General features: G+C 28.3%; 4 protein-coding genes across 4 annotated transcripts; 1 reads left to right on the forward strand and 3 right to left on the reverse strand.

Moving 5' to 3' along the window:
• Positions 1-2,840: 2,840 nt before the first annotated feature.
• LOC113367079 (DTW domain-containing protein 2) lies at positions 2,841-5,262 on the forward strand. Its single transcript, XM_026608708.1, has 2 exons — positions 2,841-3,031; positions 4,147-5,262. Exons 1-2 carry the CDS (start codon positions 2,922-2,924, stop codon positions 4,814-4,816), a joined length of 780 nt encoding a protein of 259 aa, XP_026464493.1. The 5' UTR covers positions 2,841-2,921; the 3' UTR covers positions 4,817-5,262.
• A 611-nt stretch (positions 5,263-5,873) lies between these two features.
• Positions 5,874-34,384, reverse strand: LOC113366461 (tumor necrosis factor alpha-induced protein 8-like protein). Its single transcript, XM_026608064.1, has 6 exons — positions 34,190-34,384; positions 9,322-9,400; positions 8,159-8,273; positions 6,840-6,994; positions 6,640-6,777; positions 5,874-6,565 (listed from the first exon to the last, which is right to left on the reverse strand). Exons 3-6 carry the CDS (start codon positions 8,169-8,171, stop codon positions 6,290-6,292), a joined length of 582 nt encoding a protein of 193 aa, XP_026463849.1. The 5' UTR covers positions 8,172-8,273; positions 9,322-9,400; positions 34,190-34,384; the 3' UTR covers positions 5,874-6,289.
• Positions 34,385-38,452: 4,068 nt separating this feature from the next.
• Positions 38,453-42,167, reverse strand: LOC113366701 (geranylgeranyl transferase type-1 subunit beta-like). Its single transcript, XM_026608357.1, has 5 exons — positions 41,958-42,167; positions 39,946-40,096; positions 39,334-39,475; positions 39,098-39,261; positions 38,453-39,030 (listed from the first exon to the last, which is right to left on the reverse strand). The coding sequence occupies exons 1-5, from the start codon at positions 42,098-42,100 to the stop codon at positions 38,545-38,547; spliced, it is 1,086 nt and encodes a 361-aa protein (XP_026464142.1). The 5' UTR covers positions 42,101-42,167; the 3' UTR covers positions 38,453-38,544.
• A 3,306-nt stretch (positions 42,168-45,473) lies between these two features.
• Positions 45,474-121,684, reverse strand: LOC113368375 (sodium channel protein para). Its single transcript, XM_026609923.1, has 34 exons — positions 121,584-121,684; positions 116,651-116,754; positions 113,915-114,030; positions 110,037-110,234; positions 104,568-104,600; positions 82,708-82,863; positions 77,411-77,616; positions 74,751-74,879; positions 74,145-74,236; positions 71,903-72,115; positions 70,359-70,419; positions 70,136-70,280; positions 69,899-70,063; positions 68,395-68,730; positions 63,083-63,350; positions 61,495-61,718; positions 60,918-61,017; positions 60,762-60,830; positions 56,962-57,236; positions 56,163-56,336; positions 55,648-55,810; positions 55,387-55,574; positions 54,634-54,871; positions 53,731-53,862; positions 53,318-53,659; positions 52,975-53,243; positions 52,571-52,744; positions 50,403-50,525; positions 48,548-48,670; positions 48,273-48,467; positions 47,749-47,994; positions 47,391-47,661; positions 46,973-47,277; positions 45,474-46,283 (listed from the first exon to the last, which is right to left on the reverse strand). Exons 4-34 carry the CDS (start codon positions 110,181-110,183, stop codon positions 45,474-45,476), a joined length of 6,372 nt encoding a protein of 2,123 aa, XP_026465708.1. The 5' UTR covers positions 110,184-110,234; positions 113,915-114,030; positions 116,651-116,754; positions 121,584-121,684.
• Between the last annotated feature and the right edge of the window lie 4,271 nt (positions 121,685-125,955).

The raw sequence follows: 125,955 nt of genomic DNA on the forward strand, positions 1-125,955 counted from the left end.
ATACTATATACTACTCAACTAGAGCAGTCTAAAAAAATGATGGAGATATTTGAAAAAAAAAAATACAACAAAAGTGTAACTAGAAAAATTTACGATGCAGGTTAGAACAGCATACTTCTAGTTGAGCAATTAATTTTTTCCACGGCTTCGTATGCAAGTGCCAAAAGGTCTTTACAAGCAAGCCTTGAGTTTGCGTCTGACAGGAATGTATCACGCATAGCAGCCGTCATAATATCAATAGGGTATAATGCAGACGATAGGTCGATGGTATGTAAGGTATGCCCAAGGTACCTTCTATACCAAATCCCAAGTGATGCGGGGAATTTACCCTATGGGTGACTTACCCACCTGACAACTGCATTCGATATCAACTAAAGTCAAATATTTCATTAACCGAGGCGGCAAATTAGTAGAGTCGATAAAAACGCAAGATATGCATCTTTAAGACATTGATCTTACAAACTTTTTTTTCTGGCGATTTATTGAGTATAATCTCGAAAATATGTTTGTCAGGGTCTAAAAATATCCTAAACTGGTTCATATATCAGTACAACAATATACTCTCTATATAGGAGAAAGTAATACAGTTTGCAACCAAACACAAAGTAAGAATGATCTTCCATTCAAATCAATTAGCTCGAAACCTTTTAGCTTTCCAAAAATAAGCAAAATAACACACCTAGAACTCGTAAAGAATTTTAATTTCTGGTATATATATATATATATATATATATATATATATATATATATATATATATATGCAAAGCAAAGCGAAAAATGCGGGCGCACTGAAGGAAGCGCCAACACGAGATTCGGAAAAAAATTATAACATATTATTTATATTTTCTTTTAACTCTTTGGGGACGGCTGTCTACCTGAGTGGACAAACATACTCTGTGAGGCACAGGCTATTTTATAAACAATGACTCGGTTTGCATCGAAACGTTGAATAAATTACATAATATGCTATATGCTATATGCTATATGCTACATTATAGCAGTGATAAACAGTCTTGTATTTTGAAAATAATTTTATGTTATTTTAGTAGTATTTTTAGCCTTTTTCTTTGCTATATAGACTTTTTTAATATTTAAAACGACCGAGCGCTTTTAAATATGGCAAAACGACTGGGAAATTTTGTGAATTAAGCAGTAGTAAAGATGAGTTTCAAATAGACATTCATACGGACGAATTTTACGAAATTACTATTCGCTCCGATGATAGTGATGAATGTGACGATGATATTATTCAACCAAAAAAAGAAGAAGAAGTTTGACAAATTAAATTTAATGAAGGGTAAATGTCCTTCGGTGTCTATTAATAATAAAACTATCCCTGAATCTGCTTCTGTAAAATATTTGCGAATGCACTTGTATAGCAAATTAAATTGGATTACTCATATTAACAGCAAAACAAAATAAATGGAAAGAAAAATGAAATCACTGTTCTAGCTTATTAATGGTAAATCTAAATTATCATTAGAAAACAAAATTCTACTTTATAAAGCGACAATAAAACCGATTTGGACTTATGGCGTAAAGTTGTGGGGCAGCGTCAGTAAATCAAGAATTTCATCTATCCAAAGGAAACAATCAAACATTTTAAGGTGTATTGCCAATGCACCTTGGTATGTCAGCAACCGAATATTACATAACGAATCGAATTCATCACGATAAGAAAATCAACCACAATAACTCCACATTAATTTCTGTATTGCAAGCATCACATATATATTAGAAGATTGAAGAAGAAGCATCCCTTCGATCTAATGCATTAAAATGGAGTAGTCCACTGGGGTGATCTCCGTCACGTCATGAGAACTATATATGTTATGCCAAATATTATATAATCATTGCAAATTCAAGCGTTATTCGATCATTTTTTACTTGTTAGTAGCTATATCAACTACTTTCTCCAATTAAAATCAAATGATTTTTTTAGCAATTTAATGAAGGATGAATAATTGAACTTTTCATTTTATGAAAACAAAATATTTAATTAAAATTACATGAATGTTATAACAGAGACAACTTCATAAATTTAATTGCTGAAATTATGATATTCCGATATTCAAATTGTATATCTTCATAAATGTTGTAAATCTATTGCATTGCTGCAATAAGTATTAGAAAACAAATCTAATGAAAATCTCGTTAGATAAGGAATAGTCAACCACTGGCTTGCATTCGAATAACACTAGGTTAATGAATCACATCACAACAGAGCTAATGGAACATTAATTGTTCTGGTAGCTGTTCAACCAAAAACAGCAAAATTATTGTTTGAAATATTCCGAACGATAATTACTTACCACCAAAAAAAAATTAAATACCAAATGATACACATATTAGGTATAAGAAGTATATTAAATGCTTACCTCGATGATGCGTCTTATCATTCAGGATATTAAAATGCACCGAAGCGTCTGCCGGAATTATCACTTATGTCCAATGTCTGCATAAACCACTATCACCACAAAAAATATCAAAAAATATTTTTAGTTCTTTCATCAAACTAACAGTAAATTCATCTTCACAAAATTAAATGAATTGCATAAGCAATAACTAAAAATTATCTTGATTGCACAATTCCGCACACATTGCACTACAAACACACAATAACTTACTACATGACAATTTACAATGATGTATATAATAAACCGCAATGAATTTACCTGTTTATCACAGAAAACACGTTTGTACACCCGCAAGAAAAAAAAATCACCCTCAACAGCGTCTTTTATAACTCTGCGGCCATCTTGCGGCATTTTCGGGCAACTCAACCGTCATTTTAAACTGTCAGAGTTGACATTTAAGAAGAAATGTAACATAACCTAAAACAGCAAAAATATTTTATTAAAATTTTTGTTTATTAAATAAGTTTTAGTGTAAATTCTAGTTTTAACATATAATTATTTGTGATGTTTGAAATCGGTGATGAAAATGAATTCTCTGAAGAAAATGTGTGGTGTGATCTAGCTAATATTCCAGCAGATCCTCCTAAAATGAGAGATGTTTGTGTTCAATGTGGGTAAGTAAGTTATTTTATATTTGTATTTAATTACGAGGATTATTTCTTAGCTTTGTTGTAAGATAAATATGTGCTAGTATATACACTATTCTTATATTTACCATTTAACAAATATGTGTTAAGTGACCAAATCAAACCTAACCTTCACATACCAATATCCTTATTGATTTGGTCATAGTCCTAATTTTTCTTATCTATAGTCCTAATTTTAGTTTAGACGCACTACGAAGATTGATATTTATTTATGTTGTATTTAATAACACATATAGAGGCTCCCTCAAAGTACGAACAAACCCTCTATTTCAAATTTATTATACTTATTTATTTATATGTTTATCGACTACTTTATAGCTTAACTTACTGATAATAAGTACTCTTCTTTTCTTGCATTTGAACTAGTATTATATTCTTCACAGAGTACTTTTTTTACAGATCCCTATAATTTAATGTGATAAAACTGTCTATAGTTTTGTTAGAGCCTAACAATCGATACATCTAGCTTTTCTACCTAAATGTAATAAAATATATTTACTCTAGGCACTAGGATAGCTTTTAAGAAATTCATCTTCAGTTTGTACGTATACCTTGACCCGATAACATCTAATACAATTTACTAAAATTAAATATAAGCCTTTAGCTTAGCCTGATATAGCCTTTTTGATAATTAATTATATCTGGTCCTTCAGGGTAATAAAGTGTCCGTGTGTATTGATTTTTTAATTGACTTTTTTTAATAAACATTGCTTTGGGCGCTTACATGTTTATTATTATCATCAACTGAAATATCACTGGATATAAATTATAAAGAAATTTTCTTCTATAAAATGTACTCTATGTTCTCAACTTCAGAATATGGAAAGTAGTTCTATTTATCTATACAACATTATACTCGACTCAAAAATTAAAATAATATAATCTGTTTAAATAAGACTAAAATAACAATTCTTAGTCGTTAGTTCTATTGTATTTTTTATAGTAATTTTATAATACCATCACCAAAATCCTATCCAAGTTTCTTCTTCCTATTTATTGTTTTCTTCTGTGTGGATCGCAAATAAATCTAGATGCATGATTTACCTCATAAGTCTAAACCAGCAGCATCTTTCTAATTCTAGTCGACCTTTAACTGTGTGTTGGTGCCCAGCGCTTCCCTCAGAACCTTTGAACCCAAAAAGCACTGTAGTGTTGTTACAACATCCAGCTGAAGAGCGAAGATGTTTACGAACTGCTCCAATGCTCACCTTAGGACTAAAGCCTGGAAAATGTCTAGTCTATAAAGGAAAAAAGTTTCCCCAGCCTAAACATGAAGGTCTTGAAAACTTACTGTCTTTAGAGAATACGATTTTGTTGTATCCCAGTAAAAAGGCTGTTGATATTAAGGATCTTCAATCAGGTCCGCTTTCAGGCTGTTATAATTTAATTCTTATTGATGGAACATGGCCTCAAGCTAAAGCTATTTATGCCAGTAGTCCAATGTTACATAATTTAAAACAAGTGAAATTAGTTTATACAGGTGTGAGTAATTATATAATTCGTACACAGCCTACCGAGGGTTGTTTGAGTACCTTAGAAACTGCTGCCGAAGCATTAGCTATTTTAGAGAATAACAATATATATAGGGATAAGTTAATTCAGCCCTTGCATAGTCTTTGTAAATTTCAGTTAGAAAATGGGGCTGTTACTCATCAATCAAAAGAATTTCGGTTAAAAAATAATACTTATCCGAAACTGATAGGTAAAAGGCTTTCAAAGCTTTTAAAGAGTACTGATGTTCATAAAACTTAATTACAATCTTTAACAAATAATTGTTTGTGATTTATAAATAAGATTGAAATAAGTCTTACTAACAAATAATAATTTATTTTCTTTAAAATACTATTACAATATTAAACAGTGGACTAAACAGATTATTAAGATTATTAATAACTTTTCCTATTAGGGCAACGATTACAAATTTTCTTAAATGTTTTAATTTTAAGACCTGTAGTAATTGTTATTCGTTCGCATCATTTGCAACATCGATATTCAATGGCTAAGTTTTCTAATCAAGTTATTTTTTAAATAACTCAGTGCGCACAATGATAATGTATAAAATAGTGGATGAAATTCATTTACAATTGTTGACTGATCTAAATTGTAAAAGAATAGATCAGTATTTTAATGGCATTATTTATTAAGTTTTTATATAAAAATGAAAATATTTGGCAAGTTAAATAACTATAAATTATAATAATGAGAGAAATTTGAGAAAATATTTTTATCCATGACTATAGTATAGCTCTTACTATTGTAATATGTTATCAAGTTTAATCAACCAAAATAGTTCAAAAGCTATCATCTGCATCTAGAAGGTTTATAATTCCCATTGTATAGATAATGGAATAAATTCATTCCTTTTTTATAGACTATTTTAAAATTATAGTTATAATTATAGGTTTTCTATAAATTACCAACTCTGATTTATTTATAATCCATGAATGATAAGCTCCAATATATGAACTATTTCTGCCAGTTGATCAAACTCTATTTGAACTCTAACAATAAGTACAATATGTAATAAGTGCTTGGTCTTTTTCCTTAAAACTTATATAATATTTGGTGAAAAATCTAAGCTAACAATAAATATTAAATGATAAATATATTATCTGTTTTCTTATATGACTATAGAGAGATATGCTTGGAAAATGTACATATGCTAAATACCATTGAAAATAGTTTAGAGAGGGATATACAGAAATATATTCCATTTGTAAATGGTTTATAGATATGAAATATATTGTTATTGCAAGTGTTCTTAGCAAAATATAAAAATATTTTTTTTTCTATTTCTATTATTGTTTTCTTTGTCGTCTATAAATTATTCATTTTAGTGCAGTTATAATTATTGCTTTTGAAATTATAAAGTGACTGAGTATTTAACACTATTAATAATTTGCTATATCCAGATAACACTATTTCACGACATACATCAAAACCACATACAAGGTAAACGATACACAGACCACCTTACCTTAATAATTTTGAAGAAACTAATCAACACTTTCATTAATAACATTCTAAAGTATCTGCTAACACATTTTTAGTACAAGGATTCCACATATAACGATTTTAACGTACATATTATATAGTGGACTTACCAATACAAGAGTGCTTTCTTTATAGATCCAGTTTTATAATAAATGCATTAATAATTGTAATGATACGTGTTGTGCCAGTAGCAGTGCAGTCTAGCAATCATACTAGATTTTTTAGATATAATTACAAATCTCCATTATCTATAGCCTTATTCATATCTGACACAATTTTTCCCATTATTTCCCGATATGGTGAGTCTGATCTGAAGGCACTCTCCAAAAATTTGGGATCGTTGAAGAAACCAAATACTTCTTGTATTCGATTAACAGACTTATCTGTTAGATGCCTTTGGACTAGTTGGATTAAAAGATTCTGACAGTCTCTAATCGTTTTTTGAAGATAGGGAAGATCAAAACTATAATCTACTTCGTAAAATGATATGATGGACATTTTCAGATTCTAAAAGAAAAATACATTTGTTGCATATTTATGTTATAATAATATTGTCTCATTTTTCAAGACATATATATTACCTTAAATTTATTTTGGAACTGATGGGCAGCATTGAGTTCATCATTATTGAATTGGTAATTCCTATGCAATACGCCAACTTTTATCACAATCTTTATTATATTTTTAACAATCTTTTCTGCTTCTTTTTTGTTTCCAGTCTAAAAATAAACGATTTGTTAATAAAAATTTATATATTTGCTTTGAATAATTATGATCTTACATATTGCTTTAGTAGCCTATAAACGTTATCCAGCAACGAAGAAGTTGTACCATCTATGAAGACTTTTGCAACGCTTTTCGTTGCCATTCGTGATAATATTTTTTTCTGGGCGCGTAGCCCAATATCTTGCGCTTTGAAAGCATTGTCCGTCATAACTGAAAAAAGAATTTAAATTAAATTTAAATTACAAATTTGTTAGAATAATCTCTAAATAGATTCATTATATAAATTATTGTATATATTATAAAATTTGATATGAAATATATATTAACCGAGTCTAATAATCGGGCTATTATTCAACCAATAAAACAACAAATATTTTAAAATTCATACGTTTCGGATATAGTTTTAACCTTCTTTCAGTGGAAAAGAAAGAATTTCAAGAATAAAATATGCAATTCTTTTTATCTTAATAATGTGTAATTAATAATTAAAATCAGAATATTATAACTTTGAAATTGCTAAATTGAAAACAGAAATAATAATTCATAGTACAAACATCTAACTAACGAAACAATTTTTAACAAGAGGATGTGTATGAGATCAGTAGAATAAATGCAGATGTGGTAATAAAAAGATGTTTAAAAACATATTTTTAACAACGTTTTAAAAAATTGAAACAATTTGTTAAATTTTTCTCTGGTTATTTCACAATTAGTTTCACAAATTGGTTTATATATTTTTATAAGTAAAAAATCAATGTGAATGTTTATATTGCAAAGAGTATTGGTATTTGCTATATTATATCCTCAAACAGTAAATTATTATTTTTTTAAATTATTTCTAATACTAATTTTGTTTTTGGTTTTTTAGTTCCACTGAATAAATCCTAGGTCTATAGCCGAACAGAATGAATTTTAAAATAATTGATTTGGTTTCTGAACTTCTGAACTAACTTAAAAATCTCAATTAATGATTAGAAGAAGGCTTATTTTCCGATATATTTCGAAACATAGTTTGTGGTGCGTCATTAAGTACCTGAAAAAGGGGACATCCCATATCTCCAAAACGTCGAATAAAATAATTGCAAAAATTTAAATAAAAAATGAAGAAAAAAAGTATACTATAAAGGATATATCCTTTATTCAGAAGTTTAAAAATCAAAATTAATAATATTATTCAGAAAACTTTAACGTAAATGTGAAAGTAAGTCTTCTTGTATACATTTCATCATGATTCCTTGAATTGATTTTAATTAATGAGAAATGTTGAAATAAACAAAGAACAAATAAACATAAAATTAAGTGCAGTGAAATGGTATTATTCATAAAAACTTAAATATAATAACTTAATACAATAAGCAAAAATAACATTCTTACCTGTGTCTAACATTTGTACAAATCAAATAGCAACTCAAAATGAAAACATAAAAATGCAGTAATCTTGACACTTTATCAATACGTCAATAAGCAAGGGGACTGCGTACTTGCAATTCTGTAAAATGAAATTAAGATAACACAAAAATAAATAATGGTAATTTATGATAAAAAAATCATATCACTGATAAGAAATCATAAAATACTTCAAAATAATAATAGTAACACAAAGTCTTTTATATTATAACAAAAAAAGTAAAAAACGAGTAGTAAATTAATTGAAAGGTGATAAATTGAGCTATGTGTGAGTCACATTTTTCCTCAAGGCAAGTTGCATAAACATAACGATATGTGTGAGTATGAGATCAATAAGAATTATAGATTTGAAAACTTTTCGAACTATCAAAATAAAAATTTTAACAGTAATTTTTCAATAATATGTTCACTCATTCATAGAACAATTCAATCTGCTTTTGGAACAATGATTTACAAAGAAACTGCTCAGCCTATCTTTACCACTAACCAATCAGCACGATTCCTGACTATTCCTTTAGTTTTTTAATTCTCAAAATAGTTACAGCATTTTTACTAATAACGTTTGTAGTAATAACGTTAAATTTTTTGTACTTTTAGAGAAAACATTGACAAAATAAGATCAAAGTTAGACTCACATACATTTTTAGAAAGATTCAGATTGTCTTGAAAAAAAATAATAAAATGAGCAAATCGGGAGCTAAAAATATTTTTGTACATTAAAAATAAAAACTATATGATAATTAAATTAAAAAAACGTGTCCATGCGGCTTTCTACATTTGCATACGTGATTTTTATGATATAATCATGCTAATGTAGCGTTCTAACTAGATTCCAGTAATCATTTTGATACTTCGCATTCTTCAACGTTTAGAGCAGGTTTGAAGGCATGTGCTCGACTAAGTATCAATTTACTTACATAAAAAGCAAAAGACAAAAATTATACCTATCTGATAAAATGAATATTATTTTACCATTCGTGCCAAACAAAAACAGTCGTTATGATAATATTTTTAAGTTGTGAATCAAAGTGTTCATTTATTTTGTTGATAATTTAGAGCAAAAATATTTGATAACTATGTTACGAGTTTTTTAATATAGTTTATAAAATACATATCAGATGATTACTTACACAAGCAATTTGCGCATTCTATCGTGATTCGTTGATAAATGAGCCAACCTTCAAATTCAATCAAGGCAGGAGAAGACATCTGGAACGAATTATATCATTGATAAATTTATTTCAATCACTTAAATAATATTAGAATGAATTTTATTTTATTAGCCTACGACATTAACCCTTCCTTAAACTCTTTTTAAATAATCTGGATAAAAAATCATCAATAATTCAACAAATCTATACTAGTTTAGGAAATATTTCTTAATCCTATAACAGATTTCTTATTCCTAAAACATGCTGGTAACTTTTTCTTCAAGAAAACTTTTTCTAAGAACGTAATCTTTGTGATAATGAATTATTATATTTAAACAAATGATTCATGTTAAAACATATGTGTCAGCTTATTGAATTAGTTCACCATATACAATAAAACCGCGTATGACGAAGCTTTATTAATATTTATTCTAAACAAATTTTCCTTATCAAAACGGAAGCGTAAATTTTTCACTTAATTGCATTTTATGTTAAACAAATATTTATATTTATTATTGTTAATGTATAATTGTCAAATTACAATAAAATGCTTTAGAATTAATTTTGCAGTTGGTTGAAAATATGTTTTAAATCAAATTTATTGATTATACTCATTGTTGAATGAATGAATTAATTAATATAAAGAATATTCAATTTCTCTAGAAAGACGAAATAAACTTGGTCATTATCCTTCTTTACCTTGTCAATTAAATTCATTTGCAAGTAACCTGTGATTGTTTTGAACGGACTCATTTTTTGATCCAATATATTTACATTTTTAAATTACAAAATGCAAGGCTTGTTTAACATTTTTAAAAATTACTACATATTTTTATTCAACAATTAGCAATTTTATGATATGTTTGTTCTCATTTCGAAATGATATTGAGTTTATTATATGTATAACTAGAAAATATGCGTGTACAACTGATTACTTATCTATTGAATTGACACAATTAACGTAATTACTAGCCGGGTATTTTTCTCGTATTTATTACTTATAGCGAGAATTCTGCTGAAATATTGTATTTTCCTATACGTAAAGGTAATTATTTAGCAAACAATACTATATTAAATATTTACATTGAAAAATGAAATAAAACTATTATTCATTATTTAAATTAAAAGTTTGACTAACATCATTCACTCATTTTATATAGACGATAGGCGTATAAAATATTTCGATTAAAAATCAAAACGGGTTTGGTTATTAATATCTTGGGATTAAATATATTCACCCGGCACACTTGATATTGAATTCAATAATACTCGTGATGAACGCAGAATTTAATTTTGCTATAGACCAAGACTCTGAATCGTTTTTTAAATCAACTGAATAAATTTTTGATATTTGAAAAGATACTTAATTATTTTCTCGAAAGATGAGCAAGAAAATGAAAAAAAAAGTTCTATATCCTCTTTTTAGTATCATAACAGGACTTGTGCATATATATATATATATATATATATATATATATATTTAATTAGTCTCGAATTTGATGTTAAAAAGTCGGGCGTAAAATAAAAATAGTGTGAGAGTTTTTTAAAAAAAGTTATTTATTTAAAATCCATACGTTTCGGCTAGCATCTTAGCCTTCATTCAGTGGAAATCAATTTAAAGTTTTGTATCCTAATATAACATCCATGATCCATGGTATGAGTATGTGCACATTAATAAAATATATATAATAGGTTTTAACATCGCAGATGGTAAAACACACTTATAAACATGATAACTTAACAAGTTGTCGAAACTATGTATTTACTGTTCGGAGTTTGAAATAGAAAACTTCTAAATCGCTCAAAATCTATCATTTCCCAATTAACAATTAGTTATATATTTATTATTATTTTTATTATATAGTATTATTGCATTACATATATATTGACATGTGTTAACAAATAACGATTATTTCAAAAGAGTAATGAAGATAAGCATCATGTAAAGTATCTTGTTGATGCAAATAATTCTAATGCAAACTATTTTCTATTTGTGACCAATTATGATATTATTGGTCATAGAAAATGTTAGACACAGTCATAATATGACAGTTTTTATACAGGTAGTTTTTACAGTAATCATAACTATTTATATGTTCTATTGTTGTACTGAGTTGTACTGAGCACAGCTTGTCACTAATTATAAGACGATTTTGTTGTTAGTAGGCAATCCATTGATTGTCCTTAATCTATCTGAGATGCAGATATATCTTATATTAAATGCTATTAGAAAACAACCCCGCGGGCGTTATTCTAATTGAGATATTGCAGCAATGCCGGATTAAGGGCTGTTTTCACTTGGAAACATATTGCTATTTATATTTCGAAGTGAAAATCTTGGTAGCTCAAAGCGGGTATCGAACACGGGACCTTTTTTTTTTTTTTTTTTTTTTTTTTTTAAACTTTATTACTAATTATTTTTTCTTTTTATCTTACATACTACATATATTTTACTTTTTCTTTACATATTTTTACTGTTTTTTTATTACATTTTTCTTTACGAATATTTCTTCCAAGGGCAGGTCCGTGGGTTGAGTTGAAAATGCACTCAATCATGGTTGCACGATGTCAGAGCCTTTACATTTTTCTGTTGTATAGGGATACAAATTCGACTTCCTTTTTGTATTTCAAAGCGATACCATCTTAGTACCTCTTTACTTCCAAGTGGCGTGTTGCCACTACAGCTTTGCCCACGAAAGGCCATTTTCACTTGAAATCATATTTGAAATCTATGATTTCAAGTGAAAATTTGGTATCAAGCTGTTTTGATACCGAACCGACCGAGGTTGGATTCGAACCCGGGACTAGGATTTGCTAGCCCACGTTCTTACCACGGGACCACGGCCGGTCCCCCACCTTTGAATCAAATCCAGTCGTTGTTAACTGTTTATTTACGGGCGAGCCCTAAATATGATATAAAATCATAAACCTTATCCCAGCTTTTTTAATTACGTAATAGCACACCAGTTTTTACTCTACTTCAAATTCGCGGGCCTCGCATGTCACAGCTATAAAAAAGCACGACTTTACAACGTCGAAATTACGTCCGTATTTCGTATCACACATGCTATTGTACATTCGGTCCCATATGTACATGAAGTTCTCGGTTTCGTGACTGTGAGTCGTAATATACCTATATATCGAGCGAATGTTTTTTTGACGAAGGTCGCCAGCCGTACCTTGACGGTTGTCGAGGCCTCCGATCCAAGAGGGTTGGGGTGCGAGAATTCATAACTATCGCGTAGTACCTCGACGCAAGGGTACCGGCAACGAAGAACACAGCAGAAGGCCGCACAACAATCGATATTGCGACTTCAAACAAATGATTCCTACTTACGGCGGGATTTATGGGGAGACGGTGTGTGCACAGCGAAATCATTTCGGTTATTCGTGAGAAAATCGTTATTGATGAAAAGCACGCAGTCCACTGTCGGCAGATTTCGCACACTGAAAACCCATGTCGGAGATGATCTCAGAAACTCGTTTGTAATATAGATTACGTCGTAGGCATAAATTATATCAATAGTTTAATCTTAATATTTATGTTAATTAACTTGCTAATTACTGCGCATCCTGTTGATTATATTATCTTTATAATTGTGCTTGTTAAACTCTGGCGTGAGTTTGGCACATATTTAAATCAAGCTGTTGTGATGTTTCACCTAACTACCATATTCTATCTCAAAGTAGATACATTTTATTATGGCAATTTCTGTAATACTAATGAATTTTTTACTGATGTACCCAGGTAAGAGCTCTTTTCACTTGGAAACATATTGTTACCTTAGATAGCAATCAGTGTTGACATTGGTTTTATATATAGGTAGCCTACCTACACTGATTGCTATCAGGCTGTCCACACCTGGGACCTTTGATTGATCCCAAATCCCAAAGCTCAAACCATAAATACCTGGAGGATCATATTTGAGATTAGACTGGATCGTGCAAATTTGTTAAAATAAATTTGTATCGAGAAATATTTTGTATCAATCTGGCATTCAATTAACTCTGGATCCTAAATATACAATCAATTACTAAGAACCTTAGTTTTTCCTTTATGTATTATAAGCAGTAATCAGGACTAACTAAAAGATGTTCTATAAGCTTAGAGAAAACAACGCAATGGTTTTTCCTCTTATGCAAAACAACAGTATCCTATTATATAGACTGCTTATATTGACCTACCATTTATTATGACTTGACTACACCATCAAGTTTAGTTATCATATAAAAATCTTCATAAAAATTTCAGTTATAATGACGACATTTCGCTTATTAGAACCCATTTTTGGTCAATATGAGCTGCGGAATCAGTATCAAGATTTGTTCATAATGTTAGAATGATAATTTGATCACCATATTGCTTTTATACAAAATGTTATTAAAATTGTTTTAGCAATTGAATGAAAAATTGATATCCGACACAAATTACAGATTGCAATTTTCATTCCCATGATAATTATTTAGTAAAAGAACTTTTACACAAAACGCTTGATATGACGTCTGTTTATCATGACATATTCTTGAAGTTCCTTCTATGTCATCATAAACTGATTCAACAGTATTTATTTTTTTACTTATATCTTGAATTCATAGAATCAATGACCAAAAAGCTATTTCAAGTAAGCCTTAGTGACTATGTTTCTCTTGAATAAAAGTATATAGGAAAAGCTACCCGACCTTGAAAATCTAACCTTATTCAATAGTCTTACGTGAATTGAATACCAATCTAATGTCAGTCTTAAAATGCAAAGTAAAAATGTAAATGTTTTTTCATTCTGTATCGAAGCTCGACACCGGGTCAAAATGTAGGTTCACATAATTAATTTGAAGAGAATAAGATATCACAATAATTTTAAAAGTTTTTCAATTTGCTGTGCATCATTATATGTTTTATATTTGGTTGCAAGTTGTTAGGTTTGATTGTAGTGTATATAAAAAAGTAAAAGATAATTTTTAAAATGTTCAAGAAATTATTTTCTGAATAAACAAAGCAGACTGTCCTTCATAAATTTATCAAATCTTCTAAAAAATGTATTATCAATAATTTCTTTACGATTAATAATAAACTTTACGATAACGTCGACAAAATAAGTTTATTTCTAGAAAATATTTAAAAATTTACTTGATTACAATCGAGATTCCGATCGTTCAAATGTACAATATCAATATGTGCAAACAAATTACACAAATGTTTATTAATTTCTTTACCGAAGCAATTACGACTGAAAAGATAAATAGAAATCAATTAGCATGCAATTAGTTAATTATGATGGTTTAATTATACATATTTTTTGTAAACGATGTAATTAAAGCATTATATCAACATACACAAACGAAATTAGAGCGACTGGCCGGAAGCACAAAAAACCATGAGTTTGTCAGTTTTTTATGTAGGACACTTATAAAGCTGAAGTTACTTATATGAAAATTGAATAGTAATCATTTTTATGTATCAAAATATATAGAGCAATAAACTCATAATTTACAATTTAATGAAACATGTTAAATTTTTAAAATTAACGATTAGCAATAAGCAAATTACAAGCCTGTATACAAGTTGTGTGTCTCGACAAATATGCTGAACATATGTAATTACAAAGATTTTAAAATACAACAAAATTTACTTATACCTAATCAATATTAAACCAATTTAGACATACGGTATACAATTATGGGGTTTAGCTTCCAATTCAAACATCTTAAGAATTCGAAAATGTCACAATAGATTATTAGAAGAAATTATAAATGGCTCAAAAGTATGTTCCAAATTAGTTGGTCCATAAAGACGCCAACAATTGGAAAACAACAAAATTTACTTCTACACAATCATTAATTAACCAATTTGGACATACGGTATACAACCGTGGGGATCAGCTTCAAATCAATAACCTTACAAATTCAAAGATGTCAAAATAAGTTATTAAAAAACTGGGAATGCTCAAGTATGTACCACACTGGTTGATCCACAAAAATGCCAATATCAGCTCAGTAAAATATGAAAAACTCTGAAGCTCATTCAGAGTAAACTCACTTGGCAAATTAAAAAGGAAGCTCATTCGACATTAATCTTCAATCAATAGATTTACTTGTTGTCCACTTCTGAAAGTTGTATAAACCATTGACTAATGAAAATCAAGGTATGGCGATGTTTGCAAAATTGAATAAGTTATAATATCACCATTTTTTATAACCAATGAAATTATGCATGATACATTTATATACAATTTTTAAAGATATTAGTAGTAAAATAATTAATTAAGTCACTAAATTTATGTACTTGACAACGTTAATAGTAATAAAATATCTCAAAGGATATAAAAAGTATCCTACTTTCTAATAACTTAGTAGATCCATTCTACAATGTATGCTATTGCTCATAAAGTACATTTTATTTACATTCTCCAAGCATATTGAATACTTTGTATATATTTACACAAATACATACAAAACGGAGAAAATAGAAGAAAATTTTACACATTTCTTGGTTTTAATTCAACTTAGTTTTAATTGCACAGCATCGAGATAAAATTCCAACCGTTCAGTGTACATTGCGAACGACTCTTTCTATAGATATAAAACATGTCCACATAAAGTTGATTGATGCCGAGAAATTATTTGCTCAAGCAAATGCCTTTTGCGATTAAGGAAACTTGTAGAGGTTTCTATACGATGTTAAGAAAATGACGTTGAAATAAAACACGTTTCTTCGCTATTTCATGGAAACGAAAAGGAAAGCCTTGAAAGGGAAAGTGCCATGATAGTTGCTTCTTCCTATTGTGCAAACAGCACGTAATAATGATAGTTTTATAAATACATATTTTATTATTTCTTATATAAAAGCTTGGAATATGATTTTTTTTTAACATTTTAAAGATTTGTGAACGATTAATTTATATTTTTATTTATATTAAAACGCTACATTACGTCTTACAACTGTACCTTTGCCGTTCCACCCTTTTTAGAAATTACTACACTTCTAAATTAATCATTTTATGAACACTGAAGTGATCTGCATTATTGTTTGAAATTACAATAGACAATAGATTAATATTAATTAATTTATTCATTAAACACTTGATATATGAAATTCGTCAGCTAAGTTTAAAAAGTTTATTACAATAGGCCAAACTCATACTTTTAGTTTTAGTTCCTAAGCTGATGCCGCACGATATACTGACTTGTAAAAATATAATATAAATGCGAAAAAATATAAAATGTAAAAAATATAGCATAATAATATTAGACTTCGCCTTTAAAGGTCGGATAAAGGTCTGTGCATTATTACATCACCATTTATAGAATCAAGTATAGATGGAAAAATGTAACGGTCGATCATTTCTTCAAAGGAAAATAATGATGGAAAAATTACTTTACCTATTGAAAAAGGAATAAACCGAAAAAGGAAAAGCATCTTGAGCATCGGTGTACCTAGAATTATATAATAGAATGCTATCATAAGGCAATTCTAAAGAATTCTTAACAATTTATTATTTAAGTAATTGATGTGACATAAGAAAAGAAGCAGATTTCATAGATGAACTTTCCGTTTTTCTGAAATTGTATTCGTGTATGTTTTCGAGCCAGTCGCGATGTTATGATTAAAATATGAAGTAAACACCTAGCGGCGGTAGCAATTTGAAAACCACGTAGATACCACATAGATGTCACAGCGCTGAAGGCGAGCTTGTGGAATTCAGATTGCTACCGCCGCTCAAAATACACGGTGTTTACGGGAATAATATAAAATTATAAGGCTATTGATCTCAAATATAATACCAAGTTTAAAACGCCTTTTGTGTAAATTGCTGCAGCACACATAAGTCAAAACTGTTATGATATACATATCTAATTTATGTAGTATAACTCATAAAAAAAAGAGTGGTTGTCCGCTGGGTTGTCTTATCGAAGAAAATTAATAATAAAATTGTATCTTTTCAACATTTCAGCTTCAGCTATCGCATAAACATTTATATTATAAATAACGACGAAACCATGTCTTTCTTAAACACGAAAATGTCTCTCTATTCTGTGGTACGTGGCATGTATGGTATCTTCTGTATTCAGTGAAACACCAACGCATTTCTGTAGCCAAACTATCACAAACAATAATACAATCCTAATGGGAGTGGTACATACAATCAATGTAGCAATTATCTAAATATCTAATTAAACATTTTGTAAAATTATTATTGTGTCAGTATTAAATTATATATATTTCATTTGTAGAACACACATGTGTAGAGTTCCATTTACTTCTTAAATGGATTGACCAAAATAAAAATGAATAAAATATGTTTGATCTTTAATAGTCTTGTATAAGATAATAAATTAATACGAATTATTAATTGTAAATCGTAACAGAAAACACTTCAGAGGAAACCGATAATTTTAATTCTCTATAATTTCGTAATTAGTATATCCTGCGAGTAATAAAGATAATTAAACGGGTACGATGTATGAACTTTGATGCATATGGTATAATATAATCACGCTTTATCAAAAATGTTAAGTAATTAATGTCGACGATGTAAAAGTCCGTGACAAAAAGATATAAAATATAAAAATATATATATATATATATATATATATACATATATTCAGAATTAATGCGCACGCCATTCTAAGTGGGCTTTGAACCATATTCTTCAATCAATTGAGTAAATTAATTTAAATTGCATCATTATTGCTACTTGAATTTTGCATAAATTGCAATGTATTTATTGTGCTTGGAAGTCCAGAGAGTATAGAAACTATTGCAATACATTTTCCATTCTGTTTTTATGTAAAACATTATTATTTTGATGCCATTGTAATTGCATCTACTCAGAATAAATTAATATCAAATTGTTTTTATATTTTAATTATTTTTTGTTACAAAATTTAGTTGTAAATTAAGAATTTTAATTGATAATATGTTTACCTACTATAGTTTTTTTTTAAATCAATTAGAACTATATATATTCTATGGGTTGTTGTAAAGTGATTCCTTAACCTAGTATTATTAGAATGCCACCCAGTAGTAGATCATTCTCTATCTGATGACTTTTTCTATTTATTTAGGAAAATTTTCACCTGATATATTTAGGATAATTATAATCTTACATGAAAATGTTATGTTGCTACTACTTGATATCAAGCTGGCTAGAGCAAGTTCTTGTTACGGCCAATTCAATAAACTGTTATAATTACGTTTTAATGAATTTGATGACCTTTTTAAAGGTCTGATTTGATATGTGAAGCAGAATAGTGCTTCCGTTTTCCAATTATTTTTCGATAAATATTTAAATACGATTAAGATCGAAGAAGCCATGAACATCGAATCCTATCAATTTGAATATACAGTATATGGACAACACTTTTTTCTTTAAGCGTATGTTTGAACAAATAGAAAGGCAATTGAATTTTAACTATTTTTATGATGTAATTAAATGAAATAAACAAAATGCCATGTATAAAGAAGTAATGTAAATATGGAATTCTGGAAGACTATATTTGTCTAGGTTCATTTATATAATATATTAACAGAAAAATACTACAAAAATGTTGAAGAAAAAATTGCCACTTGATCTATGTCAGCAATGATTTTTGATGAGAATGAAATTTACATCTTAATTTTAATAATTAAGAGACTACATTTTAATTTATATATAATAAAATGGAAAATCAACTATTAAATTACTTCAACAAATCATTGGCGGTCACTTGAGAGTAAGTAACTAGAGCGACTAGATCTGAATCAGAGGTCCTCCTCTTCGAAGAGCTTGATGTCAAGTAGTAGAGACATCTGTTTTCACTTGGAAATATAAATAGCAATATGTTTTCAAGTAAAAATAGCTCTTATCCGGCATTGCTGCATCAAAAAAATATTCGCCCTATTACAGAAATTGGAAATATATATGAACTGTTTGAGTTGATACCTGTAAAACCGACGTAGTATTAAGTCAAATTAGTCCAATAGCTATTGGACCAAGTTATGACTGCATTAAAAAAAATCATGATAGTAACACAATGCTTTCAACAGACAATTGTAAATTAGCAAATTCCTAAATATCCTAACAGTACAGTATATATATAAAGTTTATTTTTACTTGGAAAGATATTGCTAACTATATTTCCAAAACTGCCCCTACTGCTTAACATTAAACTGTCCAAACCGGGTCTCGAATGGTTCAAATCAAACAGCTCTGACCACTAATCCACGGGGGAGCTTTCAGTTGTAAATATATAGGTACATATAAAAATAGTTCGATTTATATTATTGTTTAGAGACTTGCATTCGTTCGCATATTTTTAGAACAACAAAATAATCAATTCAAAAGATTCTGACGTCAGTTTCTATTCAGTGGAGAGCAAAATAATAGAATAAAAGCACCGGCATTGACCTTGTTACCTAAGTCTTATTGTATTCCCGATGCAGCAAAATATTCATGCCAATTAGGTAACGAACTATCTGCTACGACTATTGTGGGTGGTAGTTCGTTCCATTCTGATAATGCCGAAGGCTGAACGCCGTGCTATTACGCAGTTTAACTGATAAAATCATTGTTATATTATTATGGTCGTGAAGAAATATTATTTCAAAGTATTAAAAGCTTTGAATATGAACAATGTTTATCTTTTGCGGCGGACGTTTTAATTACTCAAAACAATGTTATTTTGAGATTACTGAACGTACGACTGTTCAGGAAGTGTAATTTGATTAAAGTCGCATGGCTTTATGTTTATTGCGTTAGAATGTAGCGTTATTGTAGATAGTGCGCTTTAATTTTCAGGTTTTGATGTTGAAACAAATGAATAATTTCTTCTAGGGCGAAACATCAAGTGAAAAACAAAGTAAGAAAGAAAACATTATCAATGGATATTAGGCCTGGTGTGCATCAATATATAAGCACATAGGTTACCACTAACATTTATACCCATACTTGCCACTAGAAAAAAATGTTTTATATAAATAAGTAAAATATAGAAACAACAATAATGTAAATAAAATTTTAAAATTTGTGAAACAACTTATATCTACGAATTACTCCTAGGCTCTGGAGTGGTCTCCACAAGTTGAAATATACATCACTATTATATATATAGTATAATATCATAAGAAAAAAAAGGTCAACCAAATACTAGCTAACTATGATTGCTCTTCATATATAAAAAAACAATGATTATATGGTTGACAACATGTCCCACAAATTGAGCTGTTAACAAATATAAAAGACATGGACCGATTCTGCCGCATGAAGAATTTTCCATACTAATTCATTCTAAATATTGACAAAAGCCTTTTTGTGTTGTTGCTGTGCAAGTCAGACGTTTTTCCCAGGTTGTCAGATAGAAAATTTAACCTGGAAACCGCACAAATGTAAAAAAAAACGATCTTAGATAACAGGGTCTTTCTGACCCAGCTTCATGATATACAAGTGACGTTGCAGTTTATGTGTAAAACGCCTGAATGCATAGTAAATACATGACATTTTGCCAGTATTCAGTATGAGATTTAGTAGCATAATGTATGGAGGTTGAAGCGTAACATGGCCTTACCATAACATTCGATATAATCGGCCCAACAATTACATCGAAACAAAATACATTTTTTCACATATCAAGATGTCTTTGATCGCAAAAATATCTACTGTAGTAGTACATAAAAATATATAGTATTGTTATATTAATCAGAGTTTTCATTTTTAATACATAAAGTTAACGTTTTACCACATCTATATAATTGTAAATCCAAAACATATTCAATTCATTTATATGTCTTTGTATACTAACTTGCTGTAGTCAAAATAAAAACTTATACAACTATTTAAAAACTTTTTTTTAGTCTATTATGAAGATATTTTTTGTACTTATTTTATTATTTCAAAATATAGCTGTTCAAAAGTCAACCCAATGGTTGTCCTTGTAATTCTTTTGGCATCTTGCACAGAATTTTTTGAATTTTTGCGCTATTTTGCAGCCACAAGAGGAAAGCATTTTTCTCTGTTTTGAAAAAAAATTATTCACTTCTAATTATAAACAGAAACAATAAATTTGAAAGATTATAATATAAATATTAAGACCTACGAGGAATAAACAGAACACGCATCTATGCATTTAGATTCCTACATTATACAGCTGCAATTTAGCTTTGGATTAACATCTTAATTAAGTTTGCAGTTTAAGACTGAATCGTTCAAACATGTGATCTTACAAATGCAAGGTTCTTGAGAAGCTTTGAAGATATTCTGTAAGGTTACGCCTAAGGTTAATAGTACAATTAATTATGTGTCGTACAATATATTCCTAGTGCTGAAGTTATTAAATAGAACAAGCGCATCTTGAATTGATAAACCTTCAACCAGAGAACAAGAATTCGAAAGATGTACTGGTATAATTTAAATACGAACAAGGTTAAACGGAACATTTTATAATATTCAAGGTTGAGAGATTTTATAAACCCGTTAACTTTTCCTAATAATAAAGTATTACTTTGCTTGAAAAATTTGAAAAAAAATCATGTTATATGAAAATTTTTACAGAGTATATTTTTAAAAAATATTACTATCCGAAAAAATATTATTTAAAGTTAATTTTAATTTTAATTCAACTTGTATTTAACAAGTATTCTATAAAAAAGAAAGATCAGACTTCCATCGTTATGGCAAACCATTTCATTTTTGTAACACAAAAACTAATTTTCTCGGTTTATTCAGGGTTTATAGAAAGCTACATCAAAATTAATAAAATGATATTCATAATATGACATTCATAATTTTTTTTTTTTTTTGTTTCTGTTCATCATTCATTTTTTGTTTTGCTCGCTCTTGCTTCAATTAAATGTCTTGTAATGTAGTCGTTATAAAAAATGATACAAAAAGGTCTAAGTACTTCATGACAAGAAAGTATTAAAAATTATAAAACCAGACATCATAAAGTGTAATTAGTTAATCACCATCTCTCGTTTAATAAATTATTTAAGGAAAAGGTTTCATTAGTAAAATACGCTTTTTTGTCAGAGATTAAATAATTAATTTTCTTCACACAAATTTTTCAGTTGTAAACAACACTGGAACTAGATAAGTTTTTTTAATTTTAATTTTTTTAACCATGTGTAATTGGCATTAACTCAAATTGCATGAACTTCCCGATGTGACTTATTCGACTGATTCAATGAAAATTGAGATTAAGCAACTTTTGAATTGAGACGATAAAATTTTCAACTGTTTTTGCTTTTTACTTAGAATTATTCAAAGCGATTTCCAATATCTGATTATTTCAAGTTCGACCTTTTTATCGATTGATAGTAGACTGTTAACGAAAGTAGATAAGTTAATAGATGGTAAATTTATATAAAAACAGCATAAAAAAACAGATTGCTGCAAGGCCGTCTTTTAATTACCTTTTTTATAAATACACTACAGTATATTTATTGAGTATACATGTTATCATTACCTTTATGAATATAAATTCGTCTTCAAAAAACTATCTGTACTTTTATCTGGAGTTTATTTTCAAAGAGACTATTATAGGAAAACTGTAAATAAAGAACTATATCATAAAAATAAGTACAATATGTTTTTGTTCATGTTGTTGTCCGACTGGCCATTAGAACGAGAATCGTTATACCCATATTTTATTCGTCTGAAAAATCATATAAATATTATATTTTATTGCTATACTCCTCAGCAAAAATCAAAATTTATCACGTACAACAAAATTTACTTGTACAAAGCTATTATTAAGCCAACTTACGAATTTATTAAGACATACGTAAGACAACTTTGGGAATCAGCTTCCAAATAAAAACTCAAAGATGCGAAAATAAATTACTTAAAGAATGTTTGAATGTCCTAAAGTGTGTACCAAATTGGTTAAACCATAAAGAAGTTGACATAAACAAAATAAGCGATAAAATACGAACACATTCAGACAATTACAAGAGCCGCCTCGAGGATCATCCAAACCCACTTGCCAGAGAGACCACAACACTATCAGGGCAAGATTAAAAAAGAAATTTAAATTGTTGTATATTTCAGTCAAGTGTAAAAATTAGTATATAATAAAAAATATTGGCATAAGATAGCAATGTGGCGAGAATAGCTCACTTGGTAGAGTGTTCGATTCACACGACAGGGATCTTTGGATCGAATGCTGTCAATGACTTAGAATTTATAAAAAAAAATATGTGTAGTTAATTTGAAATTAAATAAAATTGTACTTGTTAAGTAGAAATTGAATAAAAAATTAGGAAACATAAGAATTACGAAATTCGAATTAGCTGAATGGTATTAAGAGTAAGAAGAAAAATATTGGAATTTGCTGATATTTCAAAAGAAGAATGAAGGAAAAAAATGGAATGAAGATAGAAGTTGAATACGATTAGAAATTTGATATGAAAAAGTAATTGAAAAAAATGAGAAGAAAAATTAAGAAGAATATAGAATAGGATATATATAGATTGAATATAATATTTGAAAAACTGGTATAGAACGTAAATAAATAAAACTATTGTAGGTCAAAGGCCAAATAAAAAAACAGAGCAATGCTCAATTAAAGCTAATTCTAAATCACAAAATGGAAGAATTTACTTATAAATGAAGCCAAAATTAATTAAACAAGTAAGAACATCTGCCCTTTGTTGAGAAATTTCAATATTTTAATATTTATCAAGCGCTACACAATCAATAAAGTTTTAATTATCGCGAGTAATGAAATTTGTGAAATTGAATGCGGTGAAACGTAATTAGCAAACTTATGGCACGAAGCTTCATACAATGCATGTGTTGTATTATCAAAGCCATTAAATAAAATATGCTTCTGTCTGCTTTATGTTAATCTACATTTAGAACAATAACAGTAGTGGTTTTATTAGTGATTAAACATAAACAGAACGCTTCTCTTTATACACACTGATTATAATTTGTGATATAACGCTCAGACGTATAAACTTGTTAATTTACGGCACACATACCCTAGTTTCAGTACACACTTCAATATTATCTTGTGTACTCCAAATAAAACAAGGATTATTGTGTTTGTATTTAGTTAACCGCATTTCGTGCAAATCATTCACGTTGGAAATATCGATCCAGCAACAAGACAAGAGACTGATAAGTTTGGAATTAGAATTTCTACATGTAAAGGAAAAAAACAGAATATTCATGGCAACATAATATATTAATAGTTAATACTGTTAACTCCTGTTCATCTCTATTAACACACCTATCGCTAATTAATCGTTTATTGTCTCTAATTGCACTCTCTACAATATTCATCTCTATATGCCATTATTTGTGCCTCACAATATATCTACTCACATATATTATTCTTTTGCTATTCTATCCATATTTCATGCTATTCAAAATAAAATAAAATATATATTGCAGTTCTGAAGTGAAAATTATAGTATTTCGTATTTGTAAACGAAGTACGTGGTTCTAGCAAAGTCATTAAACTTTCAGAATGACAAGAGAAATGGCTTAAAATGTCCTTGGCAAAAGAGCATTGGACTTTCAGTGGTCGTAAGGGGTGATCTCAAATGTAAATATTTTGCCTGAAGCTCTAAATGTCTCATAGCAAAGAAAGCTTAAAATTAGTCATCATTATGATCCAATTGGTAAATCAGGGTTTTAAATTATACGTAGAAACGAATTATTTTATTATAGATTTATGAGCCAATTATACCGTAAAATAGACCAATGTAATGGCATGGCTTTTTTCATATAAAATGGTACTAAAAAACTGTCAAAGTGCTATGTGGTTGTTATGCAGTCAGGTTGTAGATATAAAACCTAACCTAAAAAACCCACAAATGTCAAAAAAAATAGCATAAGTGATGTGATATGACATCTCTCTGATGTGTCATAATAACATATGGTATAGTTACTTTTATGTGTAAAACGCCTGGTCGCAGCGCAAATACATAGCATTTTGACAATTTTTAGTACCATTTTATATGAAAAACACAGCGTAACATTGGTATATTTTGAGGCATTTTCTTAAATAAAGTTACATAATAATCGATTGAATCGACAAAGATTGAGTTTTAGCTACTTGTGACGATAAAATTTTCAACTGAATACTGAAAACTGATAAAACTTTCACTAAAAATTAATCAAAGCGGTTTCTAATTGATATCATTCAAACAAACTTGCAATATATACGGAAAAGTTAATAATGAAAGAATGACTTTTGTATAGATTTGGTAGATTTGTAGTTAATATAAAACTAGTATAATTGTTACTAAAATGTCTTCGTAAGCACTCAGCTATTCAACTGCTCAAACACGCTCTTAGGACATACACGTTTTATGTCTTAACTTTAAACAATTTTTATATTTAAATCACTTTTCGTAGACCTATAATATTTTCGGATATTTGTGTTTCGTAGACCAAAGACTCCATCTAGTGATGGATCAAAGTTTTATTAAACCCGCCAAAAGACTTTACTCAAGAATTAATTATGAAGAATCGATCTTTACCAAACACTAATTCGCACGATTCCCAATTGATATGTTTCGAACAGTTTTTGAAGTTTCAGTATCAGTTCATGATTTTTGTCGAAAACGTAGATGAGAAATTTTTAATTTTTCTGCTAATTATAAAGAAACTGCTCATCCACTCGTCATACAAAATTAATCAACCTGAATGAAGGTTCGTCAAATAGTTTTCTGAAATTTATGAAATCATGGCAACTTTTTTTTAAGAATACCACGAATTTTATCTCACACACAAAATACATGGACACTAATAAGGTTTTATTGTTGAGATTGACCTACCCAGACAAAAGAACTAACAAATAAGTGACAATTGTAATTGACCTAACAATTGCAAGTCTAGCATTTCCGTCGCTATATATAAAAGGCACTTGATTCAGAATGGTATGAAACGTCGCCAATGCATAAAATTAGCAAATGGCATCTCTGGCAAAAACAGTCTTCTCTTCACGGGAGTTAATAATGTAGCAAAATATGACTATCAAATACTAAACAAAACTTATCAATAATCGAAAAATCAGAAGACCCAAATTAGAACATAGTGCATGGTACAAAGGAATAACGAACATATAGCACAGTTTATACAACAGTGTTACATAATAAAGCATTTATATCAATTGACAAATTAACAGATCAATTACATCTATCAAACACTAATGTAACAAAAGAACGATAAATCACAATCCGACGGAAAATGATTCTCTGACTTGTTGCGATAACATTGTTAACTCGTATCGTGTGGTTGGCATGAAGTTGTAATAATTGTTTATGGACCTTCACGTCTGGAAATACGGAATCGTCGAAGCGCGAGTTTTGCGGCTTTCGGAATGACTAACATATTTCTGTGAATGTGTGAATGATTCATTTGTTAATTTACGTTTGCATTTAAGTTGAAGTGAAATGTGACAAATTTGTTGTAAATGATATGATGTCATATATAAATATATACATATATGCATCTGTCGTATACAGGTACGATAAAAATGAACCCAAGTAGGACGCATATCCTACTTGGTCCTACTTGGGTTAACCCCCGGTCGACCCGGTCGCATATCATGAAATAGCATGTTACTTTGATATCAAAGAACATTGTTTAAAAGATCTCATTTTGCTAATGTGTCCAATAATCTAAATATAAAACCCTGATAAGAATAATAATAAGCTAACGTTCATCTTGTTCAATGAGCTTTGCCTAATTTTAGACATCTGCGTAACGTTTTCTGACGAAACATGTAAATACTTCATTTAATTGTTGCAATTACGAAAATTTAAATCGCTATTTGTTTCAAAATTGATAAATTAATAATGAATAATTAAAGACTACATAAGTTCTCAAGAAAGCGTTTTTTTTTTGAGTAATAATGGATGAGTTCAAACACCTGCTCTAGACAACCTGATATCACGCAATAGTGATTAAAAGAATGATTTTTTTTTTGAAAATATTGATCAAAAGTATATTTCCAAATTGGAAACTTATAAGTACTTACAACTACTTACAAATTTCGTGAGAAAGAGTTAGTTAAAGAAGTAAATTGTTAGTAAAAGAAGTGGAAAAAAGTTAAACAATTGGAAATTCGAATTGTAAATTGCCCATTTCGGGCACAACGGTGTGAAATGGCAATGAGAAATCTCTCAAAATATTTTTCCCTGATTTGGGTTGGAGTTTAACTCACAATCAGCTCAAGGACTTGCCTTAGGCCAGAGCATCCGTTATTATTATTAATTATAGGTCATTGGCATAATTATTTTATGATTTAAAAAAAAAACTAATTGTTATTTATTTCATAATTGTAGCTAAGATTCAGTGTTTAGTGTTAATTAAAATTTCAATTAAATTTTTTTTGTGTTTTATATAGCATGATTTGCTAAATGATGCTACACATATCAGGTCACGAAAGTTTATGAAAACAAGTATAAATATTAATTAATTTTTGCATTTGTTCTTGATTATTTCGAATATATATATATATATATATATATATATATATATATATATATATATATATATATATATATATATATAAGAATAAAATATATTTGCAATGTAAATATTAAACATATTACATACAAAAATAAATATGTAGAGCATGTCAGAATGTATGCAAGACAAATGTATTAAATAAATAAATAAATATTATTTCTCCATGAAGAGAGCTAATTAAACATAAGAAATATTTAAAGATGTTTTAAATATCCATTCGCATGTATACCTCGTTAAAATTTTAAATGTAATTTATAGCCATTTTGTATATTAAATTTTTAAAATAACATTTAAAGTTATTAGAACTGCACACAGGAAACTACTTTATGACTTTAAATGCATTTATACTTCACACAAAGATAATATTATAAAAAGCAGCAAATTAAACTAATTACAACTTTTATTAACCAACTTTAAATTAAACTTAATTTAGAACCGTAATACTACTTAACGATAAGAACTTCCACTGATACATTTATTTAAGAAAAGGCATTAAAATTGAATGAATGAAAAAACTGCCTTAAGTCTGCGTCTATCATATGTTTCCTGACAGTTGTTCTGAGGCAGATGTTCAATTTACAGACATGCACTAGGAACTGAGACATCGCATATGTTGATACTACTTCATTTCAAAAAACAAATTGAATATTTTTGAAAACTAATTGAATTGTTCAATAAATAAAATTCACAATGCAGCTCTTTAGAATAGAATAAGAGAAACAGTATAAATTGTTTCCTGAATAACAATAGAGTTACATTGCATATTGTGCGAAAGACATGCGTCAATGCATTTTTACATTTCTTTGTATAATCATTGTTTTGCTTGCAAAATAATTTAATTAGACAAAAGAATAAGAATAATATTTAGTATAGACCGTTGTGTGTTATATTCAGCTAAATTGTTTCTTTAAAATTTTAACAATATAATTAGTTAATAATTCATAGGCAGCGTTCAAATATGAAATATATCGTCCACAGCAATTGATAATTTTTCTTCTACTTTTTCCATCCAATAAATCCCTTTCCCATTAATTCTACCGGAATCCGACACATCATGAACCAATTATTATCAATTTAATTAATTAAAATAGAAGTAGAAAAAATTGTGAAGAATATACCAAAACAGAACATTACAATTGACAAATAGAATATATATTAGTCAAAATACGCCAATTAAAATAATAAATAAATAATTTTTTATTTATTAAATTGAATAAATACTATCTGAATAAAGACACACGTCTAGTATCAAAATTAGTACAAATAAGTATTTATTCAAATTAATTATTTATTTATTCAAAGAATTAATTATTATTTATTTTATTCGGCGTATTGGACATTTAATTATAACTAATATAGTTAAATATCGGCAAACCTTTCAAGATACTATATAGAATTATTATATAAGTATTCACGTAAAATATAACTAATGTCTTTAAGTTTCTGTTGGCCTTTTTAATATCTTCATTATGACCATCATTTGATAATTTAACAAATTTGATATATTTATCAAAGTGAATAAACGTTAGGTATTATTCCTTTTACTTTATTTACGTTATTTTAAATTTAAAAAATTATTATTTATTTAAATGTTATATGCAAAATATGAATAGTACCTAAGGCAATGGTTTCCAACCTTTTCATATTGCGTTTCTTCGTTCTTATAAAAAAAAATTTATTGACCCCCCCTTAATTCTGTTCACAAATTAATTTCATAATTACTCAATGTAATTTATTTATCAAACTACAGATTAATATGTAGTACAATGTAAAAATATACACCTAAAATAATTATTTATTTACGAAAATTGTAATATAGTATAGCCCTTCCTCAGGGGCGCGCCCCACAAGTTGAAAACCACAGACCTGAAGTATCATGTAAAAAACGTTCTGTAATATGAAATTTAAATTTTATTTTACTTTTGAATTTGAGACTTATCAAAAATAAAATCGATTTTTTGAAAATCCGATTCACATAATGCAGTAACTTTAAAGTTTTAAATTTTATGTTGTTTTAATATTTTAACAGAACAAATCTATTTCTGTCTATTACCTATTTGTGTGTATAAATAGATATATAATTTCGTGCTTAAATATTTTATGGTACGACTCTTCTCTCATTCATAAGGAACAGCTGTTAAGACGCGCGCCAAAACATAATAGTGTCCAGGTGTCAGGATATCCCAAGAAAGGCCGAATATAAACAGGTATAAGAAATCGTTATTATGTCGACCGTATTACAGAATATCCGCGGAATACTATACACAGTGTTCATACAAATTTCAATGAATTCATTAAGTTTTGCTCATCCAACACAAACCGTGCCTTACACAAGCTTATAAGCCTTTGGACTTCAAAGGATTTAATCTTGCTACTACCCTTCGGCTGTCGTGTAGAATGCATTAGTAGGGCTTCCTAAATCAATATTGTATGGATTACTAGACCCTTTCAGAAACATTCAGATTAGACGGGACGTAATTAAAATAGTTTTCGAAAACAAGTTGTTTAGCAGTGTTTTGGGATTTTTGTTTTTCGAAAAAAATTGGAATGTTTTTTGCAGCATTATGTAAAAATTCATTCAGGGATTAGCAACCATTGGTTACGAGTTCAATCGCCCCTTTGGCCAGCTTTATATCAAGCAGTATTGATATTAATAATGACATTATTAGTATCTTTTCAAGAATTATCTAAATTAGATATGAAAATATACCCAATATAATCTCCACAGAAAGGAATGGTCAACCACTGGGTTGCCTTATTGAAACACTAGGTTAAGAAATGGACAACATCGACAGCTTATAGAACACATGCTTCTGATTGCTTTACAATTATATTAAAAAAATGTTATTTCAATGAGCTCATAGATATATTAAAAGGGATGTTTTTAATGAAATTTTCGGCTATCACGAATCTGAACTTCTTAGTTATAATATTATGATTTTATTTAAATTTATTCTATAATAATACAATAAATATTTTATACAAAAAAGCACCATCAAGTAGTAAAACCTTTAGCTGATTAGGATTAGGCGATCAATCACCTTTTTTTAAAAAAAAATTACAAAATTATATTTATTTTTAGAAACAGCATTAAATCAGTGATTAACGACATAAATACTAAATTTTATGTGTGTTCTTTATTTCTGAAGAGCATTTTATTATTCAGAATTTGAATTCATTAATTTTTATGTTATCGAATTAATGGCAATCAATTACCAATTTCTCTTTGCTATGTAAAAATTTTGCTAAATTATATTTATTTTGATATTATACTTATTTTTATATTATACTTATTCTTATTATATTTATATTATATTTATTTTTAGAAACAACATTAAATCTGTAAACAACGAGATGATGATACCAATTCTTGTTAACAATTTTACAAATTTATATTTAATTTTAGAAACAATATTAAATGTATTAATGGCAGTGTAATGCAATGCTTAATTCTCTGTATTTACTCAAATAATTGAATTACTGTAAATGTGTAATAAAATTAATGACAATCAAATGCAAATTCTTGTTAACTTTAATTTTACAAAATTATATTGAATTTCAGAGACAATGTTAATTCTGTAAATGACAATTACTTCTAATAATATTAATTATACAGTATAGATAGAATATAAAACGGATGGAATGCTTTATTCTCAGTATTAACTCAAACTAGCTGTAAGTGGAATTCTGTCTTAAGGCAATTAGGGCATCGTGCCTTAAGGCAAATTGCTGGAACTTCCCGTACAAAAATTATTATTTTTTTAAAAACCGATTAACATTTTTGAAAAAATTTTACTTCGAAAAAAATAGATTTTTGAGAAACTATAAATTTGACAAAAAAATACTTTTTTTTGAAAAAAAAAAAAATTTATTTGAAGAAAAATTTTTTTTTGAGAAAAAATTTTTTTTTTGAAAACAAAAAAAAATTTTGAAAAAAAATGTTTTCTTCATTTTGACATATTTTGAAAATTCTGAACTTTTTTTCACTTGCACTGCACTGCTTGAACTGCATAGAGACGAAATGTCAAAGCTCGCTAGTGCCGCGCCGCCGTCTAACGCGTAAACATTGGTACGGAACCCACAGAAATGTAAAAAAAAAATATACTTATTGTTGAAATCTCTATAAAATATCTGACAATTTGATGTGCATATGTCTAATGATCATTTTTAACCGCCGAATGGCATTTTTTTTTACTTTTTTCATTAGATCTCCGAAACCGCTAGACCTGCCTTCATGAAAATTTGATCAATTCTACATCTTGTCAATACAAGTAAAATGTTTTTTGAATTATTCAAATCGGACGCTCCGTTCTCTTAAAAACGGAGGTACCGTTTTTGGCACTTTTTGCCCCGTATCTTTGGAACGGCTGGACCTGCCTTTGCCAAAAACTAATCAGCACGTCTCCTTATCAATACGAATCGAATGTTTTTTGAATTATTCAAATCGGTTAATCCGTGTTCCCGAAATCGTCGACGAAAATTTGTATCCGCACATACATACACACACATACATACATACATACATACATACACACACACACACACACACACACACACACATACATCCATTTTTTCTAAGGTATGCCAAAATGTTCAGAAACCTCTGAAACGTAAAGATATATAAATATTTTCATTTTCGATTTTTTTGCGATTACTATAACTTGCCCTACGGGAAGTTAACAAATTGATATCAATGTGTGTTGTTGTTGATATTAAAGCAATCAATTACCAGTGTTTTCAAATATTTACAAAATTATATTCTTTGTTGAATGAACTTCAAATAAGTTATAAATATTAAAGATACCGTATCAGCTGTAAAATAGATAGAAGCTGCTTTATTGTCATTGTCAGTATTTACACAAATTATCATTAGTGTTATCGAATTCATGACGATCAATTTTTATAAATTACTTTCTTTTTTATTTTGTAAAAATAATTTCATTTAAATAAACTCGATAAATAACGATATAAATATCAAAGATACTGTATCAGATATAAAACAAATGGAATGCAATTCAGTATTCTTAACATACCTTGCATACTCACATACAGCAAAAAAAAGATGTTAAAATACCGGCAGAAGAATTCGTATTATTCATCATATATTTATTTTTTGATAAAGGCTTCGAATTTATAAAATTCTCGTAATAATGGAGTTTTTGCAAAACATTAAAGCAAAATATAAAAAAATGAACTTTTAAATATAAGACATGTAAAACCTGAAGTCAATATTTCGTTGTTCCTCATATGATTCATAATTTTATTACGACATAAGAAATCGGATCTTGATGAAATTATTTCAAACCATCGATAATTGCTTAAGAAAACCAGCAGGTGTTTGAGACTATGGTTAAAAATATCCGAATCTATTAGCAGATATTACTATACAATGAATCTAATAGAACTCAAACAAAAAGATCAATATTTGTTTAATAATTTTATTCTATTTGAAAAACTACGGTGCAAAAAGAGTATTGCGCAGGTGTGTCAATAACTTGTAAAACTCATTCATGTTGTAGCCACTGATTGCAGGTGATTAATTAGAATAATATTGATTTTGTAAACGACAAACGAACTTGGATATGAAAACACGATACAATTTAAATTTTGTAGCATCTACTGAATTTTAATACTGTTACATAAATAAAATAATCATTTTTATAAAACGCCAATATTAGTACTTCTTTCATCTTGCTTTAGGGAAGAATTATATACTTCTATATAGAAATAAAACACAGAGATAAAACGTTAGATAAAACAATGGAGTTTTTTTTAAAATAATATTTGTTTTAAAAAAAGACTCATTATTAACAGTACCTGAAGAAGGTGATAACTCATATCTCCCAAACGTTAAATAAAGTAATGAAATAATTTTTTTTAAAAAAGGAGGCCTTTAGTACAGTATATATATATATATATATATATATATATATATATATATATATTGTAATATACAAAAGTTAGACTTTTTAAATCTCGATTTGTATCATAATCAGTGTAAAATGTATTCCATATCTAATCTATAATCTATCCAAATGTATCCATAATTTATTTAAGACTCCCAATACCTTTACATAAATAAAGGTGTAATTTATTGGAATTATTCATGGAAAAATATAAAACTTCTTGAGCATGAAACAACGTATTTTATAATGAATTATGTAAATCAAATGATATAATCATTTATATTTCCTTCGAGTATTCCAACAGGTATATACACTTTATAATAAATTTGATATAACAATTAAAAACTATTTATGTTAAATAATATTCTATTTCATATTATAAATGTTTTCTATTTATATATTTTTTTAAATATCAGCTTGGTTTTATAAATACTCATGAATAAAACAATATAAATATTTGTTTAAATTATTCAATGTTACCTTTGATATGTAAATTTCGGCGCTAGTTTATCTATGCAGTAGCCGCCATTCAGGTAAACAATTCTCGTTAATGAATTGAAAACACAAATTTGTAAAAGCACTATTTTGCATAAACACTAGACTGGACAAAATTCACTATCGTAGACACTATTTTACTATGAATCAAATATGACTAATATTTCTCAGATCATTCACATTACTACAGAACAGACCGGCCAGGATGGCTTCACGATTACAAATGCCGTAGCAGTAGATTGTCGCGAATGTCAGTCGTTGCGAAGCATTTCTGATATGAAATTTATAGAACGGGACGCCGAGTAATAACGCTATAGTATGCAGCAGGGAGTGGAAACCTTTTTTGACCTTTGCTCTTCAGCCCAAGTTTTCAATCATAAGATCGATAAATAGATAAGCTATATATAATTTCAATGTCAAGACAAATACATCTCATTGCTCTTATTAGTCTTTAGTTTTACTGTTTAATTCAGTCACTAGTGAATAACTTGAACTGGTTAAGGTCAAAATCAGTATGAGTTTAGTGTAGGTGATGATTTTTCTCTGTTAAAAGTAATTGCATCGAATCATTAAGGGTAGAAAAATTCATTAATTAATCTCATATGCAGGTTTTTATACGTGTATTCAAACTCTTAATTCAAGCCCTAAAAATAATTCAAATTGACTGCTTAACTATTTAATAAGATTGTATGTATATGCAATATGTTATACTAAACACTTTTTTAATTCGCGTAGGGTAAGTTATTGCAATTGTCCCAAAATCAAAATTGAAAATTTTTGCATACTTCACGTTCTGAAGATTTCTGAACATTCTGACATACCTTAGAAAAAATGGATGTGTGTGTGAATATGTATGTATGGTTACAATTTTTTGTCCACGTTTTCAGGTGCAGAGATCAACTCGTTTGAATGGTTAAAAAAATATTCGATTCCTGTTGATAGAGAGATGTGCTGAATTGGAAAAGGCGATTGCAGCCGTTTCGGAGATACGGCGCAAAGAGTGCAGAAAATATAAATCGCGCTTTTGAGAGAACAGAGCATCCAATTTGAATGATCCAAAAAATATTCAATTCATAGTGATGAGGTGATTAGATTTTGGCAATTAGGTCTAGCTCTTGACGTTTCGGAGATATGGAGCTAAATGAGCAAAAAATGGCAGTTTTTGAGAGAATTAAGCATACGATTGAATGATTCTAAATACTGATTGCTTTTGGGGAAAAATTTTTAATTTCCAAAGAATATTTTTTTTACTAAATTTTATTCTTCAAATATTTTATTATGATATGGAAAGTTCCAGCAATTTGCCTTAAGACACGATGCCATACACCACTAGTCTTTTTTTCAATTTGGAGATGTACAAACCGATTTATATTAAGCTTATGGAAATAAATTTATGAATTATTTCACTTTTGGAAACGTGGAATAATACGTTTGAAAAATAATATAAAAAGTATAATATAAATACAAGTTAATTATAAACACAATTCTCGTTTTTTCTTAATTTATATTTTAATAGTTTGTTACATAACACATTTACGGGTAATAAGAAGTGAGTTCTATGAGCAGTTTTTATGATATTAAATAACCATTTTATCATATTTTTATGACATGTTTTTATTAAAATTTATGATTATATATTTGGGATTTAGCCAAGCCGGAAAAATGTATTTTTACTTCCATTTCATCCAAGTGAAAGGAGATATACTTATCTATGGAGATATCATTATTTTTTATATCAAGTTGTCCGAAATGTGGGTTCGAAACTTTGAAACTATCGTGATTATGAAGCAAGGTACAAAGCGCCTGTCCTTTCGTATATAACGTTGAATTAAAAAACGTCATAGATATATTTACTTTTTCAGTCTTTGTTACTATAGGGCCTAAGCTCTTCATTTTTAATAGAGGGTTGCATATTCATGTAAATATGAGAAGCGGTTTCAGAAATTGAAAGGGTGTTTGCGATATGAATTTTCTGAGTATTATTTAGAACAACGTTTTTAGAATACGTTTGTTTTCCAAAACTGCTACTGATCGATAGATTGACCCCCTTCAGTAGTTAAAAAGGTAATACATTGTTACAAGATTCTATATATCAAAAGAAGCATGTATGCATGGATTAAACTTCCTTGTAACCTGACAATAAACATTGAGTTTTAAGTATAATTTAATAAATTTGCAAAAGAAAAATATTGCATTTTTCTTTTGCAACAAACATGTTATTTACCTCTGACACAGAGTACATACGCCTGCGAGAAAGGGAAGCAGCGTGGTAACGGAACGGGCATGCCTACTACGCGTAGTACACAAAAATCAAGCTATTCAAACTGTTGATCATGCTCTGTATATGCAGATAAAAATCCACTAAAATTGATATCACAAGTATACATTATCGTGTATATAAATGATAATTATGTAATTGCACAACTTAAATATGTTTTTGTCAGGAAACCGCGAGAGATAGCCCTAAAAGTATCAATGGGCGCTTGCGCCAAGCACTCATATACATAGATAAATAAACATAATGCTCATATATACGTTATATATAAATTTATATATATATATATGTGTGTGTGTGTGTGTGTGTGAGTATGTGTCAATACAGTATATTTTTCTAAACGATATTTTCCTAAGAGCTTCCGTTTTTTATCAAAAAAAAAACATTCACAATTATTTCTACGTTTCGGGAATATGGAATATAATCTTCTTTAAGAACTTGAACTTAGGATTCAAATTAAACTGAATATAAATAATAGCATTAACTTTCCGAAACATATACAAAATCAACTAACTTTAGGTATAATGTTCAACTGTTTATTTTGAAAATATAGTTTTTGCTTTCACTAAAAATCAATCAATGCGATTCCCAATTCAAATCTTTCAACCATACTTATAGTATTTGCTGTTACATAAATAAAAAATTAATTAATTAATCATTTCAGCCATTTCGGGTTCTAATGATGTATTTTATTTAGGTTCAACTATAAGCAGTAGGTGTGCACAAAACACGGAACCTACATATGCACGAAAAAAATAGATTCTAATTAGAATCGCTTAAGCGCGGTGCGCAATTCCAAACTTCGGTGCAGTTTTATATCTTATATTGAACCGATTATCGTAGAGTTCATAATATTCTAGAACGTTATTTCAGGCTCTAAAATCTATCGTCAAATCATAAAAAAATCTACATTTAATTACGAAAAAACGATCCGGCTGATCTTTATCAAAAATTAATCAGCGCGATTCCCAACCAAACAGATTTTGAATTCTTAAAATCGGTTCAAGATAGAGTGCTAAAGCGCGTAGTAAAAATTTACACTTTTCTGCTAATTACAAAGAAACGGCTTAGGCGATTGTTGCACAAACCGATAACCGCTAGTCCTTATCGAGTTACATCGAATAACATCGAATTTTTGAAAACGGTTCAGCCGTTTTTTCAGAAGAATTTTAAAATCGGCTTACTTATAAACCGGATCTTCTCTCGAAAACTAACATCTCCTTCAGAAAGTTATTAATTTTTTTTTATAATTATTTCTACATTTCGGTGATCGGACGTGAATGTCCTCATTATCAAGAACCTTGAAGGTTTGAAATGAAAAAAAAATAAACAAAAATATCTTTTAATGTTGAATGCAAAACTTTATTTTTAGTGAGCCTTTACTTAAGATTTCAATCCTTCAGCGTTCCCGAATATGACTTTTCGTATCCGCGAAACGAGGAAATAATTATAAACAAAAATTAAATAATTACTTTCAGAAAAAAAACTAGAATAAATTCAGAAAATTTAAATCATACAGGTATTGGCAATTCTTCTATATTTCATGTTTTCAGTTGAATATTCTAAACAAACAATTCCATTTTTATTTTTAGAAAACATAAAATGTGTAAAAAGCATCATGTACTTTGAAATTGATCTAGACTTTGACCATCATTCATATTCAATAAGAAGTATGCCTTTTAGAAAATTTCATTTCAATACCAATTTTCTATACAATCATTTATATCCAGTCGAAGGAAAAGGAAGCCATGGCAACGAGATCGTACATATTCTAATAGAGTTTCTTTAAAGTATATTATACTTTGTGTAATAAGAACATACATTGTAGATTAATCAAAATCAATAAGTTTTAATTATTTAAATGCATCATATAAAGACTCGTTAGATCAATAATATACATAATGCATTAAATGCCATTCAAAACTAATAAACTAAAACACTTATTAAAGGAAAGTATAATGTATAATTCCTCATAATATACACTCTGTCATATATTTCTTATGCTCATAATTTACTATTTTACAAATTTACATAATATTATTTATAAACGTGAGTATAATTTTCATTATAAACTTTCATTGTTCCAATTGTTTTGTATTTCCTTTAAATATTTATAGGCCCTTGAAGATATATTTAGAGACGGTTCTACACAATTTAGTCCAGGCTCATCTATTAAACTTAATCCACATAATCCAAAATATGTATGCAGCGGGTCTGTGTTACAGTCCGGCCACTTTGAGAATCCTCCTACAATAGTATCTTCTGTAGACATTACAAATTCACGATTTGCCATGTAATCAGTTAGATGGAAGACATTCAATAATTTGAGTGCTCCACCAACCCAAAATGAATAACAAGTATCAGTTGATTTATTAGGCCTTCCATTAAATCCATCAGCCTGTCTATTAATTAACCATCTAATTAATTTGTCCATTGTTTCGTTTGGCAATTTAGAAAGTTGGTTACTTAGAACTAAAGCTGATATTCCACAATATGTAGTTCCACCATGCGATTCTAAATTAGGAGCCTGTGCTATCCCATTGTCAAATCCCTATTATAGACATTTAAATGTATTAATTAAATAATTATAAATCCTTATTTACGATATTTGTTAATACCATGCTCTTAATAATATACTCGGCCATCTTTTCCCGGTCAATTGTGCTCCAATCATTTAAAATATAACATATTGCTGCTGCACAAAACGTAAATCTCATATCAGATTCAGTTCCATAGAGAGAACCATTAAAACTACCTTCTTCTGTTTGTAAAGCTCCAACACCTTCTCAAGTCACAAAAAATATTAGAAAAAGTATCACAAAAAAATCCAAGAGGAATTCGTATAATAAAATACCTTCTAACACTGATTTTTTATCAACTCTTGACAAATTATCGCCCAGAATTAACAGAGAACATAAACTAGTATAAGTCATTGCTAGATGCCCGCACCTATAATGACCAGATATATGTCCTGATGTATTCACAGTAGTTGAGCCCTGAATATGTAGTAAATTTACAATTCAACACAAGAAAATATAATTTATTTTTACGGTTTCTCAATGCAGATTTGAGTAATAAGATTTTTGTAAAAAGTTTGCTGATGTTTCATAGTTTGTAAAATGTGATAAATCGTATGCGCAGTGTAATGCTAATAATTTTTTTCTAAAAATTATTTTCACTGTTTTAAGTTTATGCATTTATCCTATTTAGTATATATATTTTTTCTCACTATATATTTCTTCATTAATTTTTTGTATTCATAGTATTTTAGAATTGCTGAATGATAACGTACAACAAGTATCAAAACGTGAAATTAATAAAGAATGTTTTTTAACCTTTTCTTATTTCATTTCAACGGACAAAAAATTAAGATATATATATATATATATATATATATATCATATTATTACATATATGAAACCTTGCTTTTATAGTGCATCTATACTTATTGATACTCATTTTATACCTGAAAGCCTCCAACAGGTAAATCAGTATCTTTTGAAGTAACTTGAAGTTGATAAATCCACTCAATAATATTCTGTTTTGTCTCGTCATCAAGCGTATCTAGAGAGTTTAAAATATCCAATCCCGACAGAGCAAAGTAGGCAATCATGAGTCTGTTAGATAAAAAAAAAAAATAATTTTTAACAAGAAATATTATATTGGTGTAATATATATCTTAAACATTCAGTTTACTATGAAGGTTGAATAATTTATAATTTTCATAAATAATATAGTTTATTTTGCAAAACTTTTGAATAAAAATGCTTTTTATGCAAAATGTTGAGTTTGATATAGAATATCATAGATGTGATTTATTGTAATGTTATGTTATCCAAATGATCTGCATCCCATCAATAAAAACTGTATGAATAGCAAAAATGAGTTAAATTTATATGGATAGTATAAATCCTTTGTAGGTTTTTGGATATTCATAGGTTATGTAAAAAAAAACCCTACAATTCTTAGAATTTATATTGATGTAATGCCCAATCATTCAAACTCAACACATTTATACTCAGATACATGTGTGCAATTTTAAATATTATTTGGTTTTAACCACTGCTAATAATTATATTTTCATTAAGCTATGGGGCTGGTCGAGTAAACCCAATATTGTGAAGATAGAGATAATTCAATAAAATGCTCTAAGAAGTATTACAGACACACGCTAGCCCGTCTCCAAGTTCACAATTCATAATGATTTCAAAAAGCCTTTCAAAGAGAAAGTAATTAAAAACAGAAGCAGTACTCATATATCCAAAATTGAGGATCATCCAAATGAATTACTAAGACCAATTATAAGAATAGTATAAGAAGACTAAATGGCCAATGCGTACAAGTCGATGTAGAAATGAAAACAACTGCTAATAATTATATTACCATTGAGTTATGGGGCTGGTCAAGTAAATCCAATATTGTAAAGATAGAAAAAATTTAATAAAAAGTTTTAAGAAATATTACAGACACTCGATAATCCGTCTCCAATTTTATAATTCATAAAGGCTTCAAAACAACTTTCAAAGATGAAGTAATTAAAGAACGAAGCAGTACTCATGAATCAAAAATTGAGGATCATCCAAATGAATTACTATGATAAGTTCTCAATATGCCAACTAAAAGAAGACTAAAAGAAAATAATGGTTGACGTATACAAGTGAGTACAATATTGTGAAGATGGAGAAAATTCAATAATGGATTTTAAGAAATATTACAGAAACATGTTCATAAGGTTTCTATTTTACAATTCATATTGTCTTGTAATCCAGTCATTATAGTAAGCTCACCCTGGAATTCGATATACCCAGCTGTAAGTCTGTAAATACTTGTATATTGACACCCTAAAGATGTAGGCTTTGAGACAACTTTAGTGTGTCAATATACAGACTTACAGCTGGGTATCTCAAACTCTGAGATTCTTACCTAGTTTAAGCTTAAATGACTGGGCTATTGAAAATACCTTCTATAGACGAGGTAAATAAAGAAAGAAGCAGTACTCGAGTATCAAAAATTCCATATCATTCCATTTCAAAAATTGAGGAGCATCAATTGAGTAACTAGGAGCAGTACTCAATGTATGACTCGACAAATATAGACCTATGGTCCTGCCATAGCTTTAGTTAGAAAATCACTCGGTGCAGTGATTTCTAAACAATTTAAAAATAATATTAACTTTATTTTGATCCATTCATAATAGCTTATACAATTGTATTATTTGGATTGTAGGATATAATGCCATGGAGAAATACTCTCCTTATTATGAGAGTATCCTTATTATATAAAAATGAAGCAAATAATAAAAGTATCAATTAATTTGATAGACCCAAAATAGGTATAAAAAACCATTGAAGTAAAAGATTAATTTAACTGTCTTTATGGACTTGTATTGACATTTTGCATTGGCAATTATTATATATTATTATATGACAGTTTTTTTAATTACTTAATCTGATTTGTTATAAGTCAATAACAACATACCTTGTAGTATCATGTGAACTCAATCTCCCAGGTAATATTTTCAAAAATCTTAAAAAATATTTGACGTGCTTTCCATGTGAGAGCTTTGGTAAATTTTTGAGATCATCTCCACATTCCTTATTGAATGACTCAGAAGAATTCATGGTATAAAATATAAAATAAAATTATCACTAAACCGGTAAGTTGATTTTAAATACTGAATTTACAAGAGTATTAATAAAATTATGAATATATAATTTTTGTAATTTAATAAAAAGATATAAAATTAAATAAAATACATGGTATATAATGTGGGGGTTCTAAAATACTATATATCATTTTGACGTATATAAGATAACCATGTTTCACAAACTAACGAATTCCGATAAACGTCACAAGTCGAGTTATGGCAGAGGCTTCAAAGATGGCGGAAGGATTATGTCAAAAATTTATGGAAGGAAATGGAATATGTCAAGTTTCTGGAAGGAATATGTCAAATTAATTAAATTCATATTATTAACTAGTGGAAGGAACATTTTGCCTTAAGGCAAGTTGCATTAACTTTCCGATACATATATGTAATGTACATAATGAACTTAATAAGAATTGATATTCAGCTATTTTAGGGGCGTCCATTAACCATGTGAGCGAGCTTTTGAGGATTTTTGGAACCCCCCCCCTCACCCTTGGTGATCCATGTTGATATTCAAAATTACCACCCTCTCCCCGCCAAACACCACGTGTATTTTCTGTTGTGTGAAAAAACTGTACATTTTTTATTTTTTTTTTTTGAAAACGTTTGAACTTTTTTTTAAAAAAATGTTAAAAAATAAATACACGCGATATCTTACCCCTTACGCCCAATCTCTCACGTGACATTTCGTAATTTTTGGTGAAACCCCCCCCCTCCCCCTAAAAACCGCACGTGATTAATAGACGCCCCCTTTGGTAAAATGTTCAACCGTTGATTTCAAAAATGAAATTTTTGCTTTGACTACAAATTAATTAGTTGGATTTCCAACTGACGTATTACAAATATAGTTATAATGTATCCAATTGTATAAATTAATTTGTGTAACACATTTCATTTCATCCAATGTACTTTATTTAAGTGTGGACGTAAACTGTAATCAGTAAGCACATATGCACGATAGGCTCAAATTCTGATTAGAATCTCTTAAGCAGTATTCTAATTTTTAATGATTTTTTGTAATTCAACCACTTATCGTAGGACTATAATGTTTTAGTATGTTATTTCAGACTACGATATCTAAAGTCATACAAAGTTTCATTAAAATCGTCCAAAAAACGCAACATTTAATTGTAAAAAATGGGTCCAGCTCATCTTTACCAAAAGTCTTATTTAAATAACGTGATTTTCAACCAATATATTTTGAACAATTGTTGATTTTTTTCAATCGATTCGAGACTGCGGGCTAAAAAGTCGACAAAAATTTTGACATTTTCCTGCTAATTAAAAAAAAGGCTGAGCCGATAAACTCTAATCCTTATCGAATTACATCGAATAACTTTTAAATTTTTCAAAATCGGTTCAGTCGCTTACGAGAATACGTAGACAGAAAATTAAAAATCGGCTCGCATACGCACACACATCCACACACACGATTTCCTAATTTTTTTTTATTCGATTCAGAATGACTAGAATTGTCGGATTTTTTCGCAAAAAGAAACTTCTTCTGGAAGTTAACAAATGTTAAAGATAAGTATAAAAGGATAATGATAATAATGTAGACATTTTTCTGACAATTTTCTGTGTCGTAATACTTTTATGTCTATCTTTATTATTATTTTTAACATAAATGTGCACTTAAGCAATTACCAGAGCTTCCATCCGCTGTATAAATGTAGAAAATTCCGGCTTCCGCTTGACTAGTAGTTCTGGAAGGTTGACTTGCTTTGGGAAAGTCGAGGCTTAATCTTCAAAACTATTTCAATAATAAAATCGAAAATGTAACATGAATACTGTATTTATGCTTCAACGCTTATGCCAGCATAAAATAATTACCGATTTATATATAAACAACTTTGTAAAGCAGTCAAGTTCTATATATTTATAGTTTTCTTGGTTTATTTTGTACAAACTTCAACAATATAATTAATAATTAGAATAAATTATATAATAATCAAAATATCATAACTGTTATACTATTATTACGTATAAATTTTATCTACAATAACGAAAATGCCAAAAACATTTGGTATCCATCAGCGTTCAGAACTATGGGAAGATTAGTTCTGAAACTGATAGACTTGACATTTAACAAAAATGAAAAATCTTCAGAACATGTAACCAAACGGGCGTAGCGCTGTGCGTTAGCGTCCCATGTGGAAATGGGGACGTTTTCACCCACCAGCCTCGCGTGCAAAACAACAACAAAAAGCGAGAGCTGTCTCCCAAAGCGAAATGCGATTAAGAATCTTTTCGCTATTTGTACAACACAGCCCGCAGAGAGCAATGTATCTGCACCAGTCATTCAGATATAATCACTTCAACATTTTAATTTGATATGGTATTCAAACTTTTTTCCTTTACATATGGATTAGTATGCAGTTATCCAGTTTTTAAGATGTTTAAGAAAACATATGATTGCAATAAATACAAGTGCAATGCTAGCTAATAACAAGCATATATAAACTTATTTTAAAATTTAGTAAAAAATATACTAAAAGCTGGCTCATAGACACTGATTCATATGTAGGAAGTTCTTTACCAAGGCCAATAAACTCTTCAATTATTATCCTGAACTACTTTTCAAAAATTTCAGTGTGATTAACTTTTTGTAAAATCGTCGTTTCTTAGCGAACCAATGCATTGCTGAATAGTGCGCCGTGTTGTACTGTTCATTTCTATGTACAGCAATTGTACTGCTTCTACATCGCGACGCGAGTTTCATGTCCAGACACGACGGTGGGAAGGTTGCCGTCATCTGCACGCGATCCTCGCGTAAGCGTCATTATGAAGCACATTCCCGAATAGAAAAAACGTCAAGAACATTGTGTGACATGTGAAGTCTTTGTTGTGTGAATGTGGTGAATGTCTAGTTTATAATAATAAATATATTTTATACAATGGCTAAAAATCTTTAAAGTGTTAACAAACAAGCAACCTTTTTATTGTTATATCATTTTTGCAGGCAAACGTTTTAAAAAGTTTTTTTTTATTTACCGTAATTATTACATACTAAATTCAATTGATTATTCAAAAGCCTATTATTTTTTTATTTATTATTATTATTTGAATAGCTCGCCCCACCCCCTTAATAACATCGCAGAAAGAAAATAGAGCCGAAGAGTGCGTTTTGTAAGAAGCCGTTATTAGTTATTATTTAATTTATTTATTTATGTTTTTTTATTTTGTTAATGAAGTAAAATTGTTCGCGGCACCACTAACTTATTTCAGAGAGTCACTGTTTTAGCACTAGGCGTCTCACGCTTCGCGGAGCCGCGTCACTAACGTTATTAGTTCTGGTGTCAGGAGTCATCGTTGCGATCATTGGGGGCGAGGCGAGCCCCGGCTCAAACGTCCGCCGTGCGCGATGTGGCGCTTGGAGAGCGCGAGTGCAGAACGACGCGTGGCCCGTTCTTCGTCACGTAGCCATCGCTTTCCACCAGCACGGCAGTCTGTCTCGCCTCGGAGCCGTTGGCTTCATCATCCGCCGTATCGTCGGCCGTATCGCCGCCTTCGCCTTCTGTGTCGCCATCGCGGTGTCGTTTGTGCTTGCGCCACGCGTTCTGTATCAGACGAGCGCAATATTCCTCGCGTTGCCGCCATAGCGTCGAGCTGACGGGCTCGTAGCCAACTTCGTCCGGACGTGTGTTCACGCCTTCCAGATCGCCCGTCTCTTCAATCGGATTGCCTTTTCGGGCGAAGAAGTCCTTCGTTAAGGCATCCAGAATGTCTACGCAGAACATGTTATCGCCTTTGCAAATAGGAATGTCCATAGAGACAATTTTATATTTATTTGGTTTGTGAATCTGGAGCGGTGGCTCAAGAACGTCCAGAAAATCTGACAGCTGATCGTAACGGATATATTGCGTTCCGTCCGGATCAAATTGCTGCCATATTTCATAGTACATATCATAGTCATCATCTGTCAAACCTTCTTGCACATCTTCTGTCGCCTGGGAATAGTTCTCGAGAATGACAGCGATGTACATGTTGATGACAATCAAGAAACTGATGACGAGGTAGGAGAGTAGATAAGTAATGCCAATAGTGGCTGAACCGCAGTTTCCAGGGTAACCGATCTCGTTGTTCGGTTGCCGGCAATCTTCTTCGTTAATAATTCCGTCTAACACAGAATCCCAACCAGCAGATGTAGACATCTGGCAAAATAAAAAAAGTGCTTACTTAACAAGTTAATTTAAAAATATTAACAATAAAAAAAATAATTTACGCTATTACTTATAATCTACACGAGGTTTTATTTTCTATATATAATTATAGAATTTATATAATAATACTAGCAAACAGGGCGAACTTCGTTTCACCACCAGATTGTTTCATTTTATGTAACATTTCGTTTGGTGATAAAAAGATGAAGAAGAAAATTGTCTGCTGTTGAAATTGAATGAAAATTTGCACAATACACGTGATTGATTTGATGGTTTTCAATTGTAATGTTAGGAAACGAATAACTTATTTTTTTACATTTTTTGCACAATTTCACAGTGAACACAATGCCAGTTTGTCACATGAAATTAACTGAGCGGAGAACAATGAGTAGCTGTCAAACAAAAAAGTAGCAGTCAAACAAAAAATATTAGTTTGTAGTACATGCTAAGTATCAGAGATGACGCTGCATGTGAAAAACAATTTTTCCGCTTTTATAGAGTTTTTTTTTCAATTTTCTTTGCTATAAACCTCGCGGAGCCCGAGACCTTTCCAACGAATGCAAAATTGTTGAAATCGGTTCGTGCGTTCTGGAGTTAAATCGTCAGGAAGGAAAACTCGACTAATTTTTATATACTAGATAATAACATAATTTTAACATTTTTTAATTAATTTTTCTTACCTGAAAGAGAAGAATCATACTCTGCCCAAATGTCTTGAAATTATAAACATCATCAAGACCGCTCTTGTCCTTGACGTGCATGAAAAATGACATGCCGAATATAGCGAATATGAACATGACAAGAAACAGCAACAAGCAAATATTAAACAGAGCTGGCAAGGACATGGCAAGCGCGAACAGTAGCGTCCTGATGCCTTTGGCTCCTTTTACGAGACGAAGTACTCGTCCAACTTTCGCCACACGCACCACTCGAAGCAGCGTGGGAGATACGAAATATTTCTCAATCAAGTCACTCAATACGAGACCTATGTAAAAAAAAAATAGATAATTCAATAATATATTCCTTGAATTCTGTTTATTTTATGCAATTATGGATTGAATTATTTTATTATTAATCATTCTATTATTATTAATTTACCTAATATTGATAAGATAACTACAACAAAGTCGAAGAGATTCCAAGGTTCAACGAAGTAGTGATACCTCAGGGCGAATATCTTCATAAGACATTCCGAACTAAATATCACAATGAAGATCATATTTAGATTGTCTAGTACCATACTATATGTAGAGCTTTGCTTGTAGTGATCCATCGTCATGGTGAGCATATTGAAACCGATGAACAACATAATAATCATGTCGAATTTTTTATTTGTTACTATTTCGAATACTATTGCTTGAGGACGCCACTAGAATCAGAAAAATAGAATACATAAATCCAGACTTAAACTTGATATTGGATCAAAGAAATTATTGTAAATGTTATTTTTACTGACCCTGGGCCTAGGAATTGCTTTCAATGGTTTCTTTGAACCCATTTTCTTCATGGCATTATAATACTTTTTCTGATCTTCTGTCATGAACATTTCCAAGGAACCACCAGCTTTCTTCTTCTGTTCATTGAAGTTGTCGATGATGACTCCGATAAACAGATTTAAAGTGAAGAACGAACCGAATATGATAAAGAAGACGAAATATAAATACATATAAATGTTCGTCTCTCTTATAGGCTGCTTATCGACCTATGTATAAAATTATGTAATTTATTATTAAGTTAATAATTATTAATAAATTATATATGACAACCCAAACAGTTGTCCCATCTCAATGCGATGGGTCAACTGTTTAAAATGGGAATTTTATTATTACAATTTCTGTAAGACTACAATTTATTTTATTGATGCAGCAATGCATCATAGTATAAGCTATTTTTAGTTGAAAATATATTAAACCAGAGACTTTTGATTGGAATCCCATAGCATTATAATACTTTTCTCTAATTTCTCTTTCTAAAATATACCTCTCTCGAATCAATCGCATCGTTCATAATGGCCATCCATCCTTTGAAGGTGGCCACTTGAAATAGGCACAAATAAGCTTTTCCGACGTGATCGAAGTTCATTGGCGAATTATCCCAAGTGTAGTTTTCAGCTATGCAAGCATTTCGATCTGGTATAATTTCATGACTCAGTGTCGTCTTGTTTGCATCCACGCACTAAAAATAAAGAAATCATGAAAAAAAACATAATATAAATATTACAGTTTATTTTACATTTAAAATGAAATTGTTTTTACCTTGAAGTATTTCCCAGCGAATAACTGAACGCCCATGATAGCGAATATCAGCCAGAAAATGAGACACACAAGTAATACATTGAAGATGGACGGTATAGCCTGAACGAGAGCGTTCACTACGACCTATATTTGAGTCAAAAAATTATATAAATATGTGAAATATTTTGAGAATTAATTTATTTTATATTTCAAAATCAATGTTTACACTTAAAGTAAAAAAAAATCTACTAATAGATAAAAATCTATTCACATTATCTATAAATTTGATGTTCTATTGAATACAAATATACTATTTTCAACTGAAATTATGATAAATTAAAAAGTTCAATAATTACTTTAATCAATGAGAAGTAATATTTGCATATAATAATTATATATAAAACCCACCTTGCATCTAACATGTATGAAATTTCAAACATAATTAAATATTTTTATAAATAATCATGCAAAGAAATATATTTCATGCAGCAATAATTATACGATAATGAAGACATAAATTTTTAAATACACATGCGCCGAGTAAATGAATTATATGAAGATATGAAAAGGAAATTTTTAATTAAATGAATATCTTGCAAAATTTAATGAAACAGTGATCATAAGTAAAGCCAATTCTATTACAGCATTAAAAGCATGCAAATGTTATTTATATATATACGAGAAAATTTAATGAAACAGTGATCATAAGTAAAGCCAATTCTATTACAGCATAAAAAGCATGCAAATGTTATTTATATATATACTCGTATAATTGATTAAACAATTATTTCTACATCATACGTGTCGATCATGCTATCCTATTATTGCAAATTAAGTGGTACTATAGATTAATTTCCAAATATTAAATTACAACGAGTTAATAAAAAATAGTAGTAAAGTTATTTCAGTGTGTCGTATATGCTAGTTGCCAGTAATATTGTAAAATGTCTTGATCATTACAATGCTATTTGAAGAATGCTTTTCAGAAGAATATTCTTAAACGAATAATGTTCATTGCTTATTCATTGTTTATTTATCACTTGTAGATTTTTTTAACAGAAGTAGATATTTTACAAGTTGAATTTGATATTATACAATCTGCTTTAATATAGTTATTGAGAGGGCAACCCAGCGGTCAACATATTATTTGTTATGTTTGAACTATATATATTGGATTTACTTCTAATAGTATTGGCGTGTTTGTGTGGCATCAATATCTACGAAAGGTGATTTTCACTTGAGATTATATTTGATTGAGATCTATAACCTTAAGTAGAAATTGGATATCATACTGCTTGATATCGAGCTGGCCAAGATTGAGATTAAATATACCATGGCGGCCTCCATGAAGATTGAAGTGTGCAATATGTTTTGTTTAGCATAATATATGTGCTTGTGTGTGAGATTCTGTTATGTTAGTATAAGCTATATCTACGGACTACTATGATATGGTGTGTTGAGAATAAAACTAATCGTTCAGACATTTTATTAAATATAACAGATTATTAAAAAATTGTCGCAAAGAGTTTACCTAACTTTATCTTTTAAGATTATTTTAAAGATAAAGCGGGGGCAGTAAAAAAATTGTTTATAAATATAGTAGAACTCTTTGCGGCCTTTTCCTAGTTAAATACTATGAATCAAATACAAAACAGTCAATTGAGGATGCCAAAGTTTCTACGGCTACATGAATTATCTACGTTTAAGATGCATGACAAAAATGGGGTCTAACATTTTCGAACGTGTCTACAATTTGAAAATAAAATATGCATAATCTAAATGTGTAGGGCATTCTCTGAGTTTCTAATAAGGGCATCTAATGAAAAACTGAACATTGGTTTTTGAATCTGGGGGTCAATTGTTGCGCGCTACGTACCCTCATGCCCTGCATACGGCTCATGGCTCTGAGCGGACGGAGCGCCCTTAAAGTTCGCATGGTTTTGAAGGCTTGGATACCTCCTGCACCGGCCAGAGAGGCTACGAAGTTTATGAGCGAGACCTAAGACGCGGCAAGCATTTGGGAAGAAAGAGCATTATGGGTCATTTCATGTTTCCAACTCTCTATACAGTTGAAATTGCTAAGGTAACTTATTTCAGTTCCTATAACGTTTAACGCCTTATGGCAACCTGATTATTGGTTATATTCGATGCTACACTGCATATGGTATCTTGGCATTAAAATTAATATTCATATTAAATACTAAGTGGTGATATTTTTTTAATATAAAACGTTCTATTAATTTCTTAAAAATCGAACTACTAAAAACAAATAAATTATTCATATTGATAAATGCACAATTAAAGCAGTAAGGCTTTTTTACAATATTTGCCAAGACGTTGCATAGGCTATAATACCCAAATATATTACATTTGTATATATACATACATATATATGTATATAATATGCTTATGTATATGTTTGTATTTATATTAGGGTGGTCCTTAATATGGACATTTTCGAATTTCCTTGCTCCCAGGAGCTCAAATGCTTCCACATTGATAAAAAAAAATACTCTAAAAGTTTTAGCTCAATATTGTCTTTTAGATAGTGCGCGATTCAATCAAAATTTTGTATGGAAATAGCATGAAAAAATTCTCAAAAATTTTAAAAATGTTTTTCAGATATAACTTAGCAAACAAATGAATGAGTTTCATTCAAAATTCGACGCTCTACAAAACAAATTATAAAATACCTGTTATGTAGAGCGTCGAATTTTCAATATAAGATGACACGTATTGTTACTTTTGATTCATTTGTCGCTAAGTTATACATAAAAAACATTTTTAAAATTTTCGAAATTTTTTCCATGCTTTTTCCATACAAAGCTTTGATTGAAATGCGCACTATCTAAACGTTAATATTAAGAGCTAAAACTTTTAGAGATCTTTCTCTTATCAATTTAGAAGCATTTAAGCCCTCGGGAGCAATAAAATTCAAAAATGTCCATATTAAGAACCACCCTAATGTATATACATATATACAAGAGCACGTATTTCTCTGAAATAGAAAGAATTTGCGAAGAAGACAAGTCAAGAATACACCATCAATTATCAAACCCATCAATAGCCAAGTTGTACACCTGCAACACGATTAAAGCTTTGCAAAACAATCGTAATTCGAATTACGACTGATTAAATTAGTTTCGGAACTAATTTTTATTATAAAATATTTTTTCGTGTAATTCGAACCACGACGTTTCCCATCGATCACAACACCATCATTGCCATAAACACACCGAAATGAAGAAATGATCAAAAACTGTGTCGCCAACCATGAATCATGGATATGCAGTATGAGGTGACACTAACCAAATCAAATCATAACTTTGGATTACGACAGAGAAAAATCGTTCAGCAATTTCAAGAGAGGGAGAGAGAGAAGGTTATAGAATGCATTTTGGCGTGAAATTGTGATCTCCTCGGTGTACTCTCTCCTTACTTACTCTCATGCCTTCCCAACGGCTGACCGCCCTGAGCGGCCTCAGAGCACGGAGCGTTCGCATCGAGCGGAATGCCGGGATGTCGGCGGCACCGACCCATATGGCGCCAAGGTTAATGAGCGACAGCTGATTCGTTATTTATGTTTCATATGTGACGAACATTTTTATGGTAATGAAAATAACACATCAGTACTATGAATGTGGCCCTAATAAGCTTAATATTGCATAGTAAGATCTATGATATCTATTTTGATAGTTGTTAATTGACGCCTGATCGTATGAAATAGCAAATGTAGTTGATTACCGTTGTTGTTAGAATGATTATTAAAATATTAGTACCCAATGAGCCATGTTAATGTACGATCATGTTAACTACAATATTCTTCGTTCAAAGCTATAATTATTTAGTATTTCATATAAAGTCAGCACAATTAAAATTGTAATTTTCATGAAAATTTAATTTAGTAACTAATTTTGCATTCTGCTTATTTATTCCATTTGCTGTTACTTTTAACTATGTGATTTTCATTATTCAACTATATTTTAAATTTCTATTATATTTATTATAATAAATTATATCATTAGTATAAAAATGATTTCTTACCATTACTATAACGAAATCCAGCCAGCACCAGGCGTTCGTGAAATACATTTTGAAGCCAAGCGCCAACCACTTGATCAGCATCTCTATGAAAAATATCACTGTGAATATTCGATCCATGTAGTACAATATGTCCTGCAAGATCGGCCGATGTTGGAGATGAACATCCTCCAAAGCCTAAAAATGGTTCATGGTATAGTCACTATACAAATGGAACATTTTACTTCTGCATACTACTACACATGATAAAATTTACAAAAACTTGTTTAATATATGAAAAGTTTAAGGTTTTTAATTTAAATCTCAATTTTATAAATGATATGGTTGGTTATTTTTTAATTCTAGGTAAAACAATTTTACTATTTGTTCGTTTATGACAGTTTAGTTCAAAATCTGATTTTTCTCACCAGAGCCAAACTACTGAGTAGAATCATGGTGATAACCGCCGTCTCAAAGTACTTGTTCTCGATCAGCTGAAACGTTTTCAATCTAAGATTTGCCCAGCCTTGCCAGAAAGGCGCATCGTCATCCCCAGCAAGAAATGGAAACTTCTTATAACATGGTGGTGGGAAACAGTCGGACGGATACTCGTCCATTCCTGCTGCATCTGGATCTACAACAATTGCGGCAGGATGTAAACCAGGTTCTTCTGGTTCGTCACCTTCTTCGCCTGATTCTCTGTCTTCCAAATCTAAACAAAAATAGGTCATTAAATTTATTTTGTTTAAAAGTTTAAAAAACTGTATTTACCATCATCTAATCCAAGATCTTCTTTACTAATATCTCGTTTTTCTTCTCCTTCCATCGTTTCGGCACTGCCTTTATGACTTTCATCTTTGAATGGTCTATTCAGATGACTTCCGTAAGATTTCACACTAAGCACATCATCCTGCAACAAATTGATTTTATCATCAAATGTGCATAATATTATAAAGAAATATTTATTAGTCTGTTTTCTTACCTGTAATCCGTGATTATTAAGTATATCATTTTCTAATCTATTATCCTGGTGATTCCCACTTATGGAGTTGCCAATGGTTTTGGTGTTATTCATTAACATTTTTCCTTTTTTCAGTTTATTTTTTAAATCTCCTGATAGTTGAAATTGGTGAATAATCATTTCAATCTAGTTACCACTACAGTATTTTTTATATTTTACTCACCATGTATCGTAAATTCCATTCCCTCACCTATCGCTACTTCTAATTGGTTCAAATCTTTGGAAGACTTTCTGAGTATACCATCGGCCAAGATTTCGTCTGTTCCTAATTCAATTTCTGTTTCCCCGGCATGATCTGAGAGAAGGAAGGGAAAATCCACATTGTGTGGATACAGTAGTTTATATTTTGAAAGTGTTTTACTAATTTGACACAGATTAATAAAACCATCAAAATTTAGAAAAATTCAATTATTTTTGGAAAATGACATTCTAAAGTAACACCTGCAAGATGATTATTTTGTTATTCAGTGTCAACTTCACTAGTAGTTTTAGTTATTTATCTTGCAAATGTTTGTTTTATTCTAACATATATGCTCTCATGGATATTTTTATTTAATCGATTTCAGTAAAATATTGATTACAGTTGTAAAAATGTACAAAGCAATGTGCCAAAGCTTATTTGCGTGTTATATGCCAAGTTATATGCGAAGCTGTAAAATAAAAAAGAATATATTGATATTTAAAACTTAAAAGCATTGTAAGTGGATTTGTACAAAGCGTGAAAATTTTTTAAAGCATATTTTGCAGTACTTGATCGCATCATATATAATATATTTTCAATACCAATTGATATATAAAATGTTCATAAAATTTATTATTACTATTTCCATGAAAGCACAATGTACATAATTTCAAATGAACAGAAAAGTAAAACCAATTCCACCAATTTAGCAAATCGAGCGAATCGATCTCATCTCAAATATCTCGATATTATGCATACATTACATGAACGGAAACCGTAAAATATTATTTGCAAAGCGTTTTATTAATTTCAAAAAGCGCGTCTATTTAAATGAACTACACGATTTACGCGACGTGATATTTAAGTGAGCGAGATGATAAAAACCTTCTTTCCAACTGGTGGACGGGCCCTCACCTGCACCGTGGCGATCGGATATCTGATTCGTCAGTTTGTTCTTAACCAATTTAGCTGCATCAGCTATATTTCTTTTGACCCAATTGATGAAACGAGATATTCTGTTGAATGCCTCGGCAATCTTGTTTGTGTCGTTGTCCGCTGTTGGGGCTGATAAGCTCGAAGAACCGAAGTTCGACAAGAGCAAGGCCAAGAAGAGATTCAATACCTGTTTGATAATGTTCAAATATAATTCAGTCGATTATAAATTCACTATGTAACTGCACTGAAATAGGTGGCAACCTGCTTTAAATATATTACAGCCGTGGGTTTCGAACCCGATCAGTTTCGACTTTTTTATCTACTAACGCGAAAGAAAATTACGGTGACGCGCTAACCAACTCAGCTATAACGTTTTACTAACTGTGCAATAAAAGTCCAATTTGCTTGAATGTTTGTTAATTTTTAAAGGAATAACAGATCAATCAATTTGTCAGAAACTCGTGTTGACAGTGTGTAGAGCTTTTTAGCATTTTGAGAGAAAAAGTCCATTTACTCAAGAATTAAAAAATTACAAACTAATTTAGAATTCATTTGTTTTAATTAGCACGATAGTTCTAAAGATTTAAATGTTTTTCAAAAATATCATATATGTATATAAAAATAGTAATATATATTAAAATGTCATTGGCATTGGCTCTAAGGGCACCATTTTGTACCCCACTTATTTAATTATATACTTACCACAAAATTACCAATGACAACAGTAGCCAAGAAGAAAGGAATACAGCTGACATCACCTACAAGCATGCAATCCCACATAGACTCTATCCACTCTCCACAAAGCACACGAAACACAATCATAAATGAGTGCATGAAATCTGTAAAGTTCCATCTAGGTAGCTCTCCATCGGGAAAACGATCGACTTTATCTATATAACAATATAATCGTATATAAAAATCAATCATTACATATTAATATAATTGGATTCAAAATCTTCTTACCATAATAATTTTTTCCAAACAACTGCATACCCATTACGGCGAATATGAAGATGATAATACACAACACAAACGTTAGATTACCCAAGGCACCCATCGTTCGACCCATAATGGATATAAGCAAATTCAGCGTTGGCCAAGATTTAGCTAATTTGAATACTCGGAGCTGTAATAGAAAAAATAATTTAAATAAATTAACTGCAATGAAAAAATTCTTATTCACCAGTAGTTTTAAAGAACAGGTATGACAATTCTGAAACTAGTTTGTTTAGGTCTATGAATAACAGTTAATTACTAGGATTCTTTTTACCAACATCGAAGAAAGTTTCGATATTATTGACGACTTAATGAAAATTACGAAGTGCATTGTTTTAGTGTCCGAATACAAATAAATTGAATATAAGGATTCCTTTAACCTTAATAGGATCTTACTGTTTAAGTACAATCACAAAATTCAATTAATTGTAAGTTTCGTTTTTTTCATTATTTTAAGTAGATTGATATAAAAATATATTTACCAATCGGAATGATCTCAACACTGACAAGCCTTGTACACCTTCTAATCCAAGTTCCAGAAGAGAAAGAGCTACAATAATGAAATCGAAAATATTCCAGCCTTCTTGAAAGTAAAACTTTGGAGACATGGCGATCAGTTTAAGAGTGGCTTCTATCGCAAACGTCGCAGTGAAGAACTATTAAAAAATATAATCAAATTATTTTTTAAATCTAAGTTTAGAAAAAAAATTATTCATCTAAGCATCCAACATCAAGTTCTTAATATGAAAATTAAGTTATGGTTATAAGATTTTCAATAAAATTTCTATTTTTTAAATACGATCCGTAACCTAATTTGACACTTCTTTAATGGATACATTACACAAATTATATAAACAAAAATAAACCATGAATGAATTTAAATGAAATAGTAAAAATTTTTATTTATATTTGAATTAAAAATATCCAACTATAATAACCATGTTAAGTTATGTGTCTGTTTCGAAACGTAAGCAAGATCTATTAAAATTATTTGAACATAACTTAGTCCTTAGTCTTACATTTAGACTTAGACTTCAACCCATAGTGATAAATCTTAAAGCAAAGGTGAAAACAACATGTCGTCCAACATGTTGTTCGGACGTATTTTCGTATTATTATATTGGCCATGAGGTGACAATCTTCATGGCATTGGGCTTTTACGCGGAATAGTTGCTATCCCTGGTAGAGGGGATTGCAGAGAGTTTAATGGGACTTAGAATTGAGTCATTTTTTAGGTTATTCATTAATTAATTCCAAATAAATTAATAAATTATTACTCACATAGTTGCCACTCTTGAGCGCTTTCTCCATGTCCTTATTCATATCGTGATGATCCAGTGCCATGAACAACGTGTTGACGACAATGCAGAGTGTGATGAACAATTCCACAAACGGGTCGAAAACCAACAGTGCGACCCATTCCTGGAATTTCAGCCAGACCCAACAGCAGTCCCAAACGCAGAACAAATCTATACCTTTCATAAGAACCTCTAAAGCTTTTTCTTTCATAGTAGGACCATCTTCGTCCTCCTCTGTTGGAAAATAGTAGACGGACACTGAACATGTGTTTGTGTTAGTATAGGTTATAGCCACTCTTTTTCGGGGAAAGAGATTTTTTGGGGAAAACAGAAAATTTTTATTTCAACTTAAATCGGTTTTGTCTATGAAAGCTTGCTTTTATGTCGAAAAATATAATTATCAATTTATATTTTTTTAAATTAACTGGATAAGTTATAATGCAGCTAGATAATTGATACAATTATAAATTTTAATTAATATAATTGAAGATCTCAAATATTTAATATATTTTAAAATAATCTGCAGTCTAATATATTTTAAAATTTTTAGACAATATTGTGATAATGTAAATGAATATTTGGTAAACTCAACTTACTTTTTTATGTCAGTAAAAAGTATGTAGAAAATTATTTAAATTAGTAAATTCAAACTGTGAATTTGAATTCGGATATATGTTAAAAAATACTAAAAATTACAAAAATAAATGTTTTAAGAAGGTGAAAATTTTAAGAAGGTAACAAAGAGTATCTAATATAATATATTTTGAAATTATTATTTTGCTCTAATAATATTTTTTTTTCTAGTAATAAAAAACAACTTCACAAAAATTAGTGAACGTGTATTTCCAGTTTGCAATCCCAAATAAACTAAACTCTTGCTAAAATATTTTTTAGAACAGTTTAAATTAAGTTAAGCGTTTTTTAAATTCCTATTAAAAATAAATAAGGTACAAATGATATTTTAACTTAAGAGGAGTTGCATGATCTTCCTGATATGTGTAAATAATCAATTGAATTAATCAATAGTTGAAGTTTATCAGAACTATATTTTAATAAATTTTAATCATTAAACCACTTTTGTAGATTTATAGTATTTTAGAATGTTCGTTCAGTTAGACCATAAGTTATATATCCATGCAAAGTTCCTAAAAAGTAGTTAAACAATTCAACAACTAATTACAAAAAACTGTAAGTGATCTTTACCAAATACGAATCAGAACGATTTTCAACTGTTATATTTCAAACAATTTTTATATTTTTAAAGGTTCAGAATTTTTATCAATTATAAAGAAACGGCTGAGACGATTATCAGACAAAACTATCCAATTTAAATTTTTAAACTCAGTACAGTCTTTTTTGACAAAACGTTTTGAGACGTCCATAATTAGAATACCGGATTGAATTATAATTAGAAAACTTTTTATTTAGAACGTTGATGAATATCATGATGTTTCAAATCATAATCATCTAACCACTTTAATTATAAAATGTAAGCAATAATTTACATATATGTTGAAATAATATGTTTAGCTGCATTATAACTATCTCAAATCTAAATATATCCATTATTTTTGAATTTATACGACAAAAAACGAAGCTTTCAATAACCGAGTCCTTGTTCTAGATTTGATAACAACTAGTAATCATGATGCCGAAATTGCTTCGAATTTTCTTACGAGTACACTATGTAAGTAGATACTTATATGAAAATAAATACATAAGCTACTGTCGTATATGTCATTCATGTATTCTGAGTATGTGAAACCAATATTTGGCTTTGCTCAACTGTTTTGATGTTGAGTTCAATAATTCAAGTGAATACATATTGCACCTTGATAAAATTATGAAGTGCGAACACGTTCTGAGAAGTTGTCATAAAATACTAGTCCTCATCAAGTGCAAGAACGTTACATGTATTTTGATTATGCCACATCGATATATAAGCATTAACTAAAAAAAATTATAACCAAATCCTTTATATTCAGTCTTATAAATGACATTTTTTTTATAAAATTATTTGCCAAATTATTAATTAAGCTAGCCATCATAATCTAAGCAACATGAATTTAAAATATTGTAATCAATGCTTATATAGAGTACATGATCATACTCAATTTTATAATATTCTTCATAATAGATATTATTTCTATTATTAAATTTAGAAAAAGTATGTAATAATATTGATTTCGTATTTTTGTTTAGTTTTGTGTACTGAAGTAAATGTATGGAAAAATTACTAAATTAATCTGTGTGTAAATAATAATTATTAGTTTAATATCATGCAATAATTTCAGCCAACCAAGCTAAAATTAAGTAGCACTTGTATTTTTAAATGTAAAAATATAAAAAATCTTGTTTGTAAAAATAGTTGGATGGTCTATCCTCATGATAAAAATGTTTTAGAATTGCCAAACTGTACATTTTGATAATTCGTCAATTAAATATTTTTTAACAATATAGATAGACCATCAAAATATTTAATAAAAATTGCAAGATTTAAATATTTTAAATAATGTGTAAAAATATGTTGTATTTAAATAAATTATATAAATGTGAAAACTGTTTTAAAATGCAGGTAAAGTGTAAACAAAATATTTATAAATATTTTTATTTATTGCAAGTGCGTACCTATTATCTAAATAATGGTATTAAGTATATTCAGAATTTTGAACTAAATGGTTTGATATTTAGCTCAGAAATTTGAATATAATAGATATTAGATACGACACTGTAAAATTTGAATAATTGAAGGTTGATATTGTACTTACTTATTATTTACTCTATTTTTGTTTGAAATAATTGATAAAATTTAAATTTAATAAGCTTTAATGTAAAAAATCAACCTTCCATTATATAGAAAAATACATAAATTAACATTAAAAAATGCATTTGTGCAGATAAAAAAGTGCAAGCAGGGTGAATAAAACAAGCCATACATCAATTTAAAAACTGTAGTGTACTCTCAAATTCATGCATATAGAGACTAAAAGGCCAATCAATCGAATAGTCGAATAAAATCTCTTTGCCCAGATAAAAAATAGCCAGGCTGAAAGAAATATATAAATGTTAAATATATATTCATATAACCTAAGGCAATTACCTTTTGGAAACTTCGGCGCAAATAAACTTAAGTGATATCTAAAAATTAATGTATCTTAAGATAACTGTATAGTAAAAATATAGAGAAAGTTTTAAAATTTGCAAAATATATATTATATCTCCGGTAATTTCATTAAACATTGAATAGAAAACAAAAACAGTTAACGATTGGCTTTAATTCATTACTATTTAATACTAAAAGTTCAAAAGTTTGAAGGAGGTGCTACTCAAATTTAGGAATCAAACGACAATAAAATTTAACCCAATAACACATTTTATAGACAAAATTTCACAACACGTACGAGACATATTGACATAAACTACTGATTTTTAGGAGATTGTAGATCGAAGTGTGATTTAATTTTAATTTTAATTAAAATAAATAAAATGATTAGAGGTAGTTAAATTTTATATAATTTAAAAAAAAATAATCGTAGTTAAACTTTTTCAGAAAAATTAGAAAAAGAAGATAAATAGCGAATTCATAAAGCCAGATGCAAGAAAAAAATAAATTTAAAATTAAATCACATATAGTAAAAATAAGCATATATTGCATTATGCTTGTAACAGTTGGAATTATTAGGAAAAATATCATAGGAATTTTGACAAAAACATTGTAAACATATTAACATATATACAAATAGACAAATAACAAAAAACATTGTAAATTTTCATAAAACATACCTCCATGATCACTGACTCTGCTTTGTCGACCAGCTGCTTGTTCGATTATATCGTTTAGCACCATGACATCTGCAAAGTCGAATATATTTATAAAAAATAGTTAAAAGAATCTTATACGAATGCTGTTTAATATACTATAAACATGTTTCAATATACCTTTCATATCTACAACTGTTTGCTGCTGAGCAGGTTCAATAAAAGGATTGTCGATTTGTTTTATTTTTCCCATCTCATCAGTATATTCCATCGAACCATGCTGAAATATTTAAGATTACAATATAGAAATATATATATATATATATATATATATATATATATTTATATATACATAGAGAGAAAGAGAGATTAGGTATAAACATTTATTTTTGGTGAAATTAATGTAATAATCAAAAAGTTAGTTAAGATTTTAGAATGGTTTTCCTCATTAGAGTTTATGAATTGTAACCAATGATCATAATCATTCACAATTAATAATTATCGATAATATATTTCAAATCTTCTCTAAATATTTAAAAAAACATTTTGATAATATTCTATAAAATCACAAAAAAGATGATTCATCAAAGAGATATTCGAGAAAGTTAATTGTCTGTTTGGTCCCATTTCTTTTATCGCTGTCCTCAAATATTTTCGCTTAAATATCACTTAATTTCTAGAAATCATGGTTTTGTTTGTAATAACATAAAAAATAATGTTTACCAAGTGTATCAAAATACAATTGTTTATTACTCACGTGTGGTTCTCGGCCAGGCATCTTGTGATTTGTATCAGTATATGTCGGTTGCTGGGTGATCGGCGTCTGTTGCTGTTGCTGCGCCAGTTGAGCTAGTTGCTGCTGCGTGTTTCGTTGACTTCGACTCCTTAATCTGGATTCCTTGGTAGCACCACCCAGCAAATCGCCGTGGGAAGTGTACGATAAGCGGGAATGATGCGATGTATATGAGGAATGTCGCGAACCTGCAAGGAGGCGAGCTGATCTGTTGATTTGCTGTACTGACTTAACTTAGTTTATAATTCGGATACTCTAACCCTATGGTTAGTTGAGTATTGATCAAATTATATTAGAAAATACTTTGTTTCTTCTAAGGACCAGACAAAATTATTGTTATTAATTAGGCTATAGGGGAAGTTCCGTAACGCCGTGCGGCACCTAGGGCCGGATACTCTATTTAATACGTATTATATAAGCGAGTATAAATCTTTTTATTTCAAAATATAAATGAAAGGGGCGCACAGGTACAGGATCACGCACCAAGCCTCGCCTGTGACGCACACGGCCCCGGCGGAAACAATCGAATGCTGTTTTAGGCGAAAAATCACGACATCGCCTAAATATTAATGAAAGTAATTCTGCATTTAAATTTGAGTAGCATTCAAAGATAAAAGTAGTACTTGATTGTTATTGGATTAATATTATTAGATCTTTTAAACAATTTTAGTATGTACCACCAAATGAACGAAAATGTCTGTCCCTTAGCCCTTAGACGACATTAAGTCGTCTCTTACCGCCGGACAGTAAACATATTGATATTTCTTGTGATAATTGACGTAATTTATTCTAATCATTTAATTTTGTTCTGTATGAGTGCTAACGGTCACTACAAACCCCCATTTTTCGTATTTCCTAGTCAAATAATAAAGAGCTTATGATGAATGCTCCAGCTAAGAGCATCGGTGTGGCCCAGCCAAAAGGGTGAATGAATAGTGACTTTTTTGCATTATCTATAAATGTTCGTCAAACACACATGTGAAGACATTCCAGAGTGTGGAGATGTCTACATATGCGTTCAATGCAGGTAATTTTGAAATGTCCGGTACTAGGCGCCACTTTTTAAAATCATATTTTTTATTACCAAAGTTTGATTAATAATATTAATCATTTTTTGCCAAAGGTTGCGTTTTTGTTAATTTAGTTTGATTTCTATCTTTGTTATCTAACGTAAGTCATAATTTAATAAACATTTCGTAAAATATTTTTTGATTTATATATAAATAGCCTTAGGTGTCCGCCACTCGGAGACTTTCCCCTACGTTCTATTACTAGAAATCTCTGAAAAAATATATCAGCAATTTTCTACTTATTGTATTGAGTTATAAAAAAAGGATAACAAATAAAACTAATATTATTTTAACTAAGGATTATTTTGCCGATACAAAACAGAATATACACGAGTAAATCGAATTATGCAGATTTAGGAAAACATTAATTTAAACATAAATGATTTCTTAAAAAATGCATTTCTTAATTTGCAAAGAAAGTTTTTAACAAATTTTGCTTCGAGTCGAAGTTTTATCTTTGCTCACTCGGAATACGAAAGTACCTAGATTCCCAGGATAGTACACCGGCATGATGATGGCACCATTCTCTTCCGACATTGGAGTGACAGCATTGGAATCGTCTGCATATGGTAAATGTTCTTGCGCATCGAGATACGTGGATAACACTAACGGCTTTCGGTCGCAAACGCCCGCACCATTGGAGGCAGGTCCTCCAGGGTAGCGGCCTCGACCATTCCGCACTGTGAACTGATGGGAACCGCGTGATCCGCGGCGTAAGTTGAAAGGCGAGCCAGGCAGTGATAACGAGGCCTGCGAAAACGATCAAGTAGAGATGTAACATGAGAGACAAAAAATCATTATTTAATTTGTATTAATAATGTTATTGATTTAATATATATGGTAAAATGTTTTACTTATAATTCGTATTTGAGAATTGGATATAAAGTTGTTTTTAATAAATAATACCAAAATCAGTCAGCACTGTGTTTTCATAAATAAAAACGATCTTAAATAAATAAGGGGGCGTCCATTAATCACGTAATCGAGTTCTTAAGAATTTTTAGACCATCCCTTTCCCTTGGTGATAAGTGGTGATATTAAAAATTAAAATTATATATAAAATTGTTTTTAATAAATAATACCGAAAAATCAGACAGCACTATGTGTTTTTACTACCGATATAATATAAAAACTATCTCAAATAAATCATAATATGTATGTATTTCCGCTCCCAAGGACTGACATGCTTCTCAAATAATTAAAAAAAAAAATCTGAAAGCTTTAGCTCTTAATATTAATTTTAAGATAGTCTTCGCTCCAACCAAAGTCTTGGTTCTTCTTCCAGAGCAAATATTTATTTTATAAAATATATCAAATCTTTGTTGTAAATTTTGTATTCATGATCAAAATAAGCAAACACAATGTTGATCTCATAATTTGAAGCTTTTGTTCATAAGTTATAAGGTATAAAGTTCTAAAAAAACAAATGGAATGCCATCCAGATAGTTTCATCATCAGTTTTTTTCCGCAATATTGATCTATGAATCCACATCACTAATTTTTTATCAAAAGAACTTGTAAATTTTTATTTTTGAGAATATTTGAAAATTTTTACTTCACTTCACTTGGTAATAGTTGTAATTTGTAATAATGTTGAAAAAAGTAATTACCAGTGTGTTGCCACATCACTCCCCGTTCAGAATACAACCATTACCAAGTAAAGTCAATTCAAAATTTTCAAATATTCTTAAAAATTTTTAAAAAATGCAATTGACAAAAAATTAAAAACAAAATTATTTTGAGAAACATAATTTAGTTTTCTTTCTATTTTTATTATCTGAATTGATTCAGTCAGTTGATGATTGAGTCAGTTTAATAATTATTTTGTTCAATAATATATAGTATATATATATGTATGTGTGTATACACCAGCACACATGTAAAAGTTTAGTGCACTCTTCGATTATCCAAATATAAAAAATCGTATTTTATGTGTATTATTGTCGACGTTGTCTATATTTTGCCCTTTTATATGACCTATAATAATTTTTTCTTCGTAATTTTTAATTTAGTCTTTTGGTCATTACGCTGAGGAAAAGTAATGAATTTAAGTCAATTCATAATTACATAATTAGTGTTTTGTAATGTCCTGATTATGTGTATATATATAATATATATATATATATATATATATATATATATGTGTGTGTGTATATCTATATACATATTTATATTTGTATAGATTTCTTATTTTTCAATATCACATCCTTACTGATACCGATTTCAAATTTCAAATATTACAAATACATTTTAAATAAATTTGTTTAATAGATTATTAGCTTATATATTTTTGAAAATTAAGTATATTTCTACCAAGTTTTATTTTCTTCGGCTTACTTAAAAAATGTTAGGCCTTCTGAAAATTACTTTAACTACTTTATCAAAGCAATCCAAAAAGAAATTGATGAATTTTTAGAAATTAAGCAATTTTATAAAAATTAATTGAAAATATTTACATTATGGTGCATAACAAGATATTCATCTAAGTAATTTTATAAATACAATAGTTGAATGTGATAAAATTTACTGTAAATAAATAAACATCATGTATAATAATAATATTAATAATGAAATAACTGAAATATTATTTATATAAGTTTAAATTATATTACTAAGTTTGATTTAATTATCTAAATCAAATTACTGGTTAAAAAACCTTATACGTGATATTCTTACGTCTTTCACCATTTTTAAATTGGTTTTTGAGAAACGTACCTGCGAGCCTTCCTGACAAGCAAATGATATCTGGCTTTTAGTTCCGAATTTGGCAAGCCTTTCCTGTTGCTATTATGGAACAAACAAAAATCTATAAAACTCCTAAGCGATACGAAATTATTTCAATCGCAAAAGCTGGCGCTGTCGTAGATCTTATTGGTTTTATAACAATTTTGGCATAAAAGCATATAAAAATAGCATAATAATTTGGCTGCAAATCGCTTTGTTAATCATTTTATAATTTAGCTTTTTGTATGTATTCCGAGGATTTTTTGAACGGCTCATTTCATCAGGTCAATTGAGGAGTAAAGCACGAAAGTACGACCAAAAGTGCACAAAACATCAAATGTTAACATTTATTGAGATCTATCCAAAAATTCAAAAACATTGACAGAATTATATGTTTTTAAATACTTCTTGTGTCGTATTATACAAGTTAAAATATTCATTTATTTTTGGCTAGACCTCTAGAAGTATTATATTTATGAGTAAATTGAATGACAATGATAGTGAAGTAAAGAATGAAAGTGGAGAAACGACCTTTTCCGGAATTTCACATCGCTGAACAGATAAATATCTTACTATGCACCATTTCACATCAATATATTTCTTGTAAGCAAGTTAAAGCAATTTTAAATTACTTTTATATATAAAAAACAAAAAATATTAAGAAGCAGTGAATTTATAAATATTTAAATTTAAAATAATGTCCAAAAGTTTAATGTGATGATGTAAAATTATATATTTTTATTATTCAGTAGTATAGTTTTATATTAAGTATTAGGCATTCTTGAAGTAAAAAATTCATACTCACCTGCAATATTGCAACCCCAAAGTCAAAGTGTCTACTTATTTACAAAAATGTAATTGAATAAAACTTTTGTGAAAAAAGTAGAATAAAATTGATCTTACCTGTATTGCTCTTGGTCTATCATTTTTGTGCAATTTCACAAATTTTAATAACATCGAGTAAATGAATAGAAAATTTAAAATGAAATGGAAGTATATAAAATATGAAGATACATGATGTTTCACAAGAAAATAATGTCAAGGCTAAAGTGCAAATCATCGGATTCAATATTATGCTTGAATTGATGATTATGAATTAGAAAAAGATTATCTATATTAGTTTGTAATAATTTTGTTATACTTGAATCCGATTTTTTCTAATATTTCATGCACATGATAGAACATTAACAGTGTTAAAAGTTCAACAATGGACATGAAGGATTTTGGATATATCGATGGACTATGGAGATCGTCTCGGAATCACTAGCTAGCATCTACTATTTACTTTTTTATTCCTAAATTTAAACTACTGACTAACTCTATCTATCGCAATAATAATTCGTTAAGTTGTACCAATTCATTGATTAATAAAGAGATTCGCAGATTTACGGTTCATAATATTTATATTTTCACATTTAATTAAAATTAATCAAGTAGACTTGTTTCACGTAAATACTATTAGTTAATGATTCTCATTTTAATAGTTCAATATTCAACATAAATGATTAATATTATAATTATAACACATATAGAATTTGAGTATTGGACAAATAATTTGAAAAGTATAATGAAATAACATAATTTTCAAAAAAAATTGTGTAAATAAATTTTTGGAAAATAATCAAAATTAATTAACCAATTTTGTAAAGAAAAACATTTGTCCAATACCCTCCGTTAATTCAAAAGGATAAGGAAGGAAAGCTGATGGAGAAATGCTTCGAGCTTTTTTTATACTAGATTATTTCATTATAATAGCTTATAAACTGTTTGTTGTTTTTGCTCCAAAGTATATAAATTATTTTGATATACAAAACAAAGTTAATTTCCATAATTTCAACTTAGATCTATGGATCTATTTAAGGTATACTTTTTAAAATTTAATTTTGATACGTTTATATTAAGGAATTGAAAACAAACAATAAAAAAATGCAAACGTTAGAAAATAGGAAAAAATGATAATAATATAGAAATAACAAAAAAATGCATTTTCAATCAACACACGTGATATAAAAATATATATTTGGTGAATTTTGAATAATTTTAATTTTGAAAACATGATTGGGCATCCGAGTATAGAAAGGATAAGCAGAGTTATTCCTAAATACAATGAACTTTTGTATATTGATATACTTTCATCATTGCATATAAGAATGCAGAAATGTAGAGGAGTCATTAAAACGCTTCGAAATTAAAAAAATCATGTTGCATAAAGTTGGTTTTCATTATAGTTTTCATAGGAAAAAATGCAAATATTTCGAATGAAATAGTTATGTTTTGTTAAGGATCTCTTTTGTTGAAAAGAGAATGAGTTGGTAGTTACAAATTGTCAAAAGGTAATGGCAAATTCATTGCTGAAATTTAATTGAACGATTTGTATTATATAGATCTCTGAAACCTAACCTCCAAATGGCATAAATTGCAAATAATTTAGTAACAATGTTATTGAAAGTGCAATTTTTTGTTGTTACTCATAATTCCAGAGGCGTGAAGTCAAACTATTCTTATATATTCTTACTGCATGCCATTTGGATTTTGAGTTTAGGGACCGATTCTGCCGCATAGCAGAAAAATGTTATAGCTAGGTCATGTTATGAAAAACTTTCCATACTAATATTGACAAAAGCCATGCGGTTGGTGTGCGAATTTATCAGGTTTTCTCATAGAAAACATAACCTAAAAGCCGCACAAATGTCAAAAAAACGATGTTAGATAACAGTGTGTTTCTGATATAGCTCCATAACATACGAGTGATGTTGCAGTTTATGTGTAAAACGCCTGAGTGAACAGCAAATACATGACATTTTGACAGTATTCAGTATGATTCATTAGCATAATGTTTGGAAGTCAGAGCGTAACATGGTCATGCCGTAACATTTTTTTGTTATGCGGCACAATCGGTCCCAAAATGTAATGCGCGTAACTCTTGAAACAAGTCATCAAACTAAATTATAATTTATGTGTATGTTTCATTTTCCGACGTTTATTAAGCGTTTCATGATCATCCAGGACAGGATAGGTTCGGGTATGATTCGGACAAAAAGACACAGGCGTAGGATGGTGGAGCACTTACCGCGCTGACCCTGCGCGCTTTAGCCGCGGCCTGTCTGGCAGCTATTTGATCTTGCTGTTGCAGCGACGCGGCGGTCGGTCTCTGATATTCGCTCACCGACTCGAGTCCTTCGCTGCGCAGTGACATCTTTTCTCGATTGTTGTCGTCACTGCAACCCTTCTCTTGGCCAACGAAGAGCTCGTAGCTGTGGCAGCTGAAGTCGGACGGTGACTTTATGAGATTCGGATCCTCGGTTATTCCGGCTTCAGCAGCAGCCGCAGCGGCAGCGGCGGCCTCGCGATTCGCTGCGTGGGCCTCCAGTTTGGCGGCTCGTGCTGCTGCCGCTTCTTCCGCTTCCTAAAGGAGGAAAATAAAATTTATCAGTCACCTTTGATTATTGACAGTAAATTAATCTAAACTTTTGAGTTTTTTGAAGTAAAATTTTTGAAGACGCGACATGGGTGTAAATCCGTACAAACGCAACGGAAATTGTTACGGCAAGGTCAAATGAGAGTCATTCGCTCTCGATGATATGATTTCTATACGGGTCGATTCTGATTGGTCGTATTTGTGTAAGGCTTCTTGGTATGCGTGACTTTATACACGCGTACGTCACCGAAAGCGTGCTTTATACGTGCGTACGTCACCGAAAGCGTGCTTTATACGTGCGTACGTCACCGAAAACGTGAAGCATATTATTCAAATTTCATCTAAACCTTTGCAAGAGAGCAAGATGTGAACAATGAGAAAATAGTAAATAAAAAAAGTTTATTGTCAAAGTTTTATTAAAAATATGCCCATAATAATGTGCATTTCAGACAGAAGTTATATTAAACTTATTTGCAATAAATGTATTTTAAGAAATAATGAGTCTGACGATGATAAATTAAACAAAAATACCAAAGAAAGATTTATGAGTAGTAAGAGTTGATATTTTTTTGTTTATTATATTTAATATTATATATTTACATAATAATTTTTAGATTTGTTGTTCAACCTAATAATTGAACTTTACCGCTTTAATCAAATAGTGAAGCTGTTATTTCGTAAAACCTTTTTAATTATATAAAAGCACCTTTTTCCTCGTGGCTGTTTCATTTTACCCCGCAATACCGCATATAGTTTGGAGCAACAAATAACATTTTTGAGAAATAGCAATAAAAAAATTTGAAAATATCTGAGAATTTTAGTGTGTCTAGTTGGATAGTTGTTTGATTAACATGTGCTATGTATTGTTATGTAGTTGGTTTATATAGTTTGTAATTCAAATAATTTTAATAGATACAAAATTATAGAATTTGCCTTAAACCAATAAATTGTCTTGATATAAGTGTCATTTTAACATGGACCAAACATAAATTACCTAAATATGTGAATGAATTCTAGCATTGAACATTTCTACAAGCGTCCTTAGGACATTTCTACATAGACTTGTAATTAATTTTGTCTTAATTCAAAACTAACAAGAATAATTTATTCAAATATAATATTCATATTCCATCCGAAAAAATGGTTATGTACTTACTCTGATGGCTTCTTCTTCAGCTGCTTCTTCCTCTTCTGCTTTCTTTTGCAATTCATCGTACGACATCGCGACGATAGCCAAGATCAAGTTAACCAGATAGAACGATCCCAAAAAAATAATAACTATAAAGAACAACATATGCCATGGTCCAGCCGATCGCAATACCTAAATATAGAAATCACAAATTAACAAAATGCAAATACATTCTATAAATAGGATACGGGGTCTTGATCTCACCAATTGATATAAATTTTCCCAGTAATCTTGTGTCATCAATCTGAACGCCGACAAAAAAGCCCAACCGAAAGTATCAAAACTCGTGTACCCGTAGTTTGGATTACCGCCGAATCCTTGAAGGCACCTGTAGCCCGGAGCGCACTCACTATAACAAAAACAATGTTATTTGTGCCAGCAATTAATTTTTTGTACGAAATTTCGTCGAAGCAAGAAATTTACATACCCAGCACCTGACGAATTTCCACATAAGGGCATGTCTCCGCTCTCCGTAACATACCAATTCGCTAAGGAAAAAAAATGAATTTATACACATTAATATTAAATATTATATATATATATATATATATATATATACCTACGATTTCACACAATATGTTTTAGAACATCATAATAGTACAATAATATTTTATAAATTATTACAACCCACACAAATTATGATAATCTATAGATATATTCGGTACTATTCAATTTGATATTTGTTTTTAGAATAATCACGTTTGTAAATATAAATGTTGAACCCATTTAAATTGATTCTATGCATGTTTACATATTAAACGATTTACAAATAAAATTTTCGAAGTAAACTAATTTTTTAGCGGGAGTTCATTTTTATTTGATTTATGAATGTTTTTTTTATTTATTTGATATACATTTCGTTTGAAATTACATTTCTGTTTGTTTATAGAGTATTCTTTTAAAAACTTCTAAACGCTATTTTAGATACACAATCTATTTGTCGCAGTTCAAGAATTTATATAAGATTTAGATAAAATAGTGACTGTTATTCTATTACAATGCATAAAGGAGGTAAAATCAGTGATCTAAAAAAATCGAGCATTGAATAAAATAATTAAATCTAAAGTCTAAATTAACCCAAATTGCAAACAACCATGACTGTTTTTTTAAAGAACTCCATAAGTCACTATTGAAATATTGTCGTTATAATTTACTGAGCGAGGTTTGGTCACGTTTCAACGCAGAATTAGCCCCATCTTGGAATTTAAAAGATGTCGATGCCATTTTATAGTTTTTTTGAAAAAAAAAATCAGTTATATCAATTTTCAACTATCTAGCTCATCATTTGACCGAAATATCATTGAAAATATGCGAGAAAGGCCTTTTTTGGTCTTTTTTCAGAGTCAATTTTGTTACAACTGTAAAAGAAATCGACAAAAAAATAACCCCATTCTATTCACATCGGTGTATATAATACTAAATTTTTGCATTGACACATCTAATTTCATTTTCTTGACTTTTAAATAGTAACACCGGACGGCACCACGCACCGGACACTCTATTTAACACGCATTACTTAAGCGAGTATAAATCCTTTCATTTCAAAATACAAGTGACAAGGGCATGTGTGGAGATGGTTACATATGTGATCAACGCAGGTTATTTTGAAATGTCCGGTACTAGGTGTCACTGTTTAAAATCATATTTTTCAATACCAAAGCTTGATTGATACTATTAAATATTTTTAGCAAAGATTGCGGTTTTGTTAATTTAGTTTGATTTCTAACTTTGTTATCTAACATAAATCATAATTTAATAAACATTTCGTAAAATATTTTTTTTATTTATTTATAAATAACCTTAGGTGTCCAACACTAGGGGACTTCTATTAATTAAGATAATTTTGAACAAATGTAATAGCAAAAAATGAATAATAATTGGTAATCATAAGTTCTTCTATCAATGTATTTGACAAATTCAATTTAATATTATCGATAGTAGAATTAGTAGAAATAATTAAATTTATCTTACTTTCATTGCTCATGAATCTCTCCCAGTTTTCGTCAGTGAGGTTTCCCCATGAACCGTCCTCCGGAAAATTTTTGATGCATTTTTGCGTGAGGACGCCCATGTAGATTTGTAAGCCCATGAGTGCGAACACAGATAATGAGAACATCGTCAGAATTATCACATCCCGAAGATTCTTCACAGACTCTATGACGGCTCCGACGATGGTCTTCAAACCTTGGTAAAGGATAAATAATTTGTTTATAACTATTTTCATAAAATGAAATGCATAAATTATGATATTTATGAATATTACATTAAGTAAAATAAAAAATAAGTTTATGATAAAAGGTCGAAAGACTAATCTCAAATTTTGTTATAAATATTAATTTAATTGGTTTAAACTGATGTAGAAAAAAAAATAAAAAAATGAATAAAGTATCACTTAATTTTTTTTTAATATAAATATTTATATTAAGTTGTCAAATATCTCCCTTCCGCCTTTTTGTCTTTTGAATTTCAAGCAAAAAAGCGGAAGGGAGATATTTGACAACCTAATACCATTTTCTATTTCACAAAATAATAAAAATGTAACTACATACTTTCAACTAATTGAAAAATTTGAAACTACTCTTTCATTTAATAATTAGAATATTTAATTTGATATTGATATACTTATAGGTTACCAGAGTCTAATAATAGGGTTTAAAATAAAAAAAAAATTGAATAAAAAAAATGATGATTGAAAATCCATACGTTTTATTTGGCTAAACAATACTATAAAAATAATAATACAATATTATTATTTTGCAACGATAATTGGACACACCTAGGTTTATCGATGGCAACCTTTTCGCCAATATCTAAGAATCGTTTTAAAAACGTTAAATAGATAGAGCGGATAATTTCAAGCTTATATATTAGAAATATTATTCAAAATTTTGTGATAAACTTTCACTAAAACAACGATACATAATTAGTTATCAAGCTAGATGAAAAATGATTGGGCTACTAAAATGACTATAATGAAAAAGGTATTTCTAAAGGGCGAGAATTTAGAGTTGTAAGTATTTTTCAATACCGCATTATATAAAATTCAAATTCAAACAAAATTGGTCCAAACCTTAAAAAAGTGTAAGGGTAAACAACTCTAGACAAAATTAAATATTTTAAAGTGAAATTGTAGCTTCTCCATTTGCTTAAGAAAATCTGAATTAAAATTCAGACTTTAAGGATTATTGTTGTTTAAATAAGTGCAATAAAAACAAAAAGGTACTTATCTTATTGCTTGCTTATCTTTATATTAAAAACTATGAAACATTTATATTAAAATAAAATTGGTTCCAAACTTTCTAAAAAGTATTAAGGATGATGAGGAATCCTCGATAAAAACTATATTGTTTAAAGTAAAATTAAGCTTTTCTATAAGCTCAAAACAAATCTGTATAGAAACTTATTGTCTGAAGTTTACTATTGTTTAAATAAGTTTAATAAAAACAAAAATATTTTTATAGCTTGCTTATCTTAATATTAAAAATTATGAAAAATTTAAATTAAAAGAAAATTGGTTCCAAACTTAAAAAAAGTGTTATAGGTAGACAACCCTCGACAAACAGAAATTGTTTGAAGTGAAATTTAAGCTTTTCGATAAGCTGATAAAAATCTGAATTAAAATTTAGTATTTTTTAAACCTTATTGTTGACTGAATAAGTGTAATAAAAATAAAAAGAACTTATAGCTTTCTTATCTCAATATTAAAAATAGAAATAATAATAAACCACGATATGATAATTTAATTAAAATTTATGCATGTGAATACGTACACATTGTAACTGTTCTCATTTTAAATTACTTTACAAGAAATTTATCTAAACCTTTCAAAATATCACAAAACACAAAATTATCAACATGGCTGCTTTATATTTTTGAAAAAGCTTTCTGAAAACAAGTACATATGATTATTAAGCGACTCAATTATGTATTTGTAAAAAAAATCAATTAGTAGATTTAATTCATACCTAAGAATTTCTATTTTCATAACTATTAAAATATTTAAACTTGATATTATTATAACTTATTAAACTAATTTATTTAATCGTGCATGCATCTGTAATTAACAGGTATGATTTAAATCTGACTACCATTATGACCTCATATGTATACGCAACATGTAAAAATAATGAAATTAAAGTAATAATAAACAATTTAACTATTACTTTATAATATTATAAAGATTAATACAATTACTCCATTCATTCAAAATTACCTGGGACGATGGCGACAGTTTTTAAAGCTCGCAGCACTCGAAATGTGCGGAGAGCAGCCAAATTTCCCAAGTCGATACCCATCGTTACATAACTAAATATTAAAATAAGTATAACTATTTATCATAACATCTAATATCATTAAATGAAAAATATAAAACATTATATAACCCTATCTAAAATATGATTTTAAGTTGTATACTAACTGCATGCTGTTGTAAGTATTAGCTAGGTAGAAATAGTTGGTTTTGAAATTTGTTTGAATGCATGCAATCTAATATCAATTTGTAAATAAAATTTATATATTATATATTTATTGAAAACTATTTCTAACTTATATTATTAATCTATGTATTGATATACTACAAGTTAAATTCTATATGAGCATTTAATTAATACTATTTCTTTAAAAAGTCATCTAAATTCTAATAGATTGGCGCACTAAAAGGATTACAAATTAGAACTGCAAAATTAAAATTATCAATTTTTTAAAATAAAATAAGAATTTTTCTCTGAAATTTTTCCTGCAAGGAAATAATGAAATGAAGCCAATCTCTCCTAAGTAATGGGTGAGGTGTAATAATCTCTAAGAGTCTACGCCTACTCACGCTAATGTTATTACTACGAAGTCTAGCCAGTTCCATGCGTCTCTTAAATATGTAAAAGGCTGCAAGATGAAACCTCGGGCCATTACTTTTACAGCCGATTCGAACGTGTAGATTGCCGTGAAGATGACTCTGCAACCACACACGTCACATTATCGAATTTCTTTCAAAAATATTGCTTCGAAGCGAGTTTTTGAAGGTAATTTATGGATTGATAGCAAAGTGTAATAGAAACATAATAATCACTTTACTGCTAGTTTCTAACATGTTTTGATACTTATTAGTCACAATATGATATGAAAACGTAATTAGTAAAATCTGGTTGTTACTGCTAATCATTACTGTAATTTGGTTCATTACTTATTCGTCGCCCACATTTTCTATTATAAACAAAAATGAACAAAAAAATCAATTATTATATTAATTTACTATGGTATTAGTCGCATCATTAACAAGACAACTCACAAAAGTTGATACTTTATCCTAAAATATAATTGCAAACGATATATCATAAATATAATAAACGATATATAACAAAAAATATAAATTCATATTGGAGATATTGTGCTATCAACGGTTACCGCGTGATCTCAATCAAATTTATTTACATAAATTTATAATTTTTATTTTTTTTTCTAGACTTTGGATCTAATTGGATGTGACTATATATACACCAATTCAAATTTTGATTAATTTTCAGGAAGAGTGATGGAGCTAGGGTCTTATTGTAACAAGGGTTACAATTCTAAGGTTTTTTTGTAACAGACGTTTTCCAATAAAATATTAAACGATATCAAAATATTTTTTGTCTCAATTGAACATCTAAACCGTCATAAAGCATATTCTCATAACTACTGCTCCGCAGGCCGATGGAATATACAGAACTGTGCAGGTCCGTCATTTTTGACGTGTAATATAAAATTATTTTACTTTAATTATTAAAATTAATTACTATAATTTTGAGTCACTATTATCAACTAATGTTTAATTTTATGCTTCAACTTTTTAAATTTTTGATAATGTGTAACAATTTCTGTGATCGATAAACTTGTTCAAAGAGTTATCTTGATTAGAAACGAAACCTTGGGGCTAGTTATAATAAAAATATGATGAAGTACGAAAGGTACTTTTAAACCTTGATAGTACACACAACGCTATGCTACCATAACATTAAATATAGGAGGGCAATATGTGCTCCTCCTATTTCTCGTTTGTTAATTAATAGTATTTTATTATTTTACACAAATTTAGTGTTAATATCAATTTTTACATCATAATTAATGTTTCCTGTTTTTCCTAGTTTGATTACTGAATGATGACACACATCAAGTGTCGAAACGTATAATGGAATAAATAATTTTGTTATTTAATCTTTTTTTAATTCGACGGTTGGGCTGCAAAAAAATTTTACAAATATAAAAATATATAAAAATAGTAGAGTTGTAATATATAAAAATTATATACAAATTCAAGTGAAGATGATTGGTATAAGACATAGGCTAAATATCTTTTATTTGTATTCATTTTAGTTTGCGTTGATTTAAGATAAGAATTTCTGTTACAGGAGACACTATGTATTTTATTTGTATTAATCATAGTTTGCGGGGACTTATGAGAAAAATTACTTCAGAAACATGCTAAAATTTTATTGAAGCATATAGCTTTTAATTACTTCTGTAAACGCTTGTAGATCGTTTTTATAATTCAAACATTTTGATAGCAATAATAGTCTTTATAACAAATTTGTATAATACGGGGTAAGTTCTAACACTATATTTTTTTAGAAAATGATTAATTATAATGAACAATAGTTATGGGATTATTTTAACTTGATTCGGTAGAAGAAAAACTACTGAATCTATCCGTCATATTTTGTAAAAATACAATGACTGGATCCCAAAATATAATAATTGAAAAAAACTTTTACAAAGAGCCCCTAGCTCCATTATATCGTATGCTAATCACAATAAACTAGATAAATTTTCTGAAACTAGATAAACATACATATTTAAGAATTACATAAAACTTCATAAAAATAACGGTAGAAATTATACGAATCCTGTGACTGAATACTAACAGATGTATATTACCGTTCTGTAAAAATTTTGCAATTTTTATAATTATCTTCGAGTTTAGTTTTTTTTCGAAATGAAATTTAATTTAAAGATAAAAATAAATGATATCTAACACATTACATATATAAATATATGATCTAATTCGGAATTACTGAATTGAAATTTGCTTCGTGATAAAACACCATTTAAATGGTATTGTAACAATATGCAAATATTTATGTAAATGTATTAAAATAATGAGTTCATTATTTTCATTTCTACCAAAAATAATGACAAAAAACCTTTCCATAACCAGCATAAGTAATACTAAATAAATAGTTCTATAAAAAAACTTTACACGCTGCTAAAACATAAATATTTAATCAAAACTAATATATATGAATACTAAATAACTCTACAAAACTGGATTTTTTCCAACAGTTGTGATGAAGAATTATCGAACTAAATATCTGTATTAGCTAAATCTATAGACTTTTGATTAAAACATGAGATAACTATTGATTTTAAAAGTTATTTCTATTAAAAATGAGATAAAAATTCTAGCATTTTATATTTTATATCTAGATGGAGTTTTAAATTATCACTTACTCTGTGGATTCGACGGTCGGTGAGGAAGGCATGATCATGAGAATACAGTTGACTAAGATCGTTGTGATGATGAAAAGCGAAAATAAGGGATGCACTAAAATATAAATGGCGACTCGGCGTATAGGGTTGAACGGGTCCAGTATCCATAACGCGTCCGTTGCCGAGAAACGAAAAATATCCTTGCCCTTGCTCACCACTACGAAGGTCTGTAGGAAAAAATATTTTCATAATAAATAATAAGAATAATTATTGATTTTTATATATAAACATACACATTCACATTGTTAATTGATGTAAATATTATGAAACATATAAGATTGTAATCATGCTAAAATTTTATTGAAGCATATAGCTTCTAATTACTTCCTCAAACAATTGTACATTGTTTTTATATATTTATACAATCTTGATAGCAATAATAGTCTATATAATAAGCTACCGCATGAAATTCATCAAAGACTTAACTAAATTCAAAATGTAGGTTTAATTCCCATGTTAGTCATATGAGTCTGACTGTAAGAAGTTTTACACAAGCTATGTCAGACATATATGTCTGTCATAGGCAATGTGGTACAAGGAAAAAAAAGTTTTAATATAGGTCCATGTCAGTCATATGTATGACTTGAAAATAATGTTTTTTCAGGAATTTTGGCAAACTTATTTTCTTTGATACATTAAGCTTTCTCGATACATTTGTTACTAAATTATCTAGTAAAGTTACCATGGCCCATGTGAATTTTTTTCTGATATTATCGTGGCGATTAACGTGTTAAAGTGCATCAAAATATTAGTAGTGTACTAAACTTTATTTTTATGTAGGAAAATATTACTGCTTTTGTTATTTTTTAATATTTGTATATTTACTTGTGTATTCCGGTATATGTATATGAGTTTATAAATTCATGTATTACAATTGTAAAATATATTAGAGAATCAGAATTTTTTTGTAAATTATGGAATAAGTGGCAAACATATTCAATTTCTTATTTTCAATTATAAATTTTTTTTTCGAAATTAAAGCTACATTATTAACTTACCGTAGGGTAAGTTATAGTAATGGGCCAAAAATCAAAAATTTTTTTGCATGTCTTTACGTTTTGAAGGTTTTTGAACATTTTCTCATACCTCAGAAAAAATGGATATGTATGTATGTGTGTGTGTGTATTTTGTGTGTCCGCGCACGGATCGACCGATTTGAATGATTTGATAGAATAATGGGCTGATTGATTTTTGCCGAAGGCAGGTTCAGCCGTTTCGGAGATATGAATCAGAGTGCAAAAAATAGGAATCAAGTTTTTGAGAATATGGAGTATCCGATTTGAATGATCTACAAATTATTCAATTTGTAATGACAAAAAGAAGTGGTGATTAGTTCTTGACAAAAGCAGATCTAACCATGTACAGCAGATACAAAGCTAAATGTACAAAAAATGGCAGTTTTGGAGAGAACTAAGCATCCGATTTAAATGATTCAAAAAACTTTTTAATTCTCAAGAGTTTTGTTTTTTGAATATCGAAAATAATTCGAATTTTAATTTTAATTCTAGCCAAAGTTCTAAAGCTCGCTTATATACTTCAAATAAATAATTTTAACCTTTATATAATTCTTTTATATAATTTATATAATTTAACCGTTTATATAATTCTTATAAATATTAGACAATTTCCTTCATGTTAAATTCGATTGATTGAGTTTTAATTTTTGTTAGTTAATTTAAAAACATTTAATATTTTTCGAATACTTCATTACGGTATGGGTTATTCCAGCAATTTGCCTTAAGGCACGATACCATACACCATTAGTTTTTATTTACACATGCTCCTTAAATTTCATAGGTCTATCAATAATAAAAAATCCATTTTCATTTTTTATTTTTCTCCTTATTGTTAAATGATCCCTATAAATGATTACTTATGAATATCACTGAGTATAGTTCTTTGAGATTATTTTAATGCTTTTTGAATAATTAATTAAATGATCAAACAAATTCAATGCTTTATTTGTATCGATGATCAGATAAATAAAATCTAAGCAAAATTTTTACAGTATTTTATAAATCTATTTTATAAGGCAATTACGCAAAATAATCCAAAGATATTAGCTATTTGGAGAAGTTTAAATTGTAATCATTGGAAAAAATAAACCGATAAATCAAGAAATACTGCGCAAAATGGAAAAAGTATTGAACATAAAATCAAAGCTGGTATTGTTTGTAAGAAAATATAACACAGAATTTATATTTAATTCTTAATTTAATGTTTATAGGAAGTATAAAAGAGCATAAAGAAAAATCTAGTAAAAACTAGTTTACACGAAAGAAACAGACTTAAAATAGTTCCCGCTGCAAAGCACAATGTAATTTTTTCGCGATATTTCAAAATACAATAATCCTTTGATTCCTTCAATATAAATTGAATTAAAAAGTTCACCAAATAAAAAGTTCATCACGCTGAAAGAACTTTCAAGCTTGAACTTTCAGTTGAGTGAATGCAAAGCTTACAGTTGTTCGAAAGCTTACTGACAATGACATAAATAATACAACATACTCCGACTGTAATACTTCAGAAGTAAGAACATAATTCAACTCGTAGCATGTAAGTACACATGTGAATTTTATTTTTTAGCATTCCACATACGCAGTCAGTCGTATATTCTGTCGTTCAGTTAATCCAACTTAATTGAGCGCGGTAATTAAATAATGATATCGACCTACTTTCCGCATGATAAGAATCTCCGTAGAGAATACACTTTTATGGAACATACAGAGTACGAAGCTGTTATAATTTTCCATGTACTGCCAATTAATACGATGATGTCAACTTTATTAAAAGACTCGGTACACGTTGTATTATATTACAGCAAAAGTGGTGAAACTTAGCAATTTATCACTTTGTCATTTGGTAATTAAATAAAGCTAATGTAACCCGAAACGCAATTTTTACGATAAAAATAATTGTATATTTGTATGTAAATAATTGTATATTTTCCTAATTCTTAACATAGTATTTGGTATGATTATAAAATAAGCAAAACAGGTCCCAGATTCATTAATTGTTTTTCTGAATCTAATATATTTTAATAATATTTTTTATATTGTAATTTTAAACTATGTAGTTAAACTACAGATTAGAGTACGATAATGTGATTCCTAACATTTTTAAAACTATATAAATTAATAAATTGCGATTAAGTTTGTTAAAATATAAATACTCTTTGATTGAAAACTATATCAAAAACGAATATCTGAAACATTTGAAAATACAAAAAATATATAGCATTTTCGCAGACTTTAGTACCAAGAAAAGAGATTAACATAGCCACAACAATGATATGTTACGATCTATTTTATCAGAGAATTGGTCTTTAAATAAGTGCGGTTTTCAGCTTAGATGGTTTTAATTACATTTTAAGGTTTTCTGACGTACTCTTTTGGCATCTTAGTATTACAAAATGTTATGCGATGTTTATAGTAACGAAGCCTTAAAAAACGGCAGTGTCAAAATTGATTTGCCAAATTTTGGTCTGGTTTTTATTCACCCCAGGTGAGAAACTCTCTAAACAAAGAAATTGTCTACTTTGAATCTACCATAAAGTCTTGACCGTAACTTTTTGTAAGCTTATGACACCTCTTTACCTTCGCAAAAATCAAAAAGAAAATATTTCAAACACGGGCGATTTTATTATCCATTTTTCAACGAACGCCAAACGAAAACTACGCAATTGATCAAAAAACTATTTTTACTAGTTGACTGCTGAATTGCAAGCTATCTAATAACAAAAAATATTTTACATTTTGACTAGGTCAGCAAAACCAAATATTCAATTGAGAGATTCTAAGAGAGAAATCTGCACGCACTTAGATACCTTCCTAATAAAATAATGATATAGTACTCTTTCAAAATTAGTATTAAAGAGCTATTATAAATACTGAAGGTAACTACTAATTTGTTACTTTATATATAAAGATACCCACAAAATTTTAAAGTACAATGAATAAAAATCACGTCTTTATCGATCGAGGAAGTAGTTATAAACTAAAAACTGTGCTAAAATATTAACAAAATCAAAAATCATTACTTATTCTATGATCATAGTATTCGTTTCACTAAACAATTTTATATCAACCCTTGAATTTCATTTTTAACTGACAAAAGTAAATTGTTGTATATATAAAAATTGTCGATTTTACAATTACATATTTTAATATAGATCTTTTGTATGAATAAATAAATAAAAAATGATGTATATCAATTTTAGAAGACTTAAGGGGGTATTCAAGTGTAGAAATTCAAAAAAATGCATTTTACTTTTCTTTCACATTTTCAAAGTTTAACTATTTAATTCTATTATTTATTTTATACTCTTTTTATTTAAATTTATGTTATTGTTCATTATTGTTGTAATAAATATAGTAACGAATATAGTAATTAAAAAAAGAAAAAAATTATTTACAATCTATTTATGTGCACGAGAGGATTTTAAAAAATTTAAATTATTTTCGGAGATATAACTGTTTGATCATGATAATCCACTATGGTTTCCTTCCTTATGCGTAACTTCAAACGCGTTTTTCTTAGAACCGTCTTTTTCAAAACGATGCCCATGGTTTCTCAAGCTCTACTAAACTACTACAGAAATTTTCAGAGTTTTTTGTAGATTCTTGTATGTACTACACCCATCTCAAAATTTCAATCTTTACTATTTTTAAAAATTCGAGAAAGTGGTAAAAAAATTGTCTTATTTTCAAACCACTTTGCCAAAAAAATCTTAACTTGTTCGTAGTATATAGCATAGCGACTACATTCTAAATTAGTCATCTCTTTTTTCAATTCAGATGACCCGAGAGGCTGCAATTGTCAGCATGATGACGTGGTAATTTTTTAAGGCGCCCCACTTTAAAAACTGCTAATTCTTTTTCTTTTTTTTCTGAGATCTTGAAACATTGGTAAATAAATTATAAAAAATAATAGCAAATAAATGAATGTCTTATTTTACGAAGATTGAAAAATGACCTATGATTCATAACTCTACACTAGATTACCTTTCAAGAGATAATTCTTAAAACGTATACTTGAAGTCCATATGCAACAAAAAAAATTAATAACCTAGGTTTTATCTAAGACTCCGGTAACAACAATATTTTGACTACAATTATGACTAAGTCAAATTGTTTACCATACCTCGCGTTTATCGAGGTGCTCTAGATAATATCATAATCCGCAACGATAATTCCACACTTCCACAATTTCACCTCTGTAACTTCATTAAACTAAATGTACTATTAATGTGTACTCACCCGCTGGTTGTGATAGTAGCTGTCGATGTCCTCGAGCGGCGTAGAGGCGAGCTCAGGTGGGAAACCGCCTTGCAGCCGCACCGGTATCGGCACGCCCTGTTCGAGCGTCGGGTCCGGCTGCGGGCCCTCGTCCTCGTCCTCGTCATCGTACCGAACCTGAAGGAAAAGCGCGATACGGAACGACCGCGCTCGATTATAATGTGTGGGACGATAATTTTATAGACTGCAAGACACGTTAGACTTAAGCAGACGTCAGACTAAACATGAATTACATCCAACACGATGCTGCTATATGAAATAATATCAGAATATGTGTTAAAGCAAAAATTGACTTTTCTGCTGAACGTTGCGAATAACATGGTTTTCTATAATGAACTCTGTGTGATATGGATCGGTTGACTCGGGAAAGTGCTCGTATATTTTTTATAGGTTCAAGACTTTACATTGCCGCTTAAATAAATTCGGATGTTGGCAGGTGAATCGATATATACTGCCTGTGAAGACTACTTATGAAAAGAAAAAAAAATCCGACAAATACATAGATATTTATATGTTACATATATGTTATTGTTTTAGAATCTGCTGTATATTAAGTATGTAAATTCTAGTTATTCATGAATTAAGTAATTTATGGAAATTTAGAAAAAACTATACGTTTTACTGCTCTTAAAAATACTTCATTTGCGTGCTCAAATTCAAATTAGGATAGGGTTTAAAGTAAAAGGTCGATCATCGTTATCTAAAAAACAAGTAAAGTATAAAAAATTTAATGGTACTATTTGAAACTAGAAGGCAAAAATTAATTTTTTCCAATCGCCACATTATTTTTCAGGAGGCCACTTTTACTATAAATCAAAATGGATCTTTGTGTCCCGCCCTACCGTTTTACTAAAAATATTGCGTAAGCATTAATGATGATTTTTTTATATTTTTGTTAAAAACTAAAAAACAGTTAAGATAGAAAGGAACAAAAGCTAAATATGTGTATATATGTATATTTAATATATACACATATAGATTTTTTTATCCTTTCTATATTTACTGTTTCTTTTTAGTTTTTATTAAAAATTAAAAAAATCCGTTATAGCCCGTTAATGCTTATTTAATATTTTTATAAAAGCGTAGAGCGGAGCACAAAGGTTCATTTTGACTTTCAATAATTATATTTTCTAAACCAAATTAACTACACATAACAGGTAAAATAATTAGTTAATTCATATTTATAAAAAATTGTTTTCTACTATTTTTTTCAAAATATATAATCGGTCTTTATTAACCTCATAAGACCTATGCGGTCGGAGAACTTTTTCAATCATTACCCCCAAATATTTTTGTCTAAGTTGATATTACCCTCACGACGAAGAGAGATTACCCCTTAAATACCAATTAAAAATACATGCTTTTTACCTCCAAAAATTCTATTTATATCGCATTTGGGGTAATTTAACTCGGTTTCCGGATCACCTATAACATAAGTGGTAAAAATCAAATAAGCCAGGAGAGGCAAAGAGATACAATGTCTTATTTTTAATTTAAACCAATTTTACTATATAATAGCTACATTATTTAGCCAGTGCAATGTACAAGTGTCATGGGCACATATTTTACAAAGATCATTTTGTATATAACCTGAATATAGTATTTTGTGAAAAATATATTACATCAGCAGAGTTGGAATAACTAATAGTTCAATTTATATCCTACAAAATCGTTTTTTTACCTTATATTACTTTTAGATTTACTGTTCTCTCAAAGTTCACATATTTGTCAGTGTGAAGGTATTGCTTGTCTTTTTTACCTCACCCATATTTAAGCTTTTATAGAGACCCTTTCCCACCCACATAACATATTTCTTATAAAACAAATAAATAAAGTAGGATTAAAACTTATATTTAGATATCATAAACTGAATAAAAAAGCTTAGAACCAATGCAACTAACAACAGAAAAATATTTTTGTTATGAATATTAATACATGGCCCTTTATCTCCTGATGGCTACGTCGTAAAAATTAATGTGATGACTGGGAAAATAAATGTTTGCCTTATACTTTAGAATAGTATTGTTATAATCATTTTTACTTTACTTGTTTTTGAGATAACGATGATGGAACTTTCTACCATCGGACCTTTACACCCCGCTCTACCCAAATTTAAATTTGAGCACGCAAATCAAGTGTTCTTAAGAGCAATAAACCGTATAGTATTTTCAAAATCTTCATAAATTATTACCAAAAATTAATTGATATTGTATTGATTCGTAAGAGCATTGACTTTTGCATTTAAATCACTGAGAACTTAGTAACATTCGACAAATAATTATTAATCCAAAATTATGAGAAAAGTCATATTTTATTTATTCAATAATATAAATAAGAAAAAGATTTTTTTTTAATTTTTTAATTTTTATTTACATACTAGTTTAAAATAGCTCCATATTCAAGAAACACTTATAATTGTTTTTTATGTAACAAAATCAAATCGTGTTCCTGTTTGAACTTCACATTTTAATTTTTTGTGCATTATTTTTCTTGTAGTTATAAAAAATCCCCATACATTGAAAAATCGTAGATCTATATAAAATAGAAATTATCAGAGTACTACTAGTACTTATTGCCTATATTAATAAATAATATTTTCCCTATTACATGTAAAAGCAAATTATTTATTGTAACTATTAAAGATTTAAATTGAATATTTCATATAGCAGTATCGATCTAGGTTTATTTCATGCTCTGTCGTACGTCCACTTAAAATTCAACGTGAACTTGCAGACTACTATAGAATAGTGCATGCATGCACGGCATACCGAGCTCAGATTCATGACATTTTGGATCTTTTTACACTGCACTGACATCCCCAGAAAGAAAATCAATTTCAAGACATATTGACACCTTAAGAGAATGAAATGATTGATCTTACAGTAACAATTTAGAAAACACAGTCTATAAATGTGTCTTTACCCATAGTGCTGGTTACACCTTATCTGGGCAACGTCTTTGCAGGGTAAAATGATCATTTCGACTGCGCACATTTGATAGCAAGTCCAAATATTATCTTGTCTAAATGCAATGTTCGTAATTAAGGAAATGTAACTGCAGGAGTTATGTGGTGACTTACACGTAGGTGTATCGACGAAGTCGTAAAACAAATAATTGAATTGTCAACTGTACAGTCAAATGGTTGTCAACTCGGTGTATACGACCATTTGAAATTAACCATATGAATAAAAAAATAATAAAAAAAATCTTTGGATGTAGGGGAAATACGGACAAAATATTATATATAAATAAAATGACACAGTGGCTTTATTTAAAAATTTGCTAGATTCAATGACGTTTCCGGGACTACACAACAAAAACGTTTAAATAATCGTTGAGCGTCATTGCCATAGTTTTGCCCAAGTAATCAGTTCAAACGTGTATTGCACATTCAAAAATTTATTTTAAGGGTGGTTTTGTCTTTTTTTTAAGATTTATTTATTGTTATTTGTAATGACTGTTACATAAATGAACTTATGCCAGTACAAGTAATTCTAATCAATTTTCTTGCAATTATCAGATGTTTAATAGAATTTTTCATTATTCATTCATTTTTGTTTACTTTCGTACGCAGTGACATATTTTGTACGAAACAAAATTGTTCAATGGACAAAATGACAAAATAATATTTCAGCACTACAAGCATTGACCTTATATTACATGGACTGATAGTCGATTGGAAAATAAGTGCTCAAACATAGATGGGTATATGACGTCACATGTCTGAGCGAACCTTGCCGATGACAATCGCGGACTCTTCCGATAGATTAAATGTATATAACATAACATATGTTTTATTTTAATAATATAATGGCAATTGTGATGGCTGATAATTTTGTTTGGCAATAATCGCTCAGACATGTGAAGTCACATATCTATCTATGTATGAGCACTATTTACAACGGAAAACATATGAGGACTAGCAGTCCATGTAGTGTGATGTCTATGAATACAGGGTAGTTCATTAGAGGTCAAGAGAAAAGAAAATTGAAACCTATCAAAGGTGATTGGCCTGTAAGTTCTACTCTAAATACTTCTAAAAACAGGCTAAAGATACACCGGTAAAAAGAGACGAGCATTTATTGCAGGAACTTATTTGGAATAAATTTTTCGGAGCCCGGAGGAGATTGGTTTGTTCCCTTTGGACTCATGCATCATATGCTCATATCCCAAATAAGACCAAACAATTTAATTGTGAACTACTTTCTTTTTCTCAGTGTAGTATTAGCCTATAAGTCATTTTGTCATTTTGTATATGAACAAAATGTTTTTTGTGATTGGTTGCATTTTTCCTCAATAAATATGCTACTACAGTTGTTGTCTAACTAAAAAGACATGTTACTACTACTAGTCAATGAACCAATGAACGATTGATGCTGGTTATAATGTTTTTTTTTTTAACTCGTTTTATTTAGCAATCAGAAATATATAAAGAATCCTATGAGCTAAAACGACAATGTTTAAGTGCGATGCTTAAGAAGAGCTCCAATGAGATCTTCTCAGTAGTTATAATGTAATTGAATAAATAAATATCATTAAAAAACAAAACACCATGTCATTTTATCCGTACTTCCCCTAATTCATAATTAATAAAATTATCATAGTTGGCTTATTTTGGATTTTTGAAACAAAGTTTAAAAGCTTTCATCATAATCGTCGTACACATCGAGCTTCAATCATTCAGCTTTATTATTGAAATGAATTTTATGAAGCCATAATTTGTAGTAACCATAATAAAAATATAAAATTATTTTTTTAATGTTTTTATCTCCAGTTTCGAATACTACAATGTGCATAGTCGAATTTAAAATAATTTCCATACAATTATCCCACGTAGTCATAAGAAATTTCTATCAAAACTTTCAAAATCCTAGATAGCTGTACAAACAATTGTGTCAGGAGAAAACTCTTAATATATCACGTTACGTAACAATAACTTCGAATCGAATATATTTATCTATATCTCAAAATGCTCCAATAATTCCAAGATTTGAAGTGGGTAATAAGATTCCAAAGCATAATCTTCACGGCGTCTTTAATAAAATTGCAGCATCAACGGATTGTGTAATATCTGCAAGGATTCTGAACGCATAGGTAAAGATTTTCTCGAATTCAATATTCGGAGCGGTACCTCTATGGGATACCAATACAAGGATTGAAACGATTGTTTGTATCGTATCTATTTCGGATTCTTTTTTTTAATAATATAATATGGATTCTACTGGATATTTTACGTTTATAGATATATACCGTGTCAAGTAAATATACGTTACATAGCAGAGGCGTGCGCTTGTGTGTGTGTGCAGGCTAATTGCTAACGTAAAGTATTACATTTATAAAAAAAATCCAAGTAGTACATGGTATTTATTAAATGATATTTTGTATAAATTTATAAAATCAATATTTATGAATAAATTATCAAAATATGCGCATTGGTGAACGAATACATCCAATGGTAAACGATCACATTTGAAGATTATTTTATTGTACCAAATTTTCAGCATAACTATTATAGTCCTAAAGGGCTATTCATTTATTTGGAAGTATGCACAGAAAGAAAAATCACCAGGACTTTAGAATGTTTAAACTTCAAATTAAATTATGTTAAGTTATAGAATTGTATTCAAACAAATACAAATTTTAATTAATCAAAAACATGAAATATTAAATCTATTGGTAGAATTCATATTGCAAAGTACCTGTATCTGAGTTTAGAGCAGAATGTTTTAATGTAACTAAATTTTAATTAAATAATACCTTGAAAGATTTATTCTATTGGAATAATTCACATTGCACAATTTCAAACCGTATTGTAAGTTTAGTGCAGAATTTTGATATGTGACTTCAACCAGCAGATTAGGGACCCAATTCTGCGGTAAAATGGACCCTAACTTGTTATGTTAATCTCCTTTTTTCTTAAAAATTCGTAGTACAAGCTGTCAAAATGTTATGTATTTACTGTACAGTCAGAATCTAAAAAACGCAGAAATAAAGAAACTTTATCATCATAACTGCATCTTTTAGATGTGCATTCATAACACATACGTGAACTTAGGTTTTATGTGTAAAACGCCTGATCACACAACAAATAAATAGCTTTTTGACAGTTTTTACTACAAATTTGTATGAAAAACGGAGCGTAACTTAGCGTTACCATAACAACGGTCCATTTTACTGAAGAATTGGCCCATCATAAATCTTCCACGGTATTGATTAATTAAAATTTTATGACGTTACAAAAACAAAACTATTCAATAAAATTTCAAAATAATTTTGTCATAACACTATTAACTTTCGTTATATTTTACGGATTATTCAATACAAGTTTTGTAGTTAATAAAAAATGCCTGGTATAACCTGTTTCCATTTTTTCAAGTTTGCACTAAAAAATTTTACTATGTGGAAAAAATGATAATTTGCATTATTTAACAAACTATAATGTAGAATAATCGAATATTTGAATTTTTAAAATTATACTGAAATGTATATTTATCCTATCACTAAACTTCAGTAGAAAAACAATATACTTCATCATCGCTCATATCTTTATAAAATCTACATAAACTGTAACTTCTTTATTTTATCATAAAATTTTGAAATGTCCTTATTGGTTATTTAGTAAATATATTAAATGAATGAGTAAAAGTTATTAGTATTGCTTTTACTTTAATCAAAAAATACTTTTTTGCAAGAGCAAAAATATTTTTTTATATAAAAAAAGAACACTAAGACATAAAATTACGTAGCCGAGTTTTACTGGAAGTGTTATTTTACGTCACATACAATGTAAATTTAAATAAATAATCCGAGTTATATTTAATTATTTATGATATTAATTTTATTATATGTATTTATAAATTATGCTTTTATAATCTTTAAACTATTATAATATACTCGGTCATGCTATATTTACTAAACCCTTTCATAATTTATTTGCACACTTCAAAATTATAAGTAATTAAGTAATACTTTACGCTTCGCATATAATTATATAGAGTATACTGTGGAATAGTCTTTAATATGTTGTGTATAAAATGTATTATCACATATAGTTTTAAATATGCATTTTAAGTATATATACAATACCCAAACTTACAATCCATAAAACAGCTTAAAAATTTACTATAATAAAATTAGACGATAACAACCAATTGCTTTTGTAACACGCATCGATTTTAACTAATACAAATGTTTGCAATGACCCGCATATATTTCAGTAAAACTACTGAATTGAGATTTGAATTAATTATTAGCCATGGTGTATATATTGGATTTGTTGTCTATCAAATTGCTTTGATAAAACGCAATGATGCAACTGAAAATATTTCATTAAATAATTGAAAGCCAATAAATGGCTGATAAATAGAAGCAACATGTAAAAAATAGGATGCAACTTTTTATAAATAATATGTTGATTTTAGACAAGTTCTATAATAATACACAATTATTTGAATTTTTTTTATACAGTACAAATCTGATTCGTATTAATTTTTTTTAGATCTTAAAAATTTTATTTTTTAATATTATATAATAATACCATCAATATTAAATGATTAATTAACTGTATAGAAGTAAACTATGAAGTAAATACAGTAATATGACAGATTTTTTTATTGACTATTGTGATTAATCACACAGATAGCTTGATTTTGTAAAATGGTTTAAATTTAAAAATCTCGTTTTAAAGTAGAAAGGCTAGGGGCTTGTTGTAACAGAGGTATGTAATAAAAGGCAATTTTTAATATTAACTTAAACGATAATAAAATATTTCGTTGTCTTTATTGGATATGTAAACCGTCTCGCATCATATGGTATAGTCACCATCTCGGCGGCCGACGTAGAAAACAGAAGTGTGCAGGTGCGTCATTGTTGACAAGTAAGATAACTAGCGCAATAGTAAAATTTCGGTTTAATTATTTAAATTATGAATAATATATAATTTAACAAAAGTACAATCGTATTTTAGGTAAGCTTTTAGTGTGACGAGGAATGCCAATGAACTTAAAAACTGCAATGATCAAAACAATTCATAGAGTATTTATATTTTCATAGAAAGCCACATAAAAATTGGCCGTTATAAAGTATCTTTGACATTTCTAACAAGTGGAAAGAATCACCTTTTTCATAATTTTATACTATAAAATGGAAATAATAAAGAAAAGCAAAGGATAAACTATGATTAACCAAAAACAATATAGCTATTTACTAAATTCAGGTACTGAAGAATTGTACTATAGTATCCAATTAAATCATTTATCTTAATTTTGGCACAGAATATAATTCAAATGAAAATATGCGATATAAAAAAACTTAATTGGTGATTAAAATCAGAAAACGACTGAATTTAATTGTTCTAAATCTTATTTTATCTGAAATTATGAATCTTCGATAATATGTAACCATTTTTGTGATTGCTAAATTTTGTCTATTTCATTATGCAAAAATATAATATTTATTATAATTAAAATATCTTAAAATTCTTTATTTTTCTTTTGAAGTTATTGTCTATTTGAAGTTATAGTTATCAGATTTGAAGTAAAAAAATCACACCTGGGGTTAGTTGTTACAAGGTTTTGGAGCTGTAACATGTAAAAATGGTTAAAAAAAAATAGATGAAATATATAGTTTGTACAGAAAATACTATATATCTATATTTTTTATTTGTATTAATTATAGTTTACGTAGATTTATAATAAGAATTTCTGTTACAGTAGACAATATACGTAATATTTGTATTAGTAATAATTTACGTTGATCTATGAGAAGAATAACATACTTTTGAAGCATGTCAATTTTCTTAAAAATAAGCAATGAATAAATAATCTGTAGTATTATAGTAGCTTTTTTGTCGTTACTACTTGTCTTGGTAAATGTTTTAACTAGCCCGAAACACAGGGCAACTAGAAACTAATAAATTGTAAAATAATTAATAATAGTCACGGAGTTATGTTAACTTCATTCTGTAGAGAAATAGTTTGTAGATAATAAAAATTTAATCAGGGCATCTCAAAATATATTAATTTTAATAAAAACTGTTACAACAAGCCCCTAGCTCTCCTATAAAAACAATACATCCTACAAAAAATATAAAAAAAAATATTTGGCAGAATATCAAGTCATATGAAAAATAGTTTTAGTTATCTTGCTATTTTAATTAGTGTAATTAATGCGTGTTACTTGGCGCAGAAAAGCTCTTGGCGACTCTTAAAAAATATGTTATTATTATCTCTCCTTACTTTCATAGTATCTAGTTGTTTATTTTCCAAAATAGTTGGAAAAAATTAATTTATGAAAATAATTATAAAGATATCTGGTTCAAATATAAGTAACTACAATGTTGTACTAAAGTCTGCTATATGACTATAGCGGTTTGGAATTTTTTTTATTATTGAAACAAAGCCTCGTACACATTTAAACCTACGTGTATTTCGTACATAATTATGTAAAATATGATCTTGATAACTTGATACTGTTTTTGTCCCAGAGGTGAGTGCGGTATGTGTATATTATATTATACTATAGTGTTGCATTTGCATTGTAAATGTAGCGTGTAGCTTGTTGCCCGGCTGCTATGGCTGTATGTTTTCATATATAGCACGGTTAATCCATTTAATTATACGATCAATAACTATTTCGTTGCGGAAATATTACAGTTTCTAAAACTGAACTTATGCACAGCAGTTTTTCATAAGTAATAATATGAAGCCAGTAGAAATGAATTGTTCGCGCAAAACGTGCACTAGAATCTCAATTAACACTATTACTGTAATTCATAGTAAAATTTATATGTTTTCTGTAAAGGGTGTCCTGGAACTTAACGTCAAGTCGAAATGGGGTGATGATATTAACCTTTACTGTCCTGAAAAAAATTTGAAAAAAAATTTTTACGATGTTTGGAAATTATGAGATTTAAGTGCAACCTAGAGTTTTGGTAAAATTGTGACCATTTTTCGGTTATTATAGTTAATTTTAACTAATTTTGTTCATTAAAACTTTAGGACCGTAACCACAGTTTCATCAGGACCAGAGTAAAAAATAGCAAATAGCAAAAATGCTTCAAGTTCTCAAGAACTAAGATTTTTTGTTGAACTATGAATTTTAGAAGGCTTAAAATTGGTCGACTTTGAGAGGCGTCATAAAAAAGAGTTCTAAAGCGTGTAGGCATTTTTCATATAAAGTATGCGCATTTTATTAGAATAGTAAAATGGTAAAATACATGATAATTTTGTTATCAAAAAGGGTATGGGCGTGTTTCCATACAGAATTGGCCCCACCCTGGTATTTAAATAATTTTGATGCCATTTTATAGGTATTTTCGAGAAAATCCGATATACTAAATTTCAAATCCGTAGCTCATCATTTGGCCGAGATATCAGTGAAAACATGTGAAAGTGGCCCCTTTTTTCAAACTCACTTTTTATCGGAAATATGAGAGATATCAAAAAACTGTTAACGTCATTCGATTTATACTATGTTGTTCATAACAAATAATGTGGAAAAATTATTTGTTAGTGCGAGAAAAAGTGAAAATAATTTTTTGTTTTGAATTTTCGGATAGTGCGGTTGTTTGGACTAATTTTTAATTAGCATCATTAGAAAGGCTATTAAATTTTCTTTTAGTGTGCAAAATTTTGTTTTATTTCATGTGGTAGAACACATTCAAAAGTAGGAAAAACCTGAGCAGATACACGCTCGCCCTCATATAGCACCCGTGTAAGTCGTCTCTCATTCGCAACGACTAGCAACAGCACTGCTCGCCGCGCGTCTTGATAAATTAAAACATTTTTAATAAAACACAAGATATATACATTTATATTTTAAATAATTATATATTTATATGTATATGTATAATAACTATATTTTTATATAATTAAATAATTATTATTTATATATTGCACAATATATTATATGATTTAATTATCATTAATAATTTATTAATTATTAATTATTAATACCACTAAATAAATAAAAAATGGATTGATAAAAAATATACATAATAATAGTATATCGGTATATGATTACTATTCAAGCTACAGCAATGTATAGAAATGCGAGTCTACTAAGTTAGTCATAAATATATTAAATAATATCTCGAAGTTGTTTTTAAATTAAATAATATATAAGAATCTATTGAATAGAATGTCTCAACATATGAATACTCATAATAATTATTGAACTACTGCACTATTGTGTACCATCCTTAATTAAAACGATATTATATAATATAATATATAATTATGATGCCGCGAAATTTCAAATATTGTTTTAATTAAGGATGATACACAATAGTGCAGTAGTTCAATAATTATTATGAGTATTCATATGTTGAGACATTCTATTCAATAGATTCTTATATATTATTTAATTTAAAAACAACTTCGAGATATTATTTAATATATTTATGACTAACTTAGTAGACTCGCATTTCTATACATTGCTGTAGCTTGAATAGTAATCATATACCGATATACTATTATTATGTATATTTTTTATCAATCTATTTTTTATTTATTTAGTGGTATTAATAATTAATAATTAATAAATTATTAATGATAATTAAATCATATAATATATTGTGCAATATATAAATAATAATTATTTAATTATATAAAAAAATAGTTATTATACATATACATATAAATATATAATTATTTAAAATATAAATGTATATATCTTGTGTTTTATTAAAAATGTTTTAATTTATCAAGACGCGCGGCGAGCAGTGCTGTTGCTAGTCGTTGCGAATGAGAGACGACTTACACGGGTGCTATATGAGGGCGAGCGTGTATCTGCTCAGGTTTTTCCTACTTTTGAATGTGTTCTACCACATGAAATAAAACAAAATTTTGCACACTAAAAGAAAATTTAATAGCCTTTCTAATGATGCTAATTAAAAATTAGTCCAAACAACCGCACTATCCGAAAATTCAAAACAAAAAATTATTTTCACTTTTTCTCGCACTAACAAATAATTTTTCCACATTATTTGTTATGAACAACATAGACAAGATCAGTATAAATAGAAAGACGTTAACAGTTTTTTGATATCTCTCATATTTCCGACAAAAAGTGAGTTTGAAAAAAGGGGCCACTTTCACATGTTTTCACTGATATCTCGGCCAAATGATGAGCTACGGATTTGAAATTTGGTATATCGGATTTTTTCAAAAATACCTATAAAATAGCATCCAAATTATTTAAATACCAGGGTGGGGCCAATTCTGTATGGAAACACGCCCATACCCTTTATAATAAAAAAATAAATACTTAAAAATGATGTGATTTATGCTAGTTCATTTTACTCACAATTAGTTTAAATGTTCGTTATACTTGCAAGTTTTTTTGTGCAAGAGAAAAACATTTGTAATCATGATATTTTTATGTTTTAATTTTCTTATTAAATTTTTTTCAATAATAAAATTATCAAGTATTTTACTATTTCACAATCCTGATTAAAAGCGTCAATTTTTGATGAAACTTGCGAACAAACTTAGTACATTTTTCTTCAATGAAAAACCTCTCAAAGTCGACCAACTTTAAAAAATTTAAATTTATATTCAAATTATTAAATTTATATATTTATATTCAACAAAAAGCCTTAATTCTTGAAAATTTGGGGCAATTGTGCTATTATTTTTTACAGTAATATTGAAAATGTTATTCAAGGTTACGATTTCAAAGTTTTAATAAACAAAATTTATAAAAATTAACCACAATAACCAAAATGGTCATAATTTCACCAAAGCTCTAAGTTGCACTTTAAAGCTCACAATTTCCAAACAATGCGAAGTAACTTTTTTAGTAATTTTTTTTAGTACAGTAAAGGTCAATTATTACCCCGTTTTGGATTGATGTTAAGTTCTATGGCACCCTGTAAATGTTCTTCATATATAAAAATATATGAATATTTTTTTCACTTTTTTCAATATATATACATTCATTTTCCGATATAAACCTCAATAATTGAATTGATAATATAAGTACATAGTTTGTTGGATAAACGTTATGCTTGCTAAATTATGCATTCTATTTAAATGCTAAAAAGCTTAGAAAGCATTTTGCTAAGAACATAAACACATATTCTGTAGAAAATATTATTGTTATGAGATTTTTCTAACAGAATGTATTTGGGTCAAAATGTACGATGTATATTTAGCTTTATATATATATATATATATATATATATATATATATATATACAATGATAATTTCTTCTCATTATTGAAGGTATACAGATAAAAACGAAATATATTTTTGAGCAGGTATTCATCCAAATTTAAGAAAAAAATATTGAAGCTTCTACGAATTCATTTTAATAGACTTCCTTACGATTTAGTTACGAATTTGGCTCAATTAATATGTAATTAATATGTAAGAATTTAAAAAAACTTAGTTTGAAATCTTCTCAAATTGTTACATGTTACTTAATTATGTTTCAATGATTGTAGTTATATTCCTCTGAATGAAGGCCAGGATATTATTTCAAATAAATTTATAAAAAAAAAATTCTTGTAAAAAATCAATTTTAATTGATGTAAACCTCGATAACTAATATATATTAGATCGACATAAAATTCAAGATTTTATACATTTGACACTATTTATATATGACTTTGATTCTGCATTGTTATTGCAAGTATAATTTGAGTCCATTATTTGAATGGATGCCTGATCATTTTTTTTATTTCTATCTATATATTTATATATGATTACACTAAGTTTTACTTTGCAGTTTTCCCTTACAAATCTATACATGCTCTACCCAACAATCGTTTTGAAAGTTGATTCATGATTGTTTACTACACCATCATTTAACAATTCCAACTATGAGCAGCCATTTAACGAAACTTTTCATTTTGTTCAAAAGCCGATTCAAAATAAACACATGCGACCAAGCGTAACACATGAACAAAATGATACAAACAAAAAATATTTGATAGCGTTGCAGACTGGGTCGTTAAGGCGTAGTCTTAAAAAAATCTATCGCCATTCTGGTAATGGCGATATAAAGATTGATATGTTTTTAATGTACAAATAGTTTGCTTTTGGTGAATTTTGAGTACCACTTCTACCCCTCAGACCAAGTCGTCGCGTCGGCGTCGGTGTGAAGAGAAGCGCAAATGATGCGGATTAATAAATGTCATGTGCGATATGTTCTTTCCTTGTATGAATGAGATATTCAATTTGTTGTCTGTACCAGGAAATAAATGATAATATTATTCAAACCTTGGTGGATTGAAATTTATATTGTTATCTGACACTTGGTATTATATATACATACTACTTCCATTAATTATGTAGTAAAATATTTTTACAATTTATAATGTACTTTTTGCATGATAAATATTGTTTCTATCATTATTATTATTATTACTATTTATATGTAAAAAATGTGAATAAATTACCGGTATAATTTTGTTTCAAATTAAATCTCCTGTAAGTCTACTAAAGAAAAGTTCTTTCCAAGTCAAAAGATTCCAATTATGATTTCTGTAGACTTTCAAGTTTTACTGTATAAATCTCACAATCTATAGATATTTCACTAGTTTGAACGATTTTATTTTATTATACAACTATTCCTTAAATGCTTGTGATCAAAACGATACTGACATTTTTTTTTAAATCTCAATATTAGTTACAACTGCTAAATAACGCCAAGTAATATTAGATAAGAATTAGAAATAAAATACAAAATAAAGATCAGTATTTCCGTTGAAATGATATCTATATGATGGAAATTTCTTAAGTATTTAACTGTTTATCCTTAAACAGCTTCCTCTGAAACTGATTTTGTGAAAGAAAATGATATAATTTAATAGTAGACAATGTACGAAATGATTTGATCATAATATTCAATATTAACTGTTTTATCAACATAGAGTATTACACAAAATACAGTAATATGCATGCTTCGCATTTCGTTGTCTTTTCTAAGTCGACTAAAAAAAGTTCTTTCCAAGTCAAAAGATCACAATTACGATTTCTGTAAATAATACTTAATTTTATATCACTTTGAGCCTTGCTCAAAAGCTCTCTGTATGAATATTTTACTAATTGGAACGATTTTATTTCATTAGACAACTATAACTTTAAATATTTTTGAAATTACATTAAGAACAATTTAATTCCTTAGTCCCTATTTCTTAGTCCCTATTCAGCTTTATCTAATATTAATAATTTTTACGATTTTTGTAAATAATATTTTATGGATTTTATATCACGTTGAGTCTATCTAACTAATCTAAGTATTAAAATCTATGTAAAAATATTTCACTAGTCTGAACTATTTCATTTTAATCGTTAGAAATACCTACTACATAAACAGACAAAATTTTTAGGCTAAGGATTAAAAAAAACTTTCAACATAATTCATAGAACTATTGAATTTATTGAAACATCATTAGTTAATAGATTAATTAACTTTATATTAAATTTAATATCGAAGAAAATTACACCTGTAATGTACATGAACATCAATGTCTTCGGGATAATAGAAGATATTACCCACAAAAAAAACTAGGAATAGATTATGAAATATTAGATAAAGAGTCGATTTTGTTTACCAAGTTACACTAAATGATATAACACCGAATTAATTCCTTAGTCCTTTTCAGTTTAAAGTCCTTCAGCTTTATCTACAATAAATGACTGATTCTGATAATAAAATTTAGTAAAAGACAGCATAAGATAATATTCAAAACAAATTATTTTATCAACATAAAATATTACAGAAAATACTATTGCGACCTTTACAATGCATTTCTTCGATTTCGTTTAATTTTATTCCAAAAACTTACTTTTCGAAGATTTCATTATAAAGCTTTGTAAGGTATTACTGTTTTTCATTTACTATGGCCATGAAAATTTGCCGTACAAGTTTTGTACATATTAAATAAATAAATAAATATAAATATATATATATATATATATATATATATTATTTATACAGCTATCCTAAATGTGATCTTTTGATTTGGAACGAACTTTTCCTAAGTGGACTTAGAAAAGACTTAATTTGAAACAAAATTAAATGATTATATATTTTATGAATTGCAAAATATGTAAATATTAGATATCAAATACTTTGATTTATAAAATATATTGAAACATAAGATCAATTATATAGATTGTTAGAAGTTAATGAATAAATTACTAATACTTCAATATAAATCAAAATTGTAATCCCAACCAAAGTTGAAACACTTGTAGTTATCATTAATGAAATAGAATTGTAAGAATACAAAAAATGTTGTTTCTAAACATAAAATATTGTATTTTTGTTATTAATTTTATGCACTAAATAGTGTTTTATTATTTACTTTGGTGTTACCATTAAAATAAAAAATTGAAATATAAATTATTAAAAAATGAATCAAAATGTATACATACATTAAAACTTATAAAAATGATACGGAGTATACAATATCAAACGTCATAAATTTCCAGAACAAGAATGTATCTACTTAAAAATGATCTGATTCAAGTTTATTTCCATTGGAAATGAACAAGGTTCAAATAAATGAGCTTCATTTCCTGAGTACAGATATGGTTCGCTATCGGGTTAAAGTTATTTTCTTACCCTGGAACGCGGTTACTCGGTCACATCGACAACTATAAAACTCAAAGACGTTCGCTAAAACTGTGCAATGGATTAACATATTTTTATTTATACATGTAAATGTATATTTGATGCATTTATAGTTAAAATATAAATCTGGGTAATAAAAATTAAATTTGTTATAAAAAACAAAATTAAATATTTAAGCGAATAAATAAAGTACGAATTCAGATGTTTTTCTAAAAAATCTTTCACCATAAATTATGAAACCATATAATTTCTATTTCTGCAAAAATATCATCAATTTAACTGATTAACTTTCTATTAAAGTTAAGTTCGATCATAATTATACCTGTAATGTATATGAATATCAATGTCTTCAGGAATATAGAAGACTAAACACGTAAAGAGTCAAATTTGTTTACTAAGCGATTTATACAAACATCTTATAATTAGTCAAAATAAATAATTTTTTAATTATAAGAAATTGAATAATCGTACGAAAGTTATAGTGAAACTTGGTCCAGCCACATCGCGTGTTTGGTAACAAAAAACTCATTTCGAAGATATGTGGTCTATATATACAAACTAAATGATATACAAACGGGCACCCATCCAGTTAATAAAAATAGAAAAAAAAAACTAAGAAGCTAATTCTCCGATAAAATAGAAATATTATGGCAACCATATGTTACAATCCTACCTATGTATGAATTGGTGGTGAAAACTGTCAAAAAGCTATTTTTGCTGTGCAGTCATGCGTTTTACACATGAAACTAACTTCAAGTAAATGTTATCAAGGGCACATTAGAAAGATAAACTAATATATAAATTTTTGACGTTTGTGCATTTTTTAGGTAATGTATTATATGTAAAACGCATTACTGCGCAGCAAATACATAGCTTGTTGACAGTTTTTACTACCAATTCATACGAAGGTAGAACCGTAACATAGCATTGTCATATCTATTTTTATTTTATCAGAGAATTGGGCTTTAAAATATATTTCCTAAAATAATTATAATAGATATCTATACGTTTCGAGAACCAATTTGACTTCTCTATTATGTTATGAGAAATAAGAAATAAAGTTTAATAATAACTATTTTAGGAAACATATTTTAGTTCAAATCCTATTTTTATTATCTGAATGAATGCCTGTTTAAGAAGTATTTAGTTCATTCAACATACTTATCATCATCTGAAGATAAGTAACGTTATTAAACGTAGCCTTCTAAAGTATTTTACTCAGAAAAATAGCATAAAACTCTTACTTAAAATGCAAAAATATAAATTAATATTTTTGTTGGGGATGAAAATAATTATTACTAAAATCATATTAATGTAACCTACTCTAAAACGATTCTACTTGTTTATCTAAAACTTTATACTTGTTTATTTATGTCTAAAACGTTCTTGAATGGGACAATATTTTCTGCATTGCTCATAGTCAAAATTGTTTTGAATAAATGAAATAGTTTTTTATAATATTGTAAGTACAATTAAATATGAATGCATTTAATATAAGCTTTTCTTCGTTTTTTTCACATGCACAATTCTATTTCATTGTATCTTTTACCAAAGTTGAAAAGGCTTACTACTTTTGTAATAATCTTATAATGGGTTGTACTGCCCTAGGGCAGGTTTGTGAGCAGAATTAAGTCCAACTCGATTGGGAAAAATAGAATGAGAGACTTCTCATTGCCAAGATAAATGGAAATGCACGAAATAGGTTATTTAAAATTCAAAACATATTTCTTATCTATATAATAAGTTGAAAATCTATATCACTTGTGTGATATGCCTGTCTAGGGTGGTTCTTAATATGGACATTTTTGAATTTTCTTGCACCCAAAAGCTCATATGGTTCCAAATTGTTAAAAAAACAATTCTGTGAAAGTTTTAGCTCTTAATATTGTCTTTTAGATAGAGCCGAATTCAATCAAAGATTTGTATGGAAATAGCATACAATTTTTTTCAAAGATTTTGCAGAGCGTCGAATTTTCAATAAAGAATGACACGAGTTTTCGCTTTTAATTCATTTGTCGTTAAGTTATACCTAATAATTTTTTGTTCAATTTTCAAAATTTGTTCCATGGTATTTCCATACGATGTTTGATTGAATTGCGCACTATCTAAAAGTTAATATTCAGAGCTGAACCTTTCAGAAAATTGTTATTTATCAATTTGGAACTGTTTGAGCCTTTGGGAGCAAAGAAATTCGTAAATATCCATATTAAGGACCACCCTAATCCCTACTGCATAATAACATGCTATCGAGAGCGAGGTTTCGAACTCACAACCCTGTCCGCACAAGTCAGTGCGCTTTTCCGATATGCCATGTAAAACCTATGATCATATATATATTCTGAACCTCTTCTTGTAAAGCGAATTGTAAATTAATATAAGAAAAAAAATATCACGATTTTTGACAACGTTTCAGGAACAGTTTTTGGTCTGAAGTTTATTGACCTAAATTTTATAAGGGATGCATTCTAATTATCTTCAATTATAATACAAACAGATAGTGATAACTGAGTACAAACGTTCAAAATTACTATATATGTTCAAAGAATTCATTAAAAATTTTTAAAAAAGTGTATTTATTTTAAAACCCCTCTTTGTGAGCTGCACGCAGTAAAGAAAGTAAATAATAATGTCACTAACTTTAAGACGTTAAGTAAACGAATCGCACATTGCCATGAAGGCAACGTATATGAAAAATGATATGTTTTTTACGACAAGTTTTCAAGTTTCATGTCGATGATCACGGGTAAGAGTGTACCCAAGCAAGGTGCGCCTCGTACTACCAAGGTATACACAGCGCTGACCTAGTTACACAGGAAAAAGTAGGTACACAACGCAAAATTATATTACTACATTTGTACGCAGCGGCGTGTCAATTCTGTTTGCACATTTAATAATTCTACTCTATAATACGAGTGTCTTTAGAAACTTTAAACTGTTTGATCTATTTGTTTAACTTCTGCATTATGCGGAAATGTTTTCCAACTCGTTCCGGGATGTGGAGATAATTTGATGATTTAAAATCGTCTTACGTATTTAATTAGAGAATTTTAGTTGGAAACTCAAGGAGTATTAAAATATGTAATTGTGCTATAAAGTCAATTCAGGTTTAAGAACGCTCATTATCATGATCTAGGAACAATAGATATAGCTTATTATATTATTATATTATTATTTTATATTTGAATTTCGAAACGGAAACTTGTCCTACAATGATTTTTTTAAATTTTTTATACGTAACAAAAACTATTAGCTCAGGTAACTGGATTTTTTTTTCTTTTTTTATTTGCATAGATTTGTTGCCAATCAAGTGCAGTTATCAGCTTAGATGGTCTCAATTGAATTTTTAGGTTTGTTGACGTAGTACAAATGTAAATTACCTATTGCTGATGAATAGTAGGCACTTTTGACGTGCATCAGTAAAAAGAAGAGATTTTTTTATCGATTGAGGAGTTTTCGTTTGGCGATCGTTGAAAGATAAAAATCAAAACAAAAATCAAATTTTTGTCATATTCTGCTTCTTCAATTCTGCAAAGGCGAAAAGGCATATTAAGATCATAAAAAGTTATCAGATGTTTATTGTGACAAAGGTCTAAAAAACGGCAGTGTCAAAATTTGGTAAACAATTGAATGATTATGATGATGTAAAATAGTAACTAATTCAGTTTTTCTCCTAATCAAAACCACATGTTTCATGAATGTGGGATAACGATTCTGGTTAAAAGATGATAAAAAGTTATTGATCAAAATGGAAAATAAATTACAGAAAAAAAGTTATTTAATTTGGTAAAACATGTTATTTTCTAGTCAAAATACGCACTTAGATGTAATTTATAATTGAAGATAATTAGAATCCATCCCTTATAAAATTTAGGTCAATAAACTCCAGACCAGAAACTGTTTGTAAAACGTTGTCAAAAATCAAGATTTGTTTTCACAAGAAGACATTAAGGATATATTATATCCCACGGCGTAACGGATAAGCGCACTGCCTTATGCGGTTAGGGTCGTGAATTCGAAACCCCGCCCGGATAACTTGTTATCATGCAGTAGTGATATTGATTTTTACATAAAAATATATATCAAAAATATTACCAATTGAAAATAGACCATTTCGGGCAATGCGGTGTGAAACGCCAATGAGAAATCTTTTACAATATTCTTAGAAGTCACCCTAATATTTAAGGAACAAATAAATTTTTTTAATTTTTTAACAGTTTTTAATTGTTTTTTATTCAAAATTACTGATTTGGAAACTTTTTTTATACTAGATTCGTCAAACAATAGCATCAATTTAAGGGTATCTGTTTCAAGTGCACATTTTATGATTCGAATTTAGTAAAAACAATTCTAGCTGAAATATATTTAAAATTGATATTGAAAATCAGAACCTTTTCAAACATTGAGGACAACCCAAAACAAGAAACTTGAATCTGGAATAAATATTGCATCTAAACAGTACGGAATTATAGTCCCTGTAAATGTAAATATATTCAACTGTGAAATAATTGAAAATTTTAACTGTGCATTTCTTCTATTGTAACTTAAAATTTTCAGAAAGAGTTTTTTTTCTCTTTCAATATGATAAATAAAATTAATTGTTTGAGTAAAATACTTCGAAGACGTTGGCTTTTAAACATTATCTGTGACAGATATGCCTATGTTTATATATTAATATAACAATATAATGAGTTCTACAACATGAGATAAAATTTACATTCACCTGTGGTCTGATTTTACCATCACTTGTCTTAACAATAAAATGTTTGTACGCAAGCATGAGTAAACAATTTCGACTCGTGTTTTACCAATGTTGATGTTATGATATATGATCATAATGTTTTTGCAACTGATTTGAATATGCCAATGCTGAATAAATGTTGTGATTAATGTGAATTAGCGAATTTTGAGCTACCATCAAACGAAATGAACTAGCAAATGTTTTGTAACAAGCGAAGCGGTGACTACAAAGCGCGCTTTATCAAAAACAACGGACAGGACAATTGTAAAAATAGCGTCTGTCTGGTCACGCGGATTTAATCTGCTCAAACAAAAAACAAAAAGCTCCTTGTTCAAAATATCTTTAGAGCCAATTTAATAAAGTATCGATTGACAGTCGGTCCGGGTTTTTGTACGCTTTCATTCTTATAATAATCAGATGGTCATTACATTTTTGAAAAACAAAAACTAAATTTTGTGGGGGTGATATCTATTAAAGGGGTGAAAAGTGTCTTACTTCTTTTTTCTTTTTCTTCCTCCCGAAACCGGTCTGCAATGGTCAAAAAAACATTGAAACAGGTTTACAAACACAGGCACACACACGGCTTTCAAAGAAGAAGTGGTATGTATTATTGTAGAGTATATAATACGATAGAATATAAATAGGAGTTAGGAGGAAACGCACAAACGCCATCGACCAGAGCTGATGATACATGGAAGATCGATAGGGGCGCATGTGCGCAACTTAAACGACCAATCTCGATGGAACGCGCCAATTCAAAATTCAATCGAATCAACTCTGGACGATTGCGTTGCGGTTTATACACACAATTAATTTAGCGTTACACACAATACAAAATACACACACATAAATATATTTTATGCATACTTATAGGCACATATATATCGATGTACATTTACACACATTTATATGCATGTGCAAATGTATAATAAATGTATATACATATATATATATATATATATATATATATATATAATTAAATAGATTGAAATATATTCTATGACCAACCAATCCTGAAAAATATATCAGTAATCAACATAAAAAATGAGAAACTATTTATTATTATTATTTACAGCTAATGGCGTAGATTTTATTTGATGAGAAAAACTAACTAACTGAGTAAACTAAAACTGCATACTAACAACATATTTCAAAAACAGAGATAAGAATAATAAATGTTACTAAATACATAGAATTAGGGTAAAAATAATTTTGAGTTGATGCAAAATAAACCATGGCATGTGAGTAAGCATTAATTACCTTAGTCTTCTATTACTTTTGCATTTGAATTTTGCCAAATTATTCAAAAAAACACCTCTAAAGCAAGATAAAGTACGGAAAATATATTACGAAGACAAGAATGATATTTTTAAGAAAGAACAAAATTAAGATTGTAAAAATTATTAAGTAAAAATATATCTCTAAACCGAATACAAAATTATTTGAAAATATAAATGGCTCTGAATGCAAGATAGACATAAGTGTTAAAAATCCTGAAAGTTTTTCCATCTATATATAGTTAAGTAAATTGGAATATATTCTATGACAAACTGATTCTGGTAAATATATCAATAATCAACATAATGAATAAGTAGGTTATGCATTAAAATTTTTATAGCTAATATCATAGGATTTGTTTGAGGAAAAAAAAACAAATTAAGTAACTAAGCAACTTAGAAATTAAGTAAATAGTAGCACTAAACTAATATTTCGCACTAAAAAGCAAACATAAATAAGAAATATTAAAACGAACAAAAAATTTGGAATTGCTTAATGTACTAAAGCACAGTATTCCTAAAATTTGAGTATTAAATTAAATTGAATTGAATGAGTTCGAATTAAAGAGATTAAAGAATTAAAGTATTAAAATATTATTATATTACATTACTTCACTGTTATATTACTTTTGCATTTTTTTAAAGCAAAACTAAGAAAATATTTAATAACGATAAAGATGATATTTTTAAAAATAAACAAAGTTCAAATGTTGAAAGATATTAAGAAAAATCATATCTCTAAAAGGAATACAAAACTATTTGCAAATATAAATATTGCTCTGAATACACGAAACACATAAGTGAGTAAAAACTTGAAAGTTCTGCAGTTAGTTCTATATAAATCTATTTACATTTGAATTGTATATTTTTTTAATATTCATGAAATATGCATTATATGAAAATATTAAAACGCACAAGAAACTAGTTTTTCAAAAAATGTACTGGGGCCAATGGCAAATTTTAATTAGTGTAAAATAATCGATTTATATTTTGTTACCATAGTGTTATATTACTTTTGCATTTGGATTGCACAAAATCATGTCAACAACCGAGTCAAAGCAATTTCTTAAAGAAAAGGTAAAAACTTTAACGACGATGATGATGATAATTTGGGACGTTGTAAAAAAATTAAAAAGAAACATATATTTATAAGGCATATTTATAAGGAATTTATTTGCAACTATAAATTATTCTGAAGAATTGTTAGTCAAAACTTAAAATTTTGCATTTAATTTCATCTTATTCTACATAATTTTGAACTTTTCAGATGTAATAAAAGTGTCATATTAAATAAAAAATGAAAATATTTTTGTAATGAGTTTATAGAACATCCCTATTCTAATTGATTTTGTCATAGAATATATTTTAAATAAATACCTCAAAAAAAAATATATATATATATATATATATATATATATATAAACATATATATGCCTATAAGTATATAAGGTTACATAAACAAGATAGTTATAAGAATTATGCTTAGTTGACACACGTGTTATAGGTTTCTACTTTAAATATATATGCAAATAAATACTTAAATTGATTATTTTAATACAAATAGATTATATATACATATAATTTTTTAAAATATTTATTGGTTTTCAATAACCATTCTTCGTAAAATTTAAAAATATTTCTTTGATTTACGTGCATATGTATTGTAAGTGGACTGAATTGCGCCTAAGAAGTCTAATATTGAAATCGATAGGAGTACATATAAATTATTCACACAACAATTATTTAAAAATATCTCAACCCAGGGCACATATTACTAAGCACACACTGCAAAAGCGTAAACAAATGTCGAAGTTCATAAAATCACAAATTAACCATCATTTTGAATTATGATTTTGCAATTGGACGCATACATGTTGTTTTAAAGCTGATTTAGTAATAAAATTATATATACAAAGATAAATATCTGCAGATTATGAGTAATGTTTTGTAATAGTTTGATGATTTATATTCAAATTTGTAATACTTCAGCTTCAATTAAATTATAAAACGTAGAATAAATATTTGGTTGTGGTTATTGTAATACTTTATATTTTAAATAAAAATTGTACTTATGTAGTTGTATTTTATCCCCTAAGAGATTTCTAAAAACGATTATGTACTGTTTTTTATGTACATTTCTCCAAAATTGTGACGATTGATAAATGTTATTCATTAATATTTTAAAAATATGAAATACATATGTAATATTTTTTTTAACCATATATTTTCATTTTACTAAATGCATAAAATTAAAATCGTTTGAAACTTGTATGAGCACTATTTTTACACAATTATTTCTTTTGCTTTTCAGTCAATACATGTGTCAATAAAAATGTTCTATAATGTTGAACGCAAAATAAACTGAAACTTTAACATTTCTGAATTTAATAATCTGAAAGCATAAAAACATTCTTGTAAACTACAATAAGTAACTAACTATTCTTGACATTAAAAAATAAGAAAAGCAATTTTTTAATCAATGTACGAAAAATAATATTCAAAAGAGCAAAACAAGATTCTTTTGCATCAGAAAAAATGAACACTTTTAATCGCACAAGTATCGACGGAAAAATGAGAAAAATTATGTGAAAATATTGTTTTTGAAAAATATTTGCGATTAAACCTTCATTGAACATTCAAGTTCATATAAGCGCATTTTTTTTAGTAGTACTTCGTACATAAATTAAATTACTTACTTTATATTGATATATTCAATATGTCTGCTTCATTATATAGATCACAGGAATGAAAAAATATAGAATTTTGATATCAGCATTGAAGATTTTAAAATAGTACGTAAAATGTTTTAAATGTTATCACAACAATTGAAGATATATAGATAAATTTTGGTTTTCAATTTATTCGTAAATTCAGTGTGCATGTGCCAATTTTGTTGTGACTCCACTTTAGTACGTTCATTTTGCGCAAAATACTATAGTATATACATTTGATATAATAAACGCTTATGTAACACTAAATTATGGGGCCAATTTTCCAATAAAATAAAAATGTTATGCGAATGCTATGTTACAAGTCTATCTCCGTATGAGTTGGTAGTAACGAACTATCAAAATACTCTGAATTTGCTGCGCGTTCAGGCGTTTTACACATAAAACCTAACTTCACGCACATGTTATCAAGGAGACACCAAAAAGTTGCATTTATGATGAAATTATTTGTCGCTCGTGAGTATTGGTAAGGTGAACATTTATTTTAAGTCAAAACCGGGACGTTAATTTTTAGTTATTGTAACCCGGGTCAGTACGGCGGAGGGAAGGGGGGTTGTATGCAACAAAATTTAAAATAACAAATACTATTTAAGAATACGATAACAATCAATTTGTTTTAAATGAATCAACTTTTTTTAATCAAAATCACTGACTTTTATTAGAAGCTTTATTATTTGATTATATGTTATATAAAATATTATAATCGCTAAAATTCAATTTAAGTCTATACTTTTTAAAAACCCGGGACAATCCGATACAAAACTAGCTGTAAGTGGAATTCTGTCTTGAGGCAATTATGGCATCGTGCCTTGAGGCAAATTGCTGGAACTTCCCGCACCGTAACGAAATGTTCGAGGAATATTGAATGTTTTCAAATAGATTATTATAAATATTGTAACATTGTCTAATATTTATAAGAATTATATAAACCGAATTGCAGAGTTGAAATTATTTCTAAAGTATATTAGAACTATAGTCAGAATTAAAAATAAAATCTGAAATATTTTCGATATACAAAAAACTAAAAAAAAAAAAAAAAAAAAAAAAAAAAGTCCAAAATCAATTATTTTGTTAAGACAAGCAGAAAGTTCTTTGAATCATTTAAATCGGACGCTTAGTTCTCTCAAAAACTGCCATTTTTTACATATTTAGCTCCGTATCTTCGAAATGGCTGGGCCTGCCTTTGCCAAAAACTAATAAACACTTCTCCCAATCATTACTAATTGAATGTTTTTTAGATCATTCAAATCGGATACTCCGTTCGCTCAAAAATTCGATTTCTATTTTCTGCACTCTTTGCTCCGTATCTCCGAAACGGCTGGACCTGCCTTTGCCAAAAACTAATCAGCTCTTTTCCCAATCAATAGGAATCGAATGTTTTTTGAACCATTCAAATCGGTTGATCCGTGCGCCCTAAAACGTGACTGGAAATTTGTATCCACACATACATACACACACACACACACACACACACACACACACACATCCATTTTTTCTGAGGTATGCCAAAACGTTCAGAAACCTTCAAAACGTCGAGAAATGTAAAAATTTTCAATTCCGATTTTCGGCCCATTACAATAACTTACCCTACGGGAAGTTAAAAATCTAAATACGGGAGAAATAATACTTCTAAAAAACCCGGGACACAAGGTAGAATCCGAGACTGTCCCGACCAAACCGGGACTTATGGTCACCTTAGTTTTGTGGATTAGATTTTATGTGTAAAACACCTAATCGCAGCAAATACATGGTTTTTCACAGTTACTTTCCACTCATACGATGACAGATCTGTACCATATCATCATTATAACAGTTCTATTTTACCCAACAATTGACCACTATAACTTACGTCAGTGTAACATGATATGTAATTATCGAATAAAATGTTTGATTTTAGTATAGTATGCTATAGTATTCAATTATAGTTTTAGTATAGTATGTATATTAGTTGGTCTTACCTCTCCTTCGGCGCGTTTCTTCTCGAGTTCTTTCTGTTTGGCTAGTTCGTCTGCGATACGTGCTTCGATGGCCGCGAGCGATTCGCGAGTGAATGGCTGGAACAAGCTGCGTTCTTCCTCCGAGATGGAATCGGAAGCCACGGACATTGTCTAGTGGCCGATGTGTGTGCTCTACACCCTTCTACGCCCACACAGAGCCTGGAAATAATACATATAATGTAACTAGTGATACAAGGCATCGTTCCTCAAGGCAAGTTGCTGGAACTTCCCAAAATTTAATATTCGAGCAGAAAAATTAATAATCAATAAATATTTATCAATGATTAATAACAATTGTTTTAAACATTGTCAAATAGATAATTATAATCACGATATATCGTTCATAAAATATACAGTTACGATCTAATCGCTCAAAGCACTTGAGAAAGTATACATTAGCAAGAGATGCCAAATGAATCCGTCTGAGGATACATTTCTTACGATCAGAATAACACATTTGAAATATATACATTTTCGAACTGAATTGTGAATTGTAACAAAATTAGTACTCATTTTTGAAAACTTTATCAAATATCTTATAATTTCCATTTTTCTAAGATATGCCAAAATGTTCAGAAACCTTCAAAACATGAAGATATGTAAAAATTTTCATTTTCGATATTTTTGCCATTACTATATCTTACCCTACGAGAAGGTAAATATATCAATATATACGTTTGTAAACTTCGCCTTAATTTATTTTTAGAAAAAATAAAAAATCGCTAGTTGTACATTTAATTAAAATAAAATGTGATATATACATATTTTTGTGTGTGACGGACGTTTCTCCACTCCAGTCTAACCACATAACGGGCAACATGAAACAATTCATTTAAAACTCAAATGAAACAAAAGTACTGTATAGTTTTGGTTGCTCTATCATATTGATTTGGTATATAAAACATTGAAGTGTTTGAAATTATTAAATTATCTAATTGTCAGTATACATTGTGATGTGTAATATGTAGAAAATCGCATAATATAAGATATAACAATATAAGCTAAGTTTAAGTAGCTATTTGCCTTTGTAAATAATCACTTCTTCAGTATAAGAGGGTTTTAGCAACTTTTAAATTTGTAATGGTAAAATTTTCAAACGTTTCATTCTGATGGTAAAGATTTCGCGGTTCAACAAAAGTAACTTAATACGATTTTCAATTGATTTAATACACGTTATATGTTCTAAGCGCTGTCCATTGTTCCAAAGTTTATTGAATTTTACAAATAAACCACTTTTCGTAACTAAAACTTTTTACGATTTTCGACTGTGAACTCTGATCATACAAAGTTTCATAAAAATAGTCAATCAAATTTTGCTAACATTTAATTAAGAGATTAGAATTAGAATTAAGTTCTAGTTTTAAGTTAAGCATAGAATTGAGTTAAAATAGTTACACAGTGTAATTCAAAAATTTGCTGAAGTGGGTATGAAATAAAGGTTACTTTCATAAATTTGAAATTAATAATTTATAAAAAAGCTGAATTCTGTTAACTGCGAAATTAATTAATTGATGTCATAAAAAATCGCGTGATCGTATATGTAACCTTATACTGAAATTTTAGAACACGTTTAAAGGCCAATTAATGATTTTCTTTGAATTTCAATAATAAAACTGTGGATGACAATATTAGTTGTTTTCATTATGCAAATATTGCATCGACGGATGAACTAACACTTTATTTTTTAATATATATTTATTTATAAATCATACTATTTGACTTCATATTGTTCACAAATTACAAAAAATATTTTATTTAATATTTTCCATATACAAAAATCAAATTCTAATTTACTTCGAAAATAGACTGCTTGAATATGTCGGAAGAAAATTATGAATGTCAGATGGAGACGCCATGTACTTTCGAACAATTTTTCTCGATTTTCATTCGTGTCAAATAAATTCTCTGATTCTACGCCAACTTCCCAAGAATATCAAAAACTAATAATATGAAGTCATTCATATACAGTAGTATATAATAACAAATGACATACATTTTACGATTCGCAGAGGTTTTTATGCTGGTTTCATATTGATTTTCTGTTTTGCATCCGTGATAGAGGTAATATTTTCATGTACCCCTACGTCCATTTCTGTTGCGTGTAATTTGAACTTTAGCACTATAAATTTCTGTGTTCTATATTTATATTTATATTGTGGTATTCATTATATAGGGTAGCTCACATAATACGTTTAAGGATATATTTCAACATAATTTTGAAATTCGTTTAATAAGTTTAATTATTTGTTTAGCTTATGTTTGTAGCTAATATTTTGTATTATATCTTTGAGATAATTTGCGAAACAATTTACACCTATAGCCTGTAAAGTCCAATATGCATAATTTATAATATAAATTTAAATAAATACAAAATTTAATTTTTTTACCGCTTGTATATATTTGATAAAAATTCGTAAAATTATCAAAATTTAATATATTTATAGTACATGATACCTTCTTCTATACACATATTTTTATTTTAAATATGATTAGAGTTACTTTGCCGAAACTAAGAAAGTGCAATTTGATACTTTAAGAAGGTTATTACTATAGTTTAATTTTAGGCGTTTGTAAAACTTTGAGAAAATTTTATACATTAATTAAAATTATACGAATTATGCTGATAAGCAATTTTAAAACAATTATGTTATCAAATTTTAACAAAGATTATTATCACAAAACCAAAAATTTAAATTTGAATTTAATTAAGAAAAAATGGAAAAAGTATATATTATTATAGTGTTTTCAAAATAAATTTTTAACCCAATAAAATACAGAAAAAATTATGGCAGAAACAAAATACTCAGAAACACATGTGATAATATTCTTCAATTATACAACTCCATTAAAAAATCCTTTGAGTAATAATAAAATTAATTAGATCCTAGAGGAATAAAGCAAGTATGGAATTTTTCACATGAGCGTCATATAATAGTATAGTATGTACCTAGAAATTTAATAAAGTTTTGCTAACCTAAAAAATCTAATATTTCTAAAATAAAAATATTTCATAAAAGTTAAATATTGTGCATGATATAAAAAATAACATACACAATATTAAAATTTTAACATAAGATATCAGATATAAAAAGAAAATCGTGAAGCTCATCGGAATTCGAGTCAATGGAATTTCCGCTTTTACTATATATATAGTAGTGATGAAAAAGTGATTTCGATTTAATTTAAATTCATAAAGTAGACAGAAAACTATTTTTTTCATTAAGAGTATTTTTTCAATAAGGTATTTGCAGTAGATAAATTGTTATAAGATAAAATATCTTTTACGTTGACTTAATAAATTAATAATAAATTCTTTCTTCTGTACACACCTAGTAGTTAGTATTTGAATTTAATTTTTCTCTATTGTTCAAGATGTGTTATCCTTTTAATAGAAGCAAAAAAACTTTCTAAACTACGATTTAAATTTTTATTTAAATTCATTTTTATGCTTAACTTGAAACGAGAAGAGCTTATTATAATACTTACTTTTTTGAATAAAGCAGTTTTTTGGCCTAAATGGTAAACATGTAAATTAATTGAATTTAATTATTCCAAAATTGTTCAATTATTTGTCAAAGATTATTCGCACTTTGTAATATTTTATGGAAAACTTTCAATATCTTTATTATTTATGATTGACAACTCGTTTTGTTTTCATGTATTAAACATATAGAATTAAGCCTAAAAGTATGAAACAATTTTTTGTAAGTGCAGGGACTGAGATAAATTTACGTATTATGTAAAAAATCGTATTAAGAGTAATCACCTGCGTATGTAAATACGTTTGTTGACAGACTTCTTGTCATGAATATTGTCATTTTTTTCAATTAATAATTTACCTGCTAACAGTGTATGCAGCAGGGGTCGCGGGGCAGGGCCGGTTTGGGCGTGCTCAGGACGCGCCGGCTCGGGCCCCGCGAGCTAACCACCACACCCGAAGGAGCGGACCGCCGTCCTGAAAAAAAAATTCAGTATATTTTATAATGAAACTAATAAACACACAATATAAATATAAGTACTAATATAAAGTATTCAATACATATGTAGATTTATTTCAAATATATCTATTTTTATTTGCAAAAATATGTTATAAATTAATTAATAATAATCATTATTGTTTACAATATTTACTTCTACAGCTGAAATAGAATATATTTGAAATAAAGAATAATAGAATATATTTGAAATGCACACTTTAAAAAGTGTAAATTCGGAATTCGAACAAGAGTGTAACATTTAGATGTCATTGGGAGAAAAATTTCCATTAATCTTTTTAATACTTCTCATAGACGTATAATATTTCAAGGGGTTTGTTTTGACAATATACCACATCATTGTGCTAAGTTTCATCAAAATCCCAAAAAGAGTAAATCTGAGATTCTCCTTGTAAGTTTATAAATTATATAATTATTGGAAAATTCAATATATGAACTACTTAAAATCAGCATATTCGCTAACCAATTTTTCAAACAATAAACAGTTTCAGTTATCCTGCAATACTTTGCAAATAAATTAATCTACAAATGTTTCGCAAATAAATTAAACTTGTAGAAATCAAGAATCCTTTTATAAATCTTGCTGCGACGATCTTACATTATATATTCAACTAATTCAAAACATGATATCAAACAGAAAAATTATATGCTATGTCAGAATAAAATTATAAGGTGAATTCGTGGATCGGGGTGGTGACCCAAATAAAACATTCGCCGAGCCCAAATTATAATATAGCTCTATATGACGAGCAGAATCATTCAACGGATTTTATACCTCTACATAAATCTTATATAACCTACATAAAACGTTTCTGGATATATGTGTTATATATGGCTACTATAAAATAATAAAATAATATTAAACGTCTTTATCTTATTTACATAAAATATTAAGCCTACTGTAGGCAACCTTTTTCAGCCGAAAATCTATCAAAAAGCGAAAATTAAAGAGACGATGGGTTAGAGATATTCTCGTTTCAAACCAGAATTTTAGTATGTAGTAAGATATATTTTATTAAGACTTTTTTCCGAATATAGTGGAATAAACTTATTTATAAACTTCTTCTACGATATTAGTATTTTCTGATGTTCAACTTGTAAAGTCAATTAAGTGAAGTCTAGTTTATAGTTTGTCGTTTTAATAATAAATCCATGAATATACCAATTTATGATATAAATATATCAAAAATAATAATGTAAAATAAAAATACCTCGCAAAGAAATTGCAATTTTTCTAGGAAGACAATATATATGACGTTATGTTCAGAATACAAATAAAACAATTAAAAACGTATAAAAATTATACTAATAAATTATCTAAAAATAAAGTTGATATCAAAATATTATTTCTAATACAAGGCTTAATAATATATCATAAACCTATTCGAAGTTTAAACTAGTTTAGTTCCTTATCATAAATTAACGCGTACAATTCAATATAAAAAAGTAATAGTAGGTATTGGTCATGATAAAATATTGAAATTAATTATATTTTTTAGATGAATGTTCTTTAGATACTTTCATTATTTTTTATGTAAATTTTACTTTTAATAATTTTTATGTAAATTGCGAAAATTGTGATTGAAAAATAAAACTAATATAAATTGCACAGAGCTCATATTATATAATAAATTAATTACGGTTGTTCGGGAGATTTATGCAAAAGCTATTGATTTTAGTGATTTTAAATTTAACACACACACACACACACACACACACATATATATATATATATATATATATATATATTGTTAACATCCACTCACTTATTAAAAAAAATTAAATCATATTTAAAATGATTTATGTCTTACATACGTTTCAGGTCCAAATTGAACTTTTCTTCAGTGGATAAAACTCAAATTATTTTAGGAAACGTAAAAATTGCAAAAAAAATAAAAGAATTGATAAAAATAAATTTGTTAAATTGAAAAGATTTAAATAATTTGTTAAAATAAAAATATATAAATTTAATTTAAAGAACGAAAAGGAAGTGAGTTATGAAATAACGCATTATATAGAAAATAAATATAATTATAAAAAATGTAGATATTAATAATAAACAAAAGACTTAATTAACAGCAATAATGTTTATGAAAAAAAACAAACATTTGACTTGGAGAGCTTTTAAATAAGTCAAATGTTCCTTTTTTTCATAAATATGATTAATGTTAATTAAGTCTTTGGTTCATTGTCAATAAATATATACCTATCTACAAATTCTTTTTAATGATGCCAATTATTTTTATTTTCTATAATTATCTAATTTTGCTTAAAATATATGTTTCATTATTTCAATCGTGGCTGTACTTCAAATAAAACTACTACCTCTACGTGGCCATCAAAATAAAATGCATACTAGTTATACAATTTCATATAAAACATAGCATTCTATAATAAAAATAAAATATTTGAATTCACATCCATATTTTTATATTTAAGTAATTTATATCTAAAAATAATCATAATTTTTTTTTGGTATAAGTTGTAAAGTTTGATTAGAAATCGTCTTTCAGCCAGACTTTATGAAATTCACGAAGTTTCCGAATTAATGACAGTAACTTTAATTAGAATTAATATTACCTGACGTTCTCAGAAAGAGTAGAAGTGTGGCGATGACGGTCGCGATTGAAATACAGCGGCTGCAGGGAACATTCAGCTTTGTTGCCAGATCTTTCATGTCCGACCTGAAAAAAATAATTATAGATCATCAGAAAAAATAAATGATAAGCAAATTCATTATTGAAGTTAAACATAAGTTGAGTCAAATTTATCATATTAATATTGTGTGAATATTTTCACAAAAAACTTTATTTAGTAATAGAAATTAATCTTATAATGTTTTTCATTCCATTTGCTCGATCTATCTTCGCAAGGCGTTATTAAATCCACTGTTCATCCATAAAGTATAAAAAGCATCTAGAAAATTCGTCGATAGTGATGCAGTTTATTACCAGTAATCATTGTACCGAAAAGGAAAATGATTAAATGAATATTTATTCATCACTAGGTTTAAACTCTGGCCATCAGTATTTTCTTCTATTCTTCTATTATGAATTTCTAATGATAGTAACATCTATGTTAGACTAATAAAATATAAGAATTATATTTTCATACTTTTGAGTGAATTTATAGTTTGTATAAAGAATGATTTTATTGAAATATTTTTTTTATTCTTTATTCCATAGATGAAAAATGTGCTTCGTTATTATTTAATTACAGATTTAAGAAGTGAAATAAAAACAAAATTACGCTGGTGAGCAACTTGTTTATCGAAGTTTGTGGATAAGTAATATAATAGTATATTCAATATAATATACGAGGTGTGTTCAAAAAGTACCCGGAATTACTAATAATTAAATTTCGCGGGTCTGGAGTGTCTGATTGTCAAAATTTTTTTTTTATTGTGTTGGTATACATGCCCCTAAAGTATGATGAAATTTTCAGCTATATTCACTGTTTACTTTGTCTGTGGTAGTCGCTAAGGTTCGACGTGTTTTTCTGAGCTCGGCGATTTTTACAATGGAAGAATTGAAAAGTCAAAGAATTTGTATTAAATTTTGCGTAAAAAATGAAATAAAGTGTTGCAAAGTGCAAAAATTCACCAGATATGGCTCCGTGTGACTTTTTCCTATTCCCAAAGTTGAAGAGACCCATGAAAGGACGGCGGTTTTCCTCGATTGAAGAAAATCGCTGAGAGTGCTCAAGGACATATCAAAAAGTGAATATCAAGGGTGCTTCGAAAATTGGAAAAAACGCTGGCATAAGTGTATTATATCTGAGGGGGACTACTTTGAAGGGGACCACATTAATGTAGACGAATAAATAAATATTTTTTTGAAAAAACGAAAATTCCGGGTACTTTTTGAACAGACCTCGTATACTTTTTTATTGTTACAACTGCTAAATAATTAACATCTAGTAACAGTAATGAACAATTATATAAATTTAATGGAAAGAGCACAAGATAATTAATTCAATATAATATGACGGAGCTTTTGAATTATAAGAAATAACTATTTTTATATGCAAAAAATAAAACATAACTACAAATATAAAATCTAGAGCACGAATAGATTTCATCAGACTACCATCTGGCATAACAAATCTGTCCTATTAAAAAAATTATAAATCCATATATATATTATCAACTTGCACAGAAAAAGCCATATAGATGAGTGTTGAATGATTTTTTCCACAATTATCAGAAAATAAGCAAAAAATTCATGACAACATTTATGAAATAAGGTAGAACGGGGCACATAGATCATTTTGACTTTAAACAATTATATTGTGAAAACCGCTGACTAACTATGTTCAGTAAAACTCGCAGATATTTCATTATTGTAGATAGAATTAACACAATACATCTTATAAAACAATTAAATAACGTATATTTAAAAATTATGTTAAGGCAGCGTAACCTAAACAAAAGTGCTCACAACCAAAAAAACTAAAATGAATTAGCTAATATATAAAGAGCTATACTTAGGTAAGATATCTTACAGTATAAATTTTACGTTATAAATCCGTTTTAAATGTCTTCATTACCGAGTTGAAATAGTATAATGTAGTAGTAGTATATCTCATTAAGAATTACTGATATGCAGAAATCAATTACATGCTAAAACAAAAATTAGTAAGCACAATATATGAACAACATGGAGTTTTGCATATGAAAAATATGGAGCTTTTCATATCAAAAAGGCTTAACACCATCAGGTTTTTTGGAAATAGTTATATTTCTGTCAATATAAAATTCAGTTTATTTTTGGCAGTAAGCAATAATTTAATATGTTACTATTATAAAAAGGGAAACTGCTTAAATACCTTCAACTAACAACCATCGAGTTGTCTCTCAAAAGTTTTAACAATTGTGAAGAAGTGTCATGATATCAGCCCAATTTACTTTTAGTTCAGATTACAGTGTAACGATCTAAAAAAATGAAGTAATACTAAAATTTTGTTAAACGCAAACGCAAAATTTATTCGTGTATTTAATTTCAGATGCGTTTTAAGATAATATCCTTAAACTTTAAGCAAAATATTCATTTGGAATCAATGTAATCACATGCTATTACAGTTTTATAGTGTGGAATACCAATATATAAGGATACATTGGCAATATGTAAAATAAGCTTCTGCCAGTCGAGAAACAGACGGCACAATTTATTGATTCATTCAAATAAACGTGTTATATTTTCGTTTCGTTTTAAAATAGACAGCTTTTAATATTCCAGAAATGGAATAACACAAAAATATCTTTATCTTGTACAAACGTTTTCCAAGAGTTATGTGACAGTTTTTTTCCTTATTGCGGTCGTCATTTTAGCACCTCTGAGAAATAAATTTCTTTTATTTATAAGATTGAAATATCGCTATGCAAAAAATTCAAAATCACTTAAATGTAAAGAATTTTTGTTTGCTCAACATTTACTCTTTTATTGATATATTATATATTTAATAATAGATTATAGATTCTGAAATTTACTACACTCGAATAAAATGATATTTGCATGTACTTCTCGATACGTGTTAATAATTGATTTACTTAATAATTAAGATTAGAGATTAAAAGATCTGAATTAAAACTCGAAATTGTGACGATAAAATTTTCAACTTTTTATTTACAAAATGAACTTTTCGCTTTCACAAAAAAAAAACTAAACAGAAACTTCCAACTTATATTTTTAGAAGAATCTAATATAATTATCAAACTAATCTACATAATATTGGATCAGGGTACCTTAAAACGTCACAATATATTATCAGTGCTATGCATGTAAGTTGGTAAGTCAACGGTGATCGATAATCAATTGCAATAAAAAACTTTAATTAATTTCGCAGACCTCTAACATACATGAATTCGATCACTGCAAAGTTTATTTCAAATTCTCACAATAAAATTTTCTACAATTAATTAGGAAGAAACGGCCACATATTTGCTAATTATAAAAAAAGGGCTGGATAAGATGTGAAAAATTTAAAATTTACGAAGCCATTTTCGAGAAAACTTCGACAAAACTTTAAATTTTGGCTTACATACATATACAAATACTTTTTCCAATTTTGGTATCCAAGCATTCAAAATGTGTTGAAACATTAAGAAAATATTAAATTATAAAATTGGAATTTCTGACAAAAATATAAACTTCTCCTGCGGGAAGTGAAAAGTAAATTAAAAAATATATATGTATATAATAATATGGGATAATAAAAAATATATTATGTACTGCAATATACTGCAAAATATGTGTACAAAGACCACATGATAAATTGTGTTATTCATGCGTATTATATTCATCATTTGGTGCTAATTAGGTACTTTGTCATAGTAATAATACACATGTATATACATTTTATGTCATGATAATGGTGTAATTCCATAATGAATTTGAGATTTTAATATATAACAAAAATAGGTATATAATAAAAGTAATTAGTGTCATAAGTATCGTATTATTATATTATTAACTATTTGTTTACATTTGTTATTTTATCTATTAGCTATTTCGATATTATACAATTTTTGAAATGAATACAAATCATTAATGATTTGTTTATTTACTCCCAGTTGGTTCTGGTTTAAATTTATCATTATGTAGATTTTTCTTTACTAAATTGTATATTATTTTTAATCTTTAATTTCCAAGATTATAATAATAATATAATATGACATACAACTATCTATTCAAATTGTCTTTAGAAGGAAGAAAAATTGAATTTTATTAAATCAATCGTGATATAATTGCCGAAAAACACAAGAAAGCTAAAAACATAAAATCAAATTTTGAGCTTAAAAATCTTGATATCCCACAAAAAATTAAATCAAATTCAAATTTCGATCAATTTAAATTGCGTAAAAGTATAAAAATTGGGATATGTACTAATGTATGTGATAGATTTAGCTTACAATTCAGTTTTGCAATAAACATTAAAGATTCAACTATTTGACGATATTTTCATTAGTTTAGGTATTTTATAGTATTAGGTAGTATTTTTTAATAAATAATACTAGTAAATGATATGCAATTTGGAAATTATTGAATATTTAAATTATTTTCCACTTACAATAAACATAACAGTTATGTATTAATATATTTAGAAAAGCTAAATATTTGACTATAATAAGTGCCAAATTCAAAATATAAAAGAAAAATATGTATTACACATAGACAATTTGTATATGTATCATAAAATACGTATTAATTTATTAAATAGTTTGATTAGAATTAAACTTCAAATAAGGATTTGATGTAATAGAATTAAAAAATACACTGATAGTTTAAAAAATGACATAATGAATTTAATTTTTATTAATTGCCTGGAAAAAAGTTATTCTATATCCATTATTTATTTCAGTTATAATAAACTCAAGTATACAATCAAATGAGCGAAATTAAAATTGTATAGGAAATGTAAGAATAATAGGCTATAAAAGAGTAAGCACTTTCAAAGCATGATAGGATTTGATACAAATATTATTAAATTTCAATTAAATTTAAACTGTACTTACTTTAAATACATGGAGAATTCACGTAGAGATTATAGAAACATCCGCGACCTCATAGTCCGGATGGCGCCTGCTCCCAGCGGCAGAGCACTCTCTACCTGCAAAAAAATTAAATTTATGTAATTTATGAAATAAAATTAATATTTAATGCTTCACAGAAATAATCATATTATTCTAGAGCTAATTCAGCCTTATTACAGTTTTTACTAAAATTAAGCGGACTATAAACCTTGTTCAATCAGGATTCAGCATTATTCATGTCCTTCAATAATCATCCACACGTTAGATGTCAATGGTTTTTTTTTATGAAAGAGCCAAAAGGCAAATCTTTTATTTTTATGTTAGTTAGTTATTATAATTGTTTTTTTTTCGAGTTTGTAAATCAAATAACAGAGATTGATTTCAAGTATAAAATTCAACTAATGTGAAATAAAGTATGTTCGATGACTATCTATGAGTTGTAAAACTATTTTCTTGAAACTTAGAAATAAAAGGAATTAAAAGGAGAAATTAAAATAATTTCACTAACTGTACAATGTAGAAGTTTTTTATTAATGACAATTTATAAAAATATTTTTGTAATCTTTGTTGTATAATATATTACATATGTAATGTCACTATGCGAAAAACATGCTACATCGTTGAGTGTTTGTACATGTGTTATATGTATTAAAATCTTTCTATTTAAAAGACATCCATTTATTTCTGCTAATTTCGAATTTCATTTCTGTTTACTATGAAAATTTTATATAAAACTACTATATCCATTTAACAAACAAAATCAAAATGGCATATAAAGCATAAACAATAAGTAAATCAGCTATAACAATAACTATGGACACGTATAATAACATTAAATGTTGCTTTTCCAATAACACATTTCTACATAAATTTGTTTGTTTGCTTTGTTTTATATACCATTATTATTGTATATCATATTGTAACGCATTTTATATTTATATTTCGATAATTCTGTTAGATGATACGCCTTAATATGAAAACAACATAAAAATCTTTAATGAATAACTAACTTCATATAGGTTCTTTATAACAAACATCTCTTCTTTTCGACTTCAAGAACAAAGAAATGTTTGTATGTAAATCTTGTTTGTTTGCTTCTAAGTATTTTTAATTTAAAATATTCATCTTTTTCAATTACAAACAATACACAAAAATTTAAGAAAATATACTTGAATTCATGAAAGCTTTACTTACTTATCACTTATTATTTGCTTTAACTGAATGAAATGAAAGTAAAGCAATTTTTTAACGAGTATGAATATAACTATAATTTAACAATCATTGGTTCAATAAAGACAATTTACTTATTCATAGTCAATCAATGAAACTGTAAGAGAAACAGATAGCTCACTCACTTTTATGTATAAATTTTTTTAAAAAATGACCATTGTACCGGCAAAACATCAAGTATATAAATCATCATTATTAGATTAATTACATTGTATAATGATAAAATATATCAAAAGCAACTACGTTCATCTGACTAATTACTCTGCGAATATAAAATAGCAATTATATATTAGAATATTGAAGAAATAATTCTTTACAAACAAAAACAAATCCTTTTACGTATGAGGTGCGACTTTTACACTTTGCCGGCTGGTGACAAAATAGAATTTTTCGAAGATGATATCGATCTTTTATGCATGTATATAGACACTTCTGATATTTGATTGGTTTAAATCAGATAAGAAAAAAAGTATAGTAAACCAGTTAATGTTAGCTAAAGCATTTTTTAATTGTAAATTTAATTTTATTTTCCAATAAAAGTTTAAACTAATGAACATAGCAAATATTTATCGGTTCTGGATGATTATAACCAAGGATCGAATTATAAACTCTGTTCATAGTTTTCATTATATTTAGAAATCTAAATATCAGTAAACCATCATGTTTCTCTAGTATAAGAATTTATGAAAAATGAAATATTAAGACTATTCGTGGAAGATTACTGTGGGTAATTTTCCATCTTTAGTACTAACTTTAATTGAAAACGTACTATTCATCTATATTTTTATGTGAAAAACGATTAGCCTCACAGTCTTACTTTTATTTATTATAAGATTTCTTCAATCTCATATTCTTCAATCATATATATATATATATATATATATATATATATAATTCATTTTCACTGCATAAAAATATTCTTAAAGTCAAATATTTTACCATCAAAAAGTATATGCACTGCTAGAAAGAAAAAATATTTTATTCGAAAATTACTTCTGAACGCATAGATCGATTTAAATGAAAAAACTTCATTAAAAACAAATTTACTGTTCTAGAATATACCTAAATTTACAGTTCCATAAATATATAAAGACCCAGTAAAGGCCCCTTGAAAACCATCATGAAGTGAACAAGAAAATGTATATCAAAGTATATATTTTGTATATACATATTTTTAATTGAAGTATTTTGGTTTATTTTTTGTATCTTTTCTGATATGTGAATTATATAATAATTATGTAGTACAATAAATAATGAAGTAGAATAAAATTTATTATAATAATGACCATATTCCATCTGATGAGATTATAATTAGCTATCTTTCTAATAGGGATGTGAATACATATTATAATTAAGAACTAGATTGAAGTAAAAATTTGATCACATTTACTAAATAATTTATATGTTTTTTATCTTTGAGTAACGTTTGAGTAATAAAAAGCGTTTGAGTAACAAAAAAGTAAGTAATATAGGCTTGAGTTACGTTCAAATTATGACTCGAATCAGGTTCTCTTCTGATTTGATTGATTCAGAAAATTGAATTGAATCAGAAAATTTAAAGTCAGAACATCACTAACAAAACACATGAATATATTAATTAAGAGCAACATTTAGGTGTACAACTTTGTTGCAACCACTTTTCCAATACAAGTTTCTTTCCAATAAACCTTCGAAATAAATTGCAGAATCAATTTATCATTACTGTGCTTTCAAAGCATGATGTTACTACATGATAGTGTGGTAAATGAATATAGATAGCAGCGCAACTAGACATATTTTTGAATTAGTTATTTTAATTAATCATAAATGTATGTATCTATATCGGGATGATATTCTATTGAAATATTCTAGTGAAATATCACATAAGTCGATATGCGCACATATCAAAATAAGTATATTCTCGAGTCTAGTTCAAAGCGGACGCACGAGCTGCATATAATCCTCTTCCCCTGATGAATACCCTACAAGTCGAAAATATTACATAGTTCATAGTATGTCACATATATTGCGAACTGGCAACGTCCCCCGGACGTGGCTTTATTGCAAAAGCTTCACAGAAGTCAAACATATGCCGAAGCCATTACGTAATATGGACTTATATATGCACATATGAGTATGGTTCATATCATATCTGTAAATTTTATATTTTAAATAGATATATATATATATATATATATATATAGATTCGTCGTGGCGAAGATCGTTAACGCATTGACTTTGTATGGACAGGGTCGCGCGTTCGAATCCCCGCTATGGCAATCTGACATCGGGCAGCGCGATGTCCCTTTTCAATTGAAAATATAGATAAAAAATATGTTTCCAATTGAAAATAAGCCCATCTCGGACACTGCGGTGTGAAATGGCAATGGGAAACCTCTCACACTATTCTTCCCTGAAGCGAGTTGGAGTTTAACTCAGCTCACGGACCTGCCCTAGGGCAGCACTACCCATCATCATATATATATAATATAAATAGCGGTTGATAATCCGTTGCTATGGCAGTTCAGAACAGATGAAAGCATGCTAGAGATTGTAGTATAAGATTGATACTAATTATAGAGAGATCGTAGTTGTAATTAAATAGAAAGTATAGAAAGCAAAAGATTATTGAAAGATAGTAGTAAGACTAGAGTTGAAAAATTGTTAATTGAAGTAGGGATAGGTGGGCCACAAAGGTTTATTGGCGGTTTAAGTAATTATACTGTCGAAAGTTCAGACTCTAAAACAAATGGACTATAACGCTAAACATGATAAGTATTAAGCAAGCAACTATCGAAACATGTTCATCAGGTACCGTACAATTTCCATGTTCAGTACAATTTGCAATTAATTCCTAATTATAGAATTGTGTTTCTACTTACAATTTTTCTAAAATTTGTCATCTGTCCTTTTTGTCCCCTAGGTGGGGTAAAATGCGACAGTCAGTAGACAATCATATCTATTTCCTTATATAAATTTTAAAAGAAAATTCTTTAATAATAGTTACATTATTCAACCAACGCAAAATATAAATTTTATGAGCACATTTTTCACAAAAACAATACTGTACATAACCTGATATGGTCTTTTCTCAAAAATATTCAAAGTAGAGTTGGAAATAACTATTTATTCAATTTATTTCTTG

The sequence above is a fragment of the Ctenocephalides felis genome, unplaced genomic scaffold (assembly GCF_003426905.1).
Source record: "Ctenocephalides felis isolate EL2017-DRISC unplaced genomic scaffold, ASM342690v1 CF-g0.4_SCAFFOLD_01170, whole genome shotgun sequence".
Classification (NCBI taxonomy): domain Eukaryota; kingdom Metazoa; phylum Arthropoda; class Insecta; order Siphonaptera; family Pulicidae; genus Ctenocephalides; species Ctenocephalides felis.

Excerpts from the sequence above, each read along its gene's own strand:
- LOC113368375 (XM_026609923.1), bottom strand. The coding sequence starts at position 110,183 with ATGTCCGTGGCTTCCGATTCCATCTCGGAGGAAGAACGCAGCTTGTTC. Across the intron at positions 55,575-55,647 it reads GTTTGGAAAAAATTATTATG|ATAAAGTCGATCGTTTTCCC; the intron begins GTAAGAAGATTT and ends ATTGTTATATAG. Across the intron at positions 53,660-53,730 it reads AATGGAATTTACGATACATG|GAGATTTAAAAAATAAACTG; the intron begins GTGAGTAAAATA and ends TTCAACTATCAG.
- LOC113367079 (XM_026608708.1), top strand. The coding sequence starts at position 2,922 with ATGTTTGAAATCGGTGATGAAAATGAATTCTCTGAAGAAAATGTGTGG. Across the intron at positions 3,032-4,146 it reads GATGTTTGTGTTCAATGTGG|TCGACCTTTAACTGTGTGTT; the intron begins GTAAGTAAGTTA and ends TTCTAATTCTAG.
- LOC113366461 (XM_026608064.1), bottom strand. Across the intron at positions 6,778-6,839 it reads ATAGGCTACTAAAGCAATAT|ACTGGAAACAAAAAAGAAGC; the intron begins GTAAGATCATAA and ends GTTTATTTTTAG. Across the intron at positions 6,566-6,639 it reads AGTTCCAAAATAAATTTAAG|AATCTGAAAATGTCCATCAT; the intron begins GTAATATATATG and ends TTTTTCTTTTAG.
- LOC113366701 (XM_026608357.1), bottom strand. The coding sequence starts at position 42,100 with ATGAATTCTTCTGAGTCATTCAATAAGGAATGTGGAGATGATCTCAAA. Across the intron at positions 39,262-39,333 it reads TAAAAAATCAGTGTTAGAAG|GTGTTGGAGCTTTACAAACA; the intron begins GTATTTTATTAT and ends TGACTTGAGAAG. Across the intron at positions 39,031-39,097 it reads AGTATATTATTAAGAGCATG|GGATTTGACAATGGGATAGC; the intron begins GTATTAACAAAT and ends TGTCTATAATAG.